General features: G+C 45.2%; 1 protein-coding gene and 1 long non-coding RNA gene across 12 annotated transcripts; one reads left to right on the top strand and one right to left on the bottom strand.

Moving 5' to 3' along the window:
• Window positions 1–12,582: 12,582 nt before the first annotated feature.
• On the bottom strand, window positions 12,583–97,878 carry CD44 (CD44 molecule (IN blood group)). Of its 10 annotated transcripts, XM_087423133.1 has the most exons (17): window positions 97,652–97,878; window positions 62,387–62,552; window positions 57,365–57,498; window positions 51,264–51,335; window positions 48,913–49,146; window positions 41,625–41,750; window positions 38,917–39,030; window positions 38,339–38,455; window positions 35,517–35,645; window positions 33,924–34,052; window positions 30,656–30,757; window positions 28,767–28,856; window positions 27,689–27,895; window positions 24,759–24,824; window positions 21,065–21,136; window positions 18,835–18,913; window positions 12,583–12,905 (listed from the first exon to the last, which is right to left on the bottom strand). In XM_087423133.1, exons 1-17 carry the CDS (start codon window positions 97,716–97,718, stop codon window positions 12,701–12,703), a joined length of 2,109 nt encoding a protein of 702 aa, XP_087279259.1. In that variant the 5' UTR covers window positions 97,719–97,878; the 3' UTR covers window positions 12,583–12,700. The 10 variants fall into 10 exon arrangements, with proteins under 10 accessions (XP_087279259.1, XP_087279260.1, XP_087279261.1 ...); XM_087423134.1 differs by lacking the exon at window positions 30,656–30,757 and having other exon boundaries at window positions 97,652–97,877; XM_087423135.1 differs by lacking the exon at window positions 41,625–41,750 and having other exon boundaries at window positions 97,652–97,876.
• An 88-nt stretch (window positions 97,879–97,966) lies between these two features.
• LOC147912666 (uncharacterized) lies at window positions 97,967–109,533 on the top strand. Of its 2 annotated transcripts, none has more exons than XR_015549765.1 (3): window positions 97,967–98,032; window positions 100,964–101,229; window positions 109,155–109,533. It is a non-coding gene; the product is annotated as an uncharacterized LOC147912666 (long non-coding RNA). The 2 variants fall into 2 exon arrangements; XR_015549766.1 differs by lacking the exon at window positions 109,155–109,533 and adding an exon at window positions 101,902–104,190.
• Window positions 109,534–144,179: the final 34,646 nt, after the last annotated feature.

The raw sequence follows: 144,179 nt of genomic DNA on the forward strand, positions 1-144,179 counted from the left end.
ATCACAAAAAATATTTTCTTCGGCACCAATTTAAAATTAGAAATGAGATTTTTTAAAAAACAGCTAGGTTATTGGAAGTGAAAATGATGAATTGGTTGATAAAAAACGGCCAAGAACTAATGTCACACCTTTATCTCTGCCCCCAGAGAAGAGGTCTCTAGCTATCCCCTGCAGAGATGGAAGTCAGGAAGATGGACTTTCCTCTTTCTCCAGCTGGATTCTTGCTGTAGGGAAATGCTCGTGCTGCCTGGTGGGGCACATGGAGAGGGCTATTGTTCAACATTTATTGAGCGTGTATTTGGTGCCAGACACTGGTCTGCATTTATCTTTATCTATGTCTTCACAACAGCTCTATGGCATAGGTACATTTATTAGTCCCATTTCACAGATGAAGAAAATGAGGCCCAAATATGTTAAGTAGGAATGCTTAGGCATAATGTCTGCTCAGTGAGTAACAATTAATGAGGACAGTGTACCCCTCCTCTGTTTTTCTCTTGGCTATTTGGAGGCTGGGAGGCAGATTAATTTTGCAAGTATCCTGCTACCACAGCTTTCATACACCAGCTCTGCCGTGGACACAGCCACTGTGTTCTTACAGCTGTGAGTCTCTCTTCACGTCTCGCTTGTCTGTGTGTCATTTGCTCAAGATTCAAAGTCCTGGGCAGGAGGGTCCTTTTGGCTAAGCTGGTCTAGCCCGAGCTTAAGTCATGCTTTTGTGTTCCTCACTCCTACTCGCCTGCTTGGTGCTGCAAGACATAGGCATCAGCTGGCCCCCTTCTCAGAGCGACCCTCTCTGCATGTACTTTGGGTTAAAGCTTCCTACACCAGCTAAACCAGGAAGCCCATCTGCATTTACTTTCTATCTTCCAAAATCTGTTGATATCTCTTTTTCTGCTAAAGTGCCTTCTTCCATCCTCTTTGTATTTGTGGTCTATACTCTTTTGATACATGTACCATTATTTGAGTAAGGCTTAGGATGGAAAATACATAAATGAATATATCCAATCTGTTGACTTGAACTGAAAGTCTGTGATGGAATATCCATTCTCAAATGGGAGCAACAGAGCATGTTACACCTGCTCACAACTAGCAGTGCCAGGCCAATATTTAGCTGCCTCCAAAACTTCCCTCACTTATATACACCCTTGTATAAGAAACTCCTATATACACCAGGGCTGTGCTAGCCGACGAGGTCCACTATGACAGCTTGGTGACGTGCTGCTAACTGTTTAGCAGCTGGCCTGGGGAATAGATTTCCAGCTTAATTCTAGTTTATCACTTGGATTAGAAGTAACCAGACATAATATCCCTATTCAAATATCCTGGAAAAACTTTCAAAGTTCACAACCAGTGAATTAGCCACATGAGCTATCTCTTCCTATGATTCTGCCACACAAGCTGTGTCTCTGGCTATGATTCATTTGTGCATTCAACATATTACATATTCAACATATATAACTGAACACCCACTATGTGCCAGGCATTCTTCTAGGTGCAGAGGGCACTGCAGGGAATACGAAGCTTATATATCCAGCTACTGGTTATTTGAAAGCCTTACATAATTGTAAGAATGGAGTGGTGAGAGGGAGATCAGGCATTGTGGAGCTGATCTAACTTCCTTATACCCAAACCAAACAAGCTGGTGTGTGTGTGTGTGTGTGTGTGTGTGTGTGTGTGTGATGTTTCCTCCTGAAGTGGGCAATGTGAGATGTACCTTTCCAAGATTTGCTCTTCATCTCCTTTTAATTCCCGTCTTCCTGTCTCTCATCTCTCTTCCATTAACCCCATCTGTCTGATGTCCCTACTACCTTCCCTTTCTCCTGGTACCCACCAGTCTTCCCACAGAAATCATCAAGTCTCTGCCCATTTCTGCTCTTTCTGTTTCCCTCAGCCTCCCCAGCCTTCCATGTTGGATGTCAATTGCTTTTCTCCTCAAGTTACAATTGCTCCATGCTGGGCTCTGCCTCTGCGTCCTCTGGATTCCCCAGGGCTGAGCCCTTGTCTCTGGGAACTGGAAGGGTGGGAGGAAAATCTTGGTGAGAGATTGCCATCCTGGGTGGTGGCTGGGTTTCCCCTGGATTACCTAAAATCAAACATATCTCACTACCTCCAGGATTAATTTCTTTCAGAAACTCCCTGTCCTGACCTAAATAACAAATATCATTTTCTTCCACTCATCTCGACAGTCCTCCTAGCAGAATTAATATGCTGGACTTAAATATGCTAAAAGAGCTCACCTTGCCGCTGAGGTAATTTATCAGACACCTTAGTCTCATTGAACAATAAAGCATATCTTATCCAAGTCAGGTTTCCTTAAGCCCTGGAGGCAGGATAAACTCAGTTCATCCAGTCACATTGATATTATTTGAAATTTAACTCATTTGTTTAACTTGCTAATAATCTTAGAGGATACTTTTTGGAACAGAAAATATTTCCAGCATAAAACTTCTGGGAATAAAGAATTTTCCAGAAAACAGAGTTTGGTTGTCTATTTACCTTTCCATAGAAATGGAGTAGGCCATTAATTTTGTATTTTTAATTTTAAATTCTTTTTAAGGAACATAAAAGACAACAAATAAGCCAATCTCTTCATTGAGTAGCCCCAAATTCTTATAGCAAATCCATTTAGCCAAATGAATAATTTGAAGCCAAATTGAGAGCCAAAATTTGGCATAGAATTGAATTTCCCTAAACACCAAACAAACAAGTAATGTGTGCTGCATTTAGAACTGACTAATAGGCGTAAAGTGTTTTAGGGTCCCAGATGATTTTGAAACTCATTTAGTGGCTCGTCTCTGCTGATGCCAGCCCTCTTTAGAAGCTATAATGAAAATCGTTCCTGTTAAAAAAAAATCGATATGCTCTGGCAGAAGCAGATGTAGGAGTTAACAGCGCTAGGCTGTTCACGTTGGCATCCTGGCCCTACCACTTACTAGCTGAGTGACTATACTCCCTGAGCCTTAGTTTCCCCATGTGTACAATGAAGAGAACAAGGTACTCTATCTCACATGGTTGTTCTGAGTCTTATTTCAGTTTTCTTTTTCAGCACACACTTAGGTAGTGCTCTGTGCCAGGCACTGTTCCAAGACCTGCAAGATATTAATTTGTTTAGTTCTGATAACTCTATAAGCTGTGTTCTATTATCTATTTAACCACAGAAAGGTTAAATAACTTAATTGAGTTGATACACAGAACGTGTTTTAAACAGTGTCTGGTAGACGGGGAACACCAGTCACTGTTGACCACCATAGACAGATCTCCTCCTGTGCATCTCTGTCACGGTAGGCTCTCTGCAGCAACTGTCTGTTTCTCTCAGACGAGGATGTGTAGCCCAGCACAGTGCGCCGTGCCCAGCACAGAGGAGGTATTCAGGATTATGATTAAAGAGCAGCTAATTAATATTTCTTTCTCTTCATCATCTCTGAACCCTTTTTGAAACACAGATATTGATGAAAAAGAGAACGTGGGCCGTCAGTTGTGCCCTGACCCTTTGCCGCACCATACAGGCAACACAGCTCCACTGCCACAGCACGCCTTCATCGCAAGGACACCCACCTTCACCCTCTCCTTTCTGGTTTTACTTTGAGGATTGAGGGACTGAAGTCAGGCGGCAGGACTCCATTTTCGCGTGAACTGGGGGGTGGGGAAGGGGTGTTCTGAAGCGTCCACTAGAGGGCGCATATCAACAGGCCAGAGGAGGCCAACCAGATGGCTGAAGTAACAGGGAGAAGGGCAGTTTCTCAAAGGATGGAGCCTAGATGGGAAAAGTCCCATTGATCTCATTCTCTTCCCACTGGCTTGCCAGAGGGACACACAGAACTTTTCTCAGCTTTTTCACAAAGGTCTAAGTCTCGTCCAAGGAGAAAGTGATCTAAATGGGGGGTCAGGGATTCTTTGCCTGTTCAGAGGAGTCCCAGCCTTGTGCTGCCCTAAGACAGAGCCCAGTGTTGCCAGTGACTATGCAGCCCAGGCCAGACCTGTGTTCTGAGGGTGCCGTGTCCCAGAACCCAGGGAAAGTGGCCTCAGGGGACGGGAGAGAAGAGAGGCCAAGTGCCAATCCCACCTGCCCTGGGAGTGCAGCCAGCAAACCTCGCTGAGAGCCAGCGGAGCGGTGCTGTCCTGATTGCTGAGACTCTTTGGGGGTTACTTTCTACCTGGTATGACTCCTGTATCTGCTGTATGCACGGAAGGTCCTTAATAAATAACTACTAACTTTATTTCTTTCAGAACACTGGTTCAAGTCTTGCTCTTCTTTGCAGTCCTCTAACTTTATTTTTAGCCTTCTGACAGCTTTTTCTGGCATTTCTTTCTCCATTTCCTAATGAGATTTAAAGAATCCGAGGAGGTGGAGAAAGCTCTTCCTGACCTCCAGTAACCTCGCCTGAAGTGGAATTGCCCTTGAGCCTTGAGTACTGAAAACCCGTCTCTCCACTTCTTCCTGGAGGAGTTCCCAAGGTGTGGGTCTGGGATCGCTGGAGCTTGGGCCCTGGAACTCCAACCCCATCTCCTCTCTCTTTCCATCTAGGAGCCATCCTGAAGCTTGGCTCTGGAAGGGCCTTTGTGTAGTAAGATGTTGGCAATAATAAGCCCATATGTTCTACCCTTCCCCAGAAAACAGGAGGAGGAGCCTCTTTTCCTTTCTGATGACTATTTAGGAATCTCAGAGTGGGAGGGTTTTTAGGACCCCAATTCTTGGAAGAGTTTAGGAGGGGCTCAGAAATTCTTGGAATACCTCTGACTTCCCCTACATCATGGTTCATATTCTACCTAGGTCACTACTGTATATTCACAGAAGACAAATGTTGAGGATGGCAGGAAGGAGGGAGGACACCTGTGGGCATTTACTATAGTCCATGCATTTGAGATACATGATCTCATTTAATCCCCAGCAGTCTTTCTGGTAATAACTACCATTCCCACTTTACAGAAGAGGAAACTGAGGCACAGAGCCAGTAAGTAATTTGTGTAAGGTCATACAGGGAGGAAGTGGCAGGGTTGGATTTGGACTCAGAGTCTTATTTTAAAGACATCATTTTCTAACTAAACCTTAGCTGCCTTTCCTTAGGTTCTTGCTGTTCCTCCTTAGGGAGTGAGGAAGGAGGAAGTGGTTTGGACCAGACTCCTGGAAAACAGTAGTCATCACATGATGAGGCAAGCAGTCCGGAACCCTGAGGGGGCGGGATTGAGGAGGTGGGTTATGGGGAGCCCTGGAGGGCAAACTGCTGGTGTTGAAGACCAGATGTTAACACGGGCAAGGAATGGGGCTGGAGGCTGGGTGCTGGTTATTGGGAAAGAAGTATGGCTAGCCAGACTTCCTGCTTCCCTAATCCCTTCACCTGGGCATCATGGCAAAAATCATATTTACACATGGCCTGCTCCTTCCTCTTCCAATAAACACAGCATCCAGGAAGTTGTTTACGGTTTCCTAAATTAATTCTATGGCCTAAATGGTGAGTGTATCTTCACTTACTCATCTCCAAATCCTTCTGGTGGTTTCTGGATGCCTCCTTTGGCTCCACCAGGCACAGAGGGTGCTGGTGTTCTGACCTGGTTTGCAGCATTTAGAAAGGATTTCTTAACATCAACAAATTCAATTTACCAAACTTCTGACAATAGGCCACAATGCACATTGAGTCAGAGACTTTAGACAGAGCTGAGCTCCATTCTAGGTTCTGCCACTTTCTACTTGTGTAGCTTGGGGGCCATATTAACTCCTCTGCAACCCCAGGTGCCTCACCTGTTGAAAATGGGATAAGAATTCTCCTTCATGGGTTGTAGGGAAGACTCAAAGACACGCAATCGCGGGCATCCATGAGCACTCAGTAGGTGGCAACATTTGAGGCTGTTCTTGATCTTGGCCTTCTGTTGTGTGTTGGAGCTACAGAGCCAAATACTGCTCCAAGAGGCTCACTGTCTCATGGAAGAGACAGGCCTGTGAGCCAACTAGTGAGACAGCAGCATAAGACCTGCTTCAGTGACACGTGCACAAGGCAAAGGGCTGGCGCTGAGAGGAGGAAATGGGCTCAGACTGGGTGGGAGTGGGGTGACAACTTCCTGGAAGTCATGATCCAAGCCAGGGGTGGAACCCCAACTCTTGTTAATCTGCAGCCACAGTTTGAATGGCCCAGATTTCATCAAGGGTGCCCACTAATCTGCTTCCTGGACGCCTTGCTTGTCTGCCTTACTTTGAAAGCAAAAAGTATTTCTGTTAAAATCAAAGGGCTTCCCCACAAGAAGCTTTGAATTCTGAAATATTCTGGTTCCAGGCACCCTAAATTAATAACAATACACATTTAAAAGCTGGTTGGGGTTGGAAAACTGGAGGGGTTGGTGAAGGGAAGAGTTAGGTACCTACTGTGTGTATGTGGGAAATGAATTAATATTCAGATAGGAATTAATGTTTCTGAGGACCTGATATATGCCAGGCACTGCCATGTACTTATTACCTCATTTAATCCCCACAGTGACGCCGTGAAGGTTTTCTTGTCTCTCTTTTACACATGAGAAACTAAGACTCAAAGTATTTGAGACGTGTGAGCACAGTTGCACAGTAGAGTGGGAGAGTCGCTATTAAAACTCAGGCTTGTCTGGTTCCAGAGCACATGCTCTTTCTGTTCTACCAGCCAATCTCCTGAACGTGTATTTACGCAGGATCCTGCTCCTTCCTTTTCCAATAAATGGCATTTATGAAGTTGTTCATGGTTTTCTGAATTAATGCTATTGCCAACATGGCCAAAATGGTGTGTGTACCTTAAGCATAAATGTGAGAGTTGCCCTTGGGCACAAGAATCTTTCAATATGTCCATCACAGATTGATTATACTAATGGCTCTAATCTCAATTTACAATGGTCTCCTAGTAGCCACACTTTGCAATGTGACTTTGCAGCTCCTCCCATTAGGAGGTAGAATCTATTTCCCTTCCTTTAAATCTGGGCTGCTCTTGTGACTTCGTTTGGCCAATCATATATGGTGGAATGATAGAGTGCCAGTTCTGGGCCTAGGCCTCAAGAAGCCTTGAGAGCATCAGCTGTCACTTGGAACCCTGTCAGGCCTGGGTTAGGCAGCTGGGGGCATGTGAGGGACACATAGACAGAGACTCCAGTCATCCCAGCCATCCCAGATGAAGCCATTGTAGATTCTAGCTGACCTGTTTGTTAACCACCGTCAAGTTTAACTGAGCCCTGCCCAGATCAGCAGAAGCACCCAATCAATGGGTAGACTCATGAGAAATAACAAATGTTTGTTGTTTTAATCTACTATGTTTTGGAGTGGTTTTTAATGCATCCATAGTTAACTGATATAACCAAAAAGTAATTTTCTGTTTTAATTAGACGCCAGTGAAGACAAGACATAAATTGTTTCACTTATTAGTCAGAACTCCAGTTTGCACTGATTGTTCCCAAGACCTGCTGTACAGCTGTCATCTCGGGATTCCCTTTTATCATCATTTTAGGAATTCCCTTTATTTTGCTTTCTGAATCTTGTGTCTTCCCCCTTCTTGGTAACTCCCTTGTTTTGTTGGAGTCCATCCTTTGGGAGTTGCCTGAGAATGGGTAAATAGGTTTGGAGACAATGCATGTCTGAAATGTCTTCATTCTACCTCTACACTTAATTTGGGGTTTAGCTAAATTAGAATTCTAGCTTGGGAACATTTCCCTCAGAATTTTGAAGGCAGTGTTTCACAGTCCTCTGTCTTCCCATGTGGCTCTTGAGAAGTCTGATTCTGTTCTGCTTCTTGAACCTCTATATGACATCAATTTCTCCTCTCTAGAAGCTTATAGGAGAATCTCTTTGCCCCGATTGTCATGAATTTTTAAGATGATATACCTTAATGTCGGTCTGCTTTTATCCATTGTGCTAAGCACTCAGTCCTTTTAGTCTAGATATTAACGTCCTTCAATTCTGGGAAATTTTCTCGATTTATTTCTTGGATGATTTCTCTCTCTTCATTTTCTGTTTTCTCTTCCTGCAGCTCCTATTATTTGCATATTAGAGTTCCTAGGATGGAGTTCTACAAAATTCTCTACTTTTCTTATCTTTTCTCCTCTGTTTCCATTGCATTGTCTTTGTTCTATATTCTGGGGTATTTCTTCAACTTTATTTTCCAACATTCTATTGAGTTTATTTTTTAATTTGTACTTTCATCTTTAAATTTTAAAGAGCTTCTTTTGTAAGGTGTCCTCTGAATGTGTCTTTTTACCCCAGCATTGTGTTTTTGTTTCATAGATACACTATCTCCTCTTATCTTATCGAGGTTATTAAAGATCTTTTTTTTTTTTTTGCTGAGGAAGATTTGTCCTGAGCTAATATCTGTTGCCACCCTTCCTCTTTTTGCTTGAGGAAGATTTTCCCTGAGCTAACATCTATGCCAGTCTTCCTCTATTTTGTATATGGGTCGCTGCCACAGCATGGCTGCTGATGAGTGATGTAGGTCTGCGCCTGGGTACTTAACCTGGGCTGCTGAAGCAGAGCATGCCAAACTCAACCACTAGGCCATGGGGCTGGCCCCAAAGACTTTTTTTTTCTTAAGTTTTCTTCTCTGTGATTTGTCTCTGCTTCTCATGTGTGAGTGAGCCACAGAGAGCTGATTAAGAGCCCTGAGTACCTGGTGGGGCTTGAGATGTGATCTCAGTCGTAGATTGCTTTGCTGGCCCGTTTCCTTGGGGAACTATCCTGCTAGTATCTTTAGGGTTTTCTCTCAGGTTTATCAGATTCCCCAGCAAGACTGAGCTTCTGCCTGGAGGATATATGCTTGTCTGCCTGGCATTCTGGGAGCCAAGTTGGGGGAGAAGGCTAGGGAGCCTCAACATTCCAGATGTGTGATTTCACTCCTCACTATGGTTTTCCTAACGTTGATGGTGTATGCCTAGTGTGACACAGACCCTCAGACAGAGACTCTCTATTTTGCCCTTTCCAGGGAATAAACTTCTGGTCTGTTGCTGGGATTGGGAAAAAACAGTCACTCAGTTCTTAGAGTGGGTAAGGAGAGCTGGGGTTCTATCTGATTCTTAAATAGACTTTAAACCCATCCTCCTACTTTTGGCCCTGCCTTCTCTGCCACATCCAGAGGTAGCTAATGCTGCCAATTCCTGAGTCTTTGGGGCATTCTGCTACACAAACCTGGTTGCTTTTCAACTTTCCCCACTGCTGGCTTAGGATTCAGCTTTTCCAAATTTGCTCAGTCAGTTACCAATGAACCATCACTTTCCAGTTTCAAATTTTCGTTGCTATTGTCTCTTCTTCCATTCTCTTTGACCCCATTGATTTGTGCCTTTTTGGAATATGTCTTTATCGTCTCTTTAGAGGCTTACGTGAGGGGATGGAGGTATGTCCACTCTTCTCTCTTTAACTGGAAGTCCCAAAGTAGATCTTGGCTTTAGAAGAACTAACACTTCATGCTATCTTATTTAGTGTGAAACAGGTGGACTACACCTCTCCTATGGAAAATTAAGCTCTCTCCAAAATAAGACTCTCAAGTGATAGACATCCTTGTAATTTTTTTCTTTTAGAAAAAATCAGTGTGAAGCTTCAGCCACCTCATAAACCTTTAACCTTGCACATCTAAATTACCCAGACAGATAATCACAGCTCTCCCCCTCCAGCCTCCCACACCCCCACCCCCATTAAATCAGAGACTCATGAGTCCATTTCCTTTCCTTTAGCCTTTTAATATTTTCCAATAAGTGCTTTCAACTGGGCAATATACATATCATGCTTTCCTGATTATTACTGGTCCATCAATAAATATACAAAAATCAGAGGGAGGGTGTGCTGTGAAAAATCAAAGTAATAATGGTCATTGTACATGCATGAACAATGAGCTATTCTTTGAAAATTCAATGCAAGTGATTTACAAAAAGGCATACCTATGACATAAAGGTGAAGGGACAATGTTATTCTTATTCTTAAGTACACTTTTCTAGAGAAGTCGGAGGTTTCCTTTCTCCTACTCCTCTGCTGTACTAGTATTGCATGAACATTAGCTATGAAACCAATTCTAGGGGTCATGGTCTCAATATAACACTTTTTGAGAGGTTCTGCTGGAGAAATCCATTCTGCCAAGATAGAATCTATGGAATATGGATATGAAGATATCTTTGCCCCATTTTAGTTTTCACCCAGTGCTAATTTAAAGGAAGCCCCCAGGAGACAGAAAAGATTTACAATTATAGGAAAAATTACATCTTAAGCTCTCAGCTTTGCAAAACTCTCAGCTTTGCTCTCTTAAGCTTTGCAAAATAATAAAATACTGGTCCCTTAGTTTTACAAACAAGACCCAGTTTAATGACTTCGCTCAGGTCACCTGGCAAGCCACTGGTAGGAGTGATATGCAGTCAAGTTGTGCTTCCAAAGTTATGCCATTATTTCAAATGGGAAAGAATACCTCCTATTCTATGAACATCAGGCAATATTGTGGGGGTTTTGCATCCAAGGATGGAAGGACCTCTCCTATTCCTGGACCTCCTATTCTGGACCTCTCCTATTCCTATCTTGAGAACACAGAGTAACAGACTACAACCATAATAAAAGGAAAGATGATATATAATTCCAAAATAAGATAGAAAACAATCTCCTGTCTCAGCCTATTTGTTGGGAATGTCTAGAAGGGGTGGAAACCATCAAAACTTGTATGACTATCCATGGCTCCAAAGAGAATCTGGGGATCACGTAGAGCCTGGGATAGCCCGCCTGAACCTGATCGTGGAGTGGCTTGTTGCATTCGGGTTACAGAGCCTGAGGGAGCCTGTCTGGGTCTGCAGCAGACCCAGGAAAGCTCTTGGAAGGCAGGGAGCACTTTGACACTGGTGGCAGTAACAACAGAGTTGGGCCTGATGTGGATTTTCTTTTCTTTCAACTTGAAAATGAAAAGAAAACCAGACAGCTGAGTATGGAACTGGCCAGTGATGTTCACAGAAAAAGAAAGAGGAAGTTTCAAAGACCATGGCAGGGAGGAGGGTGTGAGGGTGGATAGGGGAGAGCAGAGGTTGGGAAAGAGGGCAGAAAGTGAGCATCTCTCCTTTAAATACACCCTTCAGAATCAACTCTTGTATAAGCCCAGCCCTGGTTTATGTAGGAGCTTTTCTCTTTTTTTCTTCTTCTTTTTTTCAGTCTGAGAAACATTGCCAGTTAAGCATATTAGTTTAGGCAACAGATGGCTTTTTATGGTGGCCAAAGGAAGGAGGTCTCATTTTATAGGATCCCTAACTTTATAGATTCAATCTCCTCTATTACAAGTAGGCTTGGAAGTTCCAGGACCAATGGGGCCTCTGGAACTTATGAATAAAGACCACAGAGGACTTTCCACGTGGGGCATAAAGCCATTCTTCTCATATTTGGCCATAAACCTGCCTATCTAGTGATCAGATTCCAATGGTGGGAAGCCCTGTAACCTTTTGAGGAGTTCCCCAGCACTTAACTTATCCTGAGTAGCAACTGCCTTGGGGGCAGACAACTGGCTTGCTAAAGTATAAACAAATACAGCCATAAATATACCCAAACAGGATCTACGTCGCACACTCCTCCCCTCACCAACCTGTGCCAATCAGTTGGCTATTGACTTTGGTTTCTTTCATTTCCATTGGCGTGTCCTTTTATCACAAGATGTCAAAAGGCACTTCCATATTGTTTTTGGACATCACTAACTGGGTCAGGATCTATGAGATGGGACCCCACAAATGGTAGGTCATGCAAATGTAATGTGACTTTTCACAGCCCTTCAGGAGAGAGAACAAATGGCCATTAAAACATAAAAGCAGCCGAAGCTCCTTCTTCAGAATTCGGGTTCTGGGACAACAGGACAGAAAGCCTTTGGAGCCTCAGAACTAAAATAGTGCGGTCTTCCTTGATCTTCTATGAGATTTGGTTGAGTGAGTTGGAGTGGGGGCTTAGTGGCTCTGAGATGAAAACTTTCAAGGAGGACCATTCTCACATCTTCCTGATGAGCTGTCGGGACCCAGACCTTGCTGGTTAAGAAGCTGAAGGATCGCAGCACAAAGGGTTAAGGCGGAAGAAATACAGATGTTTATTATGAATCAGCTTAAACCCTTTTATGCCTGTGACAAACTAACAAAAAAAAAAGTCATACTGATCAAAGGACCTCCAGGGTTTAATGTTTCAAAAACACAGATAAATAGGTTACTACAGATAAATAGCTTCACCCTTTGGGTATCTCCCAGAAGCATTGGAAAAATTTCCAGGGGGTCTGTAGAAGGGGATGTGTAACCAGTACACCCCGATCCCCTACCCCACTGGAAAGCAACGTCCAGGGATTGGGCTGCTGGAGGAACAATATAGACCCATTCAAATTTCCTCCCAGGGACCAATCCCTCTTAGCCCTGGAGAATGTCCTTAGCAGGTGGCCGTTACCTGGGAGGTGGGGTGGAGGGAAGGCTGGGGATCGGGAAGATGTATTTGTGGCTTTTGTGAGAAGCCATCCACAGCACACCCCAGGGGGTAAGAGGCTTCTAGGTGGGAACTGGAACGGTCAAATTCTTACTGATTATTAATTGGGCCCTCATTTCAGAAAGCAATGTTGTTTTTATAAATTGAAACTGACTTTGAAAAACAAAACACAAAAAACAAAAAGGAGTAGAAAATTTTATGCTAAAAAAAGATCCCCAATGAAACAATCAGTAGCACACTGCATCTGTGAAGGGTCCCAGCTCCCTCTCGTTTCTTTCTGAGGTTATGGCGTAGGTGCTACACCCCAATCTTCATGTCCACATTCTGCAGGTTCCGCGTCTCGTCGGCTGTCATAAACTGGTCTTGGGTCTCTGACGACTCCTTGTTCACCAAGTGCACCATCTCCTGAGACTTGCTGGCCTCTCCGTTGAGTCCACTTGCCTTTCTGTCCTCCACAGCTCCATTGCCATTGTTGATCACCAGCTTTTTCTTCTGTCCACACCTAATAATTTAAAAAGTCATATGAGAAAGGGGTGTAATGACCCAACTATTCTCGTCATTGTCCTCGCCACCATCATCATCACTACGGTTTATGATGCTCTTACTATGTTTCATCTCACTCACTCCTGACAATCGGCACCTCTCAAAGTGAGGCCTCTGGACCAGCAGCAAAAGCGGCACCTGTGAGCTTGTTAGAAATGCAGATTCTCAGCCCCGCTCCAGACGTATTGAATCTGAAAACTCCAGGAGTAGGGCCCATCGTCTACGATTTAACAAGCCCTCAGGGGCTTCTGATGCCCACTTGGGTCTGAGAACCCGTGGTCACAGCTCTGGGAAGCCAGTGCTATTATAGGTGAAGAAACCTTGGCACTTGGAAAATGCAACAACTTGCCCCTGGTTACTCAGCTTGTAATAAAAGAATCAGGATTCAACTCTGGTATGTCTGACTCCCAAGTCGTAATTCTCCTTCCACCATACTCCGTAATGGGAGTGTTTGCCTCTTTTAAGCACATTAGCAGTTTCTGCAGTCTCAGATAAACCATCGGCATGATGAGAATAAATCATTCTGGTCTGTGTACTCAAGAAAGTCCCATTACTTCCTCTCCCAGCCAACACTTGGTTGGTCTTGTCAAGGTTTTTACTGCATGTTCCGAGAAGAATGAAACAACACTTTTCTAGAAGTATAAGCTCATATTGCTTTTTCCCTAACATTGGTTAACTTCCATATAGCCCTGGATACAGGAGGCTTAACTAAGACAAATTGTTCAGTTACCTGAAGGTTTCTTGGTAACATTACTTAAGATTCAAATGCAGAAGAAGTTTTCCATGGCAGAGCATGACCTTGATCTTGTCTCTGGGTCACAGCCTTGTCATAGCATTGCCTCACCCCATGCTGCCTGACGCAAAGTTTCCTCCTTCCTGCAACATGATCACTGCTACAAATCCAGATGTCAGATTATGCTCAACGGAAGCAAAATGGCAGAACCCCAGAGCTACAAGCAGGGTGGGGAAGGGGGAATGGGCCAGCATTTATCGGATACCTCAAGAATGCTAGGCACTTGACATGTAATTTCCTGTAATCCTCACAATCCTGCCACGCAGCTATTATTCCCATTATACAGCAGTGGAAATTGAGGTTCAGGGAGGCTTAATAACTTGCTTGAGGTCACACAAGACGAACAGAGTCAATATTCTAATCTAGGCCTTTATGGCCCAAAGCCTGGGCTCTGCCTAGCTCTATTCATGCTGCCAACCATCTGGAGATTTGGAAACAGTATGACCTCGGAATTGTTCACTTTGCCGCTGGATATTTGGAGTTGTAGAGACAAAGCCTCTATTATTCATGATCATGGGCTATTCCCTCTATGACTGCCAAGGCCATAAACTTTAATCTCTTGTTTGGGGAAATAGAAATTATACCTCCTGAACAGGAGGTAGATCCTGTCTCCTCCGCCATCATGCTTGATGAGGGGTGGAGGGAAGGATGTCTGAACCGTGGAACAGATCCGTGGGGCTGGTTATATATATGGATGCAGTCCACATAGACCAGAGCAGGGGCTTGGAAGGTCTGTTTTTGAGACCTTACTGCCGTGTGACCTGAGGCAACTCACTTAACTTCTCTGAGCCTTAGTTTTCTTATCTGTAACATCAGGCTATTAAGAGTACCACTCTCAGAGGACTGTGCAAAGCCGCTGAGACAGAGCCTGCACTGGATACACAAGTCTATTGTCATTGCTGGTTGCTCTCAGGATGTGGGATGAGGAAACCAAGGCCTTGGATAAGCACTTAGAGCAGTGGCTGGAAGACAGCTGATGTTCGAGAAGCCTTGGCTGCAGTTGTTGGTATAACAAGAGCCACACGCACTGGGTTCCGCTTGTTTCTCCTGGTGGCCTCCACCTGCCTTGTTTTCTTTACTGTGACGATGACTTAAAGGCCGAAGGTGGGATGCTGCTGGTATCATTTCACATTCTCAGGTGATATCTCAGGTATCCTTCATAGGAAAGGGGTCTTATTAAAGTAATTTCCATTTCCCACCTACTGGGTGGTTTAGAAGTTGAATGAAATATTGCGGGAAAGTGGTTTATAAGCATAAAAACATGTTTGTGCACGGGGGTTGAGGTGGGGATTAATGTTATCAGTCTGAACGAAGCTGGTTCTGAAAGTGAATCACAGTTGACCTGTAGTCACAGTTGACCTCGGGTTTCGTCGTTCCGCCTGTATTTCTCTTTGGATTTATGCGTCTCTGTTATCTGAGTTCCGTCAGGGGAGTAGGATGAGTCTCATAAATGACTCAGTCCAATATTTAGTGCTCCAGGCATTTAATAAGCACTTTTAAAAGTCAAGTTCTAATTTTTTTCATTCTTCTTAGTTACAGGAATTTTTAAAAGAACATTAGAGCTGCAGGGATCAGAGGTCATCCAGCCCAGCCTCTTCATTATGTAAACTGGAGACTGAATCCAAGAAGGCAAGGATATCGTCTGACGCTTCACTGCTAGCCAGGGCAGTGCCTACATAGCATCTACAACTTAGATTTTCTGAGTCCAAAGGTCAGAGACCTCTGTGAACTGCATCTTGCCTTTATCTCCTTTCCCCATAAATCTCAGGCCTTAGCCAAGCGTGCAGTGACCACACAGCGTGGAAGGAGCCAGATGGCAGCCTCGCCAGGAGAGGGTGTGCAGGCTGGTTGGGGCTTAGAAACCAGGCAACTCACACTCAGGGTGTGGAGGAATTTACCTTGAAAGACTTAGGGGGGTAACTTAACGACTGATCTTAGGTCTCTTCGACCTGACAATCCTTAAAGATATGGAGAGATTTAATTGCATTGCGCTGTACACTAGCCCCTAGCCGCATGTGACTATTTAAAATTAAATAAAATTAGAAATTCACTTCTTAAGTCATACTAGCCCATTTTGAGTGCAAAGTAGCCACAAGTGGTTAGTGATTGTGTATTAGGGTAGATGTAGCACATTTCCGTCGTCGCGGAGATTTCTACTGGACAGCGCTGTTGTAGAGGGCAGAACAAGGTCGAGTGCGCGTAGGTGACAGGGAGCTGTCTGCAGCTCATGAGCGGGGAGACACTTCTGAATCATGGAGCTTTACAGAGGGACAACCAAGCCGAGGGTGGATGCCTGCCTGCTGGGGTTTACAGAAAAGACGGTCTCTCCCACGGGAGAGGGAGCTGGGGAAGGCCTTTTCTGCACAATCAGCATAGAAACATCTTTAATCAGCCCTGTTTTGTGAAGCCTTCTCTGGTCAGATCCTCACAGTTTTTCTTCTCTTCATACTAATTGGATAAATTCTTTAAACGAAAGGCACCTAACTTCTTCTCTTGGGCCTCATCCAATATCTACCAACCCTACTGACTCCTAAAACAACTGCTCTTAAGGAGAGTGAAAGAAGTATGATTCCCATTGGAAAGCTGCAGTTCAAGGACTCTGCTTATATGAAGAACAGCAAGGAAAGATGGTGTGAGTTATGACAGGAATGGGAAAAGCTACAGATATAATAGGACCCCCAAATCAGCATCTTGAAGACGAGGCGACTCACAGATCGCTTTGCTATGGAAGCCCGTGGTCAAGCACTGAACCTCAACTTCAGCAACTAATGCTTTTCTACTTTTATCTTTTAACCATAATTCATATAACAGTGCCTGGCACAGAGTACGTGCTCAATAAAAATTAGCTAACTCAAATTCAACAGGCCAAGACTGCCACTACACCTCAAGATCCTCTTGGAGAAGAGATGGTCCCTTTTCCTTTTTAATCTTCTCTTCCTCCTCACCAGTGCCTACAGTCATAGCCGCCACTCAAAAGATGTTTGCTGAGTAAATGAGGGCCTGTTGTAGGTCCCTATGTTCAACCAAACTTTCTTTGATGAAAATAGGATTCTGTATCTCTCTCAAACATAACGCTCAAAGCAGAAAGGCCCCAGCCTTTTAAGAGGATTAGAAGCGGGCTGGTGGCTTTAGCAATGCAGCACACATTAAGGGGCCTTGCAGCCGTTTAGCTACGTGGCAAATCTGTTTTCGATTATCAAATCAGGACATGGTATTTGAAGGCAGCGTCCAAGCAGCTACTTTTCCTGTGAGATACTCGCTGTGCTGGATCCCGCGTGTCCCTGTTTGCCTGTTGCCACGGTGACTGCTGGTCTCGGGAGGAGGAGGAGGTAGAAGTGGGGCCCGTTTCTGCTGCTGACATGATGGGGAGGGACACTCGAGCTAACCAGCCACACTGTATGGGCTCCAGCTGCTCTTGGGGACAGCTGAGATGCTTCTCCGAGGTCTCCCCCACGTCGACGGCATCGGCGCCAACGTTTCTATGGTGACTTATGCAAAACTTATGGACTGTATATGTAAGCAGAAGTGGTGCATTCTAGGGCCTGGAACAAAAGGACCGATTCCCAACAATAGGAAATTCATATTTAATTGAGCAAAAGCAATCTAAGAGAAAACAAGGAGGCCGAGGGAAAGTATAAAGACTCTTTGTAAGGGTTCCCTCAAGTCACATCGTTTCAATTCAACTAAAAAAAAATCTCTTTCCACTTACTCATAGGAGACTTCTGGGAGGTCTTTCAGATTTCCTGGTTTTTGTTCCTTATACAATCGGCTCTCATGACTAATTTTTTTTATAACGCCCTCACAGGTACAGATAGCAACACAGCTATTCGACTTGACTGGAGCACTTTTATTAACTTGTACCAGTGTAAATGGCATTATTTGATGTTCTCAGACCATTAGAGATACTGCATAGGCTGCACACGACAGTGGAATTAGCTGTTTGGTGCTTTCCACAAGCTGACAAGAAAGAATATAATTTTCTCCAGGTCTTCTCCCAAACTGAGGGGCATTTGCTGGCCTGTTAGATGATCTCGTGAGACAAGAAAGGTGGCCCCACTTGGAAATAAGCTGCTTTTACCTTATAAGAAGAAATCTATAGGGACATTTACAAAGGGTTTCATGTTCCTCTGCATATGCTCAGAGAAAAATAATGCATCTTTAAAGTGTCTGGCACAGGAAATTTAGATTTACACTTTCGGAGTACCCCTGCCAAAGTGCATTTCCTCTGTTGCTAGAATTACTGCTTTCCTTCACCTCACTTTAGGTAGCGGTGTTTCTGGAGCTTGGTGACAGCTCAACCAGGTATATGTATCATTTAAATAACTTCCAAAATGATAGGTGTTAGTTGAGGTAGGGAGAGGATGTGAAAATAGCCCACACACAGCTGTAGGGAGTTGACTGTCTTTATTCAGACTTTACTAAGGAAAGTTCATCGTTTCACAGCCCTCATTGTCAGGGAGCTCTTCCTAGGTCATAACCTGAATCCTTTCAACTGCATCTTCCAGAAAATAGAAATAGTGTCATTACAAAAAACAAACAACAAGCAAACACACAAACCCAATGCTTGCTTTAGGTAAGAGTTCTAGAAAGTTCCATGGGCCTTAGGCTGAAGAGGATGACCAATCCTTGAATCTTTATACAGTGTTTTTGTGCATTGTGAATGCACTTCATAAATATGTGCTTAATGAATCAATGACTGAGTATACATTTTTATGCCTTCCTGGTGAGATATTTCATAACTTTCGTCAGATAGAGTCTCCATGGGTTTAACCCTGAAAATATTAAGAACCACAAAAGATTCAACCACTATCCAAAAGCAGTGATCCGAATAATCACAGTGTCTCCTTTGTCTAAAGAACATGCCAGAGCAGTGCTTCCTAAGCTGTGCTGTGCACGTGAATCCCTGGGATCTTGTCAAAGCATAGACTGGGATACAGGAGGTCTGGGCAGGGACCTGAGATTCTGCATTTCTAACAAGCTCCCAGAGTGCCATGGCTGCTGGTTCCAGGGGATACACTCTGAGCAGCAAGAACACAGAGCCGACGTTTAAATGAGGTCCTTTCAAAATCGAGGGCCTCAAGGTGCATCGCCTTACCTTCTTCGACTGTTGACAGCAATGCAAACTGCGAGAATCAAAGCCAGGGCCAGGAGGGATGCCAAGATGATCAGCCATTCTGGTGTGAGCGAACCAAAAGATACCCATGAGCTTGGGAAACACACTTTGTTAAAACAAAAATGCACTTTATAAATTGACCTGGTCCAAACAAGAACCACAGTCAGCACTACGACGAGTCGGACCGAATGGCCCAATAGGCAGATAATACTGGAAGAACGATTTTGCTACGGGTGTTTGTCCAACAATCTTGTTTTAATCTCTCATCATCAGTCAGGATTTTCAAGTCCCTCTAGAAGGAACATGTTTCCAAAAAAGTGTAGAATAACCTGTTGAAACTTGTAGATGCCTTTGGTGCAACATTATTAAATACTAAAGGAAATTTATGCTTCCCTTGAAAGGAACATTCCTTTTCTATATAAGAGCATCCGCCTTACATTTTATCAAGAAACAAAAATGGAGGCCACGTAATAGTGGGTGGGAAAAAGTATGCTCCTGTGGAGGGCTGAAGTTATGCACATTCACTGGGGGGCCATTTGGCAAAACTTGTCAAAAGCCTTCAAAATGTTCATGGTTTTGATCCAGCAGTTACATTTCTAGGAATTAATAGGACCTCAGAAGTCACTGTGAACATGTTCATTACTGTGCTATTTATAAAAGTTGAAAACAAGCTAATATCCAACAGTAAGGGATTGGTTAAATAAATTAGGGTATATCCATTGTATTATGTACTACAAAACAGGGGAAGAATATTTAGTGACATTGGAAAGCTGTGGCCAACCAGTTGGGAATGGTAGTTTACTAAATAGCATGTATGATATAATTACATTTTTGTATATAAATTACATTGAAAAATGATAGGAAGGACATACATAAAAATGGTAACCATGGTATTTCTGGATGGCGAGGTATGTAATAAGTGATTTATATTTTTGTCCTTTTGTTTAGATGTACTTTCTAAAATGTCTCCAATAATCATGTATCATTTGTGGACTACTAAAATCAAGCTTTAATAGGATAAAAATATGACTTGACAACGTAAATAAATTCTATTGCCCAGTGGGTTGTGTATCTGTGCAATGAACGAGAGTTTGTGAAACCAGAAAGATGGGAAGTCATTCATTGTCCATTCCTCTTTGGGAGTCTCGGTTTTCCTCTGATTTCCTGCTCAGTACTGCCTCTGCCTGACTGCTACCTGCTTAGGTGAGTATGGGGAGGGAGGTAGAGTCAGGAGGTGGGGAGGCCGACAGGAGGGTATCATTTCTGTTCTTTCCCCTGGACTCCAGTCCTGAGATGCCTCATATTGACTCTCACTAGAGCAGGGAAGAATCCTGCTGCCTGGTTATAGCTCGTTGCCTCTCACTCACCTGCTCCTCCCTGGCAGCCCACTCCCTCTCTCCCTGTGCTGGTGCTCTGCCTTCAGCCGCACTCAGGCAAGCTGGGGCAAGGGGGCGAGGCACACACCACATTCCTCCCTCTCCCCAAGGGAGGCTCAGCTTGAGACCTCTGAAGAGGGAAGAGTTGAAAGGATAATTTATAACCCTAGGAAAACCCTTCCTTTTTTTGTAATCCTCTTTTACAAACGCTTAATTTTGAGCCCAAGTCAAAAAAAGAATTTGCCTCAAATGCCTTAAATCTTGATGCTAAGGAGAGCCAGGTGTCACAGCCCCCTCCTTGCACAGGTAACACATTCTGAAACTTTCTTCTGTCTGGATCAGTGAAGACTGTCCAGAAAAAGTAGTTTGGGGGCCAGAAGGATGTTTTCACTCCACCCAACACACATGGCCCTTGCATCACCTCACTGTCTACAATGTGAGAGGAAAGTCACACGCTTCACCCCTAAACCCAGAAATAAAGGGGAGAGTGGATGGGGATAGGAAGAACCTGGGTGTGACAGGGAGTCCCGTGGGTGATCGCCATCTGGGAAGGAAGCTGTAGTAACTAACATGGCACTTCTCAGGGATAGGCCAGGGACAGGTCTGAATATGAGCTCAGTCAATCTATGGGACTGGGTGGAAAAAAAGAATGTTCCATGCTTTCCCACCAAGAAGCTGTAGTGCTCTCATTCATCCTTTAGCTTGCAGAGAGTAGCCATCAGTTTCAAGGGTTGGACACCTAGGAGAATATGCTTTTGAATTGGTCTCTTCTTTCTGGGACATTCAGACTGACCTGCTTTTAGCATTTTTTTTTTTCTTCACAGCTTAAAACTCACCTGGAATTTGAGGTTTCCGTATAGGACCCGAGGTCGTGTTTGCCCCACCTTCTTGACTCCCTCTTGAGTATCCTAAGGGGAAAAACAACATCTCTCAGCCAAAGTTTGAAACGCATAACCACAAGTTCTTTACAGAGCAGCACACAGGGCCAGCCTCTATGTTCTGCATCACTGTGAAGCTATTCAAAGACTCAAGCCACAGATATTTATAAAGTGTTACACCAAAGATACCTCCCCAGAAAAGTTCGTTTTGATTCAGGCTAAGGATTGGAAATGTTATTTTTCATCAAGACATGAGGATTCTCACCAGCAGCGTTGTGCAGTATGTAAGACCTTGGGCTGCAGAGCAGGATAGCCCTGGACTCGAGTCCTACCTCTGCCTCTTGTTGGCAGTGCGCCTTGGGTCAAGTTATCCTCTCCAAGCCTCAGTTTTCTCACTCGTAAAATGGGGTAATAATAGCATCCACTTGATCATAATTTGACAGAGGTTTAAAGAAGCACACAATAATGGTAATTGTGTGTAGCTGTTATGTTCTATTTTTAATTTGGAATCTTGCTACTCAAAGTATGGTCCCTGCACCAGCAGCATAGGCATCACTTGGGAGCTTGCTAGGAATACAGAATCTCAGGCCTCATCCCAAGCCTACCCAATCAGAACCTTCATCTATCAAGATCTCTAGGAGACTCACATGCTACAGAAAGTCCAAAGGAAATCTAAAAATCACATCTGATATCATCAGAGAAGTGAACATAAATATTACAAAATAAGGACTTGGGGTCACGGCCCTTTCTGTCTATGAAAAATCACCCTATTAGAGTCCCTGCTGATATATTACTGAAACATGCCTTGTTTTTAGAAGGCTGAACATTTTCTACTGCTACAAAACAAAACAAGGAAACAAACAAAAAAATCTCAAGCTGGAAGGAAGCATCCAAGACAAAGACTCCACAAGTCAGAACAGGAGGCTCATCGAAATGAGGGAGGTATCATATTGTAAAAGAAACTTCTAAGACATCTTGTGAAGAGACTCACCCAAATGAAAGCTGTGGTTTGTGTTTGTGTTTTTTATGCTTCCTCCACTGCTTCAAAACAAAATTTGAAAATTCCCACCAAAATGAACGCTTTTTTCCCTACCAAATGGGAACCCACTGCAGAATCCTGAAGGCCTCCAAGGGAAGAAAAAAACCAGGGAAGTCTGTTTGGCCAACCAATGGATGAAGATGGCTGGGCTTTAAATGAAAAGCTTTTCTTAGAGCGTCAAACTGTAGACTGTGTGTGGTGGACACTGACATCTTGACTCTGGTGGTTACTTTATACAGTATGGCTCCATTTATGCAATCTGATGTTTTTGTTAAACTCAGAATGGAGCAAAACAAATTCTTACCAGATGTCTGGCCATTTCAACATATCCCATGCCATTCTGACAGTGGCTTTTCACTTTACAAACTTCAGAAGGAGTCCGTGGTGCTTCCTGGCTGCCTCCTAGAGTTCTTGGTCACTGGCAGGTGTTCACCTGCACAGGTCATGGGATACTGGCCATGTAAACTGGACACCTTTGGCCTGGAAAACCACCTAAGAGGTACAGTTACTCTTGCTGGTCTTTCTCTGACTCACAGCAGCCTTTGATATTGGAAAGGGAGGCTATTAATGGATCATAATCTCTTTATTTTGATTTTCAAAAAAAGCGCTCCCAGCAAGGAAAGATCTGGGTGTGTGTACGACCAGATGAAACCTCTTGTTTGAACAATGGACACCTGTGCAGGAGTCAAACAAAAGAGACCGCTCCTGCCCATCTGAATCTCACTTCAAGCAAAAGCCGAAGAAGAGGGATGAGACACAGCAGGCCTCGTTTTGCGCCCTAGAGGGCTGCAAATCTAGCCAGGGTGGGGCTGGCCAGGAAAGTAGGTTCTGCAAAGAAAGACACATGACATTGCAGTAGAGAGATGAGATCCAGTCTGAGACGTGTGCACAGAGACAATTCAACTGGCTTCAACTGTGAGAAAAACAGTCTAGGATAGTGCTTCTCAAACTTTAATGTATATATAAACCACCTCGTGGAGGGGGAGAGGTCTGGTTAATATGCAGATCTTGATTCAGTAGGTCTGAATGGCTGGGGATTCTGCATTTCCAACCAGCTCCTAGAGGATGTCCCTGCTACTGGTCCAAGGACCACACTTGGAGAAACTGGGCTCTCTTGATTTTAGAGAGCATTGTCTCTTAGTAATACTTCCCTATCATTTCCAAAATACTTTCACATTCCCGATTCCTCATGTTCTTCATAAGAATTTTAGGAGGTAACTGAGGCTGGTGTTCTGATTCCCTTTTTACTAATAAGGAAACTGAGGCTGGGAAAGTCTAAATGCCCCACCCAGGACTCCAGAGAGCCTGGGACTTCTGTCTTCATTTTAGAAGCATTTCTAATGAAGAAGCCACACCCCTGGGTTCTTCATAAAAGGTTATTGCTAAAGCTACCATGTAAATACCCATCTTCATATTTGCTTTAGGTGTGTGAATCTTTAAGCCTGGCGGCAACCCCAGCCTTGACTTAGCGTGAAGAGAAGGACAACAGTACATTCCCTGGATCACCTGGCTTGGCTGGGGGCACCTGCACCTACGATGCTCGGGGAGACGACAGTTAAGACAGCACCGGCAGAACCTTTCAGTGGCCCCAGCAACAGGGGGCACAAGGAAACCTGCCTCATGTCAGACTTCTGCTGCTCAGAGTACCGTTTCCACAGCAAACAGGTCCATTCAGTAATGCACGCTTGGGAGCAATTATGGTCATTACAGAGGGCTCGCTCCAGACCCTGCTTAGGAGAGGCAAATATGGGACCCCTGGGCTTGAAACCTGGCTCCACCACCCAACTCACCAGTCATGTCAACTCAGCCAAGTTACTTAGCCTCTCTGAGCCTTAGTTTCCTCATCTGTAACATGGGGACAATAATAGTATTTATGTAGGTCTCAGGGTATGTAGGATGATTGAGTTAACAATAAATGAAACACAGGAAATTGCTGATAACTGACTGTTGACCTACAGAAACGGCAGTTCCATAGGGTCCAACCTAATACACGGAAAGTGTTTAGAACAATGCCACTGACACGCAGTAAATTCTCAGTAAATGCTAGCTGTTCTGCCATGTTCTGGGATTATGCTAAATGCTTTACATGTATTCTATCATTTAGTCTTGAAAACAATGCCCTCTGACAATTATTATTATCCCAATTTTATTGGTTAGGAAATTGAGTCGCAGATTCTCTAAGCAACGTCTGCAGTTAGTGTGTGAAGTTGCTGGGATCAAACCCAGGCCATTCTGACTTCAAAACCCACCATCTTAATCACTCGGTGTAGTGCAATGTTACATCGAGACCCTGCTTGAACTCTTCCTGATCCTTTCAGACAGAAAAATTTTCTCCAAAGCAGGAGTTCTCAAAGTGTGGTCCCTGTCGCAGCAGTATCAGCATCACCAGGGAACTGATGCAAAACGCAAATACTCAGGCTCCACCCCAGACGTGCTGCATCAGAACTTTAAGGACGGGGCCCAGAAATGTGACGTAACAAGCCCCCTCCGTGATTGTGAGGCATGCTAAGAAAGCTGGAGAACCACTTGTATAGAGACGCTGACTCATACTTCAGTAATAATCAGCAGGTTCAATGATGATGACAGCAAGTAACTAAAGCAGCTCAAACTCACCAGGTGATTCTGTTCCATGGGTGGTATGGGACCTCCCACTGTGGTCATCGGAGGAGCCTTGGTCTTCTGTAAGGAGAATCAGGGAAGGTTCAGTGCGGTGTGTTCTGGTTACACCGCCATCTGCATTTCTTCATGTTTGCATTTTCATACAGCCCATCACAAAGTTTAGTCATTTAAAGGTAACCAAAAAACGACGGCAAAGGAACCTTGAGTGGATCCATGATATTAATTACTGTTCATGACTTAATCCACTATTGAGTGGGCTAGAGTTTTAATCAAAATTAAGGAAACTAGACAGCAAAGACCATCGAGGAGGTGCGGCGTTGGAAGAAATCTATGTCTCCGCAGGTCTGAGGTTGGGACTTGATAGTGTGCCTTTGAAATAAGGACTGTATGCTTTGGATGATGACAAATGTGATCACAGGGAGTCGGTGTACTCTGAGGCTTTGGGCATGAGACATTTAAAGAGATTTCTCTGACGCAGGAGATAGAAAAAGCTTTGGGTGTGCAATAAAGGATCTTGGGGTTCTATTATGTAAAGATTCAAAGAGAAAAGTTAACTGCTTATTTAGAGAAAAAGAGCCTGAAGATAAGTGAAAAAGAAAGGGGGAGATGATAGCTAGCATGTGAATAATGTGTATCTTGTTATTAAAAAACATTTCAAATAATATTTTTCAAAAATTAAATCTGTATTTTGAACTCCAAGAGTTAATATAATCCCATCTTCTCAAACATCCATCACCAAAAGGCTTTAGATTGAGACAAGTTCATGAATTGCTAAAATCTGGATCCACAGGTCAAATCTTGGATTTAGCATCTGAAAACTCTCACTCTGCTCCCTCCTCCCCACACATTTTCCAAAACTATCTGAAATCTTAAAACAAAATAAAACAGAAGAATGGTTTCATCAGATGGCTCTAGTCACGCATTATGAAGGTACCTATAAGGAATATACAGTAATCTGATCACCACCATTGATGAGAGAAGGCGGAGGGAGGTGACTCGTCATCTCTCATGTAATGGTATAGAGGAGATAGATTGCTTTGTTCCTTGGCTGACGGTTAGAATAACTGAAAACAGCATTTGCTGAAAGGCCAACATCAATACTACCACCACCACCACCACCAGCACCACCACCACCACCGTCACCATCACCACCACCACCACCGTCACCACCACCACCACCACCACCACCACCACCACCACCACAACCACCATCACCACCACCACCACCGCCACCGTCACCACCGCCACCGTCACCACCGCCACCGTCACCACCGCCACCACCACCACTGCCACTACCACGACCACCACCACCACCGTCACCATCACCACCACCACCACCGTCACCACAACCACCACCACCACCACCACCACCACCACCACCACCACCACAATTCTGAATGTTTTAGTTCTTAATATTAAGCATAAAGATTGAGAAAAATGTATGGGAAATAATGAGCCTTTTCTGAGTGTTTCAGAAGAAACCCAAGAAACCCCCAATTCTTGATGAGAGTCAGATAACTTACTAATCACTTCATCCATAGAGAACCATGGAAAATCTGTACCACCGTGGAATGTAGAAGGAATCAGCATATGTGAATATCAATTTTATAGAAAGCATTTTATTTACTAACACATAGGCTATGTAATCCTTCTAGGCTACTGTAATCATTAAAATTGCCATTTAAAATTTAAATTCATTAGGTGTGTAACAGGCCTAATTTTGCCAAAAGAAACTAGGCAGTGCTCTAAGATTCATTTCTCCAGAAGAATACTGACAATGCTACTTGGAATTTTTAATAACTGAGGGCAGAACCATGCTGAATAAAGAACCAGAGGGTGTACGGAGCTTTGCCTCGCCAATACTGCAAGGTTAGTATTTTTTAAAACTGTTCTCCTTGAAGCCCAGGGTGGGCAGCCCAGAGGAAGGATGTCAAGTGTGTGGTGTTCTGGCTCTTCTGTCCCCACACCAGTCAGAGCATCACAGCATTCATGTGTTTTATATATTGTGTTCTCATAAGATTTATTCTTTTCTTTTTTGAGGGAGAGGGAGGGAAAGGACATCTGCTACAAAAATATGTATATTTAAAATCATTAATCTTTAATATGCCTTAGTGGTTGAGTGGTAAGAAGCACCTGAATAACTGGCCCTCGGAGGAGGGAATCAGATTTTAGTGTCTTAGCCAGAGTAGGCACTTTCCAGTTCCCTTTTCTTCAATGTTAGTTTCTTAATGTAAATGGAGAAACAAAGAAAAACAGAAGTAGGGAGGTTTGCTTATTTGAGAAAAAAAGACTCATTCTCATTCTAGGTCCATGTCCCACTTAGTGCCACTTAGTCATCTTTGGTCATCTCTTTACCATTATAATACGAGAAATGGTGCCTATTCATCAATAGCAGATTAAATCATAAAGTTGTAAGTGTGCATCATAACTAGAAGAGGTTTATCCATAAGCCCTTCACCAAAAGTAAAATTCACCAACCCATCACCAATAAAAGATAATAATTTCAGAAAAAAGATATTAGTATGTGGAAATTATTCACATGTTGGGTAAAACCTTACTAAAAGGACAGCATGTATTAGTTGAATCAAATGCAATTGCTAATATTTAACTACTCTGACCTACAGAAATATCGATATGGTTCAACTTAATATAACACAGATCAGGAACAAGACAAGGAAAGAAATTCTACCATAATAACCAAGTCACAAAAATAAATGGAAATTACACTGGCAAATAAAAGTATTATTTATCTAAAGTAAATCTAAATTTGCTTGCACTAGAATGACAACCTGTGATGAAAGCCATTCCCATGTCACAAATCAGTCCAATCATAGGCTTCACAGAAAATGTCCCCTGTAATATGAAAGTATGTGTTGTTTCTCTACATAGAGATAAGCAAACCAGATAACAAATGGCCAAATTACCTGAAAAGGAACCATCAACATCAGAGTTGGAATTTCCAACGACAGTAACTTTGGTAACTCCAGGGGACCCAGTCTTAGCGGGGGTCACTGGGATGAGGGTGCTGTATTCCTTTGTGTCTGGGGGATGAGGAGTATAACCCTCCACCGAAGTAGTTGAGTTTTCAGAAAAGTTTCCACTTCTCTTTCCACCTCTGCCATCATTCCTGTCTGTATAGAGGTGCAATCAATGGTAAACTCACATTTCTAAGACCACCACCATTGTGAGCTTGTCTTCAGAATGTGCAATTGCTGCAAAAGTTTTCCACTTTTTATTTGTGAACATGGAGCAAAAGCAGTGTGATTTGTTACACTATTGAACAGAATCAATATTTTGCAATTGACACGACCTGGACATCACTCAACAGAAGAGATTTTGGTGATCCTAATACCCAGAAGAGGCACGCGTTGCAACATCTGCCTGGGTTATTAAAGGTTTATACCACTACAACTGTGACCTTGAAGTCAACTTGGGTACTAGAAAATCTTGAGCTCTCACTCAATTGGACCCACCTTTGATGAAGTGGAGGAAACACACCATTGAATTGAAAGGTAAAATTATGCTGCCTGCAGTTAGAATAGCAAATGCAAGCTTTCAAACACCTGAGGCTTTGATTATTTTTTCCTTTGCCAGAAGGGCACTGCTTCTTGGTCACCAGCACCAGGGATTTGTGTCCAGAGGATAAATGGCAAAATAATATTATTAATGCAAGGAAAATAGAGAGTGATATAATATAGACCTTTACACCAATTATAAATCATATGTAAGCAATCTGTTATTTTTAAATCAAGCCACTAACTCTAGGCTTAATAAACCTGATCTTTAAGATTAAGAAATATAGTTTGTACTTAATGTACAACAACTTCTAAGAGGTCTACAAAGCAGAAAATTCAGAGAACCATCACCAGCCACACCTTCTGATCAGAAGCAAAGGCATAACAGCAGCCAGTTGATGTACCTCCACCAATGACACTGCGAAAACACCCCAAATTTATTGATTTTTATTAATAGCTGAAGCCAGCTGGGCTTTACAATCCTTACTGCTAGATGATGCAGTAGAAGTCATTGCATGGTCTTTATCTTCTTCCAAGCTTCCATGTGATGTAGAGAAGCTCTGAGTATGACTCTGCTCTGTTTCAAGGAGGGATAAATCCAGCATTAATTTTGAGCCATGAAACAAATCCTCTGTTGTCTGCTGACAGGCAGGATCTAGCTAGAGTAGTGTCAGACGGGTAGATGCATAGGAATACCGAGGTTTGCGCACACCGTTCTCTTCTGATTGATAGAAATGTACAACAGAATTCTGCTTTGTCTCTAGTTGTCTCCTAACACCCTTTGCTTTTCAGTATAATCAACAACAGTAATGCACCAACATGAAGCCTGAGCCAAAACTTTGTCCACCCTGATTCATCCTGGCCCAACTGTAGTATTGCTTCCAGTGACTTAGGAAAACCAGAGAATACGGAGGCAGGGAAAAAGGAATGTTTGAATCCCAATGTTCCTATCAACAATCAAGAGCCCCTAGCTGTGTGTCAAGAAGTGTGACTGCAGGGAAAATAAACACTGTGATAGCAAGTGGTTCACTTGTAACCCACAAAAGAGGAAGACGCTCGCCTAGAATAACCTGCTCAAGTAACTCAGACCAAATTTATACAGGGAAATACTTAAGTCCCTTCCAAAGAACGTTCATTGAAAGTTAACACTTGACTCTGTTATTAGGTTTTTGATCTCATCTGTGGATGAGGATTCTCATCATTGCACTGAAATGCCAGGAAACGCTTGCCTGGGCAAACACAGGGCCCTCACTGACATATATCAATTTGAGGTTGAACCATAGCCCATATCTGACATCACTTTGACTGTTTTGAGCTGATTCTTTTGTGTTCTTCTAAGGTACTGACCTCCAAGTTACAGGTGCAAGCACCCCATAAAGCACACCCATAAGCCATGCCCACCACCAAGCAACCATTACAACCAGGAGAGAGACATTCACCAACTCCCAAACCCAACATCAGAACATAAGTCAACAGGGATGTAAAACGGAAATATGAGACCTTCCATTGGCAGGGACCACTCTTAGGCTTATCTGCATCTCCTTTGATGCTTAATTCTGTGCTATTTAAATTGTTAATGATCAACACATGCTTGCTGATTTTTTCCTTTGCCTAAAAGGGCACACATGAAGGACTCTGCCTGTTATGTGTAGCAAGCAGTGAAATGAGACCCTTTTAATTCTGTATTTCTTTCATATTCTGTCAAGAAAATACGAATGACTTCAGGCTGATCTCTAGGATAGCTCTGTACATATAGTGGACACTAAGGCTACTAGAAATTTAGCATTGCTTCTACCAGATGTTTAGTGACAGGAAGAGATATTAGCAAATGTTTCTCTTTTGTTCCTGGGCCCTGACACCTTTATCAATTGTAGACAACGTGCCTTGCCCCTCCTCTGTGGGTTGATGCAATTTCCCTACTCTTATGATTATTTGGCCCAAAAATATCTTTTCACAACCATTAAAGCAATCCTACCCTTCTTCTACCTTGATTGGAGTAAGATGGGAATAAAAAGGAGATGGCCAGTTAAACATAAAGAAACTACTGTCCTAGCTGTGGTCTTGGGTTTCACGGACATAACTACTCAGGGAAGGAAAAATCAAGTGGAATGGAGTCCCATATCCTTTTTTTTTTTTTCCTTAACCCAAAGTTATTGGATCCAGAAAGCACCAAGAATGAAGGCAAAATAAGATTTAAAGAACCCCACCAAGAAAATATAGACAGCTAATGAAGACAGCTTTTACATTCTGGGCTGAGCTGAGCCACAAAGCACTAAATGCGCCATTCCACCAGCAAGCTCTGCGTCTGGGCCAATGTGAGCAAGAGCTGAAGCAGGAATACAGGTCAATAAAGGGGCTGAGCGTCATTATCCTTACGAGTGGTCATTGGAAGAGGTCCTGTCCTGTCCAAGTCTTCCACCAAACCTGTGTTTGGATCTGCAGAAGGCTGAAGCGTTGTACTGTGGCTGGAGTCAGTATCTGAAGGAATTCAATCAGTGTTATTGCTTGACTTCCTAAACCACTACCTGAGCATGGTTTATGTCTAGAGCCAAATTATTCTTATATTGAAACTTGAATAAGAGGAAAGAAAACACATACATCACGAGAAGTAACTGGCTTTCATTTAAGGGCTGAGTTGTATGAAAGCTATGATATTTGTTTGTTTTGGCTGAGTCTGGAAGGACTCTAAATGAGCACATGATGTGCCTCCCAAGCTTTGCACAGAGACAGAACATAACCCACGTGTGACTTGTCCCATTCCATACACACTGCCTTGCTTATAGACACATGTGATCTGACACATGGAGAAAAGACAAAGCACACTGGTTCAGGCACCATTTTGTCAAATCCTTCTTACTCGGCAAAAGGACATTTTTTTACAGCCCTCTTCCCTCGTTTGGTCCTCTTTTGCTTCAAAAAGTGAACATGCAAATAAAACATAAAATCATCATCCAACACTACCTAGGTAGAGGCCATGGGAAGCATTCAGGGGCAAGAAATAAGAAGCAGTGGGTGTCAGTGAATTATTCTTCCTGTAAACACAAGTATGAGGTGTCTTTGGAATTTAACATGTGCAATATTGGGTGGTACAGAAATTTCACTGAAATATTTAGAAATGCTGTTTCTAATAATTATTACAAATCAAGTCTGCTGAAATTAGTCCTGAGTGAAGTAGAGGCCAAGCAATCCATAAACACCATCACTGTTGCTGGCTCTCCAATTAGAAGTCCATCCACACTTCTGCCTCTGGAGAGATGTAATCAGTTCCAGCTGATTCCAGAGGGAAACACTGGAATATTGGGCACCCACATCTACACTGCAGGCTTTACGTACAAGAAGAAAAGAGAACCAAGATCTTGGCAGGACAAAACGTGGCTGACTGTATTATCCCAGATTTCAAAAAAGAGGAAAGGCTAGCTAACCCAAATCAAAACCCCAAATGGATATTCTCCCAGAAAAAGTCCTGCCTGTTGATGGTTTCTAGACATTCTTGTTCATCTTCCTCTTTTTCTTTTAAATTTTGTTTATTTATTTATGTGTGTGTGTGTGTGTGTGTGAGGAAGATCAGCCCTGAGCTAACATCCGATGCCAATCCTCCTCTTTTTTGCTGAGGAAGGTTGGCCCTGAGCTAACATCTGTGCCCATCTTCCTCCACTTTATATGGGATGCTGCCACAGCATGGCTTTGACAAGTGGTGCGTCGGTGCCCGCCCAGGATTGAACCTGCGAACCCTGGGTCGCTGAAGCAGAGCATGCGCACTTAACCTCTTGTGCCACTGGGCTGGCCCCACACCTTCTCTTTTATAAGTAGAATCCTTCAAGAGGTATCACACCATTCCATGGTTGAAGCCAATTGTATTGTCCTTGATGTGTTCATCAATTTAATGGAATCTCATCAGTTCATCAGTATGGGGACTTAATATTGATTCTGAAGCTATTTTACTGGCTTGGTTTTCCACCATGGATATCATCAGAGCCTTCAGCAACCATGTGCATAAACATGCATACTGGGGCTGCATGTGGCACTTCAGCCACGCAACATAACGGCTCCAACCCAGCCATTCAAACTCATCTTCCTTTAGGACAAAAGAGAGCCACTCACTCTGACAAACTCATTCCTTGGCTTTCCTTCCTTTGTGCCTCTCCTTACGTGAGTCTCCCTTCTGGAAAAACTTTCCCTGATTTTTTTTCTCTAACTACCCAGGTTTTTTCCCATGTTTCAAAAACCGGATCTAATCCACTTTTCTCTGATGCTCTCTGGAGGGTCCTCTGAATTTCTTTGGTGTTTATTGTTGGCAACATTCATTTGACATCTATTACTTACTGTCTCGTATTGTTAGATATATTTTGATGCTAAATGTTTACTTTTCTTAGCTAAATTTTAAGTTCCTTAAGAGCATGGACCATGAATTGTACATTGTTCTGTCTCCATAATGCCTTGCACATAAGCAGATATTTAATACAATTGTAGTTTGAGGGATATCTGATCACTAATATTTGAGTATGACACAGTTAGGATGTTCTAAAGAAATGAAACCATCAAAAATTCTGGATTCACCTTGGAGATAACTTTTTTCAATTCAATACCAAGAGATATCATCATTGTGCTGTTAAAACTCATTTCAATAAGGATCATGTTACACAGACCCTTGGCAGTTTGGATCCAGATTATGTAGTTTATGCTATGACTGAAAATTCACATCCCCATATTGGTTCTTTTGGTTTGTCTCCCTTTTTGGAATATTACATTTCTGTGACCAAGACATCTTGTTCAAAGAAAACCAAACCTGCGTAACTATTCATGGGTATAGTAAGAAACATGGATTCTTCAACTTGGTAAAGACTGAGAAAAGAGGGGTACCTCCTACTACCAACTCTTCAGATTCTCTAAGGAAAATTGTCTTCTGTTCTGGAAGAGGGAGAATTCTTTTTAAATATAAAAATTGGTCAAATAAAATCACAATCTTCCATTCTTGCAAAACTACAACTAGTATCTTTTTACTCTCTCTTGTTTAACTGTTTTTGAATTGCTTATAGACAAATAAGAATGACATTTAAGAAAATAGGGATTCCATCCTGTGTAAAAGTTGTCCATTCTTTAAATTCACAAACATTTACTGAGGCCCACGAGTGATCTAAATCCTAATTCACTGGGTACCGTATTTATTTCTAAATGTGGCAAGAGTAAGTAATAAAGTTTTCTGAGCTTTTTACTTACTCGTTTGGAATGAGTACTCACAAATTTTTGACCTCTAAGATTTCTCTACCAAAGATGAGTTATATCTTCGGGTCTACAATGGAAACAGTCATGGAATAGAATCCGTCACTTCACTCTTTTAAAAACCCTGCCCTTAGAAGCAAATGGAAAAGAAATCTTGAGACTGCTCCTTCTTTGGAGGAAATGACTTCCACTTCATCTTAGAACTAATTCTTCTTTAACCCTCCTGCCAAATTCTCCCCTCACAGCCCAGGGCTTCATATTTAGATGAATGTACATATCACTTCTACCAAGAAAACTAACTTTGAAGAAACTTCAAGTTCCTTAGGAAAGAAGACTGGTTTAAAACCAAAGGCATATTTCTAGGAAAATAGCCATTTGGTGGCTTTCAAAAACACAACATATAAAGAAGCTCAGAGGCTATTACCCATCCATCTTTCCGTTTGATGACCTTGTCCCATTGGATGTGAGATTGGGTCGAAGAAGTAAGTCCAGGAACTGTCCTCTTGACTCTGCGTTGTCATTCTTTGATCTGGATGGCTGTCATGGGCTGGGGCTGTTGTGACCATGCAGTTCAAGCAATTGTCAAAGTGTTAGTGGACATTTGGCCAGGGATATACCCACTTTTCAAAAAGACTTTATTATCTAGACAAGACAATGAAACCATCTTCTTGGTATAGAGGGCCAGGAAGTTGCATAAACGCAGAATGTTTTAGCACGTATGGGTTCACTCATGCTCATTTTCTTAGCAATCAGCATGTGAACTAGAGGACACAAAAGCATTAATGACTTTTTCAGTGGATAGAAGATGAGTTATAGACATCAAGTGAAGATGAAGGAGAAGTAGTTCTTGACCCATGCCATGTTGCCACTGTCCCCAAAAGAAGGAAGTGTAAGAGTCCAAGCACATGATGTCATTCTGAGACAACCACATCCCACTGAAATGCACATTAGGCTGATGGTGATTTAGAGAAGAAATCAGATAATAGCTTCCCATGAGATAAACATGAAAGTAAATGCCATTCATCTCAGAAGCATGAATGGAATCCATTAGCAGCATTACCTTCTAACAATGGGATTTATGGCATAAGTGACATATAAGAATGCAGCACATGCTTTTGCTTCATTCCGAGCCAATGGAGAAATATAGGTGGAAAAGATTACAACAGTGGCCCCTTAGCAACAACCACACCACATAGCCAGTCACTGAATCCATTGCTCTTGCCAGGAATGCATTCAGAAGTTGCCACATGCTAGAAGGGCATTACGCATTATATTCTATATTGGAAATGGAAATATGGGAATATTTCTCACTGATACCAAATGAGAATATGCAATTCACATTCTTTTACAAGGCAACATGCATCTCAATGTTTCTGTCACACAGACAAAAGAATCATGGATAGAAGCTTGCAAAGCCAAGTTATCTGGTATCACTTAGAGAAGATGACAAGACTTGCGTCCAATTTCCACAATCCCACAATTTAGTTTTTTTTAAATATAAAAAACAATTGTACATTCAAGGAGAAATCACCAAACAGACATGACAAAAGGGCCAAATGACATCAGACAGGTATTTTTCTCAAAATGTCTGGCTCTAGTTCTTGAAACACTGGGGTTCTGACAAAATGCTAACAAGCCCAATATTTCATAGAACCATGTTGTAAAGTCTGGACCTACATTACAGAATAGATTCCTTTACAAAACAAAAGAGAGTATTTTATAAGATCAGAGTATCTGCACAGTCTCACTAGGGGATGCCCAAAACTCGATGTGAGAGTGACGCACTCCAGGGCGTGTTCTAGTCTCCGTGTCTCCTTCATGTGCGTATATCTATTCCTGTCCAGGTGGTTTGCTATGAGCATTTAAGGGTTGGCTGTGTGTTGACTGCATTATAATTTATTAAGGAACCTTAACATCTTGTGACAATTCCTTCAATGTCTTTTTGTTCGCTGTCCTCAACGCCCAACATGGAACCCAAGGGGAAGTTTCCACCCACATTTGCTTTTCAAACCATTACCAGTTGTCCCTGCTGTTGAGGGAGAGTCTTCCTTTGGCGTTTGGGGGTGTTCCCCATGCCATCCATTCTCAAACCACTGCTCTTTCTGGGTAGCTGTGTCTTCTGCTGTACTACTAGTGATTGCCCGGGCTGTGAGAAGAATGTCAATTGTGAGCCATTATTGTTCAATTTCCTCACCAACACATATCTCTCTACTTTGAGGGCATACACATGTGGGAGCGAAGGTAGAAAAGAAAAGCAGCAAGGAGATATTCTGAAAGGGATCTTAGAAATCAAGTGGCCCAAAGAAGTTTTGATTTACTTAAAATCATATAGCCAGATTGGCACAAAGTTAGGACTAGACCACAGTCTGTGAATCCTCAGTATTATTCTTATTTTACTATCGTTTATGGCCTATATCCTGCGTGAGAGAACTGTTTGTTCAAAGAATTAACCTCTTTGCTCTGGTGGTTTTCGGGGGAAGGAACATATTATATAACAATTTATGACAGGATAAGCGTGGTAGGAGGCCTTCTCAAATGGTGGTCATGTCAGCCATACCCACACGCACTGGAAATGCACCAGGAGGGGATCTGCCCAGCATGAAAGACATTGGGAACGCCTAGGATGCTACTTCACTGACACATATGACGTTATGTCTATGTGGCATCTAAAATTGCCAAAATTACTTTTTAACAAAATTAATCCAGTGGAAGAAAAACTATCCTAGCCAGTGTTTGGCATTATATAAGCAATAGCAATGTGTGACAGGCTTAAAATTTCAGCCACTCCGGGTTGTAATTGCCCAGTTTTAAAAAGGACAAAATGAATGGAATAAAATTGTATCAGAGTTATATCTGGGAAAAATCAGAAAGCCACTGACATTTTCATCTATAGCAACTAAGAGCAGATTTTTAGTTCATCAAGAAAACAAGAGCCTATAAACTTGCCGAACTGAAGTATATTTTGCAACTTGTAATATTGGTTGTATTTTACTATTTTAGAAAATGATATGTGTGATTTGAGAATAGCAAAGACATTTGAAAAATAAAACTTATTTTCCTTGTTTTACCCTTGCATTGGCCAAAACACTCCTGGGGTTAATTGGTTATCCAGAGGGAGGAAAAAAAACCCCAAATCTTAAGTGTTACCTCCCACTGACTAAATCACTACCTCTTGACAAATAATGAAGTTAGAAAAACCATTGATTATAATTACAAAAAAAGAAAAACTAATCCAAACATAGACTGCCTATTCAAAGTCTAAAAAAAAGAAGAGAAATACATGCACACACACACATGCTTGCAAGCACACACTACTCTATACTCCTTCTATCACTACCTATACAAACGCAATTATCCTTTCAATATCCAGTAACCTCCTGCTGCTTTCAACATATGAATTAGCAGAGTATAGGATTTCCCTTGTAAAATATGAAGGTTGACTCTCTTCTGCAAGTTGTAATGCTCTTTTGATAAGGCCCAGAGGTCACCAACCAGAACCCTTTGTGTTTTGCAACTACTAAGGAGAGAACTGCCGCAGCTCATATGCCTCCTTCCCTCTTTTAGGTGCTGTCATGTCTAGTTTTTCAACTACCCTCCAGTAATGATGTCCCTCCCCTACCACCTTTTGACAACAGGCTTACTAATTCTAAGCCTCTTAAGTAACTTTCTGCTTTTTAAGTACAAATTATCTTAAATCACATCAGAGTTATACTGTTAGGACACAAAGGGCTTGGTATGGAATCCCATGCTGAAGAAACTTTTGCTTCTCATTTCCTTCTTCTCGCAGAAGACTCTTTTTTTTTTTTTAACTCAGCCCATAATCCTCATGCGTTATCAGATCTATTGGGGTAAATAATGAAATGTAAGCCTGTTGGACAAATTCAGTACAAAGCCCAGGACTTAATAGCTGATGTCTGAAATGTTTCTTTTGTTGTCTGAAGACATTCCTCAACCCATGGATTCCCAAACCCCTTTGGCTTCTCCTTTTGGCTTCTAACTAGCTATTTCTTACATTTTTCCTTTAGGAGTATCCAAGACTATGAGAATGATGGTTGAACCATAGTTTTAAAAATGCTATAAGCTGTTATCCTAAATTAAGCCTTTTTAAATTCCAAACGTGATAGGCGTCTCTCCAAGAGACAAATGATAGAAGAAGAGTATATATTTCTTACTTTCTTTGTGTCCTATCCTCATAGCCCAGTAGTGAGACTTGAGATTGTTTTAGAAAACCTGAGATGTTTGCACATAAGTGGAAATAACAGCATCAAAGCCTTCCCCAAGTTACCCTGGGCTCAAAAACAGAAAAAGACCATAGAATTCAAATACAGACCATCTGAGCTATTGACTGTCCTCCAAAAACTACAAGGGATGCCTTTGTACAATGCAGTGAGGAACAGAATGTGAGAAAGAAATTGGATTCATCAAAGATCTTCATAGAACATAAAAATTCCAAAGATCGCTGCATTTGTCAAGCTTTCTTTCCAGATCCCACTACTAAGCGCCAAAAGAACCCACTCTTCATCATACATTTCCATAAACACACTCAAATCACCCAAATGGAACCTCTAGGAATCTTTGACACAAAAATGTATCTCAGATCTTTGTAAACATTTTATCTTTTTAAACATTTTTGCCTTTTGGGCAACCTGACAAATAAGCATTTTTCTTTCAATTTCTAAAAATTGCGCGCAGATTTGGCGGCTTTTTGTGCTGGAGGGATAAAAGAAATTACTGTGTGGAAATAGAAGATGTGGCCAATGTCTAAAAAAAAGTCTTCCCTGTTCTTTAGAATGCCTTCACTAACTCTAAACCAGAACTACTGACTGCCATCCTTCTTACTTGTGCTTCTGGAATGCTGGGTCTCCTCTTCGTCATGATGCTCTTGGTGAATGAGAGGAGAGTGTGGTTCCTGGCTCCAATTTTCTCCATAAGCACTGGTGCCACTTCTGTCCACATCTGTCGTGATGATGGTTATATACACTGTGACTTTTTATCAACCAACCTTTGATGGTTCTATTCTTCCATTAAAGTACATGCTATTTAATGGTTCTATGCCTAAATAGTACCTCTGAGCATCTTCTCTCAATACTTTTGAGTGACTTCACTAATCTCTCTCAAAAGAAAACCAATAGGCACGGAATTTTTAAATGATTACCTGTTATTCTACTATAACCACTTTGTCAAGGGCAGCACCATAATGTATTCATTTTTATAATGAAGCAACATAAAGTATCTTATGTCCAGATGGTATGATTGATAAATGACTCCTAAGTCACATTGAGTATTCTCACAAAAGTTCACTAAGAATTTGTGATGAGATATTAACTAAATTTCCCACTGTGTTCTGATGAGTGACCTTTGCAGCATCATAGGCTTCAAGGAAAAAAATCTTTAATTAAGTGTGCATAACCCATTACCAGTCATCCTTGTGGTTGTCTGAAGTGATCTGTCTGGATTCAAATGGACAGGGTACCGCTGCAGCCAATCATGATTCTCTTCTGGGGATCTAAAAATCCGTGGCGTGGTTGGAACTGTGATAATGATGATTGAAGTAATTAGGAAAATGTTATTTCTCAAGCCTTCATCACTTGTTTTGCACATTTCTCCCTTCTTTAGTTTATAGAGTGAATCATCTATAACAGGTTGTATAGATGGTTGAGTGGAAAGGGAGGGAAAGCAGAAAGTGCCTTCAGCTTGATTCAGCCGTAGGGTTAAGCATCTCAGTGTCCTTTGCATTCTGTCATAGAATACGTTGGGGTCAGAACATGAGAACTTTCGGAGACAGCAGCCAAAGAAGCTGCAGCAGGAAGAAGAACAGCTGTGAAAAAACACCAGCCCTCCACCGAGGATAACCAAGGACGCCGGAGCTTTGCCCGTCCATGCAGTCTGTAAAGGCCCTCTGCACTTGAAAGCCCAAGGAATTTGTATCGCTGGCAAGTATGCTATATGTGGATCTTCAGGCTGCAGAGGGAGATACTTGAAATTTATACTATGATGATCACTTTCTTTCGTTAGTAGTTTTGGTGGGGAAACAAACACCTTGAGCAGCCAGATGCTCAAGGTGAATGAGAGGAGAGTGTGATTCCTGAGTCTTTCCCATAGGTGATTCTAAGAAGGAATATCTACCCAGAACAGCCATATGATTTAGCTCTACATTTCTGAATATTTATCAAACACCTATGGTATTCCCATCAAATACAAAGCATTTCACGAGCAAGCCACTCATAGCCAATGAAAGCAAAACAAGACACATACATTCAGTAGAAAAACACCATAGGTAACCAACCACCATCACAGCAGCTCCCTGGAAAAAAAAGAGGCATACATCCACCAGTGCCCTGATGCTGTCACCCAAAATGAGAGGGCTGGAATGGGAGATGCACCTGACAGAGGGATCATGACAAAATCAGAATCAATATCATTTGTGAAAAGGTTATTTGCAAATCCATCCTAATTCTTTCAAACTTTATTTTGATACCCAAATAATAGAAAACTCTTTTCAGAACTGTAATACTATCAGCTCTATTTCACAAGTTAAGAAAACCAGGTTTAGAATCCTGAGCCATGTTCTCAGTAAGCATTAAAAAGTGGCAGTTGTCATACCCCTACAGAAGAAAGAGGGCATCCTCCTGAATTATGTGCATAGGTGCCAAGCAGAAAAGTGAACTGAAACTGGAAAATATGACACAGAGATTAAAAATGCCAAGGGAAGTTTTCCCTGGAGCTTGATCATACGAATCATCTTCAAGTTAATCTGTTTGGGTTGCCACCCAACAGAGTTTAGTTTCTTGAGTATCAAGACCACATCTTTACTGATGGCCCCGCCTGGAAGATGGGGCCACATCCTGAACCCAGGAGATGGTGTAACAGTAAAGCTCCAGTGTTTCTGGTTATTTGGTTTTCTTTCTGAAGTTAATAAAAAGAGTTTCCTTTTTCTATAGACTGATCTTTTCTGAGGTGTCCAGACTAAGAAATACACCACTTAAAAATTTAGATATAAAGCATCTAGTTCATCTCAAGTGTTTGTTGTCTAAATGCCATATACTCAGATGCCTTCAAGATCTAAGCTATTTTTTGGACACTTCCCACCTCCCTGGGTGGGATAAAACCCTCAGGTTTCAATGGGACGGACAGACTTGAGTGACCCGAGAGAGCTCATGTAGCACCCCAAAGGTGCACCTCCTCTAAGGAAAAGCAGAGTTGTGATGGAGTCACATCTATGAGGTTCAGGATTCTCATCTCTGTTCAGCAATATCGTAGGTCATTACAGGTATTTATAGGAAATTCAGTCATCCAGCAGACTATTAGGCTAATCTTTGCATGTTTTTTTTAAGGACATTTTTCAGCTCAATTTCCATCTTTGTTCTCAAAAAGTTTTATAATTGTCACAAATTCAGATATTATTGTGCAGTGCTTTCACTATTTGTTTTTAATAATTGGCACTGTTTTGTTAAAGCTCAGCTGAGATTTGTCCTTCCCTTCAATGTCTTTCCGTTACATTGATGCCCAATTTGTTTTGTTATAACTCTGGATTCGTTCCCTTGACCTCAACCAGGTTTTGATTAAGTAAGACAATTCTTGAGTTCTGGTTCCCATCTTTTAAGCATTTCTAGGGTCTTCTAAGTCTTCAATGTAGGATCATCTATAACTTTTAATTAATACCCTCCCAAGCATGTTCTCCAAGTCTATTGCTTCAATACACCATGAGTTCCCTGAAGACAAGGGCTCTGGCTTTTTTCATCTTTGCGTTCCCAGCACCTAGCACAGTAGGAACACAATGCTTATTTGTTGTAGTGTTTTACTATGCCCTTCTATGACAAAGCTCAATAATTAAAAGGGAATCTGTGGCAGCAGATCATATAAATAAACAAAACCAGAAGAACATGAGGCATTAGAAATTTTATAAAAGATATTTTTCCTATTTCTCTTCCAAATATGTTTTGGCTTCCATTCAAAAAACTATATTTCTTCCTTCATAATCTCATCAAGGTATAACTAAGGTATGATCATAGGCTCATGCTCATTTTTCATATTAACTATTTCCCAAGATCGATACTATTGGGCATCACTCAGCTTAATCGGTAAACCTTGCATAAATGATTCCACTGTAATTGATTATTCTTACTGGTGCTGGAGATAAAATCTTCATCATCATCAATGCCTGATCCAGAATAACTGGGGTGTTTGTCTCTTTCATCTTCATTTTCTTCAGTTGGCTCCCAGCCTGCTGAGATGATATTTGAATCCGTACCTGTTGTGGTGACTCATGTTAGTGGCTGAGCCGGATGTCAAGCAACCCATTTGACAAAGGAATAAAATCAGGCACAGGGTGCATAATGGAATTCCCCAGATTATAAGAAGAAAGCAAGACATTTGACTTGTATACCACAAATCCTTATATCCTGGTCTCTGAAGCTAGTACATAGATCTAAAAACAATAGGCCATGATTTTTATAACTGAACATTCTCTTCCAGGAAGTTAAAACAATAAATATGGACATAACCCCACCAAAGTAGTAAAAGAAAAAAAGGCCAGTGAACACCCCCCATGCTTTCAGATGCATTTATTGTTGACTTACTAAGCGTACACCATTAAAGCTAGGATGTCAAGAATAGGTTTCACATGTGCCTATTTGTTGTGTCAAGCCACCTTCAGAAAAACCTTGGAATCTAAACACATGTCGATCATTTCTAAAATTCCATAGTTGAATTCATAATTTAATAATTCACTTTTTGATCTTCTCTAGCATCCAATTGTTGTAGCTCTGAACGCAAATGAAAGCTACACTGCTGTCCCCAACAATACTTTAGCACAGAGCAAAAAAAGTTAGTCGGTTAACAGAGAAATCATGCTTGGCATTTATTAATCAATCAGAAGTGTTGACTAAAGTGGACTGTAGCCAAGATTTTGAGAAATGCTCACTTTTTCCCTTTTGGATGCAATCATAGGAAAGGAGATGGAAATCCTCCAGCTCTTCTCAGTGGTTACTGCAGAAGATGTCTCTTTACTGAAAAGGGGTTTTCTACATTTTGAGTGAGATTCACGATCTTTTGGAATGACCATTTGTCTTTTCATACTATTAATGTCTACCCCAAGAATAGTTCCAGTGATGGAGATTTTCTATATTTTGTTATCTCTAGCTCTGTTATTTTATTTTCTCATGAAAAGTCAAGAACTTTTTATGACTTTGGTCATTTTAGAGTATCTTTCAGAGTCAAAAGTTTGTCCTGTCATCCAGAAAGACCTGGCTCCTTTTCACAGCTCCTCCAGGGTTATATTAATTCCATAGAGTAGACAGAAGAAATCTACTTATTAGTGCTATAAAATCAAACACACAGATCTCAAAGTCATTTTGTCATCAAAGCTATCAAAATCTTTTGTGAAACCAGAATGGACTTGACTTTGACAACATCCCAGAGGTCAATGAGGATTATTGAAGAGTGTCAAAAAAACATATGGAATGAGATAATCACAATTCATTAACAGCCATTTTCATTGTTGTGTGAAGATAATTCTTGGACTATGATGGTTGAAAACACCATGCAAACCAATCCTGGGCTTCTTGCCTGTTGGTTGCTGTTTTGGGAGTTATACCACTAGTGCTCATCAAAGCCATTGTAACCATAATTGAATTGATTGCTGAAAGGTTAATTATCAGTTCCTAAGAAATAACGTTGTGTATGCTTTAACTCCTTTACTATCCAAAAGAATTATCTGTAGTTGATACAGATGGCAGAAAGAAAAGGAAAAAGCGTAGAAGCTCCATTTCCTTCAGGGGCCAAAAAGGAGTCCATAGAATGTCAAAGATGGAAGGACCTTAAATATCAACTGGTTCATGCTCCTCATCTTATAGATGAAAAAATTGTGCTGGACAGACCTTGACTTGTTTAAAGTCAGAAAGCTAAACAACAGAGAGGTATCGAGAGAACATGAGAGCAGTCTTTGAATTTTAAAAGGCTATAACATAAGAGAGAGATTAGATTTTTGTCTGTGCTCCCAAAAGGCCAAACTAGGACCTGTGGTGTGAATTTCAGGGAAATGAATATTCTTCCAAATATTTAATTTAAAAAGGTAATAATCTGAGCTATCCAACAATGAGCTTCTTCATAAAGTATTATGTTCCCCACCATCAGAAAGATCTCTTAGCAGGAAAGTTGTGTAAGAGATTAAATGATTACAAGCATTGATTGAACTAGACCATCAAAGATCTTCTCCAAATCTAAGTCTATGATTCCAAAACCTAGCTCTTCAGAATCCTAGCCCTTCATCTTCTACACACTCTATCTTGGCCAACCAATATCATTCTCCAAGAATTTAGGATATGACATTTCTGCCGGGAATCCCAGACACATAATCCCAGCTATCCCCAAAACATGGGAGAATGACACAGGAAGCAGAAGACTAAAAAAAGATGCCTTTCCACTTTTCTTCACTTAGAATCCAAATTCTCTAGCAACCTTGCTCGTAGTCACTTTTTATATAAACACTATATTTTGCAAAGCAGAACAGGACATTTTGAGTCTAGTTTTTGAAAATAGGATAATCAATCAGGAAAGACAGACAGAGATACAGTGACCCTATAGTCTCAGTAATAAGACCAGAAGCAAGAGTCCTGATTTGAGGACTTCCAAAGACTGCCATTTCTGCAACTGTGACGCGCATCAGAAGAATATTAGATATTATTAGGTGAAAAACTGAAAAAAAGTTCAGAGAGGCTGGAACCATCTTTAAATTCCCCAATACAAAGGTAAGGTGAATTAGATATTTTTTTCAGCTATCAAGAAAGCCCAGAAATGACCCAAGATGAAACACCAACAAGACCATTTCCTTCACAATGTTTGTGCTATGAAGATAAACAATGTAAACATTTAAAAATAGCATATCTGTTATTCTGCACTCTCTCTCTCTCTCCAGAATTATCTTAATCACTATGATATGCAATCATAACATCAGCACTATTTTTATTACTTTTCTAATAGACTTCTTTCTAGAGGACATGTTCTGAGTGAATCTCCTAATTGAAGTCTCTGAAAGAAAAATAACTCTAATTCTATGTGCCTATTGCCAAAAGGAAAACAAGTAGGATATTTAGGAGTATCCAGTCATATGCCCAGATCCATGGGCCTCTCTGATAAATGAAATGGTACTAGACCTTGTTCTCACTGAGGATGCTGACGGAGCATCAATAGAAAACTTCAGCATGATAACGGTCGCCCTTTTCCTTAACACTGAAAGACTTGGCATTCAGGACAACGAGTAAACAAAAGGCATCACAGTTTACCTGTCACTGCTGTTGTTGTCCGATCTGGAGTCTTAGGCTGTGAATTACCAAACCAGGACCATATCCAATTATTTTGCACGTGAGCTGCTGCATGGCTGTTTGAGTGCACAGTTGAAGTAACTGGATCAATTATGAAATTATCATTCAGTAAGATCTTTCTACAAAACCTTTACTCTCAGTTCTGTCTATGTATTCTGTCTGTATCTATTATAGAATGAAGATCAGAAAAAACCAAGGCCTGATTTTATCTTTCCAGTCTCCTAAAGTCTCTTAGAACCTTAGGATAGCATCAGAAATGCAAATTCTATATGGGTATCAGTTAAGTGCGGCTCATTCTTCAGACTGAACCCCCTGAATACAGGCTCAGAGCAAAATCAAGTAGCAACTTAATAACCTGTGATGGAAAAGAGATTTTATATCTACTTGACTGGATGACCCTGCCATGAAATGAAGGTCTTTGATGTAGCATTTCCTAAAGTTGCTTTCATTAATTTATTTTTGGAGCATCTTTAGAGGTGCTTGCCTGTATCCTTTGGGTCTACCATTTTATCTGGGTAGCTTGTGATGACAATCAGCATTTCAAACCTCCACCCATACTTGTTAACTTCAAGTCAAGCTTTACACTTGAGCAGGAACTTTGCAAAGGGCGTGTGTTCAAAGTGTTGAAATCAGATCAAGCTTTCTCAAGTATCCACCTATCACTTTCTGTCACTTTTAATTCTAACTCAGAATGTGTTTCCAGAAAAGAAACACAACTGCCCAAGTTAGAGAAATTCTGGACTCTGTTCAAATTAGAGAAAGGACAATCAGTAAGATTTTACAATTTGAAATCACTCATTTGATTCTCAAGTTGGACTTGAGTCCAGAATGTTTCCCTGTAGAAGAACAGCAAAGATCATCAAGATAAACATCTAAACAGTTGAGATTTTTATAAACCATTTTGAGTCATACACCTCTTTCAAAATCGGACATGTTACAGCTTCTCTCCTCAAAAAAGTGATCCCACACATACACGCTCTCAAAATTTTGCATATTATTTCGGGTGGCTCTTGACTACCTTATGGTCTATCATTGAACCTACTGGAAGTCCACACACTCCAGGTTAAAAACTTAGACTCTATACACATCCAACGTCAACAACCCGCACAAGACGTTCCATGCGACAAAGGACACATTTGCACAGAATAGAAAGTAGAGAGATAGGAGCCAATTTCACCAGTGACAGCCCCAGATAAACCCGAGCAGCCCCTGGAAAATTCACAGCACTCCGTTCTCACCTCAGAAACTTTATTATAAAGATACATAGCTCCTGCCACCCTTACCCTATAGTACATCAGGAAGAGACCAACAAGAAGCAAACATACAAGAAAGAGCAAGAGAGAAATTTGTATTATTTCTGTCTTCCTGAAACGAGTTATATGAGATTCTGGGAAAATGGAAAAAGCTACTGCCTAGCCAGCAGTTTCCAATTTTCCCCATCCAAGTAGGCCATGCCAGACCTATATATATATATATATATATATATATATTTTTTTTTTTTAAATAATATATATGTTTCTTTGACACCCAGAAGACAAGCAAGTAGAGCATTCCAAGGCAGGAGTCTGCTTCCTGAATTAGTTTAGGTTTCTGGATTCCAAAGAATTCCAAATCACCAATAGAAAAGAGGCTGATGACACGCCTCCAGGAAGGCTCTTCCAAAAACAGCATTTATAATAAAAAGTCTGCGGGAAGTCAAAACCTCCCCAGATGGTTGTTCTTACTGGCTTTCCCTATCGCCACCCACTAAGGACCCTTAAGGAAGGAATGTGCCAGCTGAGCCAAAGACAGGCTTGTATGTACTCAGCCAGCCCTCCTCTTGACCTCTGCCCTCCTGTGCGCCTTAGGGAGGATTTGCAATCACCCCGTCTTGCTGAGTCCCAACTCTCAGTCCAACAGTCCTGAAGTTTCGGGTATCTCCTCACTGGCCTTAGAACATCTAGTCTCTTCAGGAACTTATCAATTGTAACATTTTCTAGTATGCCATAGGCTACTTTCAAGTTTCCATCTGCTTGCTTTCTTTGACACCCTTCTGCACATGAATTGATGAATTTGGAGCTGCAACGGGCCTTACTGGATCCTACAGCACTTCAATGACCCTCAGGTTAGCCCTGGACTCATTTTGCTGGACAAATGAGTCTCTCTTTTCCTAAACCACCAAAAGAAACTCAGCTAAGTACTCTGAAAGAGGAACGCACAATTCTTTTCTCAACCCAAGTCCTGAACTATGTTTTAATTAAGTCTCATAGCATTCCTTTTTCCCCTTGATTTCTGAACGGCATACAGGCTCTGTGAACACGGGTCCAACTCTGAGTCCTCAGCAACCAGAGCAACATCTGGCACAGAGAAGAGCTCAAATATTGCTTGAATGAATGACTAGCTTACTTCTCTTCAATATTACTTCTAATGGTGTTACCACTGGATCCCAAGCCTTCAAATAGGCTGGTACATAGCAGGTCCTCAAAACACCTTTACTGATTAACTTAGGCAGGAAAGGTGTAGCCCTTAAAAGATGTGCTAGGAATATTCATAAAATGTGCCAATTGCCTTTTCTAAAGCACATGTGAGATACTCATTATTTAATATAGGCTATTAGCAGCTTGAATGTTAACTTCATCTAATTCCCATAAGATATATTTTGTCAGGGTTTTCTTCTTTGGTGGGAAATGGTACTTTAGGGTAGACCTGATCTGCTTTTTGCTGAGACCACTAATTGTTGTGTTTGCCAACACCAGACAAAATTGCATGCCCTGATGATAAACACCTTCAACATGGCTACTTTTAAAAGTCAGGGAACCCAAGGAGTAGCAAGTAGCCAGCAGCACTGCCTGCTTGGTGGAAGCTTCTTTCATGAAGGGCTGTCCATGGGATTACAGACAATGAGGTGACACAATCTCCAGAGAGCCAATAATCCAGGAAAGCATGGGCAATTTGAAAAAGTCTGCGTCAAAGAATCTGCAGAGGATGACCAGAACCCTGAGCCTATTTGCATCAACCCCTCAGCAAGCTTCTACCAGAAATTTAACCCCCTGTTGAGCACGTAACCTTCCATTAAATCAGAATGCTCTGGAGGTTGCCCTGGCTTCTGGGTGACAAGGGATAGAAAAGTTCCCCGACTTCACATTCACAAACCAGTAGATTTCTGCCACACTCTTTGGAGACCAGAGTTCCACCTGCCAAGAGGCGCAGCCAGGAAAAGAGAAAATCCACACCATACTAGGAAAGCTGCCCAAGAGGCAGATGCCCTATTTGAGTTTGAATAATCCTCCACAGAAGGAATGCAGCCAATCTGGAAACCTGTTTTAAAACAAACCACAGGGAAAAAGCAGAGGGAAGCAAAGAAAGAGACAAGAGGGAGATGTAAACGCTTTCCAATGAAAGTGGAGCATGAGGGGCAAAGACCCAAAGCAATCTGACGCAGTGTTTACATATTTCCACTCTCGCCGTCCCAAGTCCTGAATCGCCCACACAGACTGAGCAAGTGTTAGGAGCCTTCCCCGATAGGCCGGAAATAAAACTCTTAGGCAGATTTAACTTGATCAGGTAACTCCTTCAGATATGCTTCTTTTGACCAAAAACAAAGGAATTGTTTAGTAAACCATGGGTGATGAATATAACTGAATACTATACAATCAATAATATGAATATAAATCATGTCAAAACATAAAAATACAAAGTTAAGTTGAAAAAAGTAGCAGATGGAATGGTATGCATATGCTATGATCCCAACTTGATGAAAAGTCTTATCCATACGGGGATAAGAGCAAGAAGGAAACATGCAAAACAGAAAATAGCTTCTGTATCAGGCTCGAAGTGTCACCATATCCCAGGGAGAAGAGAACAAGGGAAGTTCTTCTAAGAAACTTCCAATAGGCACCTCTTGAAAACAGAGTTGTAGATGGAAATAATTGTAGGCAGTAGCAGTCAATGCAGACAGAGCACTGACAACTGCCAGAGCCACCTCCCCACGTGATGTCACCTACTTCTAGAGACAGGAGACAATCAACACATAAGTGCCTATCACTCAGGAAAATCAGAGACATTTTTGCAAATGCATTGCTATTGGAAAGCACAGTGATTCATTCTCCTTACTGGTAGTGGGAGTGTTCTCTGAGTGGTCAGACACCCAGGGACTGCCTTGGTCTTGGGTGGGGCGTGTGGTGGGAAGGTGGGTGTGGAAGATGCTGTAACCTCCTGAAGTGCTTCTTTCACTGGAGGATCCACTGCTCACGTCCTCGTCAGCCTGGGTGCTGGGGTTGATGTCTTCAGGGTTAGTTCTGTACTCGCCCTTCTTGCTGTAGCGGGTGCCATCACGGTTCACAATAGCTGGGAGAGAGAGAAGGCACTTTCAGAACAGGACAGCTGACATTCCCAGAGTACAGGGAAGACTGGAATATCATAGAAGACAGTGACTTCAAAGCTATCTTTTCTTTTTTGTTAAGAAAAACACACCTAACTACCTATCTAGTGGGGGACAGAGTGGCTGAGGCACTAAGAAAGTGCACCCTCCTCCACCCCCGCAACACACGCTGGAAACGGGGAGGGGAAAGAGGATGTGTTTGGGAGTCTCCATGTTTGCATCCCAGCTTCGTGTGGCTCTAGACAAGGTAGCTCACTGAGCTTCAGTTTCGTCATTTGTAGACGGGGACAATACTACTTTCTGTTATGAGCACTATATGATACCTTGTAAAGTGCTTAGCATAGTATTCAAAACATAGTTGGTGCTCAACAAATGGAAATTCTCCCGCCTGGTCCCTACTCTCCCTTCTGAAGTACATGTAAAATTTGTTGCTATTAATTCCATCTGTTTCCAGAAAGGATCTGAAGTAGAAGACAGAAAGCAGTCTTGGCAGGAAGACACAGTGGTAAAGCCATGAAGAATTAGACGTTCTTTGTAGGGAGCAAATTTTGTCAGTTTAGGCGAATCCTTACTTCTGGCTAGGAAATCAGAATGCTTAAATATTGACAGAGCCTCTGCCATCCTCTGTGAAATTCAGCCTTGAAATTAACAAGCATGGATGTATAGAAAGATCAAAATCTTCGGTTTAAACAAGCAAATGACTAGAATAGACAAGAGGGGAAAAAGCCAGAAGGAATTTGTTTGTTGTTCCTTCCTAAAAGTATTTGCTGCCTTCATGTCTGGCCACTCACTACGTAAGTGTGCATTTAGCTGAAATTATTTTCCGCTGTATTGTCTTGGTAAGACTAAAGATTCCTTTTGTCTACCTATATAGCTTGCTGAAGTGCAACTATTAACAAAACATAAATTAAAAAACAAAGTCCCAGTCATCCTGATAATCACTGCAAATGAGATCTGATAAGGGAATACGACCAAACTTGTATAAGTCTGGACGTCAGAAGAGATCTGTGGGGACCACAGAAGTGGAGGATTTATTGAGCAGCTATAGACATATTATTGTTCTGAATTTCCACGACAATTCTCAGATGTTGTTCCACTACCCAGATGAGAAAACAGAGGCTCAGAAAGAGTAAGTCATTCCTCTAAGATTCAAATCAGACCTCACTGAAACAGCACATCTCACACTGCAGGCCTCTCCTCCCTTTTGCAAGGGATAGGCCAGGGACAATTCCTTACATAACACTGCGGGCTGGATGTGTGTGGTCTGGGCAGATTCTCGTCCCCCTGCCACCGCCACCACCTATGCACACTGAGAGGTCTGTTCTCAGGAGGCGGAAGGCAGGCCTCCTCAATACCGTGCTACTTCTCAGAGAAACGAGGCTCAGGGGCAATGAGATTGGGGCTAAGAGGCTGAGCTGTTTGAAAGTTCTGCTTGAGATATTCTGTTTTCTACAGTGCTGATACCTACCTCTGTGGATGATCGGCACGATTTCAGGTGGACGTGGTATAAAAATGTTGAAACATATATCAGGAAGTTTATACTCTTCAAAACTATCTTTCAATACTTCAGTTAAATCAAATGGAAAATTTGGTGGGCTGGAATGCCCCTACCAACACTTATGAATCTCCTTCTATTAGAGCCTTCAGCAGGTAGAATTTAAGGACATTATTGAATACTTCTTGCATTTAAATTTATTTTTAAGGTTATCTACTACTTATGACAAGGGATGCTCTTTTTCCATTTGCAGTTTCTTTTTTTAAAATAAACGTATTTTGAGTAGAAAAGAATGGGTCACTTAACCGAAAAATATCAAGTAAATGATAGTGCTGTGTACAGAGATATGCCCCCAAAAATGTGAAAGTTGTTTTCAAATGACTGAAGTTGGAGGAACAATGTGTTAGGGTAAACCAGAGAGCTGTTTCAAGCCATCGAGGGAAAGGGGGAGAAACACTGAGCTGTAGCCCACCATCCCTAGCCTTAGGGAAGTAACATTCAATATTCATTCAAATATAAAACAGAAAATGCACCTGATCCCTTTCCCAAGCACAGGGAAACTCAGTCAAGGTGAGAAGAGATACGTACTTATGGTAATGGGTCCTTCAAAGGCGTTGGGCAGGTCTGTGACTGATGAGCAGTCTTCTTCTCCGGGTGGAGCTATGGGGTAGAAAAGAAAAAAAGGCATGAGATGTCTTAAAAAAATATGAGCAGGGCCGGCCCGTGGCTTAGCGGTTAAGTGCGCGCGCTCCGCTGCTGGCGGCCCGGGTTCGGATCCCGGGCGCGCACCGACGCACTGCTTCTCCGGCCATGCTGAGGCCGTGTCCCACATGCAGCAACTGGAAGGATGTGCAGCTATGACATACAACTATCTACTGGGGCTTTGGGAGAAAATAAATAAATAAATAAAATCTTTAAAAAAAAAAAAAATATGAGCAAAATCATGTCTATTAGTTAGCTAGGACTTATATATCCCAAACTTATAACTTATCCCAACTAATTTTCTTTTTCTGAAACTTGGTTAAGTCTTCTAGGAACTTCTTTGATCTTTGTGATGCATTTTCCATATTTATTTAGCTTCATATATTTCTGGAAGCCTACTTGTTCCCCTACTCACCCCAACAAATTCATTCGTTAACAAACACACGTGTTCTATATCAGGCCTTGTAGAAGGCTGGGGGCACAATGGTGAATAAGATAGACAGTCCTTCTCTAACGAAGCATACATTAGAAATTATCTTTTTCATTTGTTATTGTAAAAGTAACGTGGGAACATTGTAAAACCGTTTTAAAATAAAGAAATGTATGAACTATAATGAGAAAATCATGTGTAATCCTAATAACCTACAGAAATGATGGAAAAACATGGCAGACTAATACAATCAAATGTTTACCAACACGAACAGCATGAGAATCTGAAGATTAATATAAAATAATCCACAAAAAATTTACTTGATAGAAATATTTAAAAACAAACTTATCTTAGTCTTTTTATTAATGTAACAATTAATTTATTAACTTTAATCTATTTAGATGCCTACTTTGTATAAGCTGCTTCTCAGCATGTAGTCTCCGAGGGCCTTGGCACCCAGAATATCTCCTGAGACTGCTGTTTCAGCATATCTCACTATGGGCACCTCTGGCTTCTTTCTCTTTTGTCTTTCATTTATCTTTTACTTTGCCCCCTTCTTCAGGAATAGATTTCTGACTGTGCCCTGGGCCTGCCTGGTCACTCACAGGCATTCCTAGTAGCCCTCAGAGTAACACTGTGTAAAGCCTCTGAAAACAGATCCTGAAAGTTCCACCCCGCATGCCATCCCTTGAGTCCTAAAAGAAAACTGCAGAACGTCTTAGACAACTGTTTCATTTGTGCCCAAACACCCTATTAGGTAACTAGACCTTGTGTTGAGTTCTAAAAACTCAAAGAGCTTGAAATTGGCTTTGCTGTTCTAGGAAGGTTGGATCCATTTGTGCATTATAGCTTTTATACTGTGTGTGTGTGTGTGTGTGTGTGTGTGTGTGTGTGAGTTTTAATGTAAAACGGAAATTTGTTAGTTTGGTTTCTCCAGAGTTGCTTCTTGGCAAAGAGGAAGGAAGAAAGGAATGGATGGATAGATGGACGGATGGATGGATGGAGGCAGGCAGGCAGGCAGCCTGCTATCACAAGTAAGGCTGTTGTCACAAGTATCTTAAGTGTCCTGCCATAACACTGGACAAAAACACAAGTTGAACAAAACAGGTTTTGGTTGCGTCCAAGTTCCTAGGAGCATCTTTTCCCACAGATAAAGGGGATGTCCTTTACAGGCCTATTTCTTTGGCCTCATAGTGAAACTAACTGGCAGCTTTATATTCAACTAGAGAAAAGCAGGGTGTTAGGAAAAGCCATTCTTGCAAAGCCTGATTAAAATATTTCTCAGAAGAGAGACTCTTCAAAGAGAAAGTCACCTCCTTGGTAAGGCCATTCCTCACCATCCGATCTAAACCAGCCCCACACCACACCCCCACACCCATCACCATCACATATGACCCTGCTCTCATTTCTTCTTCAGGCTTACCTCTATCTAAAATTATCTTGTTCATTTTACCTGACGGCTGTTCATGGCACATCTCCCAACCCCTACCCCCTGCTACCCACCCACCTCTATAGAAATACGTAAGCTCCATAAGATGAGTTGTAACCTTATCTGTCTTGGCCAGAAGACAGATATATGTGGCCATCACCATTTATGTGTGATGGAAACAGAGAGACACAATAAATATTTGTTGAATGAATGAAAAAGGAAAAAAGTAACAATATAATTTTTCAAGGGTCCATTCTTCCTGTAAACACACCTAAGATGTTAACCCCCCAAATGATCTGGAAATATAAACAGGTCAAGAAGCAATTAGATAAACTGAATGGCAATGCCATAAGAAATAATAAAAGGAAGTTTGATACATCAGTTCATTTATTCATTTTAAGCATTTACTCAACACATGCTAGATCACATAATAAAAAAGGAGCAAAAATATGAATACGTTCCTGCCTCTGCTTTTGAGGAATTCACAACGTCATGGGGGCAATAATAATTAATATTTCTTTTGGTTTTTACAGTTAAAAAAAAAATTTTTTCCCACTGATTTCCTCATTTGAAAATCAGGGCATACAGCCAATCTGGGAGATCTTGATGAATAGCTACTCTGTCTGTCTCGGGGACACCACCAGAAACTGACCTGATCGTGAGATGCTTCTGATATTGTTATGTTGCACAGACCCAGAAACGGGCCTTATTATTGCTTCTTAATTGCAGGGATGAAATAATCTCCCCCAAACTCAAACACAACTGCAGGTAACAGTAGTGCACTGGGAAGTTCCAGGAGCTAAGTTGTAACAGAATGGGGCATGATGCCAAAAACACAAAGTTTTGTAAATGATTAGAGCATTTGTTCAAATGGACCCCCTTCATGCTCCAATTCACCTTAACCTTATGAAGAACATCAAATCTGGCAAGCATACTAAGATGGATGGTGACCTAAATGTGCAATTAATACACTCATGCTCCCATGTCAGAGAGCAGAGCCTCATTAGACAGTGTTTCAGTTCATTTAACGAGCTCAGCACTGCCGGGAGAATCAAGCCTGGTGAGGTTTTCCTGAACTCACGGATTTGTTAGAAAGATTCTGAGGTGGGCTTCCCAGTGGGCTATATTCTCGGCTCCACTGCACCAAAATAGCCAAAAGAAACTAACTCTTCAGTCTAGCCAATCACTGGTGCCAAATAGAAAGGCACCTTCTTAAATGCCTAAGACATGCTAGATAGCCAATAAATATTTGTTGAATAAAATACTGAATGAATAAACTAATGAATGTAGACTCTTCCCCTAAATCGTACCTGCAGAAGAGAATGAAGCACTGAAAGCAAACAAAAATGAACTAAGTCACGTCAGCTCTCTGTGTGGTGAACACAGAAGTCACAGGCTTGCACTGAGCCCTACTGCCAAGGGATAAGGCAGTCAACCTCAAGAAGCCTTCTCAGGGTCTGCTTTATGTTTATTTGTAAACCGCAGGCTGTGTTTTACAAAAATACTCCTGAAACTGTATGCATCCAAAGCTATCTGCTAAGATCGAGCTGGCTTTGGTCCCAGTGGTCAGTCTGTGGGGGAACCCGACCACCTGCTTGTAGTTCTCAGGCTAAGCCAGGTTCAAGGATCTTTCCAATGAGAGCCTTTGCGTGAAGCAGATGGTATCAACATCTGTGTCTCACTCAATACCCCATCATCTGACTCTAAACCAAGGTACCTAGAATTTGTTTATCCTTAGATACAGGTTCTTCTCCAGCTCCTTCATTTTTTGTCTTATTGCTTTAACAAGACTGTTAACTCCCAAGACAAGAAATACGGCCTCCAGTTCTTTCTCGCCCCACTCTGCCCAGCACAGTACTGAGTGCACATAACTGATCAATAAATACTCTCGTTAAAACTTAAAGAAAAACTTATAAAAGCAGCCTATCCACATTGAGCAAATTTGGAAAAGGGAAAAGGAAAAACATCACTTTGAACTTTCTACTTGAATACAGCCATTTTGGTATGCGATACACCCCCCGGGACTTCTCAAACTTATCAACTGAACTAACCTCCCCAGAGAAGAGGAAAGTTAATTAGTACTGTTCACTCCCTTCTCTGAGGATAGGCCCAACCTTATGGGCAAAAATAAGGGCGGGCAGAAAAGTCCCAGTAGTGACTTGCCTAGATGGTGTCAACTCCAGGCAATAAAACAGTGTGAGCTTCTACCTTTGAGAGCTAAGCTTCTTTCCAGCAACTGATACCAATTTGTAAAACAGGTGAGACAATGCAGATACACAACAACATAATTTATTGCCTACATTCACTCGACAAGATTCAGCTGGAGACGCAACAGCCAGTACCTGGAGACACTCAACAGCATGTCGTCTCGAGCTAGCCCTTTCCCACGTGACCAACACTTTCATCTAAAGCACAAAGTCTTCCTTGACCTCTGGCACTGAGAGGAGCTGGCTAGACCATATGTTGCTCTGAGTCTATTTCCTGTTTATTTGCATTTAGTTTTTCTCATTGTCATGTCATTAGAATGGACATCCTGGGTGTGGGTATCGGCCATGTACTGTTTAGCCTCAGTTAGACTCTCCTCCTTTTGGTCAAACGCCATTTGTGTTCTTCGCTCATATGACAGGGAGGAGCAAACATTCTGCAGTCTTCTCCTTCTTGTTTTGAGTGTCCCTCCATAGGTTTGGTGTCCTGTATATATTTGACATAATTTACTGGCTTCACACACTCCATTCCAACTAGCCAGCCCTGACACTTCTCTTTCTCCTAAACTCTAGATTTCCCCTCTGAATTCCCACTCTGATCTCTACTGCTCATGCAATAGTAGGTGGATGCCATAGCCTAAAGCTACTGATGTAACCTCAACATTTTTTGGATGTCCCTACTTTAGCTTAAAAACTCATGCAGATTTTATGTTCTACTACCATATATAATAACTACTTGTCTCATAAAAACAATGCCTTAAGCCATCATATAATCATATCTGTTTGTCTCATACAGATAATGTCTTGAATCACTTTCCAGCTAATTTTACATCCCTGTCCCATCTTGAAGGAAAAATGACATGCCAGGAAGACGTGTCAAGTTTACCTTGTGGCTTCATTTTCCCCTTCACACAATCTCAAACCTTTAGGGGGAACAGAAGGCCCAGTTTGAAAAGTAAAATATTTGATTGTTGGCATCCAAAAATTTGACATTCATGGGTTCGACCTTTCTCAAAAGACCCTGAAGATTCATGATGCATAGAATTCTTTAATTTTACTGAATTAGACTAGTAGTCATGAGTTTCTAGGCTAGTGGTTGGAAGCAAGTCCCAAAGACAGGGAAGGGGCCTGGCCAGCAGCCCTGCATGCACATAATTACTTGGCTTTCTTATTCTCCAATTATGGGGTTCTCAGTTGTTGGGGAAGGACACTCAAGAAGGTCAAAGGCCTCTGAGCCTTCTCTCTGGCCCCAACATATAATAAACACCTCGAAGCTAAGCCATTGGCTTGTGCCCCAATGCTTTCAGTAGATTCATGTCACTCCTCTATTCAAACCCTTCAATAACTTCCCATCACACTGAGAATAAAATCCGAACTCTACCGCGGCCTACAAGGCCCTGCGTGATCTGGCCCCTGCTTACCTCTCTGACTCCATTCCTTGGCATTCTCCCCTCTGATCACTGGGCTTCGTCCACCCCAGCCTCCCTGCTGTCCTCAGAACAGGCCACGATGCTCCACATGCCCACTCTGCCCATGGCTTTCCTCCCTCCCTTCAATCAGGTCTCTCCTAAATGAGCCTCCTCAGAGGCACTTTCCCTGACCATCTTCTCAGAGAAAAAGGCATCCCTAGTACCTTGTAGCCTCTTGCTCTGCTTTCTTTTTTACAGCGCTTGTCACCCTCTGATTTCATATAAAATATCTAATATTTATTTGTTTACTGTTGGCCTCCCCAACTTAGCAGGGAAGCACCCTGGAGGCAGGAGTCTTGTCTCTGCTGTAGAGGTATTCAGGGAACATCTGTTACGTGAATGGAAGCTACACGAATCTCCCTTGAAGCCCAGACTGAACAGCTGTCAGCCATGCTGCCGAAGGCTTACACGCCAGAAGCAACCCCAAATGCAGAGACCATCCACTTAGAACCAACCTGAAGCGTTGAAGCAGTAGGTGTCGTACTGGGAGGTGTTGGACGTGAGGATGTAGACCCCTGTGTTGTTTGCTGCACAGATGGAGTTGGGGTGGATCCGGGGGATCACCACGTGCCCTTCTATGAACCCGTACCTGCAAAAGGAAAAGCAGCGGTTACCCCCCTGCCAGGCTGTGACAGGGATTTCATAACGTCCCATCAAATGACGCCCCACACAGGGCAACGTTCATTCAGTTCACCCCCAGGGCTATTAGAGCTTTCAACAACTGAGTTACATGAAATCCAGAAATAACAGCGGACAGAGAGCGAAAGGGATCAACAAGGCTAACAGAGACAAAGTCATTTTATTTGGAGTTCTACAAAGAACTTTTTAAAAAAAATAGATTCATGAAAGAAAAAATTAGTTTCAAATAAAATTTGTGATCCAGTCTCAGGTCAGTGTGAGCAAGCAGAGGGAAGCCTGCGTCACAGAAAACAGAAGAATGACCACTTGATCTTGTGAGATTAACTGTGGCCCTGCATCACCTTTGTATTTTTCAGAAAATGCAGAAAGTGACCAGCTCCCATAAGCCAGGAAGGGGGCTCTTCATTTCAGTCTGCAAATGTCAAACCTGCCTGACTTCTCATCCCTGCCCTTCTTTCCCGGCCTCATCTTTTCCTGTGATTCCCTCACTCCAGACTCCAGTACTCTAAACTCAACTCCCTGTTTATATGCCAGAGACAGGCGCATTTTGCCTCATGAGCATCCCAGGCATAATTCCATTGCCAGTGGTAGTCGATTGACCGTCATTAAAATGGGAGTAATAGTGATTGAGTAGATAGCAATGCAACATTAGACAAAATGTGCAAGTAGACAATACACAGCACCCAGCCCCTTCTATCAGCGTCATGGTGGCTAAATTCTCACTCACTGCACAATTTCTCCCGAATATAAAATTAGATGTGGGCTGAGGAAATACCATTTGCAAGGGATGACGTGGTGGCAGAGGAAGGGCAGAGAGGGAGAAGGTAAATCCAGCAAGTTTTTGAAAATGCAGAGCTGGCTAAAATGCACAGCGTAGATCCTTTTCATCTTTCTGCCAGGGGCAACAGCTCACAGTGCATTGTCCTACAAGATCCATGGAAATGGCTGTGAGTTTGAAATTTCTGAGCATACAAAATTCATTAGGTCTATGTCGCAACTATAGCTTGCATGACTAACATCATCTGCACGGACAGACTGGTTTCTCCAAGGACTCCTTAGCTTGGTCATAGCGGTGGGGGATGCAATTAAACGTTAATAACTTTCCAGATATCTGAGAATTGCTACTAATCAGGGTGGGGCAGACTGAAGAGAGTAGCTGCTCAGGGTTAATGGCAGCTTATGAGACTGCCGTCTGTCCTACAGCGGATATCTGATTCACAGCTGCCTCAGTGAAATGAAGCAAATGAGTTTTGCAACACTTAAAACCAGCTATGGGTGGAACAATAGATTTCTTTGGCACAGTTTTTCTTTTCTTTTTTTAAAAAAAATAATAATACTCCTTGGCGAGCCTACTCCCCGCCCCACCCCCATCACAGTCAGCAAGTCTGTATAACACTGACATTCTAGAATCTACATTCCCTTTGTAAATTATTCCTGAGATTTTGCCACATCACGTTGACCGCCAGTTCTGTGTGTCACACTGTACACGAGTTGGGGATATTAAAATTGATATGTGTGTATACCGCACGAGGAAGCTGCTGTTCATGAGGAGAAAAGAAATACTCAGCAAATCCATGCGGAATACGCCCACCTCCCTCTTGCTCTCAGTCCTTCTGGAGGCCTTGGTCATTAAACTCTTGCCCTGGCCTCAGATGAAACAGGCCTGAACGGCGGACTCCTCCCTGTGCAAGCAATGTGGCCCAAGGCAAGCTGCAGGACCTCTCCAAGCCTCAGCTGCTTCTACCATAAGGTGGAGGGATATAACGGCCCCCGGGACAGTCTGAGGATTCAGCGAGGGGATGTGGACCAGTGATATAACGGCCCCCGGGACAGTCTGAGGATTCAGCGAGGGGATGTGGACCAGTGATATAACGGCCCCCGGGACAGTCTGAGGATTCAGCGAGGGGATGTGGACCAGTGATATAACGGCCCCCGGGACAGTCTGAGGATTCAGCGAGGGATGTGGACCAGTGATATAACGCCCCGGGACAGTCTGAGGATTCAGCGAGGGGATGTGGACCAGTGATATAACGGCCCCGGGACAGTCTGAGGATTCAGCGAGGGATGTGGACCAGTGATATAACGGCCCCGGGACAGTCTGAGGATTCAGCGAGGGATGTGGACCAGTGATATAACGGCCCCCGGGACAGTCTGAGGATTCAGCGAGGGATGTGGACCAGTGATATAACGGCCCCGGGACAGTCTGAGGATTCAGCGAGGGATGTGGACCAGTGATATAACGGCCCCGGGACAGTCTGAGGATTCAGCGAGGGATGTGGACCAGTGATATAACGCGGCCCCGGGACAGTCTGAGGATTCAGCGAGGGATGTGGACCAGTGATATAACGGCCCCGGGACAGTCTGAGGATTCAGCGAGGGGATGTGGACCAGTGATATAACGGCCCCGGGACAGTCTGAGGATTCAGCGAGGGATGTGGACCAGTGATATAACGGCCCCGGGACAGTCTGAGGATTCAGCGAGGGGATGTGGACCAGTGATATAACGGCCCCCGGGACAGTCTGAGGATTCAGCGAGGGGATGTGGACCAGTGATATAACGGCCCCCGGGACAGTCTGAGGATTCAGCGAGGGGATGTGGACCAGTGATATAACGGCCCCCGGGACAGTCTGAGGATTCAGCGAGGGGATGTGGACCAGTGATATAACGGCCCCCGGGACAGTCTGAGGATTCAGCGAGGGGATGTGGACCAGTGATATAACGGCCCCCGGGACAGTCTGAGGATTCAGCGAGGATGTGGACCAGTGATATAACGGCCCCGGGACAGTCTGAGGATTCAGCGAGGGATGTGGACCAGTGATATAACGGCCCCGGGACAGTCTGAGGATTCAGCGAGGGGATGTGGACCAGTGATATAACGGCCCCCGGGACAGTCTGAGGATTCAGCGAGGGGATGTGGACCAGTGATATAACGGCCCCCGGGACAGTCTGAGGATTCAGCGAGGGGATGTGGACCAGTGGGCAGCAGGGCGCCCAGCATCTTAGTGTTCCGCGATCGGCCAGTGGGAGTGGTAAGAACTTCCCTTGTTTTCGGCACATGAGAAGATTTCTGTATTTCATAAGCATACCTTGTCTGTATTTCACAATAAAAATTCAGCTTACCAAATCCACTTTCTTAGGCTACCGGTCTGGTCAGGGCTGTATTTAAACACTTAGCCTTGGGAAGAGAAGAAATGGATCTGCTCATTGGCCTTCCCTCATTGCAGCCTACAGGTCAGGCTCCGTGGCTACCAGAGCTATCTCCCTTTCTCTGCTCCTTTTCTATTCTCCCAGACTTAGCTCTGAACACATACAGAGGTCCGCATACATCTGCTCTTTGTCTTAGAGCAGAGCTTCTCAATAGAACTTTCTGCGATAATGGAAACGTTCTATAATCTATGCTGTCCAATACAGTAGCCATTAGCCATTTGTGGCTAATTGAGCACTTGAAGTGTAGCTAGTGCCACTGAAGAACTAAAGTTTTAGCTTTATTTAGTTTTAATTAAGTGTAAATCACCACCTGTGGCCGGTGGCTACCATATTAGACAGTGCAATTTAATTTAATTTATTTATTTTTTTGTGAGGAAGATCAGCCCTGAGCTAACATCTGCTGCCAATCCTCCTCTGTTTTCTGAGGAAGATCCGCCCTGGGCTAACATCAGTGGCCATCTTCCTCTACTTCACACGGAACGCCACCACAGCATGGCCTGACAAGCGGTGCATGGGCGCACCCGGGATCCTAACCTTCCAACCCCAGGCCGCCGAAGCAGAGCGCGCGCACTTAACCGCTGCACCACTGGGCCCACACCACAGACAGTGCAATTTGAGAGTAAGATTTTCCTTTTCCTTTTCAGCAAGAGTCTCCGCTACCACTCATCATGTAAGTGACTTACTCTGCAACCAAGGATAGGGGATAGACATATTTACCTTACATTTAGTTCTGCAGCTTGACTTTTAAAAAGCAGTCGTGTTTGCACGTATGTGCAAGGAAGAGAAAGGGGAACCACATTTCCTAATGACATGACATTGCAAGAGCACAGAGGAAGTGACGGCAGGCTGGGGTGCAAACTTCAGAGCGGTTCTTCAGATGACCCAGAGCTCTTCTAACGAAAGCAAACCAAACCTAACACCTCAGCAGGGTCCTCACCGCTGCTGCTCTTAATGCGCACCACTCGCCACAGGGCCACGGGAAATTCGAAGAAGTACAGGCCCTTGTCTGCTGTGATTGTCCTGGAGCAGAAGGCCTGAGGAGGGCTCCACGGAGCACTGTGATGTCAGGTCAGAAGCATCTCAGGAGGCCTTCCTGGGTCCCTCCAATCGCTTCCCAATCACTCATAATAATAGATCTTAGTAACTTTCACGGCCTTTTGTTTACCCTCCCAAACCAGAGCAACATAGAAGAGAAACAAAGAGAGAGAGAGAGAGTTTTTTGAAAACTCTGCTTTGAGCCAAGTCTGCAGCGCCAAGACTCCACCAGGCACATATTTATTTTAAACTCTGTTATTTGGTTTACGTTCTCTTGTGGTTCTGACAATGATATTGCAGCTTCTTCAAAGCCGGAGAGCCCAGTGGAAGCACTTGAGGCAAGAGGAGGATTCCACCCCATGACCCTTAATGGCCTGCTCTGGGCAACCCCACTATGATTCACAAAGGTATCTTTAGCAGGCTTTAAATTCCAGCCGTCACCCAGGTTCCAGATTGACTTGGCCAAATTAATAGGTGGGGCTGACCCTTCAGGCAACCATCCATTCAGCTGTCAGGGAGGAGCCTATTCCACGCTAAGCCCCACCCCCTGGAGCCAGGCAGCCAGCTTTCTGCAGCGGAGGTTCTGGTCTCTTACCTGCAGGTCTCAAACCCGATGCTCAGGGCTTTCTCCATCTGGGCCATGGTGGGCAGTGTGCTATTGAAAGCCTGGCAGAGGTCAGCAGCCTCCGTCCGCGAGATGCTGTAGCGACCATTTTTCTCCACATGGAATACACCCGCGTATCGGCAGGTTATATTCAAATCTGTGAGATGAAGCAGAAATGTTAGATTCTTCTCCATAAATAATTTGGGAAAGGTAAGTGCGTTTTAGGGTAGAGTCATTAAAAAAACTCATTAAAAAACTTCTGTACTGGCCAGAGCCTTCAGCATTCATGCCAGCATCCCAAAGCACCATTAGAGCAAGCTCCAAGCTGAGATAAGACATGATAGACAGCGGCGCTCTTAAATGCTCTCCACCAATGGCGCCACAACAGAGTTCTAAAAAAGCATAGGATTTATTTCTGATTATTAAAGTAATACATTTTTATAATTATTAAAGTAATAACTTGTGGAAAACTGACAATATTCAGGGAAGAAATGAAGGGAAAGTGAGTTCACCACTAAGAAAGCTATTGCAAACATTTTTCATTAAATATTTTGCTGTATCTTCTTTCAGTTTGTTTCTGAATATATGTGTGTGTATGTATACGTACATATGTGTGTACGTATATATGTACGTGTGTGTATATACGTGTATATATGTACTGTGTGTATACGTGTATATATGTACGTGTGTCTATATATGTGTGTATATGTACATGTGTATATATGTACGTGTGTATGTGTATATATGTACATGTGTATATATGTGTGTGTGTATATGTGTATATATGTACATGTGTGTATATACGTATATGTGTATGTGTGTGTATATATGTGTATATGTACGTGTGTGTATATACGTGTATATGTACGTGTGTGTATATATACGTGTATATGTATGTGTGTGTATATATGTATATATGTACGTGTGTGTATATGTGTGTATATATGTACACGTGTGTGTACATATATACGTATATATATGCTTGCATAGTTAAAATGGTACTGAATATACAGTTTTAGATTTGGGAGTCTTTTTTTCCCACTTAATCTTATTTTATGAGCATTTTTCCACAATCACGTGGTGTTTCTCCCTTGCTTATAACCTTCAGTGGCTTCTGGTTGCACCCAGAATAAGTTCAGTTAACTGGCTGATAAGACCTACATGATCTGGCTCCCGTCTCCCTCTCGAACCTTTAAGTAGCTCACTCTGCTCCAGGCACAAAGCTCTTCTTCAGTTCCTCTGGATATCCTGAGCTCTTTCCCACCTTAGGACATTTATATCCGCCTTCCCCTCTGTCTGGAATGTTCCATCCTCAGATCACTACATTTCTGTCTTTCAACTCCTCATCACCTCATCTTAGAGTCCTCCTCTGAACACTGAATCCAACCCGCAGCGTCTCCCTCACCTCTCCCCGCTCTCGTGTCTTCACGGCAACTGGGTGATTCATTTGTGCATTCAGTTATTACCCATCAGCCTTTTCTATGATGGAAGCTCCAAAAGAGCGAAAGTCTTCTGCGGGTGTACAGTTGTTTCTCTAACAGTCACAACAGTGGCCGACAGAGAGCAGGTGCTCAACAAGTATTTGTTGAATGAATAAATGACTCTGAAATTTCCTCAAAAACACACTTTTAACATATTGACAGATACATCCAAGACCTATTGTTTGTTCCCAAAAGTTAATGGCATTCAAAATGAAGCTCAAATGCTATCAACTAGTTAAAGAAAGACTTAATCCAAGGACTTCTGTGCGTTTCATAGACATTAATCTGAAATCTCAGTGAGGAGCTGAAAAATCATCTGGTTCTACCTGATCCTGTGTAACAATCTCAAAAGTCTTCAAAGACCTTAACTGAAAACTCATTATTCTCCTGGGACTGCATTGTCTCCAGTTTGCACTCGAGTAAACTCCCACACAGAAAGGTTGGGTCACTGAGGCTGTCCTGGTGAGGCGTGATTTCCCCTGAGCACTTCCGGGAGCCTCAGAGACCGTCCTCTCTAAAGAAGCTCGCTGACATTTACTCGGGGCCCACCACGCGACGGCCCACGCGCCAGGCCGGGCACCACCCTGTTAGCTATGAACCAGGTCTGGATTCAGACGGAGCTGGCTTTCCTTCAGACTCTGCCACTCACTCGCAAAGGTCCAGAGGTAGTCAGGAAGACTCTGCTTATGCATCAATGAGAAAATTGAGGCTCAAAGAAGTGAGTTGCTCAAGGAAGTCAGAATTTCTGTCCAGAGCCCGTGGTTGGCTTCCTGAGTTCCAGTTGATTTGTTCTACATTTCTGAGCTGATAGCAATGGGGGGTGTGGGGAGGGCCTGTTACTGCAGTATCCCTGAGTACTAGCTGTGTTGCATCATCTTCCAAGAACCCTGAGAGGCGAGCTTTATGCATATATGTATGTATTATCTATAGGTGAAGAAACCAAAGCTCAGAAAGATTGAACACCTCCCCAAAGTCGCCCAGCTATTAAGTGGCAGAGCTGGAACCCCATCTCAGGTCTGTTTAACGCCAACATCCGTGGTCCGAACCACTTTGCTGTGTGCCCTAGGATCCTTTCATGTCATTAGAGCAAGGCTTCGCTCTAAAGGAGAGAGGTACACCTCAACAACTGTTCCCTAAGGACAAAGAGAGCGTCAGTATTACTGAGCTGTCCAGGCAACACCTGGTTTCTTATTTCCGAGCACGAAACAGGTTCCAACCACTAGAAAAGAGTGCCTCACAAGTTCAGACGAGATGAGAAGAGAACTGTTAAACTCCTGCAGGATCTTTCTTGACTGAAAATAGTAAAAGAAGACACAAGAAATGGAGCTTGGAGAAGACATAAGCTAAGATCAATTGGTTTTCTTTTCTTTTCTTTGTGTCATTCACGTCGGTGCTTTAAAAAAGCATTAGAGCTAGGCAAAATAGACAATATGTGTTTTTGTGCAATCAATTCATTTTTGAGTCTAATTGTGTCCTTCTGAAGCATCTCCCACAACACCTGTCTGACGAGGCAAGGGGAGCAGAGAGGAGGAAGACTCATAAGGCCCTTTTGAAATACTGTTTGTTTTTACTGACATTTTCAGCTTTGGCGTTGGTTATCCAATCTTAGCAAAGGGAAATGGTCTCTCTGGGTGACAGCCCTTCCGGAGCTCTCCTTGTCTAGCATACAAAAGACAAACACAGCTTCCCAAGCAGCTTCTTGGAGGCGAGGCTGGTGGGAGAGGCTTCAGCAGAGGCGAGGCGAACCGCCTGCCAGTGCTCCGCCAGGTGGCTGCTGTCACTCCAAGTTAAAAATAAAGTCTGAGGCCTGGACGGTGGTTTGGAGCTGAATGGCAGTTTCTGTCTTATTAAAATTAATTCTAGTTCGCTACTCGGCACACAGAATATGCGAATGCAAAAGGAACCAATTCAGACTGAGACTTTTGAATAAAATTCCCTCAGTTCCCTGTGCAGCAGCCAACGTAACTTTGTAGGCAATACATGCATGCGTTGTGTGAGCACATCTTTATGTGTGTGTGCAAGCAGTAAGTGTGTGGTTGTGTGTCCTTGTGGTCAGCCAAGAGAGGAGGAAACAGATAAGTTCAACCTTCAGCCTTCCTAGAGGCTTACAGAGGGCCTGACATACAGTAGGGATCAGCAAAGGGCTGCTGAATGAATGAAGAAATTCTGAGCAACCTGAAAATTCCACAGTTTACATTTATCTTAATCTCACAAAAAAGGTCCAACTCCTAACCGTGATGGCATTTAGCCATCTAGGAATTGTGAAGATGGTGCCAAAAACTTCATTTCAGGTCAACTATTGCACGAGTGTTCACAGGCCCTCCCCTCTGAGCCCCTCTTGCCTTAAAAGGGATCAAGCCTTCAGGACTGTGTATCCTTTAAGTCCTAATAATTTATGAAGATTTTCCAACAGGCATCCTTAACACTTCAAACCGAAATTATTACCCCAAAGGGTATTAATAATACTAACAGCAACGATGGTAGCTAATATATACTGTGCCCTCATTCTGTAGATGCCAGGAACTCTTCTAAGCACTTTATGAGAGGTAACTCACTTTATCCTTAAAACAACCCTAGGAGATAGATAATACTACTATCCCCACTTTCTGGATACAGAAACTGAGGCACGGAGAGGGGAAGAAACCTGTCCAAGTTCACAGAGCTAGTAATGGTGGAGCCGGGATTCCAACCCAGCCAGTCTGGGCACCATGAGTCCACAGGCTTAACCACAGGCTACTGCCCCTAGCCCTGATCTAAGTAATGTAATGACCTCTCAGTCTCCCCATGTATAGCTGAGAACATTCCCGAGGTTTAGGTAAAGTTAGCATGAGGCTGGGGCATGAGTAGCCATGGACCACAGGTCACTGGATAGGGCCCCAGTGTCTATGGTGATGGCATTGGCCATGCTGCAAACCCCTGTGGAGAGGCAGGACTCGCCAGATGTCTGTGCATCTCTCCCGAGAAACAGAGACCTCTGTGATCAGGGTCTGCTGTGACTCAAGAGGCTAATTTGAAATGGCCAATTGCATCTCTCCAGCAAGCCTGTCCAACTGGAAACAAATCAAGAATGTTTTCCGTTGAGCCCTCTGGTCTCCAATAAATCTCCTGTATCATGTAATAAACTGTCCCAAGTCCCTCCCTCTGAGAGACTCACTGGGCAACATTAACTGTTTGAGGCCAATTTTAGATCCAGGGAGGAGCAAGGAGGGAGAAATGACCCCCGGCCAGTAGAGTGCTAGTTACTATAGAGTTGCCAGGAGGACAGAGAGGTCACAGGGCCCAGTCCCCAGAGATCTTGTGGCCCACAAGGGAGGAGGTCTGCCAGTGACCTGCCAGGAAGATTAGAAAAAGGAGCTCTCCAAGAGGGTGTCTTTACTGTCTAACTACTCTCTAGTACCCCACTCACATGAAGGTTGGTAGTTCAGCTTAGTTTGGACCCACCCAAATCTGGGTTCAAATCCTGACACTACCTCCAGTGTCTACGCTCCAGGCTACACAGCTAATTAGTTCCTTAACCTCTGACACTCAGCCTTCTGGATGGGATGACAATACCAACCTGTCAGGGTTGGTGGGACCATTAAACGAGATGAGGTATGTCGAACACTTGATGTGGTGTCTGGCACTTCTTTAGAGCCAATGAGTGTGGCATACATATCAGGTGGCTTATATGCTTCAGCTAATTTAATTCTTACAAAAATGCTATGACGTAGGCACTATTGCTAAACCCATTTTAGAGACAAGGGAACTGAGGCACAAAGGTGAAGTAACTTGCCCAAAGTCATCCAAGTGGGACAGTGAGGGCTCTAAGCTCTGTGCTATGCTGCCAATTATGCAGGGTTCTGGGCAAATTCATTCTTACTTGGATAAACCATAGCTGACCCATAACATCATTAATCTTACCTATATTTTCCACTAAGCCTCAGATCAAGGAAAACAAATCTCTCTAGTAAAATCGCCCCAGCACATCTCAAAACTCTGCCTAGATTGTAAAGCCTGACAAATAGTCATCTCCCAAGTGGTAGGAAATCACAACAACATCTTCGGAGAGTAGCACAGTGTAATTTTTACCCAACTTGCCATTATCTACATCTTCCCACTCTTTCCTGGGAGGTGAGTGAGGGGGTCACACAGCTGGCTAGCAATGGAGCTGGGTAACAAGAGATTTTCAACCTGGAATCCACAAGCTGGTCTTCAGAGGGTCCATAAACCTGTGAAATTGTATGCAAGATTGTGTGTGCGTGTATACGTGCGTGTATATGTGTGTGCATGTGTGTGCATATATGTGTGGGGGGGTTGGTGAGGACAGCATTTCTGAGTTTCATAAACTTCTCAGAGAAGTTTGTGACACAAACGGCTAAAGAATTATAAGAAATTATTATCGCCAAGTTCTCTTCAGTAATCAGAAATTCCAGGATTCCGGAAATTTGAACTTCCCTGTGGGCTTTATGACAGCAGGGACTGCGTCTCTCCCTCATCGTGTCCCCAGTACCCAGCACAGCACCACACGGTGTAGGCACATGTTGAACAAACGAATGAATGAGTGAATGAGTAAATATTCTCTTTATCCCCGCTGCCCCATGGGACAAGCAGACTTGTGGGATGCGAAAAAAGCATCTCTCGGGGCCATTCCCCACATCATGTCTCAAGAATCACCAGCTGGGCTTTGCTGAGAATTCCCCATTAGACACTTAAAATGTCCTTAACCCGAAGCGTTTGCTTCTGAGAAACTTTGCTGTTTTCCCTGAAAGCAAATGTTTCAGAGACCAACTTAGATTTCTAACTGGTTTTGTCTTTCTAAAATATGAAGCCGTCCTCTCAGCCACGGGCATGGCCTGTTCGCATCCTGTCTTAGGGCCATTTCTGAGGTCAGATCTCCTGAGAGAGGATGACAGACACCGTGAATCCCACGTGGAGACCACCAGAAGACCACCTACAATCACTGTGTGCCCAGAGACTCTCAGTTCTCCAAACCAGACTGCTCCAGATGGTCCCACGTGAATTAATTTATTTTCTAACATGCCACCCAGATGTGCCTGGTCCCTATTTGTCATCCCCTCAGGAGGGATGAGGCAGAATTAGATTTTTTCTACCGATTTGGTCCCAGAGTAGGCCCCGTGTCTGGGGAAGTTGCTTTTCCTTGAAGAAGGGAATAAGGCCAGCTCCTGCAACTCGAGGACTTGTCAGCTCCCACGCTGTGACAGTAACTCCAGGCATTCACCGAGTGCCTGCTCTGGGCCACAGGAGATGTTCAACATCTTACACCTAAGAGTTCATTTAATTCTCACGACAATCCTATGTGGTAGGCACTTTTATTATCCCCGTTTTGCACGGGAGGTAACTGGTTCCTTGGGAGGACCTGAGAAACCTGAGCTGGGAGCCAGCGGACCAGGTTTCAGCCTGGGCAGCCCAGCTCCCGACCCTGCAGTGCTAGGCTGCACCGTGTGCACGGGACAGACGCTAAAACCACAGGAACCCACTTATTCCCCATGTGGTTCTTAAAGTGCAGAGAGGTGAGCATTAAAAGAGAGTTCTGGAGAGGGGAATTTGAGTTAATTGAATATTACTTGAAGATCAGAGGTCCCTTGATTTTGGGCCATAAGGCGTAAAAGGGCAGGGCCCTGTGCTCCAGAACTTTGTAAGGCTTTAGTGGAAAAACCCTTGCTAATGGAACTTCCACCCTCTCCCTGGGGGAAGATTCCAAGGTCTCCTTGTTCACTGGCTTTCCCCAAAAGCGGGCGGCTACCTCTTTCTGGTTCTACCTCTGCTCCTCCCACGATCCCCATGAAAATCAGCAGTCCAACACGAGCTGCAGCCTCAGGCCTACTCTGCCCTTTACAGCCCAAGGGCAGTCCGGCAGGGCAAACAAAGAGAAGACCCCGGGACTCAGGGTTGGCCCAGGGCTGGGGTCCCAGACCACAGGCTGTCCCTGTGACATTTCGAGATGTTGGCTGCTCAACCTGGAAATCTCAACAGACCAAGCTAAGATGCCAGGCCACTCTGGCTGGCGAGTGGTCCTCTAGTCTGACTGCATCTGACTCCATCAAGCTCCTGGGAATCAGCCACACGCAAGCCTCTTGGCAGTGGCAGGCAAAAGCATTGGTGAGCTCCCCACATTTTTTCATTTTTATAGTGTTTATCATGAAGTAGTCAGGATTCTGTTTCTGTCTTTTGATTTGCTGAGCTCACGTCTGAAAAAGATTATGCAACTCACCAACCTAATTAAACTGATTCTGATCAGAATTAGGCAGAGAAAAGGCCAGGTTTTTTTTTTAAAGCATTATTGCTGATTGGATCATCTGTGTTTAAAGTCAGGCAGGACAATAGAGAGCTGCTGACCAAATTCGCTTGCAACACGAGAGAAAACAAAATCCAGAATGAGCCTGGTCCCTCAAGCCAGTTATGAGAAAAGCAGAACCTCAGGGGTCCATAATTGCTAGACTCCTCAATCCTAGTCCAGTGCTCTTAAGATTGCACCATTTTTATAAGAGGCCTGAGCAAGCCGTTCCCAATAAAGCCACAATCCACTGCCTTAACAGGACATGAAGAAGCCAATCTGTTCTTCATTTCTTTGATTGATTGACATCTTCAAAGCCCAGAATTTTCCATCTGGGAGTCTTCCTAGCCATTATAGCCCCTGCTGCCACCCAGGCCTGCCAGTCCAGAGGACTGGCAGCCTTCCTGCTGCCCCCATGTCACTCGCCCCCATCCCCTGATGCCCATGTGATGAGTGCCCGATGAAAGGGACTATTGTTCAGCACCCACTTCTGAATGAGGCCAGAATCACACTCAGAATCACACTCAGATCGCCTTTGGCTGCCTAGTGCAGACCATGAGTCTTGAGTGACTCAGTCTCTCCCGGAATTGCCCCGGAGGCGGGTGAGGGCTTAATGAGCAGAGAAAACAGTCATACAACATTATACCCAGAGAATTTCCTCCAGAATGTGTCCTGGGTTGCTTTCAACTGAGCTATTCATCTCTTGGCACTTAGAAAGGAAACGCACCCCAACTTCTTGGCGCCGGGCTGTACCCCCTGCCCTCTCAGCCTTTTGTCCATGGAGCACAGAGCTTGCCATGGCAGCCAACACTGAACCACAGAGGCCTATCACATCCACTCTGTCAGAGGAGAATCCGAAGGGTTCTCTCAGCCACCGATCTGGCCCTTCAGTCGAGGCCTCCAAATGACCCAGCCAATGAAGTTCTTGGGTTATTTTCAGAATCTGAAAAGAGACCCCCACCCCTGCCTCCTAGTGGGGTGATGGAACTGGGGGAGGGGAGAGACGAGAGTCCGTTTAGGCGCCACTCCCGATCCTGGTTCCAAAAGAGTCTTTCTGGCAAAGGAGACTGTGTCCCAGAACTGTCACCTCGGTGCACAATTCTGAAAGGCCAAGTGGTCTTGGGTGAGCGAGTCTCCAGGAAGACAGCTGAGGTACAGAGATGACAGTGTGGACCCGTGTGTTGCCATGGTGATCAAGAAATGCTCGGCTCTGGCCTTGGAATCTTTGTGTTCTTCTTTTTCGGATCATATCAGTTGATCAGACTGACTAGCACAACCCCAGGAAGGTGGTAAATGAAATGAAAAGCCGTCTCAGGGGCTCACATGGAGTTTTCCCCATTGCAACTAGAAAAAAAAAAACAGGGTCCCACTTTGTGTTGTAACTAGATCCTTTTTCCAGGCTTGTTACAGTGACGGCTACCTCAGCTAATCCACGTCCAGCTTTTGCTCAGGTGTGTCGCCGGCACGCTGAGGCACGGGCTGACTTCAATTTGAGGGAAGTGTTTCGTGAGAGTGGAGGTAGGCGAGACTGTTGCTCACGGGTAACGGCTGCGTTTCGGGGTGGTGAGGGGGTCACTGACGCGCTGATGAGCCCAGGGCCCACATGGAGAAGGACGAACTGGTTTTAGCCTAAATCCTGTTCATTAAAAGCCATGTGACTTGAATAACTCAGTCTAGCTCCCTGGTTCACACCTAGCCTTCCTCCCTCCCAGGATGAAATAAAGAGTTAGAAAATGCTTGGAGCTCGGGGGACAAAAGGGGGAGTGATAGGTACCCCGGGACAGTATGAAAACCTCAGAAAGCTTCTCAAAAATCCAATATGAATTAAGACACGTTTCAGCTCCAAGCCCTGCAGAACAGATGGGTCAAAGTACAAGCAAGCTTCAGGAATCTGGCCACATAGGAAGCTTCCTTCTCCGATTATGAGGCACTTCCACAACCAGAAGAGTTCTGTGAGGCCCATCAGGTTGGTGCTATGGACCCATTTTACAGATGAAGAAACTGAGGAACAGAGATTCAGAGACTCAGAGTCTTACAGAGTTTGAGTAGAACACAGACGTCAGCTCAGGTTGTTAAGTCTGTCTGTGTTTCTCCACCACGGTGCTGCTGCCTGTCCATGTCAGGTTCTCACCCAGCAGAGGGAAGTGGCAGCTCTCAGAGAGGAGTGACGGCTTCCAGACTTTTCTACCCCTCCCACCCCATGAAGTCTGAGGCAGAACCTCAGTATTTAGGGTGGGTGAAAGCACAGCTGCCCAGTGGGAGCTGGAGTAAGGGTGGAGGGGCAGACCCCAGACCCTCGATCCACCATCTGATCATTCCTGTCCAGCCCCCGCAATGGTCTTGACACCCTCCACAATGCTCTGGGAGGCTCCATGGAACACTCTGGAAACCACTGCAGCAGAGGCCAACCACAGCCCTGATAACCACCCCTCAGCGAGGCCTGCAATGTGCCAGGGGCTCCAGATGCTGCGGAGCCCTAGTAGGGCTAGTCACTCCCCGTGACAGCTGTGCAAACAGAGGGTCAGAGCACTGAGCAGTCAGCACAGGGCCCCGCAGCTCAAGGGCTGCTGTCCAAATGAAATGCATTGTGTGAAAATGCTTTACGATGACGCAGGATTAGTATTATTATTTTTGTCTTTTCTCCCTCGGTCTCAAAAATAAAACTACCTTACCATTTCAAGTTCTTCATGAAGATTGTCCCTAGTTGACCTTGTAGGGAGGAGATGGCAAAGTCTGAATTTCCAATCCCATTCTACAGGGATGGGGGCTGGGACCAGTGGGCAGAGGTTACAGGATCAGAAACTGAGGTGAGGCTGTTGTCCCTCAAGATGGGGCCATCCAGACGGAGGGGAGCAGAAGGCCACCACCAGTTCCCACAGAGCCCAACACCACCACACAGTCCAGGGTATCTCTGACTTGGATTTTATTTCTTCTTACCTACCTCTTTTAGCATCTTCTCAAGGGATAAAGAAAAGGTTCTGGAATTTCTGGAGTGTCAGACACTAGTCTAGGTGCCATAACAGATGTTAGGCCATCTGGAATCCCCAGAACAGCTTTGAGAGGTCAAATTAGCATCCCCATTTCGCAGATGAAACAAGTGAGTTTCAGAGCACAAATGACCCAATATCCCACTGTGACAGGGCAGAGCCAGGAGTCAGACCCTGGGGTGACACCTCGTCTCTGACATGAGTCAGCCAGGACTCAGTTTACCAAAGCCACACCTCCCTGCTTGCGGCACGCAGATTCTTATGCTGGGGGCTTGAGGTGCAAGTGCACTGCGGGGTGTGGCTGGGACATTCAAGCTCCTACAAATCCTACTGATGAGCCCCTGGCTGGGCTGCCAGTCATATCAACACTAACAAAGCACCTACTGTGTGCAGGGGCCTGTGCTAAGTGCTTCACACTGATTATCTCATCTAATCCCCACAACAACCACATGAGGTAAGTGCTATTATCTGCATCAAATGTTTTTACGAAAAGAAAACAGAGGTGCAGAGAGGCTGAGAAACCTGTACAAGGCTGCCCCATGAGGGGTCAGGCAGCCTGGCCCCTTCTCCTAGTCACCACACAGGAATGCTCTCTCATTGCTTAACTTCAGGAGATCCAGGTGCGCTGCAGAATAACACCTCTTTCCAGAGAGTGTGAGCACCACTGAGTTAATACTTGCTCGTGCCGTGCACATAGACTGGTGCATGGGAGCTGGTTCCTGCTCTCTCTCCCAAGCGGGTAACTAACAGACCAAATGAGATGGGGGACGCTTTACAGAAAAACAGTCCTGCACTGGGACTTAAAAGGCCTGTGCCCTAGACAGAGCTAGCCATCTCAGGACCACAGTCAGAGGGAAAGCTTGGTGAATGGAGTGGAAATCTGTCCGGCTGGGATGGTGGACAGATCACTACACCTCTGCTCTTCCCATCACAAACGCTGGTTCTTCCCATGATGGATGGTACCTGGTTCAGATACCCCTTAGATTGATGGTTTTTAGCCTCTTTTCCCCACAGCACCACTTCAATTCACAGAAAGGACAATGCCAGTCACACTCTGAGGAGCACCAGGTGCCTTACAGTCCCCAGTGGCTCTATCTCTGTCATTCAAAAAATCTCATCTGAATGCAAGTGAGTAAGCGTGCAAGTTCTTCCAGGAATAGCTGCGAGTTTGCTGCAGTTTATTAGAAAAGAAAGTCCTTCACAAGCCCTGGCGCTTGGTTGCCAGGAGCCCTGTGCTTACAATTCACCTATAACCAATCTTGACCTACAGGTGGACTGAGACAGAACCGGAATCACGCCTCCACGTTACCCCTTTCCTCTTCAGATACACCAGCAGCGCAGTGGTGTAGCCGCAAAAGCATTTGTGTGCAACAGCAAGTACTGCCAGTGACTGAGGAGAGTTCTAGATTTCCACTGATTCCGAATTTGGAGAGCTCAAAAATCATCAGGTCACATTGTAGTAACTCAGTCTCTCTCGTCTCATTCTCTCTCCATCTCTCTCTCTATCAGTGAAGAGGAGTGTGTGCATGTGTGTGTGTGTGTGTGTATGTGTGTGTGTGAGGCAGGGTTTCCTTCCCAGTCCAAGAACTCTATCACTATTCATTCTTCAGATGCTTTTAAGAGCAACACATGTTTCAAAGCAGAAGCCCTACAGAGGGAGAGGCTGGATTGTGGGGAAATTTTTAAAAACCTGGGCCAAAAGATTTCCAGGATCAGTACGGTTCCAACTGCCCTGTGAGCCAATAGCTTGTAATTCACACCTCTTCCCAAGCTCTAATTCTGTGAAATCTCCTCTGTAACGACAGATGCCACTCTCGAATACCAGGCTCCAGAGAATCCATTCTGACAAGCTTTTAAACCTGACTCAATCCACAGGGTTTGGACCAAAACCTTTGCCATTTCATATTCAGCTGGAGTGGGCCAAACACAACTTCCTGCTTTTAAGGAACATGGCCCATGCAAAGATCGAGGAGGCTTAGACACGGAGGAAGTTACAAACGATGCTTCTGAGGAGTTGTCAAAGAAAATAAGGGCGTGATTTTCTTTCAAATAAATGGCATTGGACACGGCAAGAGACCACGCCTGGTGAAGGCCTAAGACCCTTTCACCATGGACATTCAAGAGGCGCTCTAGAAACATCAGGGTGAAGACAATGGGCCTCTTCCTACAGAATCTGTGCCTCCCAGATCGCCATTAGTCCCCCTAGGGCATGGCACAAGGCGTCAATTCAAAGCACCTTCTAGAAGATACAGATGTAAGGTGCCAGACATGACGCTGGGTGCTGGGGAGACGTACAAGGTCCTTGCCCTCAAAGAGCTTGTATTCTGGTGTGGGGAGACAGACAGTATACAGGTAAATGATTAATATAGAAATAAGGCGTGTTCAGGTAGTGATAGTCTACACAGAAAATAAAAGGATGCTATGACAGAGAATGGCAGGGGACACCTTGTCAGGCAGTTTGTGTGGTCTGATGCTCACCCTTCCGTGAACTTATGGGCACATTTTACTTATTTCTTGTGGGGATTTTGGCGAGATCAGATACCCAGCCAAAGAAAATAGTCCCCCACCCCCAACACATACACACATACACACACATACAGATTAAGTCAGATTTGGAATTCATCTTTGCCTTCCACGGTCCATAAGGAGATGTCTCTAGAATTTGGACTTAGTAGGGTAACAAGACAGACTTGAAAGGAAAAGCCTATGGCATCTGAATGACCTGATTTCTGGGAGAAAAGTTCCATTTGGGTCATAAGTTGGGTACAGTTGGTGGACCTGGGGTGCATCTGCCCCGTCTGGGTCTTGGCCTGAACTTCAAGGAGGCAAATCAAACAGAATGACAGAGCAGCCCATCAGAGGGAAACTGTGATGTGTCTACTCACAAGCCCTCTGCAGGCTTATGAGAATCTCCTGGCCACCCTCATCCTCCGCATCCCTTATTTTACGGTTATTGGTAACTGGTGACTGGAGCGATTCACCTCCTGGGCATTGTAAGATGGCGTAGTGGCTGTGCTCACAGTCTTTCATATCAGAGAGACTTGAGTCCAAGTCCTAGCTTGGGCTCTTGTGGAATGCTGGGCATGCCAATGTTGTCTTAACCTTTCAGCCTCAGTTTCTTCATTAGTACAGTGAAGGTAATGCCTACCTCACAGGGTGCTTTTCAGGATTCAGTGAGGAAATTCACCTGAAACACTTAGCAAAGTACCTGACACTCGGCAAAGTGACTGGTACTCAATCAATCTTAGCCAGTCATCTCGAAGGTTAAAGCATATTTAGGGTCAGCCTGGTGGTGTAGCAGTTAAGTTCGCGTGCTCTGCTTCAGCAGCCCGAGGTTCACGGGTTCATCCTGGGTGCAGACCTACGCACCACACATCATGCCATGTTTTGGCAGCATCCCATATACAAAATAGAGGAAGATGGGCACAGATGTTAGCTCAGGGCTAATCTACCTCAGCAAAAAGAGGAAGATTGGCAAGAGATGTTAGCTCAGGGCCAATCTTCCTCACCAAAAAAAAAAAAAAAGTGTATTTAAGGCAGCTTAAATATAAAGTGCCTCTTACTCTGACTTAATTATTGATGAACTGGTGAGCCACTCACTGCATCATTGGTAACAGCCACTCAAGACCTCAAGTTAGGGGCCAGGAGCCTAATTATCCAGATACATGAGCTCTTACTCTGAATAATATGTGTTCTCTCTAAATAGATAGATAGATGGATGGATGGATGGATGGATGGATGGACAGATTGACAGATAGATAGATAGACAATCTATAAAACATCATTCTAGGAAGAAGCTACCTCAAGTGATACTAACCCATATGATCAAAGTGGGTTCCACTGGGACCATGCCTTACTCATCTTTATATCCCTGGTGTCTGATGTATAGTATGGTGCCCAATAGATGTTTCTTTGGTTTAGTGGGAAAAGCATTAGGTTGAGTCCAGTGACCTGGGGTCTAGTGCCAGCCTTCCTACTGATAGGGCGGCAGCACTTGGAGAAGGCTTCAGTTTATTGACCAGACCAGGGAGAAGTTGGATTTGATGATCTCTGGGTCCCCAGCCAACCCAGCCTTCTGCCTATAGAAGGAAAAGTCTACGTTTCCTTGTAACTTGTTCTCTAAACACTCCGGGAGCTTGAGCGGCTCCCTGCCTGCAGGGTTGTGGCACTTCCCGCTGGAATCAAGGCACTGGTGGCGTGATGCATGCATCAAGCGGGGTGGATGGGCCAGCGAAAAGAAACAATAGACAAAACAAGAGTGTTCCCAGCATCCTGCTCTCAGATTACACCAAATAAAGGCCTTCCAGACACAGAGACTAGAACCTGCCCATCGGAGCTGAAGGGAAAGAACAGTTTCAATTAAGAGAAACATGGCAGAACTGCTATTTCCTTAGGGACACTCCTCCCAAATTACTACCAACAGCCCCAGTGCTCCCTGCAGTGCATTTCAGCATCGCGGGCCAAGTCAGTCCATTCTTCAGCGGTGATACAATCCTCAAGCGAGGCCCTGCTAAGCAGCCCCCACCTGCACGAAGGGGAGCCCGGACACCCACCTGCAGCCGACTCCCTGATCTTTGGTGGTCTTGGAGGTCCCACCGCCCCTGTGAAGAGCGGAGAGAGGGAAGTTCCCACCACCTCCTTTCCTGCAGATAACTCCCAGGAGTTCTAAATTGTTTCAAGGAGGCAGAAAAATCCAGATTCTTGGGAAAAGGAGATGCCTTGAATTTTCAGCACCCCCAGTTCTGGGGATGGAAGAAGAGGATTAACCCCATAAAGCTGAATGGGAGCTTGTGGTGTAACGTTAAAAGGGAGAGAGGAGCTCTGAATTGAATTCCAGCCCCACTACATGAGAGCTGAGCCATCGTAGGCAAGTTACTTCACCTTTACAAGCCTCAGTTTCTCAGCCTGTAAAATGGCTCTGATGAAATTCAGTCATTCATTTATTCAGTGGATATTTGCTGTGTACCTCGAAGAGAAGTTTACGGGAGTTTGATAATAAATATACATAAAGCACCCACATTGAGGGTACTTCATAACAGATGCTTGATAAATATCAATCTTTTTCCTTCTCTCATGGGAAGATAAAACTTTGGACGACTGGCCACAGCCCTCCCTGATACCAAGGGGACCCTTAGATTCTAATTACCATGTATTTACACTGTGAAAAATCATTTGTGCTTTGATACTCTTCCGTTTCAGCCCGAACAAAAGTCCGCAGCCAGCTCTCAGGAAATTAAAAGAAAATGAGAACCTGACACAAATGCAAACAATCCTATTAAAAGGTACAAAAGCCTTACTCACTTCTGAGGTGTGGCTGGGAGTGGCCAGATCTTCCTTTCTTTAGAGGAGAGCTGAACTAAGCAGTTAAAGGCAATTAAAGGTGTTTTGGAGATAAGAGCATTGAACACCCCAGTGATGGATGGGTGGGCATGGTATGCACTTAGAAGCTGGTCTCCCATTCACAACCAAGAAATTCCAAGCTCAGGCTTCTGGGGAGGAAGTGGGCTCTGGGAAACTCCAAAATTTCCAGAATGAGAAGGAAGCTACTGCATTAAACTGCCCCTAAGGGCCCTTCTATACTCTGAGGCCAGGGCACAGCACTGTAAAGAAAGACTTCTACCAGGAGGCAGGAAAATGCCTCTTGCTCCTCCGGCCCCACCACCAACTGCCAGGACAGAAGGCAGGAAGAGGCTGATCCTGCTGAGACAAGCAGCCCAGGACACTGACTGCCATTGTGCAAGTAAAGACAGGACCTGGAGTGTTTCGCCACTCGTCTTCACGAGTTACTGCAATAGCCAAGGTTCCGGGAACAGCCCATGTTGCTCTATCTGCTCAGCAACAGTTGTTCCAGTAAGCCCACGTGGTGTCAGCACTCTGGCGTGCCCTGCCCGCCAAATTAAATGAGATTTCATTGGCTAATGTTTTGCCCAGAAATGGAATGAAAATCTTCCAAAAGCAGCTGGAAGCATTTCTCAAATGCAGCAGGAACAAAGTTAGGGCTGAATGGTGGAGGGAGAGGTCCCTGGGCTAATAATAACAGTGATCACAATTGATTACTAATGAACGCTTACTCATGCCAGTCATTCTGTCATGGGTTTCATGCACACAATCACATGAGTCTTCACACAACCCTATAAGTACGTATTATTACTCTATTTTAAAGATGAGAAAATTGAGGCTCAGAGACATTAAGTAAATTGCTTACGGTCACATAATTGATGAGTGGCAGGACTCAGGCCTGGGTCTAATCCTGGGACCTACACTTCTAGCTGAGTGCCCGGGACCCCAGACTCAGACCCCCTTGTGCATCCCTGACAGCCTGCACTTGGCCAGAGGCTGAACTATATGGCCTTGAGTAAACATTCTCAAATCCAGCCTTTGGAAGAAGATAGAAAACCTGACTTTGAGAGACACTCTTCCCAGCTGGCCAATTTGAAGTGAGGCCTGTTTCTGAATGTCTTTCAGGGAGTCTGGGAAGCTCATTTGGAGAAGAAACCAAAACCAAATGAGTTTTCCAAGTTTTTAACAACACAAACAATGCAGAATACAAAAAGTGGCTGTTTGTTGACTTTAGCCTTCCAAACAATATAAAGAACAGGAAGCTCGAACAGATAACGGGGTACTTTTCCTATACCCTGAGAAACAGTCCTTAAGGAAGCCTGGGCATTATCTGATGATGCTTGTTTGAAAAAGAGAGAGCTGCCCCACACATGACCCAGAAGGGAGCCAAAGGGAGCCCCTCCCTCTGCCCCCATGCAAGAAGAGTCTAGAGTATCCAAGGCTTGCTTCTCCAAACCTTGCCCCCTCTTTCCTATCCTGAAACAGAAAAGGTTTCCTCCTGGTCTTTCACATCCATCCTGAGTGGTCAGACATTGCACATATTCAGTTTCCCTTTGGTGCCCTTACAGGAAACCATGGAGGAGACTTGTTTCCCAGATGACATCAGCCAAGGAAAGGGGGTGAGAATTGGGGTGGTAGACAGCCACAAAGAGGAAGGAGAGAATGACAGAGGATGGCACCTGCTTGCTGACCCTCCCTGCTTTTTAAGCACTTGTTTCTTATTCCAATTCCAAATTCCAAGATGATAAATACATAGATAGATAGACGACAGATAGATATAGATAGATGATAGATAGATAGATAGATAGATGATAGAAAGTTTTTTTTTAAACTTGAATTTGGAGCTCACAACTTGAATCCACCACGGTAAGCCCACAGTTCCACCACAGCATCCCAACATTGAAATGGATACAGGCCTTCAGAAAGAGAATCCCAAAGCCAACTTCATTCATTCAACAAGGCTTCGTTCAGTGCTCCCACGTACTGGGCACTGTGCTAGGCGCCGGGACCAGGACACTGAACAAGGTAGACAAGGTCACTGTCCCAGTGGAGGTTATGGCCCAAGGGAGAAGACAGACATTCAACAAGTCAACAACACAGCATGATAAATGTTGTAACAGAAGTATGAGATGCTGAGCACTTAGTCTAAAGGGGAGCCTTTCCTTCCCGAGGTCTTTGCTATCCCCAGGGGAAGTCTCCCTGAGGACACGCCATTTCAGCTGAGAACTGAGGATGGATTGGGAACTAGCAGGCCAGTCTACTGCTCAGCAAGCTTCGTGGTCAGGAAATTCACCCTCAGAATAAACCATAAATCATTTTGGTTTAACAGAATCCATTTCCTCTAGCTCTTTCATCATTAGATACCAAAAACAAGCGGCCCCCTTCCTGCGTAAGAAACAATCATATCTTTGAGATCCACATTAAACATCCTTTGGGCTTCTCTTCTCTGGAAGTAGTGGTCATAAATCCTTTAATGACATTTAGGTGATCAAAAGGAATGGAAAACAAATAAACAAAAGAATCCTCAAATTTCCCCCCCATGCTGTTAGATTTATGAGCTAACTGCATGCAGGCAGGGGACTGGCCCAGAAAACTGTCTTGTTCATTTTTGGGCTTATTAAAATGTTAAGATGGTGGACCCTTGAGCTTTGGACTCAAAGAAACTATTAGGAAGTTGTTTTCCTGCTAATGAAAGAGCAATTGTTAACAGGAAATTCAATAGTTCATTCCAGACTCCTTGAAAGTAAATCAGGTCCATGGGGAGCCAACATAGTGTGGTGACATGGCCATCAGCTCTGGGAGTGGAAAACCAGGGCTCAAATCCTGAATCCATGCTAATTAACTATACGACTTTGGGAAAGTCATTAAACTTCTCTCCTATACAGAGAATAATAATGCTAACCGTGAAGTTAATGGGAGGGCTGGATTAGATAATGGAGCTGAGAATACTTCACGTTAAAACATTAAATACACATTAAAACACTCTAGGAGTGCAGTTATAGAAAACAGAAGCTGCCATCTCCCTTGGGGGTCATCATCTCATAATTTACAGGAAGAGATGCTCATCCAAGGTCATAGCAATTCCTTTTAAAGGAATCACTGCACAGTAGCGGTCCTCATGTGCGGTGCAGCTCTGGCAGCGCTGAGATGGGTTGCAAGCAATGAGTTTCTAGTAATAAAGTGCTCAAGCGTGCAAAAGATTGACTGTTTCTTGTAAATTATAACAGATTTAAGATTATTCCCTAATGCTCTTTGTTGGGGAGAGAAAAGGATAAAATTATAGCTATTATGATTGAGTATAAGCCACAGACCACCTAAACCTCAAACTGTAGTGTGCCCCCCATGTGAACGCTATCCATAAGATGTGTCCTCTCAGGAAAAGGTTGAGGGTGTGGCTTAGGCACACAAGAACTTAGCTTCACCTTTTTTCTTTAGCCTGTGTAGAGTCTCAAACCACAAATCTACCAGGTGAGTGGACACCCTTTGGGGCCTTGCTCACTGTAACAGACATTGTTACCAATGCAGCCAAGTTCTTCTAATTGAACCTTGATTTTGTTCAAAATCCCAAACTTGCGCTTCAGGAGAGGTAAGGCCCCAATTCTCAGTGGTGCATCATGACTGGTCTAAGTCAAGCACTGTGGTCAGAGTTCTCCTTGCCAATGATTGGTTCCATAGAATGTGACCCCATTCTTCCAATGAGAAGTAAAGGAAAGTCAATTAAGCACTTCTGGAAAAAACCATTCCTTCATTTTTTAGAAAAGACATTCATGAGTAAACATTTTTTCTTCTGCTTGGGGATATTGATTTTTTTTCCCAGGATGCTTGGAAGGAAGGTAGGAAGACACTGGGAGTGGCAAAGCGGAAAGTTGAAGAAACCTGGGTCCTTGATAACGTCATTGAGCTCCTGGAATGGTCCCACCTCGATACTTCTTGTGGGAGATAATATTTTGTGAGGGTTGATTCTTCTGTGACATACAGAGATAATTAGCCGGCATGCATTGATATGGGTATACCAAGAAACACGTGACAGATCATTACACGGGGGACACATCACAGTTTGATGCATAGATGGGTTGTAGTTTATGTTCAATCATGACAGCTATAATTCCATCCTTATCTCTCTTACCCAAAAAAGTGCAGCTGAGTAGAAGTAGGGATTTATTATCAGCATTGGGGGGATAACTTTGAATCTGTTTTCATTTACAAGATACAGTTGTTTACATTTGGATTACATTGGATTAGCTGGTGCTACATTACATTACATTTGGATTAGGTGATGCCTATACTCTATGAATTGATACATATTTTTATTATGATCTGTGCTTTCATCTGAAAGCATCTTAAGTGATGTTTTCTCACCACATCTGTCTCACTCTCCTGATAGAGTCCATTCTGATGATCTCCAAGAAGTTACCAACAAAGCAGATAAAGGAGTGAGGCCCTTTAGGTCAAATGGCTGGACATCCATATCCCAGCATTCTTGCTTGTTCCTCCTGCCTGGACTCGAGAGATGCACCTTCATGACCACTGGAAGTGATCCTGCAAACCAACCCCTACACACACACTAAGCAAACCCTGGCCCAGGCTCTAGTCACCAAAGTGCTCAAAACGAGACCAAGAAACTTCCAACTGGTGGGGTTGAGAAGTCCAACAAGTAGTGTCTCTGAGGAACTATGGGGATCCTGCAAACATAGTTACTGCTATTCATCCTACGGGTCTTGAGAGGGCTTCCCTGATGCTCTAGATCAGATGAGGTCTCCCTGTCTTATGCTCTCAAAGACCCTGTGCTTGTCCTTCATAGCACTTAGCACAGTGCAGTTAAATAAGGGCGTAATTAGTTGTTTACTGTCTGTCTTCCCAGATAGACTGTGAGTACCGTGAAAGCAGAAACTGTGCCTTGCTTGTTTAAAGTTGTGTCCCCAGCGCCAGGCAGAACACTTGGCACTTATTGGTATTCAATAAATATGTGTTGAGTGGACAAATGAATCATTTGAAAACCATTGATTGTTGGCTTAACTCACAGAATTGTTCAGAGAGGCTGGGTGAAAGCCACGCTGGGTTGTGCTGGGCCTCTGGTTTCCAAATGTTCATAAAGTCAAAAAACATCAAAATGAACGCCAAATATGGACATATGAGATACTGCAAAGGAAACCAGATTCAAGTACAATGAAGTACTCCAAGTACTCCCCCAGTGGAGTCTAAACACCTATGCTGTCTCCCATTGTGCCACAAAAAAACAGTACCCTTTAATCTTCCTCTTTTTGTGACTCACATCTTTTCGCCCTGGTGGGCCCAGTGTCCTCTTGTTCAGGGCTCTTTCCTCTATCATCTCAAAGGTAAAATGGAAAGAATGCTGGACTGAGAGTCAGAAGACCAGGCTTTTGACTTGAACTAGTTGTGGCCTTGGGCAAGTCACTTGTAGTCTTTGAAATGTCCTTCCCTTATCTATCCAATAAAACAAGTGGGCTATGTAATTTCTAGCACCTTTTCCAATTCCAACATGCCATCACGTTTGGCTTTTTGTCACCAGCCCTTGGTAACTTCTGGCATAGGGTCCTCTCTCTCTCCTCTTCTCTCTCTTTGGATTCACACTTTGGTGCTGCTCTAAGGGCTGGGCTCAGCCTGCGCCTTCTAAGCCCCAGCAAAGCATCTGAAAATCCTCCCACCTCTGCCGCCAGCACTCTCACTGAGTTACCCCAGCAAGGGCATTGCGACTCAGCTTGGCAGGGTGCCCCAGTCCCCTACCACCCCGACTGCAGCTGCAGCCTCAGGAAACAGCACAACCAAGAAGCCGGGGCACATACCAGGTCCTCCTAGATAGGCACTGCCCAGGAGGGGACGCAGCCTCGAGGAGATCCGTGAGCATTCCAAAGAATACAATTTCAATGATTGGGGTCAACCAGCGACAAGAGTCAGAGATAAAGGTGAAAGTCACCTTGGATAATAATAGGACCTTGTAGTTCTACATCACGTGCTTCTGCCTACCAGCACAAAACACTTTCACACTAGCAGGCAAAGGTGAAGAGGTCTCTGGGAGGCAGAGGGATTACTATTCCCATGTGGTTCGCACAGTGTATTGAAGCATTACACAGATAAAGTCCAGTAGCCCAAGGTCACACAATTAGGCCTTGACAGGGTGGGAATTAGAGCAGAGTGTCCTAATCTCGCCTGGGGGCTATTTCTAGTAGACTCCTGATGGAGCCTTTTGTTTATACCTTGGTTCTCTCTTATCTTACCTGCCCAGGTACTGAGCTTGCTTTTGCCCTTGGGGATGAGTAATGGGAAACTTAAGCCTCTCAGAGTGGGCTGGCCAGCTGAGTTCAGAATCTAGCCTTCTTGACTTGTATGCTCCAAGCAGGACCTGGGGAGGCAGTCTGTGGAATACTGCTACTGTTTGCATTTGGGAGGCACGGGAAGAGCCCAAGTGGCAGCTGAGAATGCAGAGGCTCCAGGGCTGATAGAAGTTGTAATTAACGTGCACATACAACCCTTTCATCTTCAGAGGCTATCCTCACATGAGCTGGTTGGTCCTCCTGTCACTGCCATGGGGAGGCATCATTTTTGTCTTAGTGTGCAGATGGAGAAGGTGATGTGGAAAAGGGGCCCTTTGCCAGGAAGTGTGGCCCTTGTTCAAATGGAGGAGATTCCTGGCTCCCAGCATCTAACTTCACTCAGAGTGACAGGAAAACAGGGTGGGAATGAATTATAAGGGAAGGCGCAAGCGACTAAACTCCTCTGGGTAAGACACTGTATTTATACTGTTCTGGAAAGAGGTGGAATCTACAGTACAGCTAGCTGACTAGATTCAAGTGGCCAAACTCCCAGAGCTATACACAACCAACAGAAAAACCAGAAAAGCCTGCTGCTCCACTGTGGCGATAACCATGTGGTACGTGGGGATTAAATCCTCCATATTGTGCCCATGGCAGACATCGCTAATGGGTCACAGCACTCTCGGTGGCCAGCCAAGGTTTGGTTTCTTAGCACAGCCCTCCAGGCAGCTTCTAGTAATCAACGGGAAATGGTACAGGAGCTGAAATCTGTTTGCAATTGCTGCCATAGGGCTTGTCTGGGATTCTCTTAAATCGCCACTCTCCAACTCAGGCATAGTTGCCAAAGTTCTATCTCAACCAATATTGGAGCTGGCCTGCTTCTGAACTCTGTCTAGCACTGTCTGAAGAGGGTCCTGAGAACTTCCAAATCTCTGGGCAGAAGACTTGGATCTTACAGATGGTGCTACTGTGACTTGATCGTCTGGAATCTGTCCAAACTCATCCCTCCCTTTCTTCAACGTGGACTCTCCTCAGGCAGGCTGAGCCTGCTGCTGACCCCAATCATACGTGTCCCCCCACACTTTCAGCTTGTGCTTTACACTCCCCTGGGTGCTCTCTCCTCTCCTCTCTCCGTCCTTTTTCTTTTCCATACTCAACTCATCCTCAAACTCCACCCCTTCCGTGAAGCCCTCTCATACTATTGCCACTGGAAGAGATATCTGCTCTTCCTGGGCTCTTCACACTTGACGCTATGCAGGCTTATATGTTTCGTCCATCTATTTAACTTTTCTGCCATCAAACTATCAGCTCTCTGAGGACAGAAACTACACCTTTTACTCCCCTCACCTCTTTCCACAGTGCCAATCACACAATACTGTTTTATGAATTGAACTGGTGAGTTTATCACCATTTTACAACTGGGGAAACAGAGGCAACCAACAAGGGAAGAATCTTGCCCACAGTCACTCTGTGACAAAGAGGGAGAAATGCTAAACCTCTGCTGGCTACTATGTGGGTTCTCACTTCTCCTAGAATGCTGTGTCTATGGGATTGCCTGGAGATGACAGATGACCGAACCACATCCAGCAATAATCGAGGGCACTGCATATGACATGCGAACTGAACCTATCTGGTATTTCCTTTCGACTTCTGGCCGGCAGATTCCAGGTGGGTGTGAAACGGGCATACCCAGGATGGAGTGTGATCTAAGAAGGACTGTTGGTGGCTGATAGGAGGTCAGAACCCCAACAGGGGATTTAGTCTATGATCCACTTTGGCAAACTCCAAAGTAATGCAATCTTTATGACTTCCTTTTTTTTCTTTCCCTGAGCAAGAGCTTCTCTGGTTTCATGAAAAAAAAAAGAGAAATCTTAGGAGTCTGGAAGGTTCTCAGGAGAAGCAGCAACACACCATCTCAAAGGCCTGCCTTGCTCAGTGCCTTGGTTTCTGTGTCTATCTATCTATCTATCTATCTATCTATCTATCTATCTATCTATCTATCTATCTCTCATCTATCTGTCTATCCATCTGTCTATCTATCATTTATCTATCTATCTCTCATCTATCTGTCTATCTGTCTATCTATCATATATCTATCTATCTATCATCTATCTATCACCTATTTGTTTGTTCTTTTGTTTCTAGATTCCCATGGCCACCCTAGTTATTTTTCACAGGACTCTAGAGCTCATCCTCTAAGCATTGCTTTGGCTGAATACTGTGGTTCATTTGGCACCAATGTGTTGCAGAGTTCCTTTGAGGGAAGCTGAAAAATCCACGGTGCTCATGAAGCTTTGACAGTGAAGGACGTCATCGTTTCTCTTCTTCAGGGGTTTACTTTTCTGGCCACTTGAAGCTATGATTTTAAAGTCTAGTTTAATGTAAAGGGTATTGCATTCAGATCCTGCAGGTAATCCCAGGACTGGCCTTCCATAGTTGTAGCTGTGTGGAGACATGTTGCTAACTTCTCTGGCCCGAGCTTCTTCATCTGCCCAGCCCCAAGTGGTCGAGAGGATTTGGTGGAGTCCTCTGAGCCAAGAACCTTGTCCCTAGGAGTCATTCTTGCCCATTGGAATTTAGAGTGTAACTGGGGCCATGTGCCTGTTTCTGGCATGGATGAATAATTCGCTTCTGACATTTAATACAAACCAAGTCATCACTATTTTTTTTGGCACTGCATTATAGTTGTGTTATTCTTTCCATTAAGTTGTTTGAGGCTTAGGTGTTCATCGGCCCACAGAGTGGTGGAATTTTAGAACATAAGCCTGGAAAGGACTTTACAGATCAACTAGAATTCAACTCTCTCATTTTACGCATGGAAAATTGGAGGCAAACAGGAGTGAAATGGTTTTCTCAGCATTACATACTGAATCAGAAATAGAGAGGAACTAAAATATAATAGCCATTTCTATTCTTTGAGGCACCTTCTTTGTGCTAGACACTTAGCTCTAGACACTACGTGGTAAACACTGTTCTAGGCACTTCATGTGTGTAACTGCCCGAGCTCACGCTGCTCTTAAGTGGCAGACAGGGGCATCAACCTGAGATCTGCCTTGTTTCACAGCCGTTACTCCTACACAACCCTCCTCTAAGCCGAGCCTCCTCATTCCCATTACACCACACTAAACGTCTGGTTCGGCAGAGGTGGTCTTTTGGGGATGGAAGATCTTTAAACTACTGAAAGAAATAACCACTCCTTTTTTAGTGACCCAAAAGCCAACATCTTTTCTCTGAGTAGAACTGAGAACATGATTTTGAGGCTGGGGGTTCTTTACACAGGAGGCCAGATTTGGAAGTAACTGCTGGGGCATAGAGCAGACATACCCATAGGAAATCAAGACCCCTGTTTTACTGGACAAAACCAAATGAACCCTAAACTCCCCCTGCCTTGGCTGACATGTCAAACCTCAAGAAAGAAACACTCAAGTTGGAGAGAGTGCGGAGAAAAGCAATTTCAAGGTTTGAGGATCACGACAAGAGGCACTAGAAAATAAATAAATAAAAAGGTTTTTATAGACCAGGAAAAAAAAGGATAAAAAAGAATTAACCAGAACCTATACAAATCACAAAAGGTAAATGTTAAAAATGGCTTTGCTAGCCAAACCTAGAAATTTCATTCATTCAGTCAGTCATCCAAATATTTATTGAGCACCTGCTATAACGGGAATTGCACTGATGGCTGGGAGCCATAGTGACACAAAAACATACATGAAACATGAGCTTTTCCCCAAGGAGCTGACATGCTCACCAGTGAAAGAGAACAGATGGCCGTAACACAGCTCAGAAGCATCCTTTGAACGTTTTCTTAGATAGAGATATGGGGTGGGGTTTTTATGATCTATCAGGGAGAACCAACTAGTAAACAACAGCGGAAAGTAACAGGCACTCAGGAAAGTGCAGAGGGATGTCCCTGACCTCCAAGGCTCACACTGGAAGACAAGTCCCACCACAGAAGACCCATCGTACAGACAAACTTCTGGGTGGGAGATTTCTATGACAGCGTCACTACCCTCTCCAAACTCCTGTCTGCATCTGTGTGACCAGCACTTTTGGGGGTACCTGAACCCCTGCTCTCTCCTTGCAGGGAAGGGTGGCCCTGCAACTCATTGGTGCCTGTGGGGCTGACTCGACATCAACTGGTCTCCCGCAGGCTGTAAGATGACGGTCCACACTGCTGGACTCTGCTTCTCAGATGGGACACACTCAGCCATAGCAACATGTCTGACTGGCATATAGTAGATACACATTTAGTACTTCTGGAGTGTACAAAGACTGAGGGGAGGGGCCTGGGCAGAAACGAGCTTCTAGGCCAAAGGCGGGAGACCAAGTATTGGCTGCGTGGAATTGTTAGTTTCCCCCTGGCATCTTAGTTTGCATAGTGGTGAACATTCATGAAGAGGCTTTACTATCATCACTCTAATATCTTGTTGGGTTCTTTGAGAGAGGAAGTAGAAAAGATACTGCCTGGACCCATGACTGCTATGTGGGCTCTTCTAGAAGGCTTTGTGGACCTGCTCAAGTGCAAAGAGATGCACTGAAATGGAAACCAAAGGGGGGAGTCTGTGATGAACCTCTGTCCCTAGGGCAAAGGCCTGTGTCTCTTTCTGCAGACTGAGTTAAGTGTCCCCAGGGGGCTCTGCCTCTTCCCTTCCTGGGTGGCTTGTTTCTCAGCAGGGGCACCCAGAGAAAACACTACCCCCCTCCCCACCTCCCCATGCAATGGTCACCGGCTGGCAAACAGAAGCCAGGCCGCTGGTGTGGGCCAGGCCTGGGAAAAAGGGCTGCAGCACACTTCTAGCTTTTGCTCAAGTCCATGTGCCCTGGGCAAGTGTAGCCTGATCCTGACAGCCTCCTCTCTCAGAGTTTCCCTCCCTCCTTCATCAATTCCAGCTAGTAGAGACAAGGCCCTGTCACCAAGCACCCTTAAGTAGAGGGCAAACATTTTGCTGCTATTTGATTGGCTCATTTCCCTGCTTTGTCCAATCGTGAGCCAAAGTCCTAGATGATGGAGAAATACCAAAATACCAATCAGCACACTTCACCTTTCATCCAGGTGACAGGTAATAAAGAGAAAATGAACAAACAACTCAACTCACCATCCCATTTGGTCCTACCCCCTCCCCAACTTCCCATCGCATAGAAGAGGACAGAACTTCTATCCAGAGACTGGAATGAATGACCTGCTAAGAGCATGAATGGGAAGAAGTTTCCCTCACAGCTTCTTTCTCTTTCATTTTTGCAATTCCAGCCCCCTCCTCTGACATGGTGTGTAAAAAGGGAGAGCAAAGCCAGTTCTGTGGACCCTATGACCCTACCTATACCTGATTCCCAAATGGAGTTTCTAAAAACAAGCAGAGTCCTAGCAGGCATCTTCACTGGGTAGTGACTGAGAGCACGAACCCAGGAGCTGGACCACCTGGGTTTGAATCCCAGCTCCATCACTTACCAGCTCGGTGGCCTTGGGCAAGTTACTTAAATTCTCTATGCCTCAGTTTCTCATAGGTAAAAGAGAGATAATATTAGCACTCCTTCTTAAGGTTGGTATATGGATTAAACAAGTTAGTGCGTACACAGGAAACTATTAGAATGGTGCTGGCATGTGCCAGGACTCTATAAGTGTTTGTTATTATTACTAATATTTGTGACAGTATCTCAAAAATATACAACTAGAAGCAAAGAAACAAGTGCAAAAGGTACAAGAGTTCCAACTCTCAAGAAAATTTATGGGGAAGAAAAATGAGCTTTCAGGCGCTGCCAAGGGAGACTTGCAATGACACCACAGCAAACACTCTAAATTACTGGTCTATGTGAAAAATCTCTCTCCCCACTGGAATTTTGCAATTAACCTTTACACTCAAAAGCTGAAAACTGGAGTAAGGTTTTTGGGGCCTGGATTTTGCAAATCTCCTCCTTGGTGACTCAGCCCCTCCCCACCCACCTGGAACCTGTCTGCCCACACTTGCACATAGGAGGGACATTTGCCTCAGGAGGACACACCCAGGCAGCCAGTGCACCCCAAACTTAGGGAGATCTGGCTTCATGAGGTTCTGTTCCCCCAAGATACCCATCCTCTCATTCTGTGTTTGACTGAGACCCTGTCTGAGTCTCACTGGGCGGATGATCCATGGCTAGGCAGGACCTGCCCCAGTTGTGGACAACTTCAGACTTGGCAAGCTGTGTGGAAAAGAAGCACGGTTTGCCATTGCCAATGTGGCTCCCCATCAGATGTCAGGCTTCCCTGGAGACTTGCCCTTTTAGTAGCTGCAGGAGGCCCAAAGAGAAGGCAAGAATCTTCTGTGAAGCGCTTTTGCTTCCCTTCTGGCTGCCACCACCTTGCAGAAGCAGGCATGGGGGCTTGGAAGGGTGTGGGCCTCTCGCCCAAGGAGTCCAACCTCAGATCAGCATCTACAAAATAACCAGCCTTCCAAGTGGGCTGCTGCTGGGGCGCATTTTATTTTGAGGCTTAAATTTGAGGGTTAGTGTCATCATCCTGCCTGGCTCCCACTCCCTTCTCGGCCCAAGAATCTAGTAACTCTGTCCTTAGACAGACACCCCCAGCCACAGCAAGCAGCCACCAAAGCCACAAACAGACAGGAGATCTCCGGGCTTGGGCAGACCCAACACGAGCCCTGCCATGGGCAGCTGGCCAGCCAAGCTCCCCCTGCGGCCCTGCCCTGAGGAAGACAGCCATCACCACTGTTACCATGTACACATAAATGCATCTGCGTCTCAGGTACACTGTCCCGCGTGCTCCCTACAGACGGATAGAGTTATTTCTACATTCTAAACATTCATTTCAATTCAATGGTTACTGGTAACTATGGACCAGGACTGGGATCTGGGACCACAAGAATGAATGTGATATGATCCCTGATGTCATGGGACTCCCATAGTGCTGCAGAAGACAGACAAGAGAAGATATGTTGGGTTTTGGGTTTTCCCCCTTTGAGGAGCACGAAAGTCATTAGAACCCTTGATAGCACCTCAAAAGATAAAAAGGCCTCCCTGCATGATTTTACTGTGTAGCTTTAAGGCTAATTAGCTGGAGACCTACGGGAACCAGATACCACATTGTCAGAGATGAGGTTACTGGGACGGCCATCATCTTTTTACACCAGAGATTATCAACCGGGGCTGACTTTACCCACACCCTCTATCTTGGTAATGTCTGGAGGCATTTATGATCGTCACAACTGGGAGGATGCACTACCAGAATCTAGTATGTGGAAGCCAGAGATGTACATTCAGCCGTTATCCAGGAAACCCTACACCTGACTGTGAGCCACTCAGGGGCGAGGACTGTGTCCTTCTGACAATGAGTTCTCCAGTACCTAAGCACTTGGTGCACTGAGTAGGCAGTGCATAAATGTGTGTGGAATATATTGTCTAGTTAATTAACTTATTCGAGAGTGGGTAAATTAACAGCAGGGGAACAGAAGTATACACGCCCCTTTCCCATTCCCTCTTCTTCATGTTCAAATCCTGTCTGGCCTGCATTGCCACCTCCTCTCCACCATTGGTTCCTCTAGCCCCCCTTGTAGTGGCACAGCTTGGCAATGCTGTTAGCCTGACAGTCTAGACTGGCCAGGCTGTCACTCAACTGCACTGTGTTACACATGTAGAACCATAAGGTTCCTGGACGTAATGCCCACATCTTACATGTTTAATTCCCCTGTAGTACCCAACACAGTGTGGGACCCACAGAAGACACCTTATAAATGCTTAATGATTGATCAGCAGTACCACATTATGTGTAGACACATGCGTTCAGATGCATATATACTTATAGGAACACCCACAATGTGTATATGTCCACATCTAGCAAGCAAGAATCAAATACGTGGGCCGGCCCAGTGGCGTGGTGGTTAAGTTCACACGCTCCGCTTCAGCAGCCTGGGGTTTGTGGGTTCAGATCCTGGGGACAGACCTACACACCGCTCATCGAGCCATGCTGTGGTGGCATCCCACGTACAAAAAAAAATAGAGGAAGATTGGCACAGGTGTTAGCTCAGGGACAATCTTCCTCACCAGAAAAAAAAGAGAATCAAATATGTGGCTTTTCCTGGCACTTCACATATTGCGGTGATCAAGAAATGGAGAACAGAGGAATATTAAATATTTCTCTGCAAAGTACACATTTTCTGACCCAACGTCAATTTAATCAGACTCTTGACTGATTAAGGAGTAGTAAAGATGTAAATTTATCTATGTAAAAAGCCTTGCAAAGTTTTTGACTTCTAATCACAAGAAGCCATGCATTTATTTGTAGAAAAATATATAAACGTTTAGTCAAAATATACATTATGCATCAATTGGTGGACTATTTACATATTCAAAATCCTGAGTCTCCTGGAAAATCTGGAATGTCAAGCCAGATTCCACAACCACGAACTTCGGAAAGCACTTCTTCCTTACTCTGGCAAATTGGGCTGGCTTCCCAAAACTTTGTTGGCCAGCTTTGGGGAGGTGTACTTTTTAAGAAAAATTTCAACTTGCTAAGTGAGTGGAGAGTGGGGTTTAAATTTAAGGTAGAAGACATTAGCCTACTCTGGTAATTCTAAAGAACACCGTGTGCTTCCCATTCGAGCAGGACACAAAGGAAATTGAGTCATCAGCTTCTTGCTGTGCAAACCCCCAGAATTTCTCTCTGGGCAGGGAAGATCCCCTTGAGAACCACACTGTGTCTAGCAGCATCTGTCACCTGCCCCGGCCCATTCTTTCACAAGAGTCACTTCCCCTCCAGGCACTAGGTGGAGGCGGTTAACATGGGGGTGCTGAGGACACAGAGCTGCTGCCCCAGCCCAGCCGGGACAGACTGCTGGGGAGGCCTAGCTTGCCTCCCACCACCTCTGCTCTGCCAGGGGACCCCAGCCGGGCACCATCCGACTCTGCAGGCTGATCTGAAATCTCGCTTGGGTGGCCCCTGTCACTTAGAGCTCCACATTGCCTTTCAGTTCAACATCCTTGACTTTTCCAGAGAACCGTGTCAGCCCACTGCCTGGGATCCTCAAGACTTTCCCTCGCTGGGGCACAGAAAACCAATCTGCTAAATGCCAAGGGTTTCCAAGGAGCATGTGATAAGCGGGCTTTCTGGGTCAATGCATCTAAATTGCTTGCAGGGTTAGCATGAGAGTCTCTGCAAGGCCTCTTTCTTAATTTTCAGGCGGAGGGCATTGCCCTAACTTGTCTCTTGGACAAGGAGCAGCCTCTCCCTTTTTTCCAAGCCTGCAAATGAGAGCATGTCTAGAAGGGCAACTGGACCCTGATAAGGGAATTGACTTATTTTCGTAACAAATAACTAGGCTGGCATCTCTTGACAGCTGTGGCCAAGCCTGGGGAGAGACAGGCCAGGGCGGAGCAGAAAAGGGCAGCCAAGAGTCCACAGCTTGCCAGGGGGACAGAAGGCAAGCCAGGCTTCACATTAGCCGGCCACAAGGGACAGGGAGGGTGGGAGAAGCACACACAATTCCCAAAGTTCTCCAGAGGCAAAGTGACGCAGCAAAGGAGCTCCGGCATGGAGGCCAACACAGGGGTATGTTAGACCACGGGGTCCCACCTCCACCACTTACTAGCTGTGTGTCCTTGGACAAGTTACGCCTCCCTGAGCCTCCATTTCCTTCTCTAGAAAATGGAGTTAAGAGAGTGCTAATCGTATATAGGGCTATTGTGAGGCTTATACATACGATGACCTATACTAGCCCCCTGGCTGAACGCGTAGTATAGAGTCGGTGCTCGCTAGATGGTATTTCTGGGGTCTTCGGACCTGGCTTTGCACAGGAGCATACAGTGCAGTAGCAGAGGGTGAGGTTTTTAAAACTGGAGTGCTCTTAACTCTGAGGGATCCAGCAATGTTCCTGGAGGCCCTGGGAGCCCCAGGACAATACAGAGACTCTTCCTCGAGCAGCAACTTTGCTTTCTGGTAAGAAATATATATTATTATTCTTATATTAAACTCAAACTGGGTATATCGTGGAGTAAAATACAAAATTGTAATGAGTGTTTAAGCTAGTATTTAAGGCATGAAACAAATACTGTTACACCAGTAGACCTCAACCTGCTTGCCCACTGCAGGGAGTAGACATGGGGGTCATTGTAGTCCTTGGTGACAGGGGTGTTTCAGAGACCCAGCGTATGTTATGGTAGGAAAGTGTCCACCCAAACACTCTGTCTAGGAGAGAGGAAGTCACTCCTCCCTCTCTGTCAGGCTCTGTTTCCTCCTTGGGAAAAAGAAGGGGTTTTTCTGAACGATCCTTGGAGTCCCCGTCTCTGAGTCTATAACAATGAGTCAAGAAATATTTCCTGAATGAATGGACTAGGATCTGTCATAAACTAAGAATTTCGTGCTATCCAGCATCCCCTCTTGCGTGGGGCAATTTGGGGGAAAATGGAATTTTTCCTATTGGCTGCCAGTCTCAGACACACCTACTTGGCATGGCACCTCTGCAGGAGATGTCCAATGTGTATCTGGGGAATAACTGAACAAACTGATACCAACCTCAAGACGGAGCTTTGCTTCTTCACCTGGGAAAACACAGCCAAAGCTCTAACTCCTAGCAAGAGGGGTCTCTAATGCTCAGTGGGAGCAGAAGGGTGCATGGCACCCCCAAGCCCTCAGATGCACCACTCCTTCTCAGATGCACCCCTCTTTCTCAACACCAGGGGCGCAGTTCCCTAGCAATGACCTGCTCACAGAGGAAAGGAGGAGCTGTGAGCAGTGAGGGCTCGTCCCACCTGCCCTCCACCCACGGCCACTTGCTTGCTTCTACATATGACAACTGGTTCAAGGTATCTGTTCTCCAACTCAGGGTTTCTGGGTCCAACGTTGCTTAACTACATTTGTCCATTTCTCTACCTTTTGCTTTCCGAGATGAAGATTGGACCCTTTCTTCCTCTGCAAAGCCTTGCCCCTTTTCAAAGTTTCCTCATTGTCTTCCCGAGTGCCCCCCCCCAGCCCAATGGGGCAACAATAGCGCCTTTCCCTCTGCCTCCTCTTTCTCTTCCCCCATCTGCTTGCCCAGCCCCGGCTGAGCCTGCTGCTAAGTCGTGTCTCCTTTCCAAGTCTCAGTTCCTTCCAAACAACTTTACAAGCACAGGAAAGCCAGGGCCCAGGCAGTTATTGCTACTGGCACTTTTTTGTGCTTCCTCCAAATGACGCTGCCCAAAGGGACCTCAGAAACACGGGACAGAGTGAGCCTCCTGCTCTCTGGGAGAACCTCAAGAGTGAGGACAGTGCCTAACATTTGGGGGTGAGGCCCTTTAAAAGAATCAGGGAGACAGGTTGGAGGGAGTCAGGAGTCAGGATCCTCAGAAACAAAGCAGAAGACTTCACCAGAAGGTAACATACAAATCCACTTCCCTAGAGGCCACAGGGAAGCCAGCAGCACCCCTCTTTCCTAAGGCCAGGCCCAGGGCTCTCCCTGGCCTCAGGCTTCCCTCTGCTCCTCCATCCCCAACGTTTGTCCATGCCATACATAGTCGAACATATTCTGACTAAGCGCAGGCAAATGGGCTTGGGTTCACATCCCGCACCAATGCTTCCGCTGTGTGAACACGAGCAAGTCACTTAACCTCTCTGAGCCTCGGTTTGTTTCCCTCCTGTAAAACAGGGCTACTAACAGGACACTTCTCACTGCGCCATTGTGAGGGTAAAATGAGATAACACATGTAAAGAGCTTAGCCAGATCCTGGCACAGAGAGAGCGGGCAATAAATGGTGGATGGTGCTGTTATTCCTGTTACTATTATTATTTCTGTCTCAGGAATCTAAATCCTAGATCCCACTTATCTTCAGTCTAAAGTACTGAGGTGGGACTGAGTCTTTTGCTTTCTTGGTACCCCCAGAGTTCTGTTTAATAAATACTTGCTGAGTAGAATTAACCACAGGCTGAGCTGTCTTAATGACCCAGCTGGCACTCCTTAAAAGAAAAATTAATTTTGCTGGCGATAAGCAAATCGGCCATGTAATTATCTGTACATATATAGACAAAGAAAACGAACGCCTGGAGTTCAGCCTTGCCGGAGTACCTCACACACAGCCGTCCCTCCCCAGAGGGGCCCCTCCCCACAGCTACCAAGAGGCACAGACCCTGTTTGGGTGGGATATTGGCAGCCCCAGTTCCAGGTCCCTATGCAACCCCAGTGCCCAGGCCGCCCCTGAGGCGGCCGGCAGGGACTGTGACCGACTTTACCCTCGGGATTTCCCCCAACTGACTGGCAGAAGCAGGAGGCCGCGAGGGTTGAGCAGCTGGCCCAGTCACTACCTTTCCTACTCACCCTCTCTGCCCCAGGCTGGCACCTCGTGGAGACCAGGAACCTGGCCACAGAGCCGGTTCAAGTTCCCACAAGCGCTAAGACAGTGACTGGAACCCAACTGCTTTGGAACCCGGCGCGCTGGGGGGCGCAGGAAGCCAGGACCCCCTTCTGGAAAGCTCACTGCCACCAGCTCTCACACATGCAACTGTGCCCACCTCTCTGGCCACCCTGCTGACAGCCCCAGCTCCTGCCCCTGCCGTGTTCCTGCCCCGCCCCGCCCCGCCCGGCCACAGCCCAGCAGGGCGTCGAGCGCCCTTGGGCACTGGAGCCTGTTAGTCCAGCCCGGGCTGCGCTCATCCAGAGTACAGTTACTTTCTGCCTTGTGCTCCGGCTCTAGGGACCGGCCCCAAAGTGCGCGCCGGCAGCCCGCTCTGCACACTTTCTTCGTTCTTTTTCTTTTCCTTTCAAACAAACTGTGCTTCCCATCAACAAACGCGCCAACAGCTTAGCTCAAGTCCTAGCCCCGCTCTCCCGCACCAAATCCAAGCCGCCCGCCGTGCACTTGACTCCGGTCCCCAGGGCCAACTCGGCCGGCCGCAGGGTCAGGCCCGGCCACTGCAGCCGCCCCTCCCGCTGCCGGGCGGGACTCACCGATCTGCGCCAGGCTCAGCTGCACGAGGCACAGTCCCCAGGCTGCGCGCCACCAAACCTTGTCCATGGTGCGGGCGCGAACCGAGCGAGCGGGCGAGTGGAGCCGGGGGTCCCGTGCGCTGGGCGGGGCCCGGGATCGACGGGACGGGGCGAGGAGGGGCCCGAACCTGTCGGAGGCTGGGGTCGGGCTGGGCAATGAGGGCGCCTCGGAAGTTGGGTGCAGTTTTTATTTGAGGCTGAAAGAGTGACCTAAGAGGGAGGGAGCGAGCGAAAGACACACCCAAGCGAGGGGCTGTGACTAAGCAGCCGGCTGAGGTTTAAAGACGTACCAGCCCTCCTCCGCGCCGCCCCGCCGCCGCCACCCGGTTCTCGCCGGAGACGGTAAATGGGGGCGCCGGGAGGGCCGCGGGGTGTCCTGCGCCCAGGACGCACCAGCTTTCTTCTCTCGCCAGCTCCCCGGGTTCGCTGAGAGAGCGGCGTCAGGACAGAGGAGAGGGTGATTGAGTCCTGAGACCTCACCCCGTTGGGTTCAGCCCCTGGCCTGTCCTCTCCGCTAAGTTTCTCTTTGAATCTGACTGGGGAATGATTCTCTCTGTGTTTACAGGCAGCTGGGTATTCTGGGAGAGGAGCTGGAGCAGTGGTGAGATCCTGCCTGTGGATAGTGGTGCTTCCCTGCCCGGGCGAGGAGGGGTGGGGAGCTTATCATGCTTTCCAGGGGAGAGAGGAAGACCTCATTCTTCCCTTGAAAAAGAAGCCAAGTCCAGGGGACTTGGCTCAGGGGATTTTTGCTTCTTATCAGGACTGCTCAGAGAAAGCTAATGATGGCCAGTCATGAGGCTGCTATTTGGCTCCACTAACCCGTGTGTCATCCTCCAGTCCCGGGCTGGCACCTGAATCCACCCACCGCTATTCATCCATCCACTCACCCAGCCTCTCGTTCATCCTCCCAAACATCGTTCCATCCACCCGTTCTCCTATCTACCCATCTTTCCTTACATCCGCCCCCCGCCCTCCCCGCCCCCGGCTCACACATCTATCTATGTTCCCGGCCATCCATTTATCCAACCACCTCTCCTTTCATCTATCCATCCACCCAACCACATATGCTTCCAACTACCCTCTCAAATAATTTCTCATCCATCTTTCCACACATCCTTTTGTATGTCTTTTCATAAACCCACATCCATCTATACACTATCCTCTTCTCCATCCATCTGTCCACATATCTGTTCGTCAGTGTATCCATCCATGGTCCACATATCCCTCATTTTATGCACCTAATCATCCACTCACACATCTATCCTTTCTTTCTTGCTCCCCTTTATACTCCTATCTACACAAACATTAATCCACTTTCCCCCATCTATCCTACCTAGTAACTCTCAGAAAGGGGAGGAGATTGTCATATTCTTCAGGGGAGGCATTTTGAGTTTGAAAAATCATACTTTGCATTATAATTTCATGTCTTCCTATAATATACTGTGGTTTAATATTTGAAAATCAAAAGCAGTGTTTATTGTTGATGTGGACTGCTGGGAGTAAATCCCAACAGACTTCTTGCCTGGTGAGATAAACAGAAAATGACAGTGGTTATTGGTGACTGTGTGGCAAGACCCTAAGGGAGCACGCCAGAATTTCTGAGGGCAAGTAATTCCCCTTTGACTTTGTTATTTATTGAAAGAAATTGAAAAATTGAGAGAAAGTGCACCCAGCCATCCTTTCATTCATTGAACATGTCGTGAGACCTCAGAGGGATCAAGGTAAAGAGGACCTGCTCTGTCTTCAGGGGCCTCACACTTTGGTGGGGAATCAGAGCCACAAGCAGGCTTTTACCACACAATATGAAATGTGCTGCAAAACGTGTGTGTGCAGAGAGCTACGGATCCTGGAGAAGAGAGCCGCACCCTTTCCTGGGGAACACCCAGGGGGCTTCGCAGTGGAGGGGACATCTGAGCCAGGTCCTGAGGAGGAGGAGGAATTCAGAAGAAGCTGTGGGGACAGGGCGTCCGCAGGCAGGGCTCTGTGATACCTAATAGCGAGTGTTCAGGATGCCTGTGTTCTCACCTGCCTCGGCTGCTTACTACCTGTGCGAACTTGACCACGTCAATCAGCCTTTCTGTGCCTCGATTTCCTCAAGTCTCAACTGGGGTAAATCACAGTATCTATTTCACAGAATTGGTGAGGATTAAATAACTCAAAAGTCCTGCGTATATTAAGCACTAGATATATGGGTATATATGCATATAGTAAGCACTATTATATAAGTATTTGCTATTATTACTAAAAGCAAAATCGTGAGTGAGCATGGAAAGGTGGAAGCACATACCTTGTTCAGGCGATGGAGAGCAGTTTGGAATGCCTTGAACATTTGATCAGATGAAGAGCTTGAGGGGGACAGCAAGACATGAGTCTAGAAAAGTAATGAGCCAGCCCTGATGGCCTAGTGGTTAGAAGTTCGGTGCATTCTGCTTTGGTGGCCCAGGTGCGGTTCCCGGGCGTGGAACCACACCCCTCATCTGTCAGTAGCCATGCTGTGGTGGCAGCTCACATAGAAGAACTAGAAGGGCCTACAACTAGAATATACAACTATGTACTGGGGCTTTGGAGAGGAAAAAAAAGAGAGGAAGATTGGCAACAGATGGTAGTTCAGGACTAATCTTTCCCAGCCAAAAAAAAAAAGATAGGTAAGCAGGGGCCAGGGGGCGTTAACTATACTAGGAAGTTTGAACTTGATCCCCAGAAAATAGGGAGTCAATGTAATTTTTATTATTATTGTTGTTAATATTATCATGCTAAAATACACATAACATAAAATTTACCGTTTTAACTATTCAATAGCATTCAGTACATTCACAATTGGGCAGCCATTACCACTGTCTTAGTCAGTTCAGGCTACTCTAACAGAATACCACAGACTGGGTGGCTTAAACAACAGAAATTTATTTCTCGAAGTTCAGGAGGCTGGGAATTCCAAGATCGAGGCGCCAACATGGTTGGGTTCTGGTGAGAGCTCTTTTTCTTGTTTGCAGATGGCTGTCTTCTCCTATCTCCTCAGGATGGGGGCGTGCAGAGAGAGAGAGAGTCTCTTCTTATAGAGGCAGTAATCACATCCATGAGGGCTCTACCCTCATGACCTAATTACCTCCTCGAGGCCCCACCTCCTAAGACCATCACCCTGGGGGTTAGGATTTCAACATATGAATTTTAGCGGGAGACAAACATGCAGTCCCTAACAACCACTGTCTAGTTCAATGTCAGTTTTTGAGTTGGGGACAGCCTGCTTGACAATAGGCTACTCTCTTGTGTTTTCAGGGAGAGTGTTTGGGGCTGAAAAATATCTAGACCTACTCTCCAACCATTCATCGGCTGGTGTTCCATGACTCAAAGGGTGGCCCATCTGAAACAAAGACAGTGCCCCTGAGCCCCACCTGAAGAGAAGGCTCTTTGAAAAGTGCTGCCACTAGTAGCAGAGTTGGCCCTGCTGCTGTCTGTGACCAAGAGGACACTTTCCTCGAACAACTGGGGGCACACTGGCTCCAGGCAGATCTTCAGGCTATAACTCCTGAGAAACCCGCGTGGTGAGTTCCATGGGAAGAGCACTGGATGAGGAGTGGCCTTGGGCAGACTCGTGCTACCTCCAGGGCTTTCAGCTTTCTCTGTTTGGAGAACGGGAGAAGGGGAGTGAAGCAGGAGGGGTATTCCCTGGAAGCAACGTTTGTCTTACTGTGTTTCATGGAACTTGGAGGTTCCTTGGAGGCCCCTTAGAAAAGATACAGAGGACAAAACAAAGGCTTAAGCGTGAGCTGTGCCTTCCCCACCCCTGTTCCCATCCCAACCACAGAAGTTCCACTCACATCAATTTTATACACTAGACCACTGTGAGATTTCATTTTGACAAAGGATTTTACTTTTAAAAAAATATTAAAAACCACTAGACTAGGTCATCTCGAACCCTGGTCCCTTCCTCATTTGTGCAGTAAACAATCAGCAAATGAAGACACTGGTGTGAAAATGCTCTGCAGATTGTACAGGACCATGCAAATTCTAGGGATTGTAATTAGGATTATTCTCGCAGGGGAGAACATTTTGTCTGCCTGCTTCCTGATAGTTTAGTGAGGGAACTGAGGTTGTTTGCCCCCCTGCCACAAATGACTCATTTCAAATAGCTGACCTGGTGACTTGCTGAGTCAGGGCCAGCCTTTGGGAATTCCTGGATCACCTCTCTGAGCTAACCTTCTCATCCTCTCCAGGCACCGCTGCCCACACCACTCGTCTCGAAAAGACTTTCCCATGCTCTTCTTCATGCCTCTGTGAAAATTAAATCCTGAGCGAGTTACTCATTTTAGACATTCACTATCTGTTGCATCTTTTTTTTATTTATTTACTTATTTATTTATTTTTGTGAGGAAGACCAGCCCTGTGCTAACATCTGCCAATCCTCCTCTTTTTTGCTGAGGAAGACTGGCCCTGGGCTAACATCCATGCCCATCTTCCTCTACTTTATGTGGGACGCTGCCACAGCATGGCTTGACAAGCAGTGCGTCAGTGCGCGCCCAGGATCCGAACCGAACCAGCGAACCCCAGGCCGCCGAAGCGGAACGTGCGCACTTAACCGCTTGCGCCACCGGGCCGGCCCCCAGATACCTTTCTAAGCCAAACCTTGGGATGTGGGAAACTGAAAAAGAGAGCTTGAATTGATCTGGGTTGACATGAAACCACACTATTTGGAAAGAATCCACGGCGCAAACAGCAGCCTTGGACTAAGAGAGCCGGAGTCTGAGCACCAGCTCACTTCCTTATCAGCCGGGTGACTCTACTCAGGTCTCTTAAGCTCTGGGAGTTTTGGTTATCCTGTTACAAAATGAGGTTAGTAAGACCGTTCTTGCAGTTTGTTATGAGCAGTAAGTGAAAGAGGCATCAAGACCCTTTACTGGGGTGCCTGCCTCATGGTGGGATTTGATGACCCACCAACCTCTAAGCTACCTGAGGACGGGGACATGTCTGTCTTGGGCAGCAGTACGTAGTTCTCAGTGCCTGACGAGTCCCTGTCTCTGGCATGTGCACCATGGTCAATAATGAGCAGTACATGAATGCATGAATGGCTGTGGTTCTTGTTCCTCCACCACACTCTACAGGGTGACTTCAGGGATCACGCGAGCCGATACGTGGAAACATCTAGACAACTTGACACTTTCTAGACAAATGCAAGCCACAGTGCCATATCTGGGGCACCACTTTCAGAAGACCCAGTGGAGCCAGAGCATGATTCACTCTGGCAGACCAGCATTTGTTTATTTATTTTTTCTAAGATATTGGGCCTGATGGCTTCTGACTAGTAATAAATCTTGTTCTTCTTAAGCAAAGAAAAGTCAAATCTAAACCAAATGTGAGCAGGAGTGTGTGGTGCAAGGCTGAGAGCATGGGACTGAATCATGGGATTTGAGGATTATACACATAGCAGGCCGTGGGGCTCTTTTAAAGGGACAACATTCAATTCCTTTCCGGGGCTTCTTCCCAGAGAAGGAGCAATGTGGCAAGGTAAAGAAAAAGTGCCATTCCAGTTCAGTTTTAACTCTGAAAGACATCCATTCTTAGTTCACACTTGCAGTGTGAATTCTACACATGCAAATGAGCAGTGGGGAAAAAGCTGTCGTGAAATAACTGTTAGTGAAGTCCAAGTAAACAGGTAATTAGGGAAGCAATCTTCATGATATGCAAATGACGTTGGATAACTAATTAGTCTCAAGCTAACCAAGTGTGATTGCAGAGCTGAGCTTTTAGGATTATTAAGGCTTTCAAATTATGGCAAGTAAAGTAGTCAGTGTGGCTGCTGCACCGTGAAAATGCCAAAGGGACAAGGTGCCACTGGATTCTAGATGTGTCCATGTCAGTTACAAAATGGGTTTTACACAGTCCTTTGGAAGTGAAAATAGTGTGCTAAGAGACCCAATCCCATAATTGGATGGTAACTAATTTAGAAATGGGATTTTTGGGTGTGTGTGTGAGGAAGATGAGCCCTGTGCTAACATCCGATGCCAATCCTCCTCTTGTTGCTGAGGAAGACTGGCCCTGGGCTAACATCCGTGCCCATCTTCCTCCACTTTATATGGGACGCCACCACAGCATGGCTTGACAAGCGGTGTGTTGGTCCGAGCCCGAGATCCACACCGGCGAACCCTGGGCCGCCAAAGCGGAGCTCGCGCACTTCACCACTACGCCACTGGGCTGGCCCCTTAGAAATGTGATTTTTTGAAGACAAAATTTGAATTAACGGTGTGTGACTTTATGTAGCAGGCTAATTGGGAGGAAGACAAGTGAAAGAGTATATTGTATGCACTATTATTTAATAGAAATGTAATTGTATTCCTTTTAAGTACATGTTGTAACTAAAATTCTTATTTATTCATCTGCTCTCCACTTCATACCAATTGGTTATTTAAACATTTATTGGAAGGCTTTAAGGGATCTGCATTAATGAACATTTAAGCATGATCTGTATTTGTCACATCCCTGGTTGTATATATAAATGGTGACAAATATCCTTGGAGTTGTCTGAAAATTGTTTTTTCTCTTCATTCATTCACTTCGTGACTACTATATGTTGAGCAAAATTTAAACATTCTTGATTCTGTCATAATTAATCATCACCATCACCACCACCACAACCACCGTTATTGTCAACATTGCAGCTAACCACCAGTACTTAGTATTTGCCAAACCTAATGTCATTTAATTGTCACAACAACCCTATGAAAACTTCATTCTTATTTTACAGATAAGGAAACTGAGGCTTGGGAAGGTTAGGTGACTTGTCCAAAGTCACATCTTTATTTTACTTAAAGGAAATCTTTCTTGCCGTTAAGAGATGTAGGGGTAGAAAATTTTGATCCCTTCATGATTCTTGATCTAGTAAAAATGCTAAGCCAATGGAGTCTTAATTAATTAGTTTTCACTGAATTTTATTCCAGTCAATTTCTTTTCAGAAGGAAGATCTCCTTCGGAAGCTTTTGTTAGATAAGCTAAGGTAGATAGTGGAGAATGTTGATCCTCATAGCTCATTGCAACCTTAGACTCCTAGAGTCAGGTGACTTTAAATGCACAGACTCAGACCTTGATTGTTTGCTAGAAAACTTTAGATTTGCATAGGACTGTGCCTTCCTTCCTTATAGTATCCTTGTGAGATAGCTGTATGTCCGGCCTAGAAATAAGCACCGTTCTCTGTTTATAGCACCTGGGGGCTTATTCAGTGTGTGCCTCACAAGGCACTTTTTGGTTTGCTGGCCCCACTCGCAAGTTCTATAACTCGCAGAGCTCCTTCTCAGAGTATTGCATCTAGATCCTCAAGGTAGCCCCCTGGCAGCCACTCTTTTACTATGTGACCCCTACCGTGCACGGTCGTGACTGGACTCAGTGCTAGACACCTGATGCCAGCTGGGCCAGAGTCTTTGTCCTGGAAATTTGGAATTGGAGTATGGCTAAACCTGTGAGATTTATAGGTGGAAGCTGTGGGGTAGCCACACACCTCCATATGGATGGAGATACAGGAGAAAGCAGAATAAGGCAGAAGCTCAGAGAAAAGCAGAAAAACTTGAGTTTTGACACTTTTCGGGTTCCCTGTTCTAGTCCATTCTTGACAGCTGACTGCACTCATGCCCCTGATTTCTGTGATGCACCCTGATATCCTTTAATAAACCCCTTTATTCTTCTTGTGTTAGCATAAGCTGGTTTCTGTTGCAACCCCAAAAGACTTGAATATAGGAGGGCATGACTCCATTTTACAAAAGAATAAACAGAGGCTCAAACGGATGGGGGATGTGCCTGCTATTGGGTCTTGAATTCAGGACTTCTGACTCTAAATCTCAGCTCTTCTGATTCTAAGTCCCATGTTCCTTTCACTACCTGGCCTCACCTACAACCCCTCCCCCACATCATTCAATGATCCCCAGAGGATGCAGTCATTCCTCCTTCTCTGTTATCCACCCTCAACATCCCTGCTGATTTGCCCACAGCTGTGTGGCAATCCAAATGAGTGGTGGGTTTTCTGAGTCCTGTGTTCCCAGGCCTTCTCCAGAAAGCCCCTTTCTGCCTGAACATGCCTCACAGTCTATTTGAAAGGCAAAACCTTTCAGCTGGCAAATGGTAACAGCTGCTTCTCTTCAAAACACCCACAGGGTAAAACTTCTGGGCTCCAATGTACAGGTATAAGGCTCCAGCCAAGTCTGGATGGGGCTTAGTGTCAGCTCCTGCAGAAAAGGGAATAGGTACTGAACTTGGACGTGAGGCCAGGCCAAAGCACCTTTATTGCTGGTTACTGTTTTTCAGCCAGTAAACCGCCGCTTTAGAAGGCAATGCGTGGGTGAGGAAGAGGCTTGCACTGCACTTAATTGGGAGAGGATGTGGTGAGGGAAGGGGAGGGACAGAGAAAAGAAGACACATCTTGAGAGACCGTAGGAGAAGTGGAAGAAGGACAAAAGGCACAGACATGAATCCACCATGATATGAAGGGAAATAAAAGTCTTCTAACCATCAATCAGGAATTTAATGGACACCTACTGTATGCCCTACAAAAGCCAAAGGTGAACTGGACCTGCCCTCTCTCCTCAAAAAGATTATGGTCTAGATCAGGGTTGGCAGATCAATTGCCTTTATTAGTTCCAGAAATATATAGTAAGCACCTCTATGCACTAGGTACTTCTCTAAGTACTAGAAATACAACAGCAAGAAAATGCAGAGGAATATTTTATTATCATTGAGGAGGTGGGTAGAGGGTGCACTGTAACTTTAATAAAGTGGACAGGAAGATTTGTCTGAAGAGGGGACGTTTGAGCCAAACGTGCAAAAATATGAGAGAATTTCGAAAAAGAGGGCACAGCAAATGTAAAGGCTTGAGAAGGGAATATTCTTGGTGTGTTTAGGGAACAGAAAGGCCAGCATGGCTGCAGCATAGTGAACAAGAGCATGAGTGGTAGGAAATGAGATTGTCGAGGAGGGTAAGGTCCAGCTCTTGTGTGGTCTTACAGGCCATGGCAAGAAGTTTGGGTTTTATGCCAACTGCACTGGAATGATTTTGATGGGTTTCCCTTCATTCTCCAGCTCTGATTAATTAGTAGTGGCTCATCTCACTGTGATGAGAAAGATTCTGAGGCCTTACAGCTCAATGGGTGAGAGTTCACCCATTGGGTTAATAATGTATAACACGTCTCCTGGATGGGGCAATGGTGCCATTAATGATCATTATTTGCCATCTCTGATCAGGATGGAATATTAAGTTGTATTAGTCAGGATAGTCTGGGTTATGCTGCAGTAACAACATCAGCCAAATCTCAATGGCTTAACACAATCACCCAGTGGCTTCTTACCATGCTAAATTCACTGTGCGTCCAGACATTTCTTCAAGTCTTCCATGCAGTGACCCTAGGTGTTTTGATTTTATGGCATCTCCATTTTCACACAATCTGGGAAAGAGAATAGTAGAGGACCTCATACCAGTGGTTAAATGCCTTGACTCAGAAATAATACATGCCATTTCTGCCTGCAATCCGTTGGCTAGAACTCGTCATATGAATGCAGCCCAATTTAAATGCAAGGGGGCTGGGAGAGGATAATTCTCCCATGTGCCTAAAGGTAGAGGAGAACTGAATGTAAGTAAGCAGTGAAAATCTAGCATAAGTCAACTTTGAAGAAAGTCCAGTAACTCTCCAAGATGATTTGTAATGAACTAGATGAAGAGCAGTAAATAATAAAGGAGTTCGAAGAGTAGTGAGATCAACTGGTGTAGTTCAGACAGGCTCTGTAGAAAGGGGTACCTGAGCGAGATCTTGATAGATAGAGTTTATTAGATGGTCACCCTCTAGCTCAATCCTCCCACCTCCAAACCCATTAAACCCTTCCCTTTCCCTGGTCCATCCCATCCACTATTGTGTGATGGGCTCTTTGCACTTACCTGGCTCTTTAGACTTCTCATTTTGGAGGCAATATGACATGATGCAGAAGAGCATTATTTATTTGCTGTGTAACCTTGGGCAATTTACTCAACCTATTAGAGCTTAAGTTCTTCATTTAATGTTTTATATAATTATTGTGAAAATTAAAATTTCAGTTTCCCAACCCTGGGCATACACCAACGCACAGCTTGCCAGGACAGCTGTGGTGGCGTCCCATATATAGTAGATGAAGATGGGCACAGATGTTATCGCAGGGCCAAACTTCCTCAGCAAAAAAGAGGAGGATCAGCATCGGATGTTACCTCAGGGCTGATCTTCCTCACAAAAAAAAGAGAATTCTCTCCCATATAATGCCAGCAAGTTCTTGCTTAACTCTTCTTGCAAGTACGTTTAAGGAGCATGTACCTCCTTAAAATTAAAGTATACAATGTAACAATGTATCTATTTAGCTTAACATAGGGTTTGGAACATAGCAGGGTCCAAAAAATTGTAGTTACTACTATTTTATTTTTTTTTAGAAAAAGGCTTTATTGTTTTATTAACAAAAAGTACAGAGAAAAGTAGTTCCAGGGTTGGTTGAGTAGTTCAGTCATAGCGTCACACAAAATTTGTTCGTGCTTCTGTACCACTCTTAGCATGCCAGTTTCCATTCTCGTGCTGTTTGCCTCATCTCACAATGTAGTTGCCACAGATCCAGGCATTAAATCCTCACATGACAATGTCCAAAGCTGAAGAAAGGAAGTAGGCAGGAAGAAAAGGGTCTTTCATCATATGGTTTTCTCCTTTAATTAAAAAGAAAAATTATTCTCAGAAGCTCACTGTCCCCCAGCCAACTTCCTCATGTCTTAAGTTCTAAGTGTTCATACCCAGGTGTGTTTATTATTCTTGTTGACCCACCTTTCCTTTAAATTCTACCTTCTCTTGACTGTATATGCCCTAGCCCATCTTTTATCCTTCCTTTCAGATAGATTTCTCTTTTTGTATTTTGTGGTGTAATTTTAGCTACTAACAGATTAACTCAACAAGATATAATGGGTCAAACACATAGAAATTTATTTGGGGGGTCATCTAACACTCATAAGGGTTTTTGGGTAAATAGGATGGTAGGGAGTGGAGAAGGATTTGAGCTGATGGAAGCTCTGCAATTCTCAACACATGATTTCCAAATTCTCTGGGGTCATTTCCACTCAGTTGGTGGGAGGAAAAAGAGCATGGAGGACCACTGTTTGTGAGTTTTTATGAGCCAGGCCTGGAATGGGACCATCACTCCCACTCAGACTCCATGGGCCAGAAGCCAGTCTCACAGCCACACCTAACTACAAGGAAACTGGGAAATGTAGTCTGGCTGTGAGTCCAGGGGAAAGAGAATGTGGAGTTTAATAAGCTCTTGTTGGGACCAGCCCGGTGGCGCAAGCGGTTGAGTGCGTGCGCTTTGCTGCGGCGGCCCGGGGTTCCCCAGTTCTATCTCCGTGCCTGGCTCCACCTCTTAGTCCTTTCCCCCATTCCTTCTCCTGGTGTGGATGTTGCGGTCTGTATCTGCTTCTTCGCTTTTTCCCTAGGCTTACTCCATCTACGATGCCACAAACAGTGATGAAAGAGGAGACACCAGCTCACCCTCACTCACTGAGCATGCCACCCTTCCAAAGTTCCTGCTCCCTTTCCTTCTTCATCCTCCATCTGAACACTGGGTGAGTCCAGCTGCATACATCGCGAGACAGTTTGGGCCAAAAGAGAGAGAATGCGGTGCCAGCGTGGGTTTGATTCTAAGACCATGGTCCGTGTAGTCCTGGACTATGAACCTGTGCCTTTCTCTGCCAACTCACTGGGACCATGTGAGACTGGTTTTAATACAATTTATAAAATGCTTTGAGATCATTTCCCAAAATACTAATTTCAAGGGATGTTAATATAAGGGTGCTCCTCAATAAAAGGCTTTCAAAGACAAATGTGTTTGGGAAACACTAGATTAAATCTAGGTTAACAAGTTTCCTTACTACAGAGCCTGTGCTTGTCTTTTCATCCATCCACCATTTGCTGAGTGTTTGCTGGTGACAGGCCCCGTGCTGGGCCCTGCGGGTCAGTGTGGACAAGCCCCCATAGTCTCTGTTCTCCCGCAGTGTATAATCCAGCGCTAATGTATGTTGTAAGTTTCCAAAAGGGAGCCATGGTATGCAGCTTTTCCCAAAATTATTTGACCACAGACACCCACCTTTATTAGAAATTTCTCAAAAAGTTAGTGCAAAACGTAATTTTGAAATCCTTGAACTAGTGTGCAAAATATTAATACTGACCAAACAAATAAGGTCTTATTTTCAACACATCATTACAAATCCTGAGAGAGTACAATTTCTCTCTACATATGTCCATGTATAGAAAAAGGACTGAAAGAATATGGGGTGAGATTATTGATGATTTTTTTCCCCAGATAAGTGAATGAGAGTTTAATGAAAGGATATATATGGTACCAAAGGAAGATGGAAATCTTTAAGAAAAATTTTTTGGATTATGGAAAATTTCAATTATAAATACATACACACACACACACACACACACACTGGTAGTGAGAAAAGTATAATAAATTCCTATGTATCCATCACCTAGCTTCAACAATTACCAGCTCTCACGGCCCATTTTATCTATCTGCACCTCCTACTTCCTTCCTCATCACTGGATTATTTTAAACAAATCCCAGACATCATATCTTTTTATCTGTATATACTTCAACATGTATCTCTAAGATATAAGGACTCTTTAAAATAACATGTTTACAATAATATTATTATAGTATTGGTGATTTAAAATTTTCACCATTAGAGGTTAGTATATGTATTATAAAATACATATATATATTACTTTTGCGTATATATACATATATATATATTTTGTGTGTGTGAGGAAGATCAGCCCTGAGCTAACATCTGTGCTAATCCTCCTCTTTTTTTTGCTGAGGAAGACCAGCTCTGAGCTAACATCTATTGGCAATCCTCCTTTTTTTTTCCCCAAAGCCCCAGTAGATAGTTGTGTGTCATAGCTGCACATCCTTCTAGTTGCTGTATGTGGGACGCGGCCTCAGCATGGCCGGAGAAGCGGCGCGTCGGTGTGCGCCCGGGATCCGAACCCGGGCCGCCAGTAGCGGAGCGCGCGCACTTAACCGCTAAGCCACGGGGCCGGCCCTATATATTACTTTTGAATCAAACAATCTTATTTTAAAAACATACCGAGCGGCAGTAAACATAAGTGGTGTATTCAGGTGCACACACACAGACACACACAAGGGGCGCTGACACCACCCCTAGGGAAACGCCCTGGTCCTGAGGGCAGTCTCCACCACACGTTGGGTAGACCTGTTCTGCCTCCGGTGGAACTGGAAAGCAAGTCCCGCCCATTCTTAGCACAGTCCTGTGTGAAATGGTGCTGAGGGGGATCCAGCTCCGTCTTACAAGTGCTGTGAGGGGCCCAGTCAGGTGGCCTCTGAAAAGTGATGGGAGCGAGGGAGCAGCAAGAGGCAGGGCCACCATGTGACATTCTTCAGAGAAGGTCCTGTCAGCCCTTCTTCTGCCAGCCAGCTGATGCCCCAATGTCAACCATCTGAACTTTTAAAGTCTTATCAGTCACTTTAGCCTCGGGGTCAATGAGTTTAGAAGGTCATTCCTCACCAGCAAGTCTGGCCCAGGGATGGTGGATGTGGGTGAAGCCACGAGCACTCTGAGCACTCAGGAAAAGCCAGAGGGAAAACCCGGGAAGAGCGAATGTACTAAAGACATATGTGGCTTTTGTTCCACTTGTACCTAGTCCGGCCTAAAGCTTTGTAGTCTATAGTGCTTGGTTCTCAGAAGCAACCACTGTCCCCCTTCTCAGTCCAGACGCAGCTATGCCACTGAGGGTTGGCACTATTCAAGTCATGGCTTGTCCAAGGATGGAAAACTTTCTTTATTCTGGCCTAGCCTTGTGGGACATGGGGACCCCCAGGTCAGGGGGTCGTGTATCTCCACAGACAAATCAACCAACAATGGCGCTTCCACTGCCTCATCTCGTGGAGAAACAGCCCCACATCTAGTGACCGGTGCCTGCCCCACACAACGTTCTATTCATAACGCCCCAGGGCTGGGCATGTGTGGATGATGTCTGCAGGATGCAGAGGAACGATGAGAATCATCATTTTCTCAGATATATTTCATCTTTCTCACCCTGCATTCTTTCTACCTTCTTTTAAGGTCTGTTCTCCTCTGTCCTGTCTCCCTTTCTCTTTCCCCTGCCCTCCTCACATCCTCCTTGCTCAACCTCCCCCATTTCTCTTCCTTCCTATCTCTTGACTGGCTTCCCCTCCCACCGGCCACATACATGCCCTTTCTTAGAACTTCACTCTCTCTCCCTCGACCTTGGATCTGCCCGGCTGCCACCTCCTCAATCTGGGTTTGTCCCTTTCTCTTTCCCCACCCACAGAAAGTCAGCCCCTGGCAGCCTGACTCAGGCCTTCCATGAGTTTCCATTCTCATCACACACAGTCTGGAAACTCACCTCAGAGCAGAAGGATGGCTCTGCGTTGCAGCCCTCAGGACATCCCCATGTCACACCTCTCCCTGCCTGCAGGAAAGCAGACAGGCTTCTCTGATCTCTAGCTGGAAAGAAAGACAGCATGACAGGGAGTTATCCCACGGGGCGGGCATGGAGAGCACAGGAAATGCTTTGCTGTCTCGCTGGTTATGGAGACCCATCCCCTTGGGGAGAGAAGTGGAGGGCGACAGCAGCACTGTTTGTGTTATCCGGCAGGCACCGGGAGAAGGGCTTCCTCAGGACATCTCACTGAATTCTGTGTTGTAGGAGTGGCTGTTGCCACTTACAGATAAGAATCTGAGGCTCAGAGAGGGTAAGCGGCTTGCCGCATAGTCACACAGCCAGGAGGCAGTGGAGCCAGCGATGGAAGCGGTCTCACGCCAAAGCCTGTGTTCACTCCGCTGTAACGAGGGCCTCTACGGACTGAGGAAACCAGCTAATGGTGCTGTCGGTCTTAACCATCCGAGAAAGTCTCTTACCACCCAACACCTCAGCATTTGTTTCTCTCCTTCCTGCCCTTTACTTATTTGCATCTCGCTTCCTCTAGAAAAGTTCACGGTGTATATGTCCTCACTTCCTCCCTGGTCCTGCCCCACGCGCCTCTCTGCCCATGTCTGGGTGATGTCACCAGCACCTTGGGCAAGTTTCGGAAAACCTCCCCAGTACGTGGATCTTCAGGATCCAAGCTGTCTGGAGTCAGGGCTGAAGTCTTCCTTCCTGGTGGGATGCTTCGAGGAGCCTGCGCTCATGGCTTCAATGTCTGCCTCAGGTAGAAAGGAGACCCGGATGGGCTAGGAGGAGAAGCCCACTGCAGCCTTCCCGAGGCCAGGCTGACACCTGCACGTCGGGTAGAGGCTGAGCCATGTTGACTCCCCCAGATCTGCCCAGTGACCCCTCTCCCCACCCATGAACCAGCTGGTGCCAAACACGTGCTTCTGCCCATGGCACCCCATGCAGAGCTTTTATTGACAAGATAGAGCCTCTGCAACGTTGAGAACACTACTTTCGGTTAAAACAAAAAAAAAGCTCACCTAGATCCCACTTGTTATTAAAAGTTATTTTTGTTTTTGTGTCTTTCCCTTCAGTTTTGATCACATGTGGGCAGATGCTTTGTCACACTGTTGCTGTCATGGTGCACACATCATTTTCTCTTCCTCTGTGTCCTCTTAGCTTTGCTGTCTACAGTGCTTCGTCTTCAGTGTAAGCTCCAGAGTTACCATCTGAAATTATGCCTAGCACTGCACTGATCGGAGGTAGCACAATGTGTTGAAATAGTTCCCCGCTGCTGTTCGGTTCTTTTGCTTCCTCTGGTCACAATTACATAAAACATTCTAAGGGAAATTTTTATGCATGTAACTTTTTTGCTTCTATTGGATTATTTCCTCAGAAAATTTGTCAAGAATGGAATGGTTATGAACAGTTCAACTGTCATTTCAAGAGTGAAGTCCCAGTGACCGGATTAGAACACAGGGCTGGCACTGGCTAGCTGTGTGACCTTGGACAGACGACCTAACCTCTTTAAGTCTCAATCTCCTCAAATGTAAAACAAGGTTAATATAATCCTTAATCCATAGGGCTGTAGTGAGGAGGAATAAAATGATTGAATAAAACAAAATAGCACATATTCCATAGATCTTAGCTCTCACTAGAGTTACACTAACACTAACACGACTTCTCTGTCCCTTTAGACTAAGGTGACTCAACGCCATGTGGCTGAAACCCAAAATGTGTTCTAGAGGCAAACGCAGCCTGCTTTGCAGTAATCCAGCAGGTCAAATTATTTTAGACCTTCTTACTCCACTCATATCACTCACCCGCGCCACCGCTCCTTCCCAGATCCACTGACCATCTTGAATCTGGGACTTTAGTCAAGTCTCAGGCCTTCCCTGACCTCTTTAAATACTCTTTCAAGGCCTTTGTGGGACCCTGGCCCTCTTAATTTTGGAAACCACACTCCAGATCACATAAGGCATGTTAACTCTCCCCTCTGCACCTCATCCTGCAGGAAATATAATTATACACGAGCAGCAGACATATAGGAGCAGTAGACTCATGGATGTAAGGTGAGGTTTTGTATTAAATTAAATTCTTACTGATTTTGATATTTTGGCTTGAGTTAAGGTTTCGGGGTCCAACGAATGCCTTTTACTTTCCTTCCTGAGTTCAGAACCAAATAAGAAATATATTCAGAAGTCAAATAGATGGAGATCAAGATATCGACTTTATTACTAGGAAAAGCCTGAAGAAAAGAATATTTTAAATATGTAACCACAGGGATCTTTCTAATACTTCCCCTGAAATAAACTTGAAGCACCCCCCCTACTGAAAAAAAAACCCTTCTGGCTTCCACCACTTGCCACAGAGCGGATGGTAGTCCAGAATGGACCCTCGCTGCAGACAGGCATGTCTGAAAGAGAGGGAGAGGGAGTAGCCAAATGGAGAATGTTCATTTTTTCTCCAAACTCACTGTCAGAAAAGAGGGGGCAAAGGGTGTCAGAGAGGTCAGGAGGATTTTTAGCTGCAATTCCTCAACATGACACTACCAGGCCAGGGAATGACAGGTTTCTTTCTGGACCTGATATGTGACCCCATGCTGACCTGCTGTACATGATGAGGGCAGGCTCAGCCTCCCCCTTTGGACCCTGTTTTGTCTCACAGCCAAGGTCAGACCCACTCTCTCCTTCCCCTCTCCTGTCCTTCCCCATAAGCCCCAGCCAGTCCCTGTCCCTGGCACCAGCGTTGGCCCACGGCTGGCGCTCCCAAGACAATGATGCAGAGCTCTGACATCTGATTCTTGAATCATGTTCTCACACTGCCTTCCTGTCGGTTTATAACTCCATCCACCATATAATAGAACTATGTCAGTAGCAAACAAACAAACAAACAAAACAAAATTCCCAATTCAAGTTGACCCAAGCAATAAGGAAATTTCTTATTTCCTGTCGCAAGAAGGGAAAATCCTAATGACGTATTATCAATGACTCAGGGCTGTTGAACCCAGGTTCTTCCTATCTTTCTACTCTGTCAACTGCCCCTTGGCTTCATCCTAAGACTGGTTCCTCTTGCCGTCCTAAGATAGATGCTGCAATTCTAGGCATCCCATCCAGGAACCACCTCTTCCAGAAAAAGAAAAGTGACCATGCTGTCTCTGTTTTACCTTTTTTAAATGAAGAAATCTCTCCTAAAATCCCCCTCGCTCTGCACTGGCCTCTGCTAAACCAATCTCTAAGCAAGAGGACGGAACCACCAGTAATGTCTTAGACCAATTCATGGAGTTAGGACTAGATAGGTGGATACCCTCACAAAACCGGGGCTCTCACAAAAGGAACTGGGGAGGACGGATGCAGGGTAGGGAGCCGCCACATCTGCTGTGCATCACTATGCGTTCGCTTTCAGTGGTTATGATTTTAGAGAACCAGTTTCTTTCTATCTCTGTGTTTTTGTCTCTGAACCTCAATTTCCTCTTCTGCCTTCTGCACCTTGCGAGGCTACCGTGATGATCAAGTGAGATAACAGTATAAACTACAAAGTGCTGTGTAAACCTTGCATCTGATGAGCATGGTGCTCAGAACATGAGCTATTCCTACTAGTACTGAGGCGTAACTCATTCCAGACTTGAGGAATTGTTTGCAAAATCGGGGTAGTCCTCGTAAGACTGGAAAGTGGAAACATCGCATCACTGGCATAAGAGGTCCTCTTTGACCTCCAAATATAATGAAAAAATGTAGATAAAAACTTAAAGCAGACTAAACCAACAAATATACAAAGAGATGCTCAATGTCACTCATTATTAGGGAAATGCAAATCAAAACCACAGTGACATATCACCTCTCATCTGTTAGGATGGCTACTATCACAAGTGTTGGCAAGGTTGTGGAGACATTGCAATCCTTGTGCACTGTTAGTAGGAAGGTACAATGATGCAGCCATTATGGAAAACAGTATGGTGCTTCCTCAAGAACTTCAAAATAGAATTACCATAAGATCTAGAATTCCACTTCTGGGTAGATAGATAAAAGAATTGAAAGCAGGATCTTGAGGAGATATTTGCACATCCATGTTCATAGCGGCGTTATTCACAATAGCTAAAAGGTAGAAGCAACCCAAGTGTCCATTGATGGGTGGGTGGATGGATAAACAAAATGTGGTATATACAAACAATGGAATGTTATTCAGTCTTAAAAAGAAAGGAATTCTGACACAGGCTACAACATGAGTGAATCTTGAGGACATCATGCTAAATGAAACAAGCAGTCACAAAAAGACAAACACTGTATGATTCCACTGAGGTATCTAGAGTAGTCAAATTCACAGAAACAGAAAGTAGAATGGTGGTTGCCAGGGGAGGGAGGGAGGGAGAAATGGGGAACTGTTGTTTAGTGAATAAAGAGTTTAAGTTTTGCAAGATGGAAAAGTTCTGGAGATTGGTTTCACAACAACGTGAATGTACTTAATGCCACTGAACTGTACACTTAGAAAGGGTTAAGAAGGTAAAATGTATGTTATGCGTTTTTTACCACAATAAATTTTTTAAAAAAATTAAAGTTTGATAATATGCAGTGCTGGGTAGTATATAGAGAAATAGGCACTTACCCCTACCCCATAAATAGTTGATGGGACTTTAGATGGGCTTATTTTCTGTGGATGGTAGTTTGACAATATCTATCATAGTTAAAGGCAGAGGAGAGAGGAGAATCAGAGGAGCACTACCAGAAAGGCGGTCTATGCGACCTGAAAGAAGGGCCATCATATAATAGGACCAGGCAGGACCCCAAGAACAGGAGTAGAGTCAGTGTCCAGAGACTGCCGCCTCTGCCCAGCAGGTACCATTTGCAGCCAACATTAGTAAACTTGGCAAACCATCTCTTGCCTGTTGAGTGAATACCAAACCTTTCCAGTGTTGAGGGCCTCTATCAGTTGTCCTTCTCCTGGCCATCAGGTGAAGGCCTCTTACTTGTCACTTGCTGATCATGTTGGTAGAACTGCCATCTACCTATGCCCTGAGATTTTGCTAAGCCCTCTCTTTACTACCTATATTAGGCGGGGTTGGCTAGCAAATAACCTCAACATTTTGGTGGCTTAGCATAGTAGAACTTTCTTTCTTTCTTATAAAGGGTTCAATGCATATGTTCTTGGTTGAGCAGCTCCCCGGGGCAGTGTTCCTCCAGGCAGTGACTCAGGGATCCAAGTTCATTCCTTCTGGTGGCTTTGCCATGTCCTAAAACCCCCTGAGAGTCTTCCACTGGACCTTCTGCATTCAGCCAGGCAGCAAGCCAAGAGAGAGAGCGGGGAAGACTGCATGGACCACTTTAGGGGCCAGGCTTGGGAGAGGCATACACTATTGCCACCCACATTCTACTGGCAGGAGCTGGTCACATGGCAGCACTTGGATGAAAGAGGTCCAAGAAACATAGTCTTCTTATGTGACCATGAAGAAAATGAGACAGTTGGTGAATACATACCAATGTGTCTGTCATAGTACCTGTGTGGACAACTCCCCTTGGAACAACCTAGAACACATAAGCCCACAGAGGGAGCATCTGGGTACCTAGAGGAACGGTGGTGATAAGAGAAATATCCTCTCCCCACCCCACTCCCCTAGCCCATACTTGGTTGGGCTTACAGAGAACCATCTCAAGATACTCCTACTTCATTCCCGACTATCACTTCTGTTTTATTTATTTTATAATCATAGAAAAAAATTAAAAAGACATCATTTCTACTTGGACAAAACCTGATTTCCTTCTCTTCCACCTACCAGAATTCAATTTACTGAGACCACATTTCCCAAGCACTGAAGAGAACCTTTCAAACCCACTGCAGTGACTAGAGGAACTGAGAAACAGAACCCTTGCACCTGTTCTGCCCTCTGCATGGAGGAATCCCTCCAGCCCTGCCTATCAAAATCTACCCGTCCACATCTCAAGACCTAAGGAGCCTTTCCTCACTCCTCAACCAGCAGACATCTTACCCCTTTCTGCCTCATAGAACAGTGATGGTTTTTGTTGCCATCATTTGAGATTTGGTTATCATTTGTACTGAATTCCACATCTTAATGCAATGAGTATCTACTAAGCATATCCAGTTTCAGACTAAGGGATTCAAGGATGATAAAAGGGAAACAGCCCCCGTGGAATATGCAATACAGTGGGGGAGACAAGTGAGCAGACCGTAAAGCTGAATGTTTTAGTGCTATCAGGCAGATACAAAGCATCTTAGAGATTCAGAAAGGGAGAGTCCTTCTGAATGAGAGGATGAATTGGTGCTTTGGAATGCAGGCTTTGAAGAGTGAAAAAGACCTTAACAAGTAGAGTCTGGGGAGAGCATTCCAGGTGAAGACAAGAATGAGCAAAGGCAGCAGGGTGGGAATGTGGGGGGCAATTTCGGAACAGGCAAGTTATTCTGTATGGCTGGAGATAAAGCTGGAAAGGTGGGTGTATCAGTAATGAAAGTGATGAAAGTATGTGTCCGAGAGGCTTAGACAATAAGGAAATGCATTGCACACGCTGGAGATCCAGGGGCAGGGGAACTCCAAGAGCAGTTTGATCAGGGCTCTGCATCTGTTTCTCTGTTCTCCTGGTTCTCCTCCGCTCTGTGTTGACACTGCCCTCCTGGTGGCCATCCTCATGGTTACAAGATGGCTGCCAGCTGCATCCAGGGTGTAGGTGGTTCATGTTGAAAGGGAGAGAGAAAAAATAGTTCTCTTTCCCAGAATCCCTGAGCAAATGTCTCCTCAGGTCCTAGTGATGCAAAGTGGCTTAGGATTACCCATTCCTGCACCAATAAATGACAGGGGAATTACCGTGAATGGTATAAAGTAATTGCCTGAGCAAAATGCAAGGCAGGGAGTCAATGACAATGACTCCTGTCGGGCTTGGGCTAGACTGTGGAAAGTCTTGAATCTCAGCCTCAATAATCTGTACGTGAAATAAAAGGCATGAGGGGGCCGGCCCGGTGGCTTAGCGGTTAAGTGCGCGCGCTCCGCTACTGGCGGCCCGGGTTCGGATCCTGGGCACACACTGACGCACTGCTTCTCAGGCCATGCTGAGGCCGCTTCCCACATACAGCAACTGGAAGGATGTGCAACTATGACATACAACTATCTACTGGGGCTTTGGGGAAAAAGAGGAGGAGGATTGGCAACGGATGTTAGCTCAGAGCTGGTCTTCCTCAGCAAAAAAAAGAGGAGGATTGGCAAGGATGTTAGCTCAGGACTGATCTCCCTCACTAAAAAAAAAAAAAGGCATGAGGAGTCACTGATTGTTTTTCAGCAGAGGAGTAAACAGAACTGAGTTCAAGAATATTTTGATCAGAAGTAACAAAGCAGAGGAGAGTGAGTGTGGAAGAACCGTGTGTCCACTGCCATCACGTCTTCTCCTTCTCCCCACATCAAACACGGCTCCCAGGAAAGGAGCTGATACACCCATCCACATCAGGTATAAATGACTGATAAGGTATGATGCCAGTGGAATGGAATAGAAAGGGAATGGAAAGGAGAGCTTTAAAGGAAAACACATTCAAGACAGGACTGACAAAATGATTGCAAATGGGGAAAGAAAAATCAAAAATGATGCTGCCGTTGTGAATGTGGTTGACTTAAACATGTAGTGCCATGAATAGAAATATGGTCATCTCGGAGAGTCAATGAGGTGATGCGGAATCCATAAATCAGATGCATGACTAATAGTAACAATAATAACAAAATGATGGTAATGAAGAAATAATAATTGATAATAAAAATTAGCATATATTGAGCAGTTAATCTGTGTCAGGCACATAGCAGATACTTCGTAAATACTTGCAGCTCTGATATATATGTGTGTGTTCATTTACTCCTTACAACAGTCCTATAATTATCGCCAGTTTGCAGAGGAGGAAACTGAGGCACAGCATGGTAAAAGTAAACACTCCAAGGTCACATAACTGGTGAGTAGAAGAGGTGGAATCAAACTCAGCCTGTCTGACTCAGGACCCTGTTCTTGTATAATATATATAATATATATAATGACTCTGTCATTACAACAATCGCTAACATTTGTTAAATGCCTACTATGCGACAGGGCTTTATATGCATCTCTTTAAGCCTTAAGAATCAACGTGCATGTTTTATGGATGAAGAACCTGAGACACAGAAAGGGTAAGGGACCTGCCCAGAGTCACACAGCTAGTAAGCGGCAGAGGTGGGACTCAGGCTGCAGTGGGTACAGCTCTAAACCATGTGCTCTCGCCAGGATACCATGACAAAGATGATGCACCCTAGGACCATGGGATCTATAGCCCTTGACACATCCATGAAAATTTAAACTTCTGGCTTGGGGACGAAGCCTTACACATTGGGGGCACACGCTTGGTGAGCACGGGACCTGGCCCAGAGGTGCCTAGAACCAATAGAATTCGAAGTCTCTAGGACTCTGTGTGTAGGAAAAAGCTGAAACTACGGTGGGAGGATCCTGACCAACCGAGGTATGAAATTCGAGGAGGCAGAAGTGTGGGTGCTCAAGAGAACAGGCTGGGATCAGACAGTCCTAAGTCTGGTCATAGCCCGGCAACTCATTTGCTGGGGAGCCTTGGGCAAATTGCTTAACCTCTGAGCTTCCATCGCCTCATCTGTAAAATGGGGATAATGGTAGCTGGGCCTCACTCTGAGGAATTGTCTAATGAGGACTGAATGAGACGAAGCAAATGAAACATTTGGCTCATTGCCTGGCATGTGGCAAATGCTTATTACACGGTAGCCATGTTGCTATGATATTGTTGATGTTACCATTATTATTTCTACAAAAGAATGTGAAAGGCAGAGTGCCAGCCTCTGGAGAGGGATGCTGCTGCTTACATTTCACAACGTTCCTGCCCCTTTGAAGCCTCCACACAGCAGCTGCCTTGGCCTCCAAGTTTCACAGCAGGGCCTCTTCCAGCCAGATCCACAAAACCCAGCTGCTGCTCCAGGAGCAGAGGACTAAGGGAAGAAGGGTGCAGAGATAGGAGAAAGGAGGAGAAGAAGCCTGCCCACCCAAGGAGCCTTCCCCTCGGCCCTTCTCAGATGCCCCCGCCCTGCAGTGTGGCCCCCCAGTGAGGCTGTGCTTTCTCCCCAGTCACAGGGTTTGCATTTCAGAATGTAAAGCAGCGGCTGTTGGCGGCTGGTTCGGGCTATTAATACCATAACCAAGAAGCGGCAGAGCCGCGAGGTCGGCGCTGCCACTGAGCGCTGCTTCTCTCTGCACACGGGCGGGATGCAGGAGGGTGGAGGGAACCCAGCGGCCCCGGAAGACCTGGGAACCGTAGCTCAGGGTACTGGCTACCCCAGAGCGGTTTTCAGATCTTCTAGACCGAGACCCCCAGCTCCGCTAGCCTAGAGCCAGGCTCGCTCACTGGGAAGAAGTAACTTCCCCTCAGCAGCCAATGCTCCCAGAGGTTTCTGGAATCCCGTAGCCTACAATTGCTTAGTCATGGGACATTAGAGCTGGCAAAGCCCTTAATCCAACCATCCCGTTTTACAGGTAAAGAAACTGAGGCCCAGAGGGGCAGTGACTAGTCCAAGATGGCCCCATGATTCAGGGCGGGGCTGGGGCAGGAACTCTTGCTGCAAACAGCGACCCTGGGGCCTTTCCATTACTCAACACCACAGAACCCGCCCCAGCACTCCTACCTAAAAAGGGCCGTGTCCTGGGATCCAGCTGGGACCTGTGACCCCACTCCAAGTGCCACACACCTTCGAAAGAGGACTTACCAAAAACAGATGACAGGCAAAAATGATGGCAGAGGAAAATGTATTTTGACATGGAAATGTGCTCATCCTACAGTGAAATGAAGAAACAGATTCTCCAAGCAGAATTTATCCAATGATCCTTTTAGATAAGGAGCATGTGCATGCACACGTGAACCATGGAAAAAAGACTGGAAGGAAAAGTAAAGCCAACAATTCTGGGAGGCAGGATTATGGGTGGTTTTCATTTGTTTCTTCTTTTTTCTTATCCATATTTTCTAAATTTTCTACTTTGAGAGTGTTTATTTCTGTAACAGCAATGTTAAAAGGATACAAAATAAATAGACAAGTGCCAGGGTCCCCAGTCGCCTCCCTCAGTCAGGCTTGGCTTGCCAAATCTCCCAGAACAGACTGCACCCATTGCACAGGGCGGGGGCATTTTCCTTTCCGGAGAAGCCTAGACAAGCTCAGACCTGAGGGCAGGCAGCTGCGGTTCTGCTGCAGTCTGGGAACAGCAGCACCGGCTCCAGGCACTCCTGGGTCTCCCGTGTGCCCCAGGGAGGAAGGGCCAGACGCCAGCCCCCAGCCTCACAGCTGGCCCAGCTGAGCATGTCTGGCGGGCTGCGGCAGAGGCCAGACTGAGGTCTGATGTGTAGAGAGTGGGGAAGAGCCAGACGAAGGCCAGATGGCCCTCTTGGGAGCCTCCCGACACTCGGGCCACACCCTCCAGGAAACCTCAAGGCCCAGTTTTATCTTTCAGACACGCACATCTCACTCACATTTTGCTGCCACTTGCCTACTGTGAGGCCAATGTCCTTGAGACCAAGCCACCTTTCTGGGTTATCCCATGAGGGCTGCCTGCTGTGTAGACCTCCCAACCCTCTTCTTGCTGAGTACAGCCCAGGGAATGGTGGGTCCCATCACCAGAGCCACAGAGCTCAGAGAGGGATTGTTTAGACAGAACCATTGCCCCATGCCGCATACCAAGTCAGGCCTATGGCACCTGCCCCGTGCCCTGGCTGGACCTGCTGCTTCCGAAACGTCAGCCGATTGATGCTTCCCCGAAGGGCCCAAGTACTACGGGAAATGCCATCACACATCGCCTGGGAACCTCCATTAGGACAGCCTCTCCTGTCCCATAAGGGTGCGTCTTACAATGTCTTCACATGGTGGTGACAAATGCAGAGGGAACCTGAGCAGCCAGGTCCCAGGGCATCACGAAGCAGATGGGCAGAGCAGAGGAACTGCACCCCAGCTCTGCTCTCACCAGCCTGTCTCCTGGTCGTTATGGAACCTTACGGAGCTTCGGCTTCCTCATGTGTGAAACGAGTCTCAGGGGTGCTGGCAGGATGAATGGCCTCTAGACCTCAGCTCTGGGGGCAGCAGATGAGCGTTCTCGGGTGTGTGGTGTGCTGCTTGTTTTTGTGTGGCCCTCAAGCTGAGAATGGTTTTTACATTTTTAAATGGCTGGAAAAAATAAAAAGAAGAGTAATATTTCACAAAACATGAAACTTATATGAAATTCCAATTTCAACGTCCATAAATAAAGCTTTATTGGAACACAGCCAGGCCCTTTTATTTACACGTTTCCTGTGGCTGCTTTGTGCTACAGCAGCAGGGGTGAGTAGCTGCAGATACCAGCTGGCCCACGGAGACTAAAATATTCACGCCCTGGCCCGAGACAGAGGGAAGTTTGCCGACCCCCGATCTGAACCACCTGGTATGTGGCGCAATGTTAACAGGCATTACTGTTCTTTCTCACCACCTTTTTAATCTTCTCCACCGGGTACCTTCGTGTCCTGTCTGAAAGACGAGGAGCGTCACTGTTTGGGGAGGATGGGGAAGGATGGGGACTCCTCACTGTGGATCATCAGGCTCGAAATTGGAAGGTAAAGTTATAGAGATTCAGTCTTCATTCTGCCGCCAGCTGGTTGTGTGACCTGGGGAAAGTCACTTCACCTCTCCGAGCCTCAGTTTCCCTCCCCCATAGAATGGGATCATGATACGGCAATGTTTACCTACTGCCTGCTGCGTGCCGGGCCTGGTTCCAAACACGTCAGCCATTTATTGAATCATAACAGTTCTATAAAGGAGGCACTATTATCACCCCATTCATGGGCAAAGAAAGCTGAGGCGAGGGGTGAGGAGTGAAGGGGTTGCCCGGGGTTCTGTAGGGAGTCAGAGTGGGATTCACAGTCTGTGTGGGGTTCCAACAGCCTGCTCACTTGGGCGCTTCAACAACTACATTGTGAGGCCCCGCGTGCTTCATAGACGTGCTGAGAGACGCAACTGAGGTCAGGAATCGAATGCTGTAGTGACCTGTGAGGTCTACGGCCATGTAATCCCCTTTTATCTAGAAAGAAGAGGAAGGGGTAACGTTTCCAGAGCTCTCACTAGTGGTGGCATTTCAGAGAGTGTGGCAGCCCTACGTGGAGAGGAGACAGTGGTGGGCGACGGCAAGCCCGACCTGGATGGTTTCTATTTCCCGGCTCTCTTGGAGTAGGAGAGAAACAACCCGCCCTGTTCCAAGAGCCAGAGCAGCCTCTCGTTGAGCCCTGTTCTTGCCGGATGAACAGACCCTTCTCCTCAGGCGCTGGGGAAGCTGCGGGCACCTGTCCCCCCTGGGCTTTGGGTCTCTGCCCAGGCACTGCTCCTGCCCCCTCCCAACAGGATGGCTGAGGAACGGCCCACGCTCCTGAGCCACGAGTGCTGCCCTGCTCCTCCGTGTCCCCACAGGCTGGAGCCCCACGCCCCTTCTCTACAGAAGCCTTTCCCTCCGGCCCTGGCCCCAGCACTCCCCGCTCTCACCCCCACAGCAGCATTTGGATGAGGACCGAGTGCTAAGGGTCGAGGCAGGCCGCGACTTGCCTCTTTGTCTAATTGATCCCGGACGATGTCTCGAGCATGCTGCATACGGGTTCCTGTGTGGCTGGGAGGGTGGGAGCTGGCACCAAAGACACAGCGTGAATGGTCAAGGTCAACAGCTCCTCAGCTGACATCCCTCTACCACTTTCTGGCTGCAGGACCACGAGCAAGTCACTCAGCCTTTCTGTACCTCTGTTTTCTAGCGAGCAAAGCAGGAGAGCGCACACCTCCTAGGCCGTGGTGAGCATTCAATGAGATAGTGCTGCAAAGAGCCTAGAATACTGCTGGGCATACTCTAAGTGCTGTTACTATTTCTCCTCTTCTCGACAACCACTTCAGCTTAAGGTAGGTACCTCAAGGATGGCACAGAAGCTTTTTCCACATGCTTCTGTAATGTTCTGCACCATAATGCCCCCTTGATTCACCTAATACGTATTGAGGGTTTACTGAGTGCCAGGCACTGCTTTAGAGCTGGAGAACGCAAGGATCTCGCAGTCAAGGGGAGGGAGGAGATAGACATGTAAACAGATCCGTACTCTGGACCCAGGGCTGGACTGCTCTGAGACCTGTGGGCGGTGAGGAGGGCTCCTCCAGCTCTGCTGAGCTGTGGTGGTGGAGGGAGCAGGGAGCAGGGAAGAGCTGCCAAAGGAGAGGAACCGGAACTGAGTCCTGAGTCCTATGTATGCCTCCGTAGGAGCAGGGAGAGCATTGCAGGCAGCAGGAACAGCGTGGAAAGGCACAGCCCAGCACCCTCCATGCACACAGCCCCCTTCATGAGCCTCCACGAGGACCCAGCTTGGTGCCCAGGCGTTGGTCCATGGGGGAAGCACGAAATTTCCTTGTAGCATCTATGTTAGGGCCATGGCTGCCAAGCTAAGCAGGAAGAGGGAACCCGTGCGACTGTCTCAGCTGGGAGGGTGTGTTGGAGAAGTGAGAGTGCTGGGCTGGCCTGGTGTCTCCTTCCCAAGGGAGGTTCAGAGTGACTCCACACTGAACCAAGTCACAGTGCTACTGACAGCCAAGGAGCCCTGCAGGAACGGAGCGAAGGAGGCACAGCAACACAGCCAACCTTCCCAAGCCCCGTGAGGAGGGCAAGGAACCAGCAGAGCCTGCCTGGGAGAAGAAGGAGAACTAGTCCAGGGAGGGGCCATCCTCGCAGGCCAAGAACAGGAACTCCTTCTCGAAGCCTCTGTTTGTGGGGAGAGCCACCACTGTTTCCCTTTGTAAGCACTGGAGGAGGACAGGGCAGCAGGGACTAATGAGACCTCCTGGCAGGTGACAGGTCTGACTGCTCTGATGCCTGCGACCCCAGCACGTCCTCCTTCTCCTGTCTTCCCTCCACCAGAGTGAGGCTTTCAGCTCCATCCCGCCCAACACAGGCGGCTCACAGGCACCCGCGGCTGGGTGCTCCAGGGCTCCAGGGCCCTGGAGCGGAGAGAGCTGGTCTGGGCAGCAGAAGGCCTGGATCCTGGTCCAGTATCTGCCCTTAACCAGCAGCATGGCCTTGGGCAAGTGTCAACCCCCTCTGGCCTTCTGTTCCCCTTACAATTCGCTGGGAGGAATTAATATGACGTGAAAAAGCACTGAAATGCTTTAACCAGGACGGCTGTGTTTGCTGGCTTCTTCACTCAGTGTGAGGTCTCTGGGGGCGGGGACTTGTCTGGTTCACTTCTGCCTGCCCACATCCAGCACACCCAGCATGTTTGGGGGCGGTTCTCTGAACGGCTGGAAGGGAGTCATTGGGGCTTCAGTGGGTCCCTCTCACCGGCTCCAGCCCTGCGATCGCCTGCAAGTGCTGCAGTGGCCAGGGCTATGGAAGGAAGGAACTACTGGGGCAGGAACAAGGCGCCAAGGAACGCGCTCGCCTCCCCCGCCTCCCTGACCCCGGGGCAAGTTGTCTAAGTGCCTCCCCAGGAGCTGCTTGGCCTTCTTCCTGATTAGCAGAAGTCCACTTTAGTCTGAGTTGGCAAAGTTTAGAGCCAGAAGCTGTATTTCTCGCCACTCTTGCATGTAGAATAGCCATGGGACACAGTTGTGGCCAAAAAGATGAGAAGGCGTTAGACTGAGATTCTGGAAAACCTCCAACAGGTTCATCTGGCCTTTTGTCATCTGCTCTTCCCCTTCTTACTGCCTGGAATGTAGCACTGATGCCTGGAACTTTAAGAGCCATTTTGCAACCATGAGGACAAGATCCACATGCTAAGAATGACTGAGCACAGGCCCTGATGACATCTTTGAGCTGCCATGCAAACCTGGACAACCTACTTCTGGAAATATAAAATTCCTAATTGCTAAAGCTGCTTTTTTTCCCCTGCAGGGAGATTAAGGTGGGGGAGCAGAGCCTGCTATTTGTAGACAAGCACAATTGTAACTAATACACCCTTTCCTCCAAGGACTAGGTCAGCGCCACTGTGGGTATCTTCTAAGACCCTGCAAAGGACTTATCACACTGCACTGTAAAGCCACTCACTCACACACAATCACCACCAGACTGGAGGCTCAGGGAAGGCAGGGTCCGCACATTCTGTGTGGATCACAGCGCATCCACAGGGCATGACAGCTTCCGGCAAACATTAGCTTCTCTATATGCTTTTCCTGAATCAATGAATGAAAGAACACTTTAAGTTCTGATTCCAGGAGAGCAGCTAACTTGCCTGACACCTAGGAACCATCGTCTCTGGCCAATATTGAAACCTCTGTTGACACCTCTTCGAAAAGTCAGCTTTTAAAATGTTTTGCCTAAAATACCCAAAGCTTTGTAAATAACTCTCCCAGCCTCCTACAGAAGCGCTGCCTTTTCCTAACCACCCACAGCCCATCATGGCTGCCCTCAACTTGCCACTACATGACCCAGAAGGCAACTCACGCAAACTCTCTGGCAGATTCTGATGCCAAGTGATTATCATAGCTGAGAAATGGCACATTCCACAACATACGGAGAGCTTGGTGGAATATACACAAATGTGTATATGGAAACATTCATAGACATCTTTCTCAGGTTGTTTTCCTATCATAAACACCTCAGTTATTTTCAGTAAATACTCAAAAAGTATAAATTACTTTCTCCGTGTCTTCCAGAAGGTTCTAACAGTCTCCTCTTCCTCTTTTCTTTATTGTGACTTTCTCCTCAAAACCTGCTATTTTCACTATGTTCCCAAAACATTCACACTTTTTCTGTATCCAAGTTATTCAGTTTGGATATCCAACTGTATAACTTCTTTGTACCTTCTTTTTGAAAAGCATGGGAAGTCCATATATTACTGATGAGAATGCAAAGTTCATGTATTGCCAACAAACTTGGAGTTCATTTGTTTAAGGTGTCTGTTGATAGTCACTTGAAGAAAATCACAGAGGATGCAGCAGGCTGCTTGCTAAAGCCCTCTCAGTTTCTTCTTTCTGAGCTCACACTCTCCTGTGAAGTTCGAGGGGGCCACACCACCCGAGACCCTTACTCTCCTTCCTCGTCCGCCAGCTGAATGGGGAGGACATCAAGGCCCTGGAGCAGGATGGAACCGTAAGATAGAGGGAGCTTAGCCTCTTGAGTGGCTGCGTGAAGCAGAGACCTGCAAATCTGCACTAGGCTGTTACAAGAGCAAGAAATACACATTATGGTACCAAACCAGTGCTTTGGAAATTTATCCATTATAGCAGCTAGCATTATTTACAGATTACGCCTTACTTATTCACGACACTTTTTTAGTGTCTCTACTCTAAAATGCTGTCACAGTTTGCTTTGTATTAGAGCTACTCGCAGTCCATAAGCACACTGAATGTGAGTATTTAGATCAATGGTTCTCAACCTTGGCTTCTCAATAGCAATAACTAGGGAGCTTTTAAAATTTCCAGTGCTTGGGCCTCACCCCTGGAGGCTGTGATTCAGGTGGTCTGTGGTGGGACCCAGCCTTTGTATTTTGAAAGAGCATCAAGGTGATCCTAAAGGGCAGCCAGAGTTGAGAGCCACAGTTCTAGAGCGAGGGTTCTCAAACTTGAGTGTGAATCAGAACATGCGAGAGACTTGTTGAAACACGGATTTCTGGGCTCCACCCCCAGAGTTTCTGATTCAGTAGGTCTGAGGTGCAGCCTGAGAATTTTCACGTCTAATACGTTCCCAAATGAGGTTGATGCTGCTGGTTCGGGGACTACACTCTAAGAACTACTGGTCCAGACTTTTAAATCCCCCTCAATAACGACAATCACTGGTGTCACACCTAGAAAACACTAGTCACTCAAGAACTGAGTGTATAATTGAATTGAAAATGAAGACACACAGGCCCTCGTACTTGGTAAGGCGACTCTTCTTACTTTGTTTTTCAATAGGTTCAGATCGAGTTTGCTTAGTTGTGCAATCCAACCGAGATGCTTTGTAGGAACAGGAAGAGGGGAGAATGTTTGGGCAAGGATGAATTTAATACTTGGGTTTGAGCTGGCATGTGGAAGCAAATATTTATTGAATACCTTGTATGGACATGGCACCATGTAGACCTCTCCCTATTTTTATCCTTCAGCGAAGGAAGATTTATGGAAGAGAGAGGGACTTCCAAATATCTGTGACTGTGAGCAATAGAACTCAAAGAGATGAAGGCAGGAGGGTCTTGGTAGAAGGAATGACCTAAAATGTGAACACACACACACGCACACACATACACTGGATTTATAGGGAAAGTGAGGGAATTGGATTTGGTATCTCGAGGAGGCACAAAATAAGTGGTGGGTGAAGTAAGGAAGTCTGATGACCCAACCACTATCACCATTATCACTCCTTGATGACCTGGAGCTCCTCCTTCTCCCCAAAAGGAGGACACTCCCCCAACCAATGCTCTAAATGGAGCATCTTCCATAGTCTACAATCTTCTTCCAAATAGACCTCATTAACTTACAATTTTATATTTGTGATATATATGTGCATACATACGTATATGTGTACACAAATATACATAAGACACACATAAGATATAAATGATTCACATGGCAGTAAAGCTTTTTAAATTTAGTGGAAGTGACAACTTTGCACTTAGCATCACTACCACTATTTATTCTAATCTTATTAGTTCCACTAGAAATTTTAATAATTATTTTTATAAAATACTATGTATGTGTAAAGGGTATCAGTGAAAACCTCCTTCTTGTTTGAGGGTACTTGTTCACAAAATATCGACACTGATTCTGGCTACTATAGGGAAAAACAAAGAAAGGAGGGGAAGAGGAATTTATTAAAAGGCATTGATTTGCTCAAAAAACTGCAAGGGCCAATGAACCGGGGTCAGAATCAACATAGCCAAGGACGGCATCCAAGATCGTGCCCAGACTGGTCCCAACCAGACGCCTCCACTGCCAACGCTGGCAACACTTGTGCTATTTCCACCTCCAATGCTGGGCATAGAACGTTGCTGCTATGATTGAGACACTGCTGCTTTGAGGAAATGGATGAAGCTGTTCCTGCTGCCACCATCTTTGCTACAAGGATTCCTTTCCCTTTGCCCCACTAGCCCTCTCTCTGGGGAATGCCTGGTGTGGGTATGTCTGATTGGTAAAGCCTAGGTCACATGCAAATACTCTTGCTGCAAGGGAGCCTGGGAAGTAGTCTCTCCTTTCCACCAAGAGTTATAAGCTGGGAAATTCTCCAAACATAGCAAAGAGGTTTAGATGCTGGGAAGTCAAACAGAATGACAGATATCCATTTTACTAGTTTCAGAAAATTAAACATTATGTGATTTTCATTTCCTTAAATTCTACTCTTCAGATATTTCAAAGTCATACAGAAATTTTTTTAAATAATTTTTAAAAACTGTGTGTTTCCTTGGCATGAAAAGTGATTTCTCAAAATCTCTGGATCTTGAGGAGCCGGAAAATTGATTCTGTGGCTCTGAACACTTCAATAAGGAACTAACACATGGATGGTGGGTGGCTGTAGAAACACTGAACCTTGCCTCGACTAGCTGTCTGGATTTTAGCTCATCGTATGTTCTCTTCTCAAGACTCACTCATTCTATCTGTTAGAGTTTTGGCATAAACAGGTGGCCACTCAAAAGGATAACTGAAGAGAGTTTGAGGAGGGGCTGTTTATAGAAGTGTAGGCTCCTTAGTGGAAACAAACAAGACATAATGAAGCATGCTGGGGCTAGTAAGGGTGGGAAGCTGCTATGATGATGAGGTCTGAAGGGGCAAACGGAGGAAGAAGACCCGGTTCTGTAGCTGTGGAAGAATGAAAATATGCTGGTGGCCTCCTACACTCTAGACTCTCAGTCCACCTGATTTTAGCGCCAGGTGGTGGACGGTTCCATATGCCTTACCAGGGACCTGCATCAGGGACAAAGAGAGACTGTTCAAGGAATTTCCCTGCTTCACTGCTTGAGGCTTCCTGCTAGGCTACAGAAGGCCACTTAGCCGACACAGGTACAACACAGATATTCGTGGAGCTGGTGTTCGCAGGACAACGTCAATTGGTAGTGAATAGGAGGAGATAAATGGCCAAACTCCTCACCCTCCACGGAAATCCTCTGGGGCACACACAAACAGTTCCTCAGCGAGTCCCCAGAGTAACTGAGCCTCCATTGCCCATGGCAGTAACCAGATTATTAATAGACACTCCATTGACTTTTCTCCCTTCCGTCTGCTTCCTGGATCCACTCCCAATGCTGAAGTTCTTCTCTCAGGGGCTGCTTTCCAGGGAACTCAGCTAAGACACAGAAAGCCAATCTTGGCCAGAGAAGCACAATCACTGCCAATCTGAAACTTGACATGGAGGGAACTGGAGGAATAAATAACCCTATCTATCTCCTTCCACTCTACAATGTCCTGCCAGGGTCTCTCGGAAACCAGAGGTGAGAAAACCCAGTAGATAACGGCCTATAAAGATCAGTCTCACAGGGCACAGAGAAGGAGAGACGGAGAAGGGCAGAGAGTGGATTGGATGAATAGAAACTATTCATCTAGTCCACCCCTTTTGCCCCTCAGCGGTTTCAATGTCCCTCAACTATTGTATCATTTCAGAGTGATGAATTCTGTCACACTCTTACCTGAAATCTAAATCTTTAGTCACCACCAGAGCTCTTCTTATAAGGCAGTGTGCGAAAACAGAGGCAAAGAAACAATTAACATAAAATATAGCTTCTACAAACCCCACCTCTCTACCTAGCCATTAGGCCTATAGTGATAACCATAGCTTCCTTCTTCTTCACCCATTCGGTGCTCCCCACACCTTCTGCCAGCACCTTGGTTGGATGAGGTCATTTAACTGTAGTGACCCAAACCTTTATTACCACAAGATCTGAGTGCTGAGTGGTCTTCATTTGGATGCCAGTTTCCCAATGATCAGGCCTAAAGGGCAAAGAGTACTAGGAGATGGCCCTGGTCTTCCATGTTTGGAATCCCTCACGTTCCAAACATAGTCCTTCTTGCCCCCATTGTGTGATAGCACTGTAATTTTCCCTTAGTGATATAGTGACTCTCTCCTCTATCGATTCAGGTATATGAGGCTCTCATAATGGCCAGCAACACGCTCAGCTTATAATTTGTTAGAACCACGGCTGTGGTCCCTGGTGGAGCATTCTGCATTTGGGTGCTAGGACCTCCAAACCCATTAAGCTCAAGGACACAGAGAAAGGAGGTAAATTTTTTCTAGGTAGGTTACTTCTTGTAAGAGTGAGAGTGCGTTCTTCTACTTCTTTCCAGACCTGTGCATTCTCTGGATGGGGGAGATGGTACCATATGTTGGCTGTTGGTCATCTATTGCAGATGGTAAGACAGCACCCTAACATACAGGGTGTTGTCTGCCAGGTAGAACCATAACTGAGGCTTCAGCAGGCTGTCTTACTGGTTTTTTTTTTTGTGTGTGTGTGTGTGTGTGTGTGAGGAAGACTAGCCCTGAGCTAACATCTGTCACCAATCTTCTTCTTTTTGCTGAGGAAGACTGGTCCTGGGCTAACATCCATGCTCATCTTCCTCCACTTTGTATGGGATGCCGCCACAGCATGGCTTGACAAGCAGTGGGTCAGTGCATGCCCAGGATCTGAACCCCGGGCCGCCACAGCGGAGTGTGCGCACTTAACCGCTATGCCACCGGGCTGGCCCTGTCTTACTGTTATTTCCAGTGCAATAGGAAGCCTCTAAAATGGCTCCCAATGATCCCTGCCTCTAGGTATTCATGCCCTTGTGTACTCCCCGCCCCCTGAGTGTGAGCTAGACCTAGTGACTTTCTTCTAATGAACAGAATGTAGCAAAAGTGTTGCAATGTCACTTCTCAGATTAGGTTACAAAGAGACTCTGGCTTCTCACTTGCTTGCTTCCTCTTGCTCTCTTGTTTCCTTGCCCTGACGGAATCCAGCTGCTCTGTTGTGAGCTGCTCTCTGGGGAGGTCCGCATGGCAAGAAACCGATATCTCCAGCCAAGAGCCAGTCAGGACCTGAAGCCTGCCAACAGTCATGTGAGTGAGTGAATCCTCCTCTAGTCATGGCTTGAGATGACTACAGCCCTGGCTGATATCTTGCTTGCAGCTTTGTGAGAGACCCTAAGTCAGAGGTACCCAGCTAAGCCATGCCCATATCCTGACCCACAGAAACTGGGAGATAACGTTTGTTGTTTTAAGATGCTGGGTTCTGGGATAATTTGTTATGCAGCAATAGATAGCTAATACATCCAGCCAGCTCCCTCTGGATGATAGCATATATGGAAACACTGGTGAATTGTGTCATCATGAGCCCCATGCTATACTTTTGTTGTTGTTATAAAATGAGTTCCTTGCTTGGAGCCAACGTTGTATGGAACACCATTGTAGTAGATAAAGTTCTGTACACATCTCAAAAGACAGTGCTGGTGAAAGCATTGTGGAAAAGGAAAGCAAATTCTGTAAATGAAATAGGTATCTTTTCCTATGAGGACAAAATCCTGCCTTCTCCGTAATAAAAGAGATCCAATGTAATCATCCTGCTACCAGGTGGCTGGCTAGTCCCTTGGGGAGTGGTGCCACATTAGAGGCTTATATTGGCTTCTTTTTTTGGCAGAGTAGTCGTGACAATGATGGTAGCTAGATCAGCCTTGGTAAGGGGACATCTATATTGTTGGGCCTGTGCATGCCACCCACCTCTGCTGCCATGACCACTTTGTCCATGGAGCAAACAGGGTCATCTGGAAGGAAGACTGACATCCCTCAGACAGATCCTCTTGTCCATTTGATTATTTGGAACCTCATCTGCAGTAAATGTCCTTGGTGGGGATGTACATAGGACACAGATATCTTTACCCTTTGTACCCATTCCAAGAGACCCATCCACACACCTCTCCCCAGATCTCCTTGTCACCAATTTTCCAGTCCTGCTCTTTCCAAGTCTTTGCACTGCCAAAAGTTTTACCCACTTGGCAGATTTCCCATCACCACTATTTTTTTGGGCCACCACTGAGTAGGTCTGTGATAGTGGTCGTCCACTTCTGGTTGGTGCCAGGATACCATGTAGACCCATCCATAAACCTGGTCTGTCATTGTCTTTTCTTCTTTAACTAGCCATGAGAAACTTCCATGAAGACATAGTGTGGTTGCAAGGAGAAGGAGCAGGTGCCATGGCATCTGAGCCAGTGGCTTATGCAGGATACTTGTGCCTTTCAGACCACAGAGGCTTGCTGATTTTCTACCTGCATTCTCAGTTGGCTATTCAAAGCTTTTAATTTGTTCTTCTCTCTGTGAATACTCTTTAGGGTCTCCAGAGGTAGCCAGCCTGCACCACAATCTTTATAATCACAGTTGTCACCACTAAGAACCACAGCCATTGATCTCAAAACATAATACCCACCACGTGCATTCCATTCCATCCCCTGCAACAACTGGTGGTGCTTTAAGTAATCATGAGGCCACTGCAAACCACAATTACCAGTGTCCCTGCCCCCATAGATAGTTATATGTGTGCATAATAAACGTGTTAGCAACCCAGTCCCAGAATCCCATTCTGAGGGGCTGTTTCCTTGGGCGGCTTCTGGTACTGTTTACTCTTCGTGTCCGGGCAGGAAACAAATGGCACCCTGCTCAAGGGAATTGATGAGAGTCTAGTGAGGGCACTACTTACAAATGTGTGGCTGAGATAGTGACGTGCTCTGGGGTTGACGAGTGAGGAAGCCACCACCACTACTCGTCTAAGAGGGAGAAGAATGGAATGGTTCCCTGAACCTAGTGGGACCTCTAGCTGTAAGGGGGAGCTGGCTTCCGTAGAGGAGCACAGCTATTGTCAACCTGAGGTCTGGCAAACAGGAGCTAGGGAAATAAACACCTTGACCACTCTCTCATCCCATTCTCCATTACCCTGCCCTTACCTGCCATTGGCCATTGACCAGAAGTCAGAGAGCAAGAGGCACTGGTGATGCAGTGCACAGGTCAGCCTCCAGGGTCACAGAACGTGTGGAGAAGGGTGGCAAACAGAGACCATTCAGCACACGTCTAATCCCGCCACAGAGTAACTGATTTTCCAAGAAGGTAGGAACAGAGTCGGCTAAAGGTCAGGCTCCATTTCTATTGCCATTACTGTTGAGTCTTCAATTTCTTCATCTGTTAAAGGAGACGTTGGATTTATTTCTGTGCTTCCCAAGCTGTCTTATTAGTACCAGTGGGGGTGGGGGCATAGGCCAGCATGTGCTAGGGATGGATAAAGCCATGGTATGGATCACAATTTTTGCTTGAAGACTTGGAAAAAAATCATTATTTCTTTAAAAATCTATTATGAAGTATAATACGATGTTCTAATGAACTGTTGAAATAAAATGGATTTAGGGAGGTGAGGTTTAAGTACCACCCCCATTCCCTGCTGGGGAATGAGTCACTGTCACTTGTCACCAGGTGGGCTTTGGAGAACTTTGAGAAGCACTGGATGATTGTGAAGAGCTTCTCCACATCTGACAGCCAGAGCTTCTAGATTCAGATTTCTCCTGGCCCCTCCTGGCCCCTGAGTTCCATTCCCCAACAGCCCGGATTCATTTTTCAAATAGCCCCAAATAGAAAAGCTCAACTGGGGAAGGCATGAGGCTCTTTCAAAATGTGTCTGAGTTTGTGAGCCCATTACACCTTACAACCCCACCCAGAAATATCTGAGAGGAATGCAGTGTTGCCCTTCCGTCAACCTCTATGCAGTGAGCCGCTCCCTGGAGGGCTGCTGGCTTCACTGAGCTAAAAATGTATGCAGGGTGACAGGCAGCTGGGAGTGTCAGAGCAGAGCCAAAAAGGGACAAAATAGAGGTAAGAGGTTCGAGCAGAGACGAGCTTGGCAGTTGGCCATGGGAGCATAGTGACCACAGAGGTGGTGGGGCTTATCTTAGATTTGTACTGAACTTCATTGTTGCTGCAATAGAGCAAGAGGAAATAGACCTAAATCCATCCACGCTGCTGTTATTTATAGGCTTTGTGTCAGGCTATGTGTTAAGAACTAATGAAAGTTCCAGACCAAGATAGATGAGTCCTTTGCATGGCACTTACCTTCTAGGGGGGAGAAAAACAGAACACAAGGGAGCAGATCGATCTGTCAGTTCAGACACGGACAGGTGCTGTGAATAGAAGAGGTCATGGGACAGGCAGGGGTTGGCAAGCCCTTCCTGTCAAGGGCTAGATGCTAAACAGTTTCAGCTCTGCGTGGCCTCTGTTGCCACTACCCCTACATAGTACTCAATTCTGCTGTTGTAACACAAAGGCAACCATATGCAATACGTAAATAAATGGGTGTAAACAGATTTGACCCACGACCATCCTTTGCCAAGCCCTGGGATAGGACAAGCTGAGAGGAGTGGGGAGGATGTCAAGCAAGGCACCCTGGGGACCTCAATGATGAGAAGGGCCAGTCATGGGTGGCTTGGGAGAAGAGCTCTCCAGATAGGACAATCCGCACGGGCAAAGGCCCTAGGGTAAAGGGCCACAGCAAGTTCCAGGGGCGGAACAAGGCTGCTGCATCTGGAGTGTATTAAATAAGAGAGAAAGAAGTATGGCGTGATGTCACCAGTGCAGCATGCCACTGAGTCTGGAGTTTTTCTAAGTATGACAGGAAAGCACCACAGGGCTTTAAGCAGAGTGATAATGAGAGGCCTGTGTTTTGTCAGAGAGAGGAAAGAAAAGAGCAATTCCGTATTTACAGAGTACCTGGCCAGTGCTTAGCACATGGAGGTAACCAATGTCTTCTCGTGTATTGGTTGAAAAGGCACTGTGCCTCCGAACCGTCATTAAATTCGGGAATAGAAGGGACTGTAGGAACCAGCTAGCACATCTTCCATATTTTACAGACAAGTAAATTAAAACCCAGAGAGGTTAAATGCTTTGCCCAAGATCACTCAGCAAGTCGGCAGCAGAGCCGGGACTGGAACCCTAAGAAGAGAGAGAGAATGTTAGCAGAGAAGCTTGGCCTGACAACAAAGCATTCACTGTGGGAAGGGCGGGCTGACTCTGGATCCAGTATGGTGACGTCACTTGGCTAGTCCCACATCAGCAAGCCTAGTCCCATATGGACTCAGTGTGAGAGTTCTAGGAGAGACAAGCTGTGAGAAAACCTGAGCAGCCAAGACTTTCAGGTGCTCCAGAGCCAAGTGGTGCCCTTGCGTGCATGGAGGAAGTCTTGGGCACGAGCATTCTTCCAGTGCTGTTGACTGAAGAATCGTGGACGTGGAACTCCACTGGAAGAGGCCAGAGGTGGACAAGAGGGCAATGGCAGGCGCCAAATGGAAGTGACAACAGCTTGTTTATGAGTACATTTGACATACTCCCAAGAAAGCTCAGAAATACTTGAGTGACACTGAGAAGAGCTGAAATATGTAATGGCAGGTTAGACAGTGAAACATGATTTACTGCTGTCAACTGCGTCCCATTTTGCCACCCTATCTGGAGTGCTCTCAGGAAACACAAGTCATGTTTCAAATTCATGTGAGAATATATGGACCCATATCCTTGTCCATTCAGCAACTACACTGGCACCACCTTAAGTATCTATCTATAGCCTCTTCCAAAACACTGGTTTTTCTTAGAGCTAGTACAAATAGTATTAATGACCCCAGACCTGTGCCAATGACAAGCTTTGGCCACCTGGCATGCTGGTCTGGGCAGGATGGTGAGAGATGAAAGGGTCACACTTTTCATGTGGAATACAGCAGGGCTGGGCAATAGCAGGGCCGTGCTCAGGGTCTTGCAGTCAGATCCCAGGAGATGGGGCTCCTCTGCAAGCAGGAAAGTGGGGTCTCACCAGGTTAAGAGGGCAGCCTTCTCTGCCCTCAGCAAGGGCCGCAAGTTCTGCCTCTTGCACAGCAAAGCTACCTTTCTATTTTTAGGGGGAAAAACGGCCATGACATGTACTTTCCAATTTTAGGGCTCTTGCCTGGGCTCTATTTCTAGTGACCGACTGGAAAAATATCTCTCATTCTGCATGTACATATTTGAAATCTGGCCAGTGGTTTCAGAGTCTACTCCCTGGAGATGGCTTGCAAGAGAGAATCGGTTCCAAACAATGACGGGGCCATGCTCTTAGGAAAATGTCAACCTGCATTTTGCAGAGAAGCTGTTAACCCCCATGGCACCAACCCTACTATCTTCAGCCACAGGGACATTTGAGTCATGTTTTGTTTCTCTCAAAGATTCACTTATGGCCTTGGAGCTTTCTGCTAATGAAGATAACGAAACTTCAGGATATGTAAGTAAAAAAATGTCAACATTCCAAGAAAAGAGTGCCAGCTTATTCATGACTTTGTCCCAGGGGGTACCACTCCCAACAGGAATTACAGATCACGATAGAGGGGAGCTTCATGCTGTAAACAAAACTGGACATGAGATGTGCTGGGTGGACCTGAATTACCTTCACTAGATGGGCTCTGGACCCGCACAGGAAAGGGTGGATGGAAGCAAGCCGTGAAGACCAACGTCCATGGAAACATTAGGAGATGATCTTCACTGTGGGACTAGTGACTCTAACGCACTTAAGGGGGATCAACCTTGTTGGTCCAATATGATAGTTCTTTAGCGGGCATTAGTCACATTGTTTCGAACGTGCTTCCACTTTCAGGATGTGGAAACTGTGCTCTCTTTCTGGGGATGATGGCTCCCCTCTTTAACTCCAGGTACAGCAGGTAAGGCTGGGCAGTGCCTCCAGAGAGCCTGGCTTGTCAAACTGTAGTGCCTGTCCCCCCGAGATTACAGACTGTGACAGGCACACAAAGCTTAGGAAAACAGAATGTATGTTTCTGGAACATTCATTTCACTTGCAGATTAGTCATTAAAAAGTAATGTTGGGGCCAGCCCTGCGGCTTAGCGGTTAAGTGCACGCGCTCCACTACTGGCGGCCCGGGTTCAGATCCCGGGCGCGCACCGACGCACCGCTTCTCCAGCCATGCTGAGGCGGCGTCCCACATACAGCAACTAGAAGGATGTGCAACTATGACATACAAATATCTACTGGGGCTTTCAGGGAAAAAAAAAAAAGAGGAGGATTGGCAATAGATGTTAGCTCAGAGCCGGTCTTCCTCAGCAAAAAGAGGAGGAATAGCATGGATGTTAGCTCAGGGCAGATCTTCCTCACAAAAAAAAAAAAGTAATGTTAAAATATATAATGTATAGATGAGGCCTATTTATGACCACTTGGTATGTTCTGCAAGTCTTTCCTCTCTCGGGAAAATGTCCTACGTTGTGAGTCGTGCCGGAACTCGCTCTCCCATCTTCCCTTGTAGGCTGTGTCTTAGGCGGTGCCATGCAGACACACTCACATAAGACTTCACTTTGGCAGAAAGCCACACGAGGAAGGGGCTTTGAGGAATCTAAATTGCAGCAGCATCGGGGCTGAGGCACTGTTTTCCACATGCAGCAGGGGTAGAGCCTCGGTGTCCACACCCCAGTGGGATCAGAGCGAGCAGCTCTGTCTGGGGCAAGCTGTGGTGTTTGTGTTAAAGGCCAGGGCCACCGGGGATTCCTGGGGGCAGCCCCCGAGGGGTGGTTTGGGCATGTTGCCTGCGTGTGGAGAGCATGACTCTCTGGCTCACCTACAGAATCCACAGCGGCCCTTAAATTCTTGTTCTGCCTGAGCTCACGGGCATGGGCTCTGTTGCTTTCAACCAAGAACTGTAACTGCTACACATGGATATGTTATGGAACCAAATGCAGGACTCACATGAATCTCAGAAAGAAACATGAGATGCCAATGAAATGTCCCACTCGTATTTGGCATTTTAGGCTAAATCCTTTTTATTATTTTCGGTTGTTAGGGGCATTTTGGTGGAAATGTTTGAAAATCCCTGGCCTAAGGTATAAGTATGGGAAAAAAGAAGTAAATGAGAGATAGGAAGGAGACAGGACAAAGGCAAAAGCAGGCACAGGGAGGAAGACAAATAAGCAAAGGAAATATTTGTGTACATACTGCCTGCCTTAAAAAGGTTGAGATACACTATCCCACGTGATCCTCGTGTCAACCGTGTGATTGTCCCCTTTTACAGATGTGGAATTTGAGGCGGCACAGAGACACTACATGATTTGCCCAAGAATATGTAGGTGGAAGGCAGCTGGGGCCAGTGTTGAGGCCGGGCCACCTCTGTGGAATTCCATGCTTCTCTCACTCTGTCACACAAGGGGGCAGGTGCTCTGTTTTCTTGTCTTGTTTTACTGAAGAGTAAAGGAAACTGAAGCTCAGAGATCAAGAAGCAGAGAACATCTTTCTACTTCCCTATCCAATATCCTTTCTCTCTAAAGCTTGCCACCACAACCTGGTACATGCCAGGTGACCGGATCATTGCAGCTCAGCGGGGCAGTCTGACAGGTGTGGCCCTGCTTGGGCCATGCGGCTTCAGGTGTTGAAATCTTCTGCAGCCGAGGGCAAACAGCACTGGGCCAGGAGCACTTTGGCTTCCAGGGTGCTGTTGGCTTTGGCTCGACCCACAGCTCCGTTTCCTCCTCCCCTGCCAGTCCCCCTTATTCTGCAGTGTCACAATAGCCCAGGCCTCACATATACACTGGGCTTTGTCTGCAGTGACACATGCCAAAAGGTCCCTGGAAATAGGAACTGGGCTGCTGAAAAAAAATGGCCTCTCTTTTCGGAAACACATGCACCACCACATGTCCTGTGTTTGCAGGGTGGCTTGAGGTGCAGCTGGGGAAAAGAAGAGCGGAGACTTCGCTCCACTGGGGGCCTGCGCCCAGAGCTTCTGGCCATGGGGAGTTAGAGCCCATATCACTTGTGAGTGGAAAGGAGAAGCCAGAAAGGGGATGAGGTGCGGGTAATGCTCCAAGAGCCTAGAACTTACTTGCTAATGATTATGGCTATCAGTGATTGAGTTCTTATACATGCTAGGCTCTCTGTTGACCATAGTCATTCAGTCTTCACAAAAATCCTAAGATAGCTGCTATTATTGTCCTCATTTTTCAGATGGAGATCCTGAACCTTAAGGCATTTACCTGAAGCCACACCAGTAGAGAATGGCAGAGCAGAGATTTGAGAACAGGCCTTGCAGATTTCAAAGCCATATTCTAGTAAGTACTGAGCATTAGGTACTCAGCCTTTTGAGTTCTAGATGGCTCACAAAACAGGAGAGTAGAGTGAATTTCAAATCTTTTGTCCCCCACAGCTGTCTGAAGACTGTGTATCCAGTCAGGCTGAGCTCCTCAGAGAGGCTCCTGACGAGTCGCAGCAGTGTTCACTAGGTGCCCACTGGGAGCTCTGCCCATCACGCTCTGGTTCCTGCAGGCCTGCCAGGCTGCCAACAGATTAACCACACTCATACCAGATAAACACAGGAAACCTGACTGGTGGGATTTTTCTTCACTTTGTTGCCCATAGAACACCAAGTCAACATGGGCTGGTACTGTTCTAGTGCTTGTTTTCAAGGCTGTGTTACGGTGTCTCACACCCCAAAGCCCTATTGCTCTGCTGGAGGAAGGTGGAGTACTTTCTGTCACTGTACGTGGGTTTCCTCTCCACACCCCATCTCATCCCCGATCTGAGGATTATGTTTCTGACTGATAGGGGAGGAACAGAAATAGATGTGGAGAAAATGTCACGCTCCTTTGTGTGTCAAAAAAGAATGCCAACTCAGAGCCAGCTTCTTCAGGATTAGTTAACCCCTGCCACTCAACCAAGGCAGGAAGAGGCAGTGGGAGACGGAAATTACATATAATTCACACAAGAGGCCTAGTTTATGGGTCTACAACTGAATGCTGCTACGGAGTAGGACATAAACCTAGACCACCAGGATTACAAATATGTGGCCAAAGCAGACATTGCCAGTCAATCACAGCACTCCTCTGAATCAGGGTGTAGCTTCTCAATCCTCCTCAAGAGAGTGCTCTAGGCAGCCATTACCAATCAATCAGAGCTCAGAAGATGAAACCTATTTTTTTTTAATTTCTTAATTTATTTATTTTGGTGAGGAAGAATGAGCCCTGAGCTAACATCTGTGCCAATCTTCCTCTATTTTTCATATGTGGGATGCTGCCACAGCATGGCTTGATGAGTGGTGTGTGGGTCTGCGCCTGGGATCCGAACTTGCAAACCCTGGGCTACTGAAGCAGAGCACACCAACTTAAACACTATGCTACTGGGCCGGCCCCAAAACCATTTTTTTTTTTTTTTTTGGTGAGGAAGATTGACCCTGAGCTAACATTTGTGCCCATCTTCCTCTATTTTGTATGTGGGAAGCTGCCACAGCATGGCTTGATGAGTGGTGTGTGGGTCCACACCTGGGATCTGAACCTGCAAACCCTGGGCTGCCGAAGCAGAGCATGTGAACTTAACCACTATGCCACTGGGCTGGCCTCCCAAAACCTAATTTTTAATGTGAACCAGTCTGTGGGCTCCTTATGGACAGGAACTCGACCTTATGAATGAATTTGTCTCCCGTCAACATAACCTAACACAGTGTAATCCAGATAGCCCTCAATGTTTGTTGAATGCATAAATTAGTGAAATAATGAGTTAATGTAGCTATTCAGACAGATGTGACTAAGTCCTCCTCTTTGGGTATCCTATCTTTGCTCTATTTTTGACTGAGAAGCTAGAATCTTCTGGGTGCCAAGTTTATACTTTGTTCACAAAGATGCTGTGATGCTGCTTTAGCTGTACAATTTTCTACAATGATCCCAAAGTTGGGGAGCTTGCACCCCAGTGTCCTACAGAGCTGTTAGTGACATAATTCTTTCTACCTATACCTTCCCTGTACCCTCAACCATAAAAGTCAGACAAGAATCTGTTGAGCCTAAACAAGAAGACCCATTAGAATGACAGACACTGTGGTGGATTGTCTCAGCCTCTGATGACTAAGTCTTTGTTCCCAGGCCAAGCTCCTCTGCTTCACTTGTTCTTCCCTTGGGATGAGTTTTCTCCTGGGAGGCACCTCAAACAAATAGCCTTCTAACAAACCTGTGCCATCAGTTCCTCAGAGTTTCCTAGTCATGACTGAATTCCAAGAGTGGACACAGCTTACGCCCTCTTTACCCCTACATGTGGGAGACCATATGTAGCAGTTAGTTATCACTATAAAAAAAACCACCCCAAAATTTAATGGCTTAAAATAACAACCATTTCTTATTTCTCACAAGTCAACAGGTCAGCAAGGTAGTTCTGCTGGTCTGGGTTGGGCTTGACTAATGTCGACTGTGCTCACTCATGTGCCTATGGTCAGTTTGTTAGGTGATTGGTGGATAAATGGTCTAGGAGGGCCTTGGTTGGATGATGTGGTTCTCGTCCATGTGTCTCTGACTTCCTCCAGCAGACTAGCCTGCTCATGATGAAAGCTGGGGTAAAAGAGAGCAAGCAGAAATGAACAAGTGCTTTTCAAGCTTCTGTTGAGGTCAAAGCCAGTTACATGACCAAACCAAGAATCAGTGTGGGAGGACACTACCAAACGGGTAGGTGCAAAGAGGCATGAAAAAGTGGGACCATTGATACAATCAACCTACCACACCATGGAAGAGCCTTCACCAGTGGGAAACATTTGAAATGGTGCCTGGGTGTGACCCTGATCCCCTCTTATGATGGGAAAACTTTCAAATCAGTGACAATCATACTTCAGATGATCAAAGGCCTCAACTGAAATCTTCTCTGGTAGTAAGAAGGATTTGGCCTTGGTCAGTTTGCCAGTTTTTCCTCAAGGACCTCAGCAGAAGAAACAAAAAGTAAGGACTTCCCTGCATAGTGCAATCTGTCTTTAAGGTCCCTAGTCACTCCCACTCTGTGTCTTGAAAGTACTTCCTTTGTATCCAAAAAGACACAGACAGCTGGCTTCCTGTCGTTCCCCATCTTTCGGTTCTTGTACCAAGCTTGGCTAGCTCAAGCTGGACATCCTCCCACTTGCTTAGATTTCCACAGCAGCTGTCATCATCTGGTGGTTTTGATGCTGTGGGTGTCAAGAGTGGGAGTGAGGATTCATTTTTGGTGCTTCTAGAAGCTCACTTCCTGTCTGGTTCCAGCTGCAACTCTTCAGCCAAAACAAGTTTTCAGCCACACAGGGAATATATTCAGCAAGCCCAGACTGATTATGT

Source organism: Ceratotherium simum, chromosome 34, assembly GCF_057802395.1.
Source record: "Ceratotherium simum simum isolate JZ-2026a chromosome 34, ASM5780239v1, whole genome shotgun sequence".
Lineage (NCBI taxonomy): Eukaryota > Metazoa > Chordata > Mammalia > Perissodactyla > Rhinocerotidae > Ceratotherium > Ceratotherium simum.

What these genes read in the sequence shown, in the direction of transcription:
- CD44 (XM_087423133.1), bottom strand. Translation starts at nt 97,718, where the DNA reads ATGGACAAGGTTTGGTGGCGCGCAGCCTGGGGACTGTGCCTCGTGCAG. An exon ending in GCTGAGCCTGGCGCAGATCG is followed by an intron (nt 62,553 to 97,651) that starts GTGAGTCCCGCC and finishes TTCATCTCACAG; the next exon opens with ATTTGAATATAACCTGCCGA. An exon ending in ATCGGGTTTGAGACCTGCAG is followed by an intron (nt 57,499 to 62,386) that starts GTAAGAGACCAG and finishes TTCCTTTTGCAG; the next exon opens with GTACGGGTTCATAGAAGGGC.